Below are 144,179 nucleotides of genomic sequence, written 5' to 3'. Positions count from 1 at the left end.
TCTTCTGCCTGTCTGCTTACTCTGCAATTATTAGTAAATGCGTTCGCTCCTGCACATTTGTTTGTGTGTGTCTCTCTCTTATATGTGGTTAGACGATTTCCAACATTCCAACAAGGTCCCCACAAACAATAACCAAGAACAATGAGAGGGAGGGAAGGAGAGAGGGAGGGAAGGAGAGAGGGAGGGAAGGAAGGAGAGAGAAGGAGGGAAGGTGAGAGAGAGGGAGGGAAGGAGAGAAGGAGGGAAAGAGAGAGGGACTACATGGAGAGGAAAAATGAGAGCAGGGTGCGGGGCCCAGCCTTCTCCCTGCTGTATGAACGAGGGCAGCAGGGGCAGCTGGCTCAGACAAAGATGTGGGGTAGGAGGGCCTCAGTGCACTGGTGTGAAACTAGAAACCTCCTGAGCAATCACACCTGATACCTGCCTCACCCTCCTTGCCCCACCTCCCGGCCTTGACACACCCTCCCTGAAAGCAAAGATTAGGAATACTGGGGCAGAACGTTCCTACTCTATTTACATCTCTTTTTCCTCATTTTAGTTTCTCTTCCTCCATCTCTCCCCCACCCTTTACTTTCACATTTCCGCACTGCTCTCTTTATAGGAGTGACGGTGTCATTGTTTAGTCTAATTGGCAGTGTCTGGTCATAAAGGTGACAATGTTAATTGTATTTTATTTGATTTGATCATTTAAAATAAATCCAAATGTTGCAGCAGGTTGGTCGTTTCATGTAACCAGTCCCTTTTGAAGCAGAAATTGTGCACCAATATTGAATTTCAAAAGCATTTAAATTTAGTTAAATGAAGTGCCCTTTAATATAGACCACATGGAGAATTCAAGATTACGTTTTTATATGACTAAATACTTGCTAAAGCGCAGGTCAACTTTCATTTTAATATGGTGGAACTATTCCTTTTTTATTTTTATCTAAAGAAGTGTTGATCATCTAACAGTCAAATCATCGTGTACAAGCAGGTGAGCTGGTTCTACTCTTTTTGGCCATTTTCTGGTGTTTTGTGGTGGAGAACTGAGTGGGTTGATCACAACACATAAAACCCTGTTATCCATACAGTGTCTTCAGAAAGTATTCACACCCCTTTACTTTTTCCACATTTTGTTGTGTTACAGCCTGAATTTAAATTTGTTTAAATTTAGATTTTTTTTGACTGGCCTACCCACAATGCCCCATAATGTCAAACTGGAATTATGTTTTTAGAAATGTTTACAAATTAATACAAAATGTAAAGCTGAAATGTCTTGAGTCAATAAGTATTCAACCCATTTTTTATGGCAAGCCTAAATAAGTTCAGGAGTAAAAATGTGCTTAACAAGTCGCATGATAAGTTGTATGGACTCACTCTGTGTTCAATAACAGTGTTGAACATGATTTTTGAACAACTACCTCATCTCTGTACCCCACACATACAATTATCTGAAAGGTCCCTCAGTCGAGCAGTGGATTTCAAGCACAGATTCAACCACAAAGACCAAAGAGGTTTTCCAATGCCTCGCAAAAGAAGGGCACCTATTGGTATATGGGTAAAAAAAGCAGATATTGAATATCCCTTTGAGAACGATGAAGTTATTAATTACATTTTGGATGGTGTATCAATCCACCCATTCACTACAAAGATGGCGTCCTTCCTAACTTAGTTGCCAGAGAGGAGGGAAACTGCTCAGGTATTTTACCATGAGGCCAATGGTGACTTTAAAACAGTTACAGAGTTTAATGGCTGTGATAGGGAGAAAATTGAGGATGGATCAACAACATTATAGGTACTCCACAATACTAACCTAATTGACAGAGTGAAAAGAAGGAAGCCTGTACAGAATACAAATATTTGAAATTTGCATCCTGTTTGCAACAAGGCACTAAAGTAGTGCAGCAACAAAAAAAATGGCTAAGAAATTAACTTTATGTCCTGTGTACAAATTAATACATGTTTGGGGCCAACACACACATCGCTGAGTACCAGTCTTCATATTTTCAAGCATGGTTGTGGCTGCATCATGTTATAGGTATGCTTGTCATCGGCAATGATTAGGATGGGTTTTTTTTTGTTGTTGATCAAAAGACACAGAATACAGCTAAGCACAGGTAAAATCCTAGAGGAAAACCTGGTTCACTCTGCTTTCAACCAGACACCGGGAAATTAATTAATGTTTCAGAAGGACAATAATCTAAAACACTAGGCCAAATCTACACCAGAGTTACCAAGAATACAGTGAATGTTCCTGAGTGGTCGAGTTACAGTTTTGACCGAAATCTGCTTGAAAATCTATGCCAAGACCTGAAAATGGTTGTTTAGAAATGATCAGCAACCAGATTTGACAGAGCTTGAACAATTTTGAAAGGAATAATGGCTCTTGTTCTAAGAGACTTGTATTTGGGGATGTTGAATACTTATCTAATCAAGATATATTCGTTTTTATTTGTTTACTATTTTTACAAATGTTTAAAAAAATCCACTTTGACCATAAAGATGGCTGCCAACTTTGAACCTCCATGTCAGGTGCCTTTCTGACAAACCGCATGAATTATGTTTCAGGAACTATTGATGAAACTAATGATAATCAGAGTCAGGTTTTGTTTTCACTCAGTGGTTGTGATTGGTTGTTGGATTGATAAAGATAATAATTTGGAGAGCGATGTGTGGGCGTTGTTGACGTCATTCGTTGCTCATATTTGTTCTGTTGGTTTTTATTTACCTACATCTGCTAACTTGTTCAGCCTGCTCAGTGTGCCCATGTGATATGCATGCTCTGTTTGTCCGATGAGAGAGTGAATGTATCTGACATCCGATCCTGGCCTCCATTGTGGGGAAGTTTTTGTTTATGATTGGTGAGTGCTTCTCTGCTCATGTCCAATCTCTGTGCTGGTCCTAGGAGTATTTCACAACCTAGAGTTCACACTTTTGCTCTCGACTCCGGTTGCGGTTGAGATACATTTAGATATTAGTGTTTTTCTCCCCAAAGCCAAACAGGGTCCATATCAATAGGCCCAGTCACTCAGGGAAGGCCAGAGTTGGATGTTTACGCTGGGATAGAAAGTACATCATGTATGCTTTCCTCAGACTTTCAATAACACAACACAGCTAAATAGCTGCTTAGTGCCTAGCTACCTACATACTAGTGTTTCTGTATCTACTGTCATACTGCATACAGGTGTGTGAGAGCAAAGTGAGGGCAGTTTTTATTTCCATTATGAGTGTTTGCGCATATGGATGTTTGGACTGAAAGGGTGTCAGAGGAGTGGCCCAGTGTTCAGTCTTTTCAAAGCCCATGGTCCCAGATCCACCCTCCATGAGTTATACTGTACTCATAGCCTACATTACTTTGGTCTTGTTCAAATTATACTTACTTTGTATTGATCTGTGTAATAGGTGCAAGTGGGGGTGAATGTGTGGGTCTTTTCTATTTTGCCCCATTTGTTAAGTCTATTCTCAACAACCGTGTACCATTCTTTTCCTCTACAGAGATGACCTGAATCTCCTGAAAAAGTTTCCTGATTCCAAGGCAGCTCCAGTTACGGTAGCCCCAGCAATGGCTGCCCCCAGTCCAATGGCCACCCCAGCACTTGCCCAACTCCCCCCATGCAGCAGGCCCATGTACCCCCCTCAATCCATACCTGGCAAGCCTGGAACACCGGTAAGTACACACACACAGCAAACTGCCCTAGCTCACATTTCTAAATCGAGATCTACACAAAGTGCTCTTAGGGCTAGGGCTTGATTTGGGATGGGCAAAAGTCTTCTAAGAAAGTGCATGACTGCCGTGCACCTGAACTCAGTGGAAAACATCATGATGTTAGACGAGCGTGTAAAGGCCAGGGTTAGCTCTTCAAGACTCACTGGTTTGTGAGCAGATAAAGGGGAGACAGGGACCACCTCAAGGTTAGTATGACTCACTATGGGCTCCTACCCTCCTTACCCTATACACACACTCTACCTTGCCTTCTCTCAGTGCTGCAATTCACTGAAGATAATCGGCATTACCCACAATTTATCAAGATCTATGATTGGTTGAATTGAGGGCACGTTATCACAGATTCACATAGAAGGTTCACGTTGATTGATTGACTTCTGACTTCACATGACTCACTTGCCTGTAAGTGTTGGAGCCTCTTTCTAGCCTTATGTAACATTTGTATAATGTCCTGTGGGGGAGGAACAGCATATTGCAGTATATAAGTCCTTCAATCAGAAAGCCAAGGTTATGCAAATATTTTCCACATGCCTATCGGTATTTAAATGGTGTGATTTGTGGCTTTCATGTCCTTAATTTCTTCCTGTTTATTCCTATTGTGTCACCTCTTCCCATGTACTGGTAGTAATAAGCATGTTATAGCCAGCCAGTGAGATTGGTGAGTAGACAGTTATTTTGTATTCCAGCAGGGTTTGGAAGAAATACTAGGGAATTAACCAAAACGCAAACAACTAGGCTTCAGATACAAACAAACATTGTATTACCATTCTGCTCCAGAGTGTATGAATAATTGGTCATAGAAGACATTAGCAGTGTCTTAATAGTCCCCCTAAGCCATATGTGTTCTGATAGGTTTGCTATGGAACAGATCCTTATCGTTGTTTGCACAAAGGAGAGTTTACTCACAGCCCCTATGATGCCATGCAAAGTGAGCATGAACGCCAATCGCCTTACTCCTCACGCACAGAGAGAGACCTAGCCATCCGATAGACCGACAGACAGAGACCTGGGGCTTTTGGCTGTGCACGGGGTATCCATACCGAATCGTCTGGTCAGTGTAGACAGTGTAGAGAGCTGAAGACATGGACCTCTGACCGTGTCCTGACCAACTCCTCTAACCTCACTGTAATTTGGAATGTGTGCTATTGACAGCGTTTTCTATGTTCTGGCACCAAGGTCACAGTGTTAACAGGACACCATGTAAAAATGTATTTATTGACTGACTGATTGATTGATAAAGCCCTTTGGTTTGAGACGTGTACGACGTCTGTAAGCCGTGCATAACATTGGTGTTGATAGCCCTCCTCCCTCCCTCTCGGCTTAACGATGGAGTAACCGTATGTAGACGAGAGCACCCGAAAAACTCCGATACAGGCGACTGTCTCAACATGTCTGTTAAAAATATAGAGAAACAGATAAAGAGACGATCGGCTTTGGTCTCCTCAGGTTTATCTCGCTCTCTCTATGAAAGTGCCCTTGCTGCTCAGTGACTGCTGGGACTCCAAATGAGACATCAGTATCACTTCGGTTTCCTTTGACAGATGGCGGGTGAGGAGGCAGAGGGAGGCAGAGAGGCTCCTGTCTCTTGATAAGTCACGCTAGTTGTGTCAGGACGCTGTACGTCGCTCAGAGAGAAAAAGCCCACTTCCAGTGTTAAGATAACACTTTAACCTATTGCTAAGTAGTATGGTGATGGGGGAATTTGTTTTCAATAATCTGATGATGTGAGGGATTATAATACTGTGGTATGATGACTCACACGCACATAGGTTTCTCTGGCCTCTCAGTCTATAACTGCCAAACAACGGCACCTTGACTTTTGCTTTAGTTTTGTTATTTAACATACAGTTGAAGTCGGAAGTTTACATACACTTAGGTTGGAGTCATTAAAACTCATTTTTCAACAACTCCACAAATGTCTTGTTAACAAACTATAGTTTTTGCAAGTCGGTTAGGACATCTATTGTGTGCACGACTGTCACGACTTCTGCTGAAGTTGGTCCCTCTCCTTGTTCGGGTGGCGTTCGGCGGTCGACGTCACCGGTCTTCTAGCCATCGCCACTCCACCTTTCATTTTCCATTTGTTTTGTCTTGTATTCCTGCACACCTGGTTTACATCTCATCATCATTACTATGTGTATTTAGCCCTCTGTTCCCTCCATGTCTGTGTGGGATATTGTTTGTTGTCAAGGTTGGCACGCTTCCGGCTGGTTTGCGCCGGGTTTTGTTTTATACCTGAGCTTTGTGGCAGCCGGTACTTTGTACTTGGGTTTTGTACTTTGTGCTGCCTCAATTGTTCTTTGGGCATTTGTTTTGTGACGCGGTTGCGTTCTGTTCATAGGATTGCCTAAGTAAAGTGCTTTGTCCACTAATCTCTGCTCTCCTGCGCCTGACTTCCATGCACCAGCTACACCCACCATTGACAATGTCAAAAGTAATTTTTCCAACAATTGGTTACAGAGAGATTATTTCACTTATAATTCACTGTATCACAATTCCAGTGGGTCAGAAGTTTACATACACTAAGTTGACTGTGCCTTTAAACAGCTTGGAAAATTCCTGAAAATGATGGCATGGCTTTAGAAGCTTCTGATAGTCTAATTGACATAATTTGAGTCAATTGGAGGTGTACCTGTGGATGTATTTCAAGGCCTACCTTCAAACACAGTGCCTATTTGCTTGACATCATGGGAAAATCAAAAGAACTCAGCCAAGACCTCAGAAAAACATTTGTAGACCTCCACAAGTCTGGTTCATCCTTGGGAGCAATTTCCAAATGCCTGAAGGTACCACGTACTACAAACAATAGTACGCAAGTATAAACACCATGGGACCACGCAGCCGTCATACCGCTCATGCGTGCTGTCTCCTAGAGATGAACGTACTTTGGTGCGAAAAGTGCAAATCAATCCCAGAACAACAGCAAAGGACCTTGTGAAGATGCTGGAGGAAACAGGTACAAAGTATCTATATCCACAGTAGAACGAGTCTTATATCGGCATAACTTGAGAAGCCGCTCAGCAAGGAAGAAGCCACTGCTCCAAAACCTCCACATGCACATGGGGGAAAAAAATCGTACATTTTGGAGAAATGTCCTCCGATCAGATGAAACAAAAATAGAACTGTTTGGCCATAATGACCATCGTTATGTTTGGAGGAAGAAGGGAAGAAGGGAAGAACAAGCTGAAGAACACCAATTGAACTGTGAAGCACGGGGTGGCAGCATCATGTTCTGGGGGTGCTTTGCTGCAGAAGAGACTGGTGCACTTCACAAAATAGATGGCATCACGAGGAAGGAAAATTATGTGCATTTATTGAAGCAACATTTCAAGACATCAGTCAGGAAGTTTTTATTTTATTTTTATTTCACCTTTATTTAACCAGGTAGGCTAGTTGAGAACAAGTTCTCATTTACAACTGTGACCTGGCCAAGATAAAGCAAAGCAGTGTGACACAGACAACATCACAGAGTTACACATGGAGTATACAATAAACAAGCCAATAACACAATAAACAAGTCAATGACACAGTAGCAAAAAAAGAAAGTCTATATACAGTGTATGCAAATGGCATGAGGAGGTAGGCAATAAATAGGCCATAGGAGCAAATAATTACAATTTAGCAGATTAACACTGGAGTGATAAATGAGCATGTGATGATGTGCAAGTAGAAATACTGGTGTGCAAAAGAGCAGAAAAGTAAATAAAATAAAAACAGTATGGGAATGAGGTAGGTAGATTGGGTGGGCAATTTAAAGATAGACTATGTACAGCTGCAGCGATCGGTTAGCAGCTCAGGTAGCTGATGTTTAAAGTTGGTGAGGGAAGTAAAAGTCTCCAGCTGCAGCAATTTTTGCAATACGTTCCAGTCACTGGCAGCAGAGAACTGGAAGGAAAGGCGGCCAAATGAGGTGTTGGCTTTGGGGATGACCCGTGAGATATACCTGCTGGAATGTGTGCAACGGGCGGGTGTTGTTATCGTGACCAGTGAACTGAGATAAGGCAGAGCTTTACCTAGCATAGACTTATAGATGACCTGGAGCCAGTGGGTCTGGCGACGAATAAGAGCAGTTGGAGGCCACGGAAGGAGTGTTGTATGGCATTGAAGCTCGTTTGGAGGTTTGTTAGCACAGTGTCCAAGGAAGGGCCAGAAGTATACAGAATGATGTCGTCTGCGTAGAGGTGGATCAGGGAATCGCCCGCAGCAAGAGCGACATCATTGATATATACAGAGAAAAGAGTCGGACCGAGAATTGAACCCTGTGGTACCCCCATAGAGACTGCCAGAGGTTCGGACAACATGTCCTCCGATTTGACACATTGAACTCTGTCTGCAAAGTAGTTGGTGAACCACGCGAGGCAGTCATTAGAAAAACCAAGGCTATTGAGTCTGCCGATAAGAATACGGTGATTGACAGAGTTGACAGCCTTGGTCAGGTCGATGAAGATGGCTGCACAGTACTGTCTTTTATCGATGGCGGTTATGATATCGTTTAGTACCTTGAGCGTGGCTGAGGTGCACCCATGACCGGCTCGGAAACCGGATTGTACAGCGGAGAAGGTACTGTGTGATTCGAAATCGTCAGTGATCTGTTTATTAACTTGGCTTTCAAAGACTTTAGATAGGCAGGGCAGGATGGAAATAGGTCTGTAACAGTTTGGGTCTAGGGTGTCACCCCCTTTGAAGAGGGGGATGACCGCGGCAGATTTCCAATCTTTAGGGATCTCGGACGATACGAAAGAGAGGTTGAATAGGCTTGTAATAGGGGTTGCAACAATGGCGGCGGATCATTTTAGAAAGGGAGGGTTCAGATTGTCTAGCCCAGCTGATTTGTACGGATCCAGGTTTTGCAAGCTCTTTCAGAACATCTGCTATCTGGATTTGGGTGAAGGAGAAGCTGGGGAGGCTTGGGCGAGTAGCTGCGGGGGGGGGCGGAGCTGTTGGCTGGTGTTGGAGTAGCAGGAGGAAGGCATGTCCAGCCGTTGAGAAATGCTTCTTTTAATGTTCGATTATCATGGATTTATCGGTGGTGACCGTGTTACCTAGCCTCAGTGCAGTGGGCAGCTGGGAGGAGGTGCTCTTGTTCTCCACGGACTTTACAGTGTCCCAAAACCTTTTGGAGTTAGAGCTACAGGATGCAAATTTCTGCTTGAAAAAGCTAGCCTTTGCTTTCCTGACTGACTGTGTATTGGTTCCTGACTTCCCTGAACAGTTGCATATCGCGGGGACTTTTCGATGCTATTGCAGTCCGCCACAGGATGTTTTTGTGCTGGTCAAGGGCAGTCAGGTCTGGAGTGAACCAAGGGCTATATCTGTTCTTAGTTCTGCATTTTTTGAACGGGGCATGCTTATCTAATTACTTTTATAGAATGACCAGGCATCCTAGACTGACGGAATGAGGTAAATATCCTTCCAGGTCGATTAGAAAGGCCTGCTCGCAGAAGTGTTTTAGGGAGCGTTTGACAGTGATGAGGGGTGGTCGTTTGACCACAGACCCATAGCGGATACAGGCAATGACGCAGTGATCGCTGAGATCCTCATTGAAAACAGCAGAGGTGTATTTGGAGGGCAAGTTGGTCAGGATAATGTCTATGAGGGTGCCCATGTTTACAGATTTAGGGTTGTACCTGGTGGGTTCCTTGATGATTTGTGTGAGATTGAGGGCATCTAGCTTAGATTGTAGGACTGCCCGGGTGTTAAGCAAATCCCAGTTTAGGTCACCTAACAGAACGAACTCAGAGGATAGATGGGGGGGGGGTAATCAATTCAAAAATGGTGTCCAGGGCACAGCTGGGAGCGGAGGGGGGTCAATAGCTGGCGGCAACAGTGAAAGACTTATTTCTGGAGAGATTCATTTTTAAAATTAGAAGTTCGAACTGTTTGGGTATAGACCTGGAAAGTATGACAGAACTTTGCAGGCCATCTCTGCAGTAGATTGCAACTCCTCCCCCTTTGGCAGCTCTATCTTGACGGAAAAAGTTGTAGTTGGGTATGGAAATCTCTGAATTTTTGGTGGCCTTCCTAAGCCAGGATTCAGACACAGCCAGGACATCAGGGTTGGCGGAGTGTGCTTAAGCAGTTGGTAAAACAAACTTAGGGAGGAGGCTTCTGATGTTGACATGCATGAAGGCTTTTTCAATCACAGAAGTCAACAAATGAGGGTGCCTGGGGACACGCAGGGCCTGGGTTTACCTCCACATCACCCGAGGAAAAGAGGAGGAGTAGGATGAGGGTACAGCTAAAGGCTATCAAAACTGGTCGCCTGGAGCGTTGTGGACAAAGAATAAAAGGAGCAGCTTTCTGGGCGTGGTAGAATAGATTCAGGGCATAATGTGCAGACAGGGTTATGGTGGGGTGCGGGTACAGCGGAGGTAAGCCCAGGCACTCAGTGATGATAAGAGAGGTTGTATCTCTGGACATGCTTGTTATAATGGGTGAGGTCAATGCATGTGTGGGAGGTGGGACAAAGGAGGCATCAGAGGTATGATGAGTGGAACTAGGGGCTCCATTGTAAACTAAAACAATGATAACTAACCTAAACAACAGTATACAAGGCATATTGACATTTGAGAGAGACATACAGCGAGGCATAAAGTAATCACAGGTGTTGATTGGGAGAGCTAGCTAGACAACAACGGGTGAGACAGCAACAGCTGATCAGCTAAAACAACAACAACAGGTAATATGGCGATGACTGGGCAGAGAGGGTCGGTTAACTACACACAGAGCCTGAGTTCGGGGCTGGGGCCGACACATAAACAAAAAAAATAAACAGAATGGAGTACCGTGATTAATGCACAGTCCAGCAGGCATCAGCTATGTGGCCAAGTGATCATAGGGTCCAGGGGGCAGCAACAGATGGAACAGGGAAGCCGCGGAGTAGTCGCTACTACGCTAGCAGGCGTGCGACAATGCGTTTAAAGTTGGTAGCCCGGGGCTAGTAGAAGCATCTGCTCCGACGACCGACGGAGGCAGGTTGAAGGCACAGCGGATGGAGTATTCGTCGGCAGACCAGTCATGGTGGTGCGGCAGGGCGCTGTGTCGACAAAGGATCCAAGCCAGAAAGAGGTATTGTAGTTGTAGTAATTTAGTTTGCTAGCCGGGAGATGCGCCTGGCTCACGGCTAACTGGTGCTAGCTTCGGAGTAGGGGCATTAGCCACTATAGCCACTCGGTAGCAGCGGTGATCCGGAGCCAAGGTCCAGAGCTTACGGCGAGGATCCGGTGGAGTAGTGGGTTCTAGCCGTGTTTGGGTGGAGTCCGGGTAAACAACTGAGTAGGCCGGGAGGTGGGCCTCAGGGATAGCTTCAGTACTAGGTAACTCGGTGGGTGCTAGCTAGCTGTGAAGATCAGGAGTAATGGTCCTGGGATTACGGCAGGAATCCGGCGTTGTAGTGGAGGGACAGTCCGATACTGGTAGGCTAGCGAGTATTATCCAGGCTAAAAAAAGGGCTGGTATCTGTGCAGAAGGTAAAAGCCGCTAGCAGTGGCTAACAATGACTGAATATCTTGTAGCTAATTAGCTGGTTAGCTTCTGATGGCTAGGTGGTTCTTGCTATAAGATCTAAAAATGTTAAATAATAGCGGTTCCGTATCACATTGGGTGAGGCAGGTTACCGGAAGGTATAACTGAATTAAAATGGAAAAGAGACTGAAAATAAAATTGAAATATATACAAAAAAAAGACGAAAAATACAAAAGTACACGAGAGGATGAACAAAACACGTCTGCACTGCTACGCCATCTTGGAATTATGATCTTGGAACCAAGTTAAAGCTTGGTCGCAAATGGGTCTTCCAAATGGACCCCAGGCATACTTCCAAAGTTGTGGCAAAATGGCTTAAGGACAACAAAGTCAAGGTATTGCAGTGCCCTGACCTCTATCCCAATAGAATATTTGTGGGCAGAACTGAAAAAGCGTGTGCGAGCAAGGAGGCCTACAAACCTGACACAGTTACACCAGCTCTGTCAGGAGGAATGGGCCAAAATTCACCCAACTTATTGTGGAAAGCTTGTGGAAGGCTACCCGAAACCTTTGACCCAAGTTAAACAATTTAAAGGCAATGCTACCAAATACTAATTGAGTGTATGTGAACTTCTGACCCACTGGGAATGTGATGAAAGAAATAAAAGCTGAAATAAATCATTCTCTCTATTATTATTCTGATATTTCACATTCTTAAAATAAAGTGGTGATGCTAACTGACCTAAGACAGGGCATTTTTACTAGGATTAAATGTCAGGAATTGTGAAAAACGGAGTTTAAATGTATTTGGCTAAGGTGTATGTAAACTTCCGACTTCAACTGTATTTGTAGTTTTATTTGATAGCTTTGTTTTGTTAAGCCTGATTTGATACCTTTGTTTAGAGTAGTCTAGTGATTATTGGACAATTCTGTATTGTGAAGTGGATAGAAGGCTCCTCCTGTATTCAGACAGAGCCCAGACCCTGGCCAAGCTAAGAGCCAGGCCTGTCCAAACACTCCAAGCAGCAGCCTCATAAAGACAACCCAGACTAGTTGGGGTTGGCCATGGTCAGGCACCCAGCCTGCTTTCCATCCCTGCCTCTTTATCACTGTAATGGGGATAGAAATATCCTGTTTAGTTTCATGACTTTGTTGAGTACTAAATGTTGCATTACTGCAGAAGGGGTTACAGAATGAAAGATTTACACAGGAAATTAGGAAATTACGTCCTGGATTTAGTCATAATGGTCGTTTCAGTAATGTTTATAAAAATGGCACATTTCCTCCTTGTCTTGTTTCCCATATTGTATTTCCAAGACCATTACATTGACTAGTCACAAATAAATGATCCAATATACCACCTTAGAGTTGGTCTCATTTTTAGTTAAGCAACATCGATCACAATCAATCTATCTTTTGTAACTATTTTTCAATAGCATCGAGAGTACTATAGCTTCAGAGGAAAGTCTAACTTCAGATGAGTGTCTGTAACCTGTAATGGGAGGGAGGGGTGGGGGGGGTTAAATTTCAGGTGAAAGTGAATTTGTCCAGAATGGAGTTATTGATGGAAGCTGAGTCATAAAGTCATCCAGAAACATAAATCTGCACAGTGACCGACTGACATTCTTCAATTTTCTCCTCTGTACTTACACAGAGATCACTGCCTCCAACGTGCAGCGTGTCATTGCCCAGAGGCTAACGCAGTCCAAGACCACCATACCCCATGCCTACGCCACCTTCGACTGTGACCTGGGCGCCATCATGCAGCTCCACAAGGAGATGGCCAAAGGTGAGGCCACAGCACTACTTAATATAACACAGCATAACAGGGCACAACACATAAGAACACTACATAACAGAACACATCAGAACACTACATAACAGAACACAATATAACACATCAGAACACTACACAACATAACACATCAGAACACTACATAACAGAACACAATACAACTCTTCAGAACACAATACAACACATCGGAACACAGCATAACAGAACACAACACATCATAACAGAACACAATACAACACAATATAACACATCAGAACACAGCATAACAGAACACTACATAACAGAACACAACAGGGAACAGCACAACAAAAAGCTGGTCAAAGATGAAGACTGGCTGTGTTCAAGTACACAGTAGCATTACATGATACAACCCAGCTGAACACTCATGAGACCTATGTGAGCACTGTATAAGACCTGGGTAGGATTTAGCTCGTAGTAGCACAGCATATCGCAATGTAGTATATAACACAGTAGAGAGCGGGAGAAGGAAGTGGGGATGGAGATAGAGAAACTGAATAAGATATGGAGAGAGGAGGGGTAGTTTTTGTTGTTGTGATCGGATGTGAAGTAATTAGGCAGGCCTGGCAGTGTCTAACCCATTCTCTCCTGCCTGTGCTCCTCTCACAGTCTCACCTCTCATCCCATCTCTCCACCAATGAAATTAGCCAAAGCATTTTGCACAACATGTGTTCCATGTCACTTCTGCTGAATGACTGTTCTCAGTGAAGGGTGGTACATGTACTCTCCAAGTAAAGAGAGAGAGGAAACATTGTAAGAATGTCATAACAACCACCCAAGGGTGTTTTTGAAACTTGGACCAGAGCCAGTGCAGAAACCCCTGGAGATGTGAAGGGGTGGCGCAAGGTTCCAAGTTGTTCCTTCTCAGTTTACATGGTCAGGTGAAACTCCTGGTTCTGCTCATTATTCCCTTTGAGAGAATAACACAATGCAAAATCCTCATTCCATCTAAACCTGACAGTTAAACCCCACTTTATTTATATTCTCTTCAAGATGACGTTGACAATGCATTTAATACATTTCCATTTCCTGGGATGATAGAATGAACATGTGAATTAGCCTGATTTGATCAACATTCATACAGCTCTTCAGCCCTGTTTCAGCCCTGTGTGTCTGTGCTGCAGAAGAAACAGAGAGACTGGCCATTCCAGTCCTATTAGCAGCAGGGTTGTGTGTGTGTTAAGGGATTCTCTTTTCATCCGGTTGTTTTCCCTGGCTCTCTTTGTTCAGAAGCACAGTGATTTCACGGTTAGCTTGTTAGTCATCCCGCTAAGAGCATTCATAACCGTTTGGCACTAATAGGCACTCTCATATAGCCCCGTGTTAACGCCATGCCAGGCATTGCCGCCACACCATGGGCACTGTATGGAGAGAGCAGAGAGGGAGCGGTATAGAGGAGAGAAAGAAAGAGAGGGAGGAGAGATGGAGGACAGAGAATTAGAGAGGCGGGAGAGGCAGGACGGAAGGTCAGGGAAGTTGAAGGAGAACAGTAATAGAAAGTTGTGGGTGTTCTCTAAAGGAGTGGTTTTAGATTTTTGGGGTTGTAATTATTCGCACCAAAGAAAAGAAGTGAAAGGCAAAACAGTACAAATAAAAAATGTAAAAACGGTGTGCAAGTGAGGTTGGAAGCCCGAAATGAACTTATATGGGCTTATATGAAACCATATATGAAACCACACCACAATTATAAGTACCAAAAAAAAAGTATGTGTGGGTTTGTTAAACTGGACATTGTTGTGAGAGAAAGTATGGATGGGTGGGTGGTTGAGTTTATATTGTACTGGGTGGTGGAGTGAAGGGTGTTTGTTCATATAGACATTTTCTCTACCACCCAGCTGCCCCTCACCCAGTACCCCCTGGCCTGTATGATAACACTGCCCTTCAACTGGAGGAGAGAAGAATGGAAAATAAAGTCCACTAGTAACAACAGTAACAGCATAAGGCCTCTCTTGGTCCTAACACACATAATTAGCATGTCTGATTCTCTTACAATGCACATCATCCTATAGCTTGCACACCAGATGTCATCTGCCATGCTTTTTGGAGAAGTTGGTATGGGATACTTTGCTTTGGCGAATAAGAAAGTATTTTTTAAACATCTTTGGGCTGGATGTGTCAATGTGTAGTTCGTACATGCATAACCTGTGAGCAGAATTACTGTCGTACCTCAATTAGCCATGAAATCCCTAGTTTGAAAGCAACTGTATTCTTGAAGCGGTGCCATGGGCCAGCTCCCCTAGCAATTTGAGTTCTAGCCAATGAACTTCAGCCCCTCACATTTGAGTGACAGCTAGCAAGAGGCCTGCCCAGTGTTATCCAATGAGGTTGCAGTGGAAACAGCAGAGAGAGAGAGAGCAATGACGTAGTGCACATATCTGCACATTCGTGACGTAGTGCGCAATTTTCAGGGACCACTTTTGGCTTGAGTGCTACTTTCAGAACTACGGGCTAAAACATATGCAAAAGTACTGGGGAATCTCTCACACTTACCTGACTAACAGCACTTGAATTATAGATCTGTAGTGTTTGACAGCGGAGATCAAAGTGTCCATCAATGATTTTATCATCAAGGCAGAAGCTGATACACTCAAGGAGTATTAACTACCCTGCCAGTTTCTAACAATGTTCATTTTCAAAATTATATGTTTGATATGCAGTGCATTCGGAAAGTATTCAGACCTGTTGAATTTTTCCACATTTTGTTACGTTATAGCCTTATTCTAAAATGGATTGAAATGTTGTTTTTCCTCAATCTGCACACAATACCCCATAATGACAAAAAAACTGTTTTTTAGAAAATGTTGCAAAGTTATAAAAAATACATTTCAAAATTAAATATTTAATTTACTTAAGTATTCAGACCCTTTACTCAGTACCTTTTGAAGTACATTTGGCAGTGAATACAGCCTCAAGTCTTCTTGGGTATGACATTACAAGCTTGGCACACCTGTATTTGTGGAGTTTCTCCCATTCTTTTCTACAGATCCTCCCAAGCTCTGTCAGGTTGGATGGGGAGCGTCGCTGCACAGTTATTTTCAGGTCTCTCCAGAGATGTTCAATCGGATTCATGTCCGGGCTCTGGCTGGGTCTCTCAAGGACATTCAGAGACTTGTCCCGAAGCCACTACTGCATTGTCTTGGCTGTGTGCTTAGGGTCGTTTTCCTGTTGGAAGGTGAACCTTCGCCCAGTCTGAGGTCCTGGGCGCTCTGGACCAGGCTTTCATCAAGGATCTCTCTGTACTTTGCTACGTTCATCCTTCCCTCGATCCTGACTAGTCTCCCAGTCCCTGCCATTGAATAAAATCCCCACAGCATGATGCTGCCACCACCATGCTTCACCATTGGGATGGTGCCAAGTTTCTTCCAGACGTGATGCTTGGCTTTCATGCCAAAGAGTCCAATCTTGGTTTCTTTAGACCAGAGAATCTTGTTCCTCATGGTTTGAAAGTTTTTAGGTGCCTTTAGGCTAACTCCAATCGGGCTATCATGTGCTTTTTACTGAGGACTGGCTTCCGTCTGGCCCCTCTACCATAAAGGCTTGATTGGTGGAGTGCAGCAGAGATGGTTGTCCTTCTGGAAGGTTCTCCCATCTCCACAGAGGAACTCTGGAGCTCTGTGAGAGTGACCATCGGGTTCCTGGTCCCCTCCCTGACCAAGGCCCTTCTCCCCGAATGCTCAGTTTGGCCAGTGGGCCTTGGTGATCAAGAGTCTTGGTGGTTCCAAACTTCTTCCATTTAAGAATGATGGAGGGAGGCTACTGTGTTCATGCAGACCTTCAATGCTGCAGAAATGTTTTGGTACCCTTCCCCAGATCTTGGCCTCGACACAATCCTGTCTCGGAGCTCTATGGACAATTCATTTGACCTCATGGCTTGGTTTTTGCTCTGACATGCACTATCAATTGTGGGACCTTATATTAACAGGTTTGTGCCTTTCCAAATTATGTCCAATCAAATGAATTTACCACAAGTGGACATCAATCAAGTTGTAGAAACCGGATGATTAATGAAAACAGGACGCACCTGAGCTAATTTTCGAGTCTCATAGCAAAGGGTCTGAATACTTATGTAAATAAGGTATTTCTGTTTTTTTATTTTTAATAAATTAGCTAAAATGTATAAAAACTGTTTTTTCAATTTGTCATTATCGGCTATTGTGTGTAGATTGATGACGAAAATGTTTTATTTAATCCATTTTAGAATAAGGCTGTAATGTAACAAAATGTGGAAGAAGTACTGATTACTTTCCAAATGCACCCTATCTACAGTTGTCCCGTCCTGACCATAGAAAGCAGTTCTTTTTTATGGTAGAGTAAGTCAGGGCATGACAGGGGGGTTTTCTAGTTTAGTTTTTCTATGTTGTTATGTTCTAGTTTTGTATTTCTATGTTGGGTTTTGTTTAGGATGATCTCCAATTAGAGGCAGCTGGTCATCGTTGTCTCTAATTGGAGATCATACTTAAATAGGTGTTTTTTCCACCTGGGGTTGTGGGAGATTGTTTGTGAGTTAGTGTATGTTTCGACTCTGCGTCACGGTTTGTTGTTTTTTCGTTCTTTATTTTATGTGTATGTATTGCATAGTTTCACAGTGAAAATAAAATGTGGAACGACACATACGCTGCACTTAGGTCCGCTCCTTCCTACGACAACCGTGACAACAGTGCCCATAGAAAGTATGCAACCCTTTGCACAAATATCACAGTTTTGCCTCACAGCCTGGAAGGTAAATGTGTTGTTCAGCTTCAGTTTCCTGAGCAACAAAGCCACATCACGTCGCCGTTACAGATCCCCTGAAGCCATTCCTCTACAACCATCCCTGGTTCAAGCACCCCCATGTATATTTATCAACTGACTTTGTCTGGTGGCAGGCTGAGGCACAGAGCCTGAAATTGTGGACAGATCTATAAATAGACACCAATTCCCAGTAAATTCTATCCTGTCTTTCCGCCATTTGATGGGAATTCAGAGGAAATTGGCTGAGTTGTCATCTCTAACCAGACAGGTTTTTTAAATTCCTTTTCTAAATGATTTATGGCGAGGATAGAGAGAGAATGAAAAAATGCATCCTGATCTCGTCTTAGTAGGGAAATGTCTGTAGATTTTCCTTTCTCTGTGTTTTACCTGGGGTTTTCCTTAATAAATTACAATGCCTTATTCCATCCTTTCTCCTGTAGTTCCTTATGTAGGAAAAAGATAACACATGACACTCTCTCCCTCCCCCTCTTTCTCCTTCTCTCCTCTTACCCTCTGAGTGAAGACTGGGAATGTAATCACCAAACAAACTCCCTTGGATTCAGCTGGGTGCCTTGGCTAGGATAAGCTTTGATTTTCAAAATGTGCATTTTGAGTATGAATGTGGCTCCTTTGTGTGACTGACTGTATCCATGGAAACAGAGACAGAGGTGAATAGAAGATGAGACCATGTCTCACCACTTTGTTAGGCCCTGTAGTTCTGCCTTTTGGTCAGACCACTTGAATCTACTGTAACACTGGGTCATTCACCTTTCACCCTGAACCTCCCTTACTTCTGTGGAAACATTATCATATCTTATCTCTTATCTTATCAATCGTGGGGATAGGACAGGGTATACCGAAATGCTCTGTCCTGTCTTGTGAAGGCCATGGATGGAGTGTCATTTAGTCCCTTTTCCTCTTCCATCCCTCCACTCTCTCTTCCCCTCTGTCCTCTTCTCCTCCTCCTTGAATCTCATCTGCCAAAATCTGTCCTGACCTCTGACCTTTGCCTTTAGGATCTGCCAGAGGTCAACATGACCTGGTCTGGGGAGGGCCCCCAGGCGCTGGACTCCATCAGCACCTCCATCGCTGTGGCGACTGAGAAGGGCCTCCTTACCCCCATCATCACAAACGCTGCTGACAAGGGAGTGCAGGAGATCTCAGCTAACTCCAAGGTAGGGTGGAACCCTACTGATACCTGGGTAGCGTGGAGCTCATAGTTCAGAATCAGAAATACATTCCAGTGAGCTGCTAACTTTCCCGGGCGGAGTGGAATAAAATCATGAAATGTTACAGTATCTGAAATGGAACTAGCTGTCTCCATTATTTAGTGGCAGTTACAAATCACTCAAATTAAAGTTCTATAAAATGAGCGTAGAACGGTAATGTCACCAGCAGCCCCTTAGCCTTGAGACTGTGGCTGAATCCCAAATCACCCTCGACCCTCCATTTGCTCATTCACGCGTGCCTCTACAATATCCACATGTCCCAAAGCTGAGGTTGTGAAAATAATGGAGGGTGTAGGGGCTAATTAGACCTTCCAATAGCCACTTTGACATAGTCCGCTTTGCTGACGGCTTCAGAGTGAAGTCGTATCCCATAATTCACTGCATAATATTTTAGCTTGCACAATTTTATTCACAAAACATTTGCCACCTGTATTTGTTCGTCAGACTTTGAGACTTTGTCACGTCCTGACCAGCATAAGGGGTTGTTTGTTATTGTAGTTTGGTCAGGGAGTGGCAGGGGTGTTTGTTTTATGTGTTTCAGGTTTTTTTGGTTAATGTTCTATGTTAGTATATTTCTATGTTCGTTCTAGTTTTTATATTTCTATGTTTAGTTTATTGGGTTGACCTTCAATTGGAGGCAGCTGTTCCTCGTTGCCTCTAATTGAAGGTCCTATTTAGTAGGGGTGTTTTTCTATGGGTTTTTGTGGGTAGTTGTTCCGTATGTGTAGCTGCGTGCCTCACAGGACTGTTTTTCATCGTTGTTTTGTATTAAGTGTTTATTTTGGTTTTCTTCATAATAAAGAAGATGAGTATTCACATTCCCACTGCGCCTTGGTCCCATTTTTACGACGAACGTGACAGACTTGACACATGTAACATTGGAAATTAAATCAAAAACTATTACTGAGGTTTATATCTTGTAAAACGACAGGGGGAATTTTCCCATTTGAATTTCATGCTCATTTTATTATTTAAATGTGGAACATGAATTTCATCATTCAAGTCACAAGTGTGTCCCGAAGTTGATTGGTTTATTTGATCCCTTCACCAGTATTGAAGTCACCCTCAGAGTTTCGTCAGCAACATTTGACAACGGAGGTCCCTCCAATCGAGTTGGTAGGGGCAAGGGGCTGGTTTCAGATTCAGTGTGTAACTGCATTCCTCAGGTGCTTCCTTTGGAAAACTCAGGCTGGGAATGAGTTGCAGTGTGGGGACTCATTCTGAATCACTCTCTAGGTAAACACATTATCAGGGTTGGTGGTGTTTACATTCCTGAACAGGGACCAGAGATTGTTGTGCTGCAGGGTTAAACCACACCATTATCTGCATAATTGTTTGCAGCTCTTAAATTTGCCACCATTGGGCTTTTCATAATGATTTTGGTGATGATGGTGGATTGCTAAAATAACTTAATCAATTGATTGAAACAGTAGATAACCATACTAGTGATGGGGGAGGGGAAATCAATACAGTTACATATCGGCATATTATTTTTGACAATATCGCAATATTATTTTCATGGCCGCTAGTCAGCTGTACCTACACCAAAGCTCACCGTCTTCTTTTTAAATAGTGAGCCAAATTTGTTTTCAGCAATTTAATTTCCATGTTTAATCAAAACTTGTTTTCTCATGACTCGCTTATCCCTCTGTGGCAGTCATATGGTGAGCAATATGTTTGGAACATCGAATCGCAATAAAATCACTGTATCGAATCGCAATACATATTGAAATAATTGTGAGAATCGCAATACATATCCTATCGGCACTTAAGTATCGTGATAATATTGTATCGTGAGGTCCCTGGCAATTCCCAGCCCTAAACCATACTGAATCTAGAGGGAGTATACATGTATGTCTGTACGATATGTCTGTATAATATGACATTATAGACACTGTAGTTCTCTCCATCTCAGCAGTCAGCTATGAACTGAACGTGCCATGATTATGAATAAATAAATGTACCATGCTAGATCATTAAAAGTGATTAATGGAGGGTTATATAGGGGCCGGGAACATAGGCCTCAGCAGCTGGGTACACTCACACACACACACATACGCACACACCAGTGTGCCAGCTTAAGAAATAGAGAATGTGACAATGTAATTCCAATATATTCCCTGCAAAGGACAACGTGTGCTACCGATCTGTGGCCTGCCACAACACATTTATTAAACACATACACACTTGCAGTGCCACACATAGACACGCATGCACAGTGGTCTCCTGTCCGTGTGTTCCCACCCAGAGTCAGAAGCCTGGTTTGAGTTAGGGCAGAATGTAAACCCCTTATCAGCAGCTAATTGAATACAACATGTGGTCTGGAAGGGGCACAGAGTGTTCAGTGGCTACCATGCCTGAACCCACAAAACACATGATTGCTTTTCCTTTCGATGCTGTTATCGCTAATGTCTCCCCATGTATTCTAATGTGTCTCTGGGTCTTTTGACTTACTGTTTTTTTTAGATAAAAGCAGTGTCACTGCAATATCTCTAAAGCAAATTTCCATTTGAATGAGCATGACGTGCATGAGTGTTAGATGTATTATTGCACATCTGCTGCAAATTATTTCCTATATTTGGGCCAGGGTTGTCATGTTGGACCATAGAAAATAGAATATTAAGAGAGTATCATACATAGGGTTGTATGACATGCTTCAATGCATAGGGATGTGTGTGTACTGTATGTATTTGTGTATACTTGTGGAGCCTCTGTGTCTCGGAGGTTATATCCGCAGGGCGGGGCGGATCATTAAATATTGTGTGGCCGGGTGGGTGGCGGGTTGAATAAACATAAAAAACAGTACCTTAAAAAAATCCATAAATGTGTCTTTGTTGTTCAATTTATATCTATGTGCTACATTGAGGTTTTTATATCCTTATTTTAGGCTGGTATTAGTGCATAAGCTTAATTAAGCTTCAGGGCCTAATTGTACGCGCACAAAATAGCCTACACGCCAATTGCCAAATTCTTTAGGGAACGGGCAGAAAAAGTTAACTTCGATCCATGGAGGCAAAAATGATTCAGCAAGAGAAAAACTGCAAAATGTAGAGTTCAAAATAATGAAAAGGGAGGGCAAGAAAAGTAATGTTTGGGAAAGATTTGGTGAAGTGCTATAAGGGGATGATAGCAGTTTATGTGTGATGATTGTGAAGCGCAATAAAAATTTGACACAAGATCGGGACTTCAAATAGGCCTATGGCACATAAAGGAACTGTAGAGTCGCCAATACTGTTCAGATGGGTAAATAGAAACTTAAATCTGGACACTGACTGTAGGTCTATAACCTCTCACATAGCTTTAATATTAACTCCTGCAGAATTAAGCATTTCTTGCAGTAAAATTACACACCAAATGTAGGCTACATTTTGACAGGAGTGAAGAAATATGATTTATTTCTTTCAGCATTTTGAGAGAATGCGAATGCACAGTTAGATTCATAAACGCTGATAGTATTTCAACCACATAAAATATGGATCCAAGCCGATCTAAAATCTGATCAGATACTTGTTGGGACATTTTCACAGCTTTCTATTTGACAACTGGTCAAACTGATGTCATTTGGAAATTTTGCACAGAAAAACTTCCAGTTTTTTTCTCCCTGGTTTGCTCCACGAAAGAAGCTGATATGGCAGAGAACTTTACCGATGTCAACTAGACGGAAGCATTTATTCTATTGATTTATGACATTCTGGTGAGACAGGGTTTATTTCGTCTTTTAGGGCAATATATAATAACAGAAGAGAAGCTGCATGAACAATATCAAATTATAGATAAGTTGACTAACAAATAGCCTACCAAAATGTTGGAAATTATAAACAGAAACATATCTAAATCGGCAAATAAATTCCTGCCACCCCCTGTCAAAAAATCTTTCCGCCGTCTCTGACTGTAGTGTACAGAGCATTTTTCTATATTAGCGAGTTTGGGCCAGGTGCAGGTCTCAGATTTTCACTTTATCACCTATAGTCGGGCGGTTGCGAATTGGTTATTAGCAATTAAAGGCGGGTGTGGGTGAACAAACACCTGACCCGTGCACTACTAATGTGTGCATGTGAGGAACATATGGATGATTTGTCACCTCACATGCGCTGGGATGAGAGTCAATAATCCAGAAAACACACACACGCACCTATATAAAGTGCAACAGTGCAGCCTCCAAGCTCCTTATGTAGCATATTGATTTATGCTCTAGTAGCATATTGATTCATGTTGACTATTGAGTGATGGAAGAAAAGGGGTTGTTTAATTGTTTCTAAAGCACCATTACATTAGAGAACTCGTCTTCTCTCTGCTCACTGAGTCATGTCAACTCCCTTACTCCAGCTTGCCAAGCCACAGGCGGAGAAAGCCCACTCAGATCAATACAGAGAGTACACACAAGATCAATTTGGCGAAGCAGCAACTTGGACTGACACACCACTGTATGCAGGAGAGGAAAATATATAGCCTACAATAGTAATAGGGTCTGATGTAGAAGACCCTGGAATTGGAATCAGCGGGGTTAAATATTGATGATGCTGTAGGTCTACATGCATTCAGACAAAGTGGTCAATTTTGTATAAACAATGTTCATTTGTCATTATTCTAGTGCAGTCCCATTCCACCCCATATGGCCTGCTTGGAACCCTCCTAAAGACTAACTTTCAATGATTTTTCTTTAAAAGCAATTGCCCGCACTGTTTCCTCCTGCTCAGCCAATTCGTTTTCATTGTGTTAATGTAAAAGTGTTGCCTTCGGTGGGGTTTGATGAGTTCTGATGAAACTTGGAATATTGATAATTATCAACTATCCTATTGAAATATTGAGTGCTATAGTCTAGGGTCTATATCAGAAGTTAATGGTTATCTGTAGGAGGAATGTATATGGTGGAGGCAATTAAGTTTGGAGTGTATTGAGTAAAGGAAGGGTAATCACGTGGCAGGCACGGATAAGGGTGGAGAGATGTGGTGTGGTGAGGAAGGGGTCGAGGTTAGGTCAGGTCACATTAAGGGAAAATAAACAGTTTATTGCTCGTATCACTTCACTTCCTGACTAGCAATAAAGATGTAATGTTTAGAGAGAAGGAGGAGACTCCACCCAAATTGGAGTATATATACTACCACTGGTGGAAATATGTTTTTGTCTTACGCAACTGTATAACCCAGTGGGTGAATAAACTCGGTTTGAGCTTGATTAAGCGTCCGTGAGTTTTTTACTTTATTTATTTAGAACCTAACAGGTTCAACACAGTGGGATTGAACTGCACTCTGCTCTAGCTCTGTGTGTGTTGATGCCTGTGTTTATTTAAGTAATGCTAACAGAAGCCCTTGTGTGAAGCATTTGGAGAATGCAGTCTGAACTCTGAGTGAGGGCTGCCTTTGGAGTGTTGACTATGACAGGCTGAAGGGAGGTTATCAACATGACATTATTTCAACATTATCGTTGAACCATGAGGTCCATACTGTATCACTGAGACAGCTAGAAGCGTGACTGATGGATCTGATTGAACCATCACCACCTCTAGACAGTAGATCATTGATTAGCCTATGGCTCACAATGGATCCCTGCCTCTGACTACAGTAGACAACTGACTGACCGCTGATCTGTTTTCTCCAGGCGCTGGCCCAAAATGCTTGGGATGGGAAGCTGCTTCTTCATGAGTACCAGGGAAGCTCATACAGGTAAACACAACACACCTTATTATCTGGGAGCGAGATAATACTACAGTGAGGGAAAAAAGTACTTGATCCCCTGCTGATTTTGTAAGTTTGCCCACTGACAAAGAAAGGATCAGTCTATAATTTTAATGGTAGGTTTATTTGAACAGTGAGAGACGAAATAACAACAAAAATATCCAGAAAAACGCATGTCAAAAATGTTATAAATTGATTTGCATTTTAATGAGGGAAATAAGTATTTGACCCCCTCTCAATCAGAAAGATTTCTGGATCCCAGGTGTCTTTTATACAGGTAACGAGCTGAGATTAGGAGCACACTCTTAAAGGGAGTGCTCCTAATCTCAGCTTGTTACCTGTATAAAAGACACCTGTCCACAGAAGCAATCAATCAATCAGATTCCAAACTCTCCACCCTGGCCAAGACCAAAGAGCTCTCCAAGGATGTCAGGGACAAGACTGTAGACCTACACAAGGCTGGAATGGGCTACAAGACTATCGCCAAGCAGCTTGGTGAGAAGGTGACAACAGTTGGTGCGATTATTCGCAAATGAAAGAAACACAAAAGTACTGTCAATCTCCCTCGGCCTGGGGCTCCATGCAAGATCTCACCTCGTGGAGTTGCAATGATCAAGAGAACGGCGAGGAATCAGCCCAGAACTACACTGGAGGATCTTGTCAATGATCTCAAGGCAGCTGGGACCATAGTCACCAAGTGTTACGGATACAGGTATCCTGTATGTGTGTTTCTTTTCTCTCCTTCTCCTCCTCACAGGTGACAATCATCACTCCCCAATCAGTCATCAATCAGTCCCCAATCAGAAGACACCTGTTCCTTTTCCCTCAACCTATCACAGCCCCTTTCCCATGGTTTAAAAACCCAGTCAGTTGTTTTCTCCCCAGATCAATCTTTGTGTTCATTCTCTCTCTCTCTCTCTCTCTCTCTCTCTCTCTCTCTCTCTCTCTCTCTCTCTCTCTCTCTCTCTCTCTCTCTCTCTCTCTCTCTCTCTCTCTCTCTCTCTCTCTCTCTCTCTCTCTCTCTCTCTCTCTCTCTCTCTCTCTCTCTCTCTCTATATATATATATATCTATCTTGATCTCTTTTGTTTTTACAACTACATGTCACATTTGTCCGGTAATCCTGTGAGTATTGTTTTGTTGTTTGACTGTTTGTTTGTTTGGTGGGAAAAGGGGGTACTAAGACAAGTCGCCCATGGGCATACATTACCCGTAGGAATCCTTTGTCTAAGTACCCAAGTTAGAACTGGGCGGACCACCCACTGTATTTTTGGTTAGTTAGCTAACTGTTCTTGAAAGAGGCTAGTCTAGCCTAGGGGTATTTTTGGCTTATTGTTTCTTTGCTTGGGTCCAGTTCAGCCCCTTTTCTCACATCCCTTTACTGTGTGTTTAAAATAAACCTTTTGAGTTTGACGGTAGATTTCAGTTGTCTGTGGTTTTTGGTTCTCACTGTTACTTGTCACGATTATAATTTGCATGATTTATGTTACGGGTCTCGTGTCCATCCCCCCTAGACCGCTGGGCCAAAGGGATTCGTAACACCAAGAAAACAATTGGTAACACACTACGCCGTGAAGGACTGAAATCCTGCAGCGCCCGCAAGGTCCCCTGCTCAAGAAAGCACATATACATGCCCGTCTGAAGTTTGCCAATGAACATCTGAATGATTCAGAGGACAACTGGGTGAAAGTGGTGTGGTCAGATGAGACCAAAATGGAGCTCTTTGGCATCAACTCAACTCACTGTGTTTGGAGGAGGAGAAATGCTGCCTATGACCCCAAGAACACCATCCCCACCATCAAACATGGAGGTGGAAACATTATGCTTTGGGGGTGTTTTTCTGCTAAGGGGACAGGACAACTTCACCGCATCAAAAGGACGATGGACGGGGCCATGTACCGTCAAATCTTGGGTGAGAACCTCCTTCCCTCAGCCAGGGCATTGAAAATGGGTCGTGGATGGGTATTCCAGTATGACAATGACCCAAAACACACGGCCAAGGCAACAAAGGAGTGGCTCAAGAAGAAGCATATTAAGGTCCTGGAGTGGCCTAGCCAGTCTCCAGACCTTAATCCCATAGAAAATCTGTGGAGGGAGCTGAAGGTTCGAGTTGCCAAACGTCAGCCTCGAAACCTTAATGACTTGGAGAAGATCTGCAAAGAGGAGTGGGACAAAATCCCTCCTAAGATGTGTGCAAACCTGGCGGCCAACTACAAGAAACGTCTGACCTCTGTGATTGCCAACAAGGGTTTTGCCACCAAGTACTAAGTCATGTTTTGCAGAGGGGTCAAGTACTTATTTGCCTCATTAAAATGCAAATCATTTTATAACATTTTTGACATGTGTTTTTCTGGATTTTTTTGTTGTTATTCTGTCTCTCACTGTTCAAGTAAACCTACCTTTAAAATGATAGACTGATCATTTCTTTGTCAGTGGGCAAACGTACAAAATCAGCAGGGGATAAAATACTTTTTTCCCTCACTGTAACCCTCAGTCCTTTACACCTGGAATATTATTTTGATAGATATGCTTTGTACAAATGCAGTGGGGACCTGGCTGTGGGATTTCTCTCTTGGCTTGTTAGACGGTGAACTGCTGTTTGACTCAGGTTCTTACTTAGCACTTCAACATAGTCAAACATTTGAATATGCAGACATACAAGTCTACGGTGTGGGAGCAAGGTGTTCTATAGCTGTATCTGGTTCACCACTGACAATCTGCAGCATTTGTACCAGGCGCTAAGCTAATCATTTCTTGAATAGGCCAGTAGGCTACTGGTAGGGAAGCAGTCATTAATGTCCTGCTATTAGTGTTACAACCATTACAGCTAGTCCATATAATATACAGATTCTACATTATCACATGCAGGCATGAAGAGAATATGTGGCCAGACAAGAGCCATCAATTATGTGGCTATCCATTCCAGGGGAGGGCGGGCTGTTTTAACTCATTTGAATTAATTGGGTAATTTTGACATAAATGGGGTTTCTGTGTCAGAGAGGAGGATAATTAATTTCTATAAATGATGCAAGCTCTTTCTATCTCTTCTTGAAGACGTATGCATGCTTCTTCCCTCCCTTTATCCATCCCTTCATCCCCCAGACCTGGCTATGTTATTAACCCACACAGGAAATTGCCTGTGGATGTTATTGCTCACTAAACACAGATATAGGATGGTCTCTCTCTCTCTCTCTCTCTCTCTGTGAGTTCACCTCAGGCTGTTGGAAGTCTTTAGTCAATGTCTTTATGTGTCTATTGAGGAAATGTCTCCTGGTATCCTCTTTTGTATTCTCCTTAATTCACCTCACACACAGCCTCTTTGTGTTTTGAGTGCATGCTGTCTTGACTGAATTAGTAACATGGAATAGGTAGTAATAAGGCCCCATTATGTCTGGCTGTAATCTCCCCTTGGTTAATTGTCTGCATGTTTTCCCTGGCTGAGCCAGACTAATGATGCAATGCCCATTGTCTCTTCTCTCTCTCATTCCCCTCCCTCCTTTCCTCTCTCACCACACTCCTTCGTCTTTTTCTCTCTCGCTTTCCCCCACCGCTTCGTCATTCTCTCTCTCTCTCTCCTCCCCTATTTATTCCTCCCAATTCCTCTCACAAATTAAAATTAGCTTTATTGGCACAAATGGTGAAATCTCTGTCTCTCTCCTTCCCTTCTTGTCTCTCCCTGACAGTATTTCTAACCTGGGCATGTTTCGCATCAGTGGGTTCAGTGCGGTGATCAACCCTCCGCAGGTGTGTATCCTTGCCGTGGACACCTCCAGGGCTGTGCTCCGTCTGACTGAGGAGACTGGTGCCCTGAGCACCCAGCAGCTGATGAGCGTCACCCTGTCTAGTGACGGGCGCCTAGTGGACAGCGAGCTGGCATCACGCTTCCTGGACAAGTTTTGTGCCAACCTGGAGAGGCCGCAGCGCATGTCACTAGCCTGAGATGGAGGGATGGAGAAAGGGAAGGAAGGAGAGAGAGAACACTTCCATCATGAAACTTATAGTGTGTTCTGCAAAGGAGCAGCTGTCTTATTTGAACTAAATTGACATTGTCATGGCTAGTTGTGCCATTGGCTTGTACATATATGTTTTATTTTACCTTCATTTAACTAGGCAAGTCAGTTAAGAACAAATTCTTATTTTCAATGACGGCCTGGGAACAGTGGGTTAACTGCCTTGTTCAGGGGCAGAACGACAGATTTTTACCTTGTCAGCTCGATCTTGCAACCTTTCGGTTACTAGTCCAACGCTCTAACCACCAGGCTACCTGCCGCCCCATAGATACAGTAGATATGACTTTTTATGACCTCTGCTATTTCATGATCATCAATGATAAGGCTTTTTGATGGAAGTGCCAATGCTACGACCCATGTCTCAATGAGTTCTTATCCATTCACCTGGACAATGCAAACCGATGCTGATGTATAGACTGTTGTGTTTTGTACATTTCTCTCATGTATTTATTATCGGCCATCGACTGCATTGCGTTTCTCCTGTGTGGCACTTTGAAATTTCCCTCAACATTCTGACTAAAGGCTTTGTTGGGATTGTAGTTTCTGTTAGGTCTCCTGAAGGTTTACGAGGGGAAAAAAATCCACTGAAATCTCTCAAGATTGTCTATATGATATATTCTAATTTACTGTATTTAAAATACTGTATTATAACCACCCCAAGAAAACAGATGTCAAAAATACATATGGATAAAGCAGTAGAATGGCCTTACTAAATAGCTCATTGACGTTCAATGTGCCACCGCCATAGGATGCCACCTTTCCAACAAGTCAGTTTGTCAAGTGTCTGCCCTGTTAGAGTTGCCACAGTCAACTGAAAGTGCTGTTATTGTGAAGTAGAAATGTCTAGGAGCAACCACGGCTCAGCCGAGAAGTTGTAGGCCACACAAGTGCACAGAACGGGACCGCCGAGTTCTGAAGCATGTAGCACGTCTGTCCTCGGTTGCAACACTCACCACCGAGTTCCAAACTGTGACTGGAAGCAACGTCAGCACAAGAACTGCTCATCGGGAGCTTCATGAAATGGGTTTCCATGGCCAAGCAGCCGCACACAAGCCTAAGATCACCATGCACAATGCCAAGCGTCTGCTGGAGTGGTGTAAAGCTCGCCGCCTTTGGACTCTGGAGCAGTGGAAACGCGTTCTCTGGAGTGATGAATCATGCTTCACCATCTGGCAGTCCAAAAGACCAATCTGGATTTGGCGGATGCCAGGAGAACGCTACTTCCCCCAATGCATACTGCCAACTGTAAAGTTTGGTGGAGGTGGAATAATGGTCTGGAGTTGTTTTTCATGGTTCGGGCTAGGCCCCTTAGTACCAGTAAAGGGAAATCTTAATGCTACAGCATACAATGAATGACATTCTAAAGGATTCTAGGCTTCCAACTTTGTGGCAAGTTTGGGGAAGGCCTTGTTTCAGCTTGACAATGTCCCTGTGCACAAAGCGAGGTCCATACAGAAGTGGTTTGTTGAGATCGGTGTAGAAGAACTTGACTGGCCTGCACAAGCCCTGACCTCAACCCCATCGAACACCTTTGGGATGAATTGGAAAGCCGACTGCGAGCCAGGCCTAATCTCCCAACATCAGCGCCTGACCTCACTAATGCTCTTGTGGCTGAATGGAAGCAATTCCCCGCAGCAATGTTCCGACATTTGGTGGAAAGTCTTCCCAGAAGAGTGGAGGCTGTTGTAACAGCAAAGGGGGGACCAACTCCATATTAATGCCCATGATTTTGCAATGAGACTTTTGGTCATGTAGTGTATGTTTAGAAAAGCTATTTATGTGTCTCAGCACTGGTGGGGCACTGTATCCTAAAAAAAATACATGTTCTTCTGTAGGTAAGTAGTGTGTTGTGGGATAGGTAGCATGTAAAGAAATGTTGGAGAGTAGGGCCTCTAAGGAAATGAGAGTTCTCATTGGACAAGTCCACCTATGACCTCCTATTTCAATGCATTTGTTATGTTCTGTGTACTGAACAGGTCCCAGTGCCATCCCGCAGGGCATGTGATGTCTCACGTGGGGCTGAGACGAATCAGGAAATGCCTATGATCTCCAATCAGAATTACATAGAGAACCTCTGATGTAATGAAGGTGAGCTCTGTTAGGGCCACAAAGAGCTCTGTTAGGGTTAAGAAAAGGTGTGGGATATTGATAGTGTCATTGGACACACTAGAAGTGTTCCAATTTATATATGTCCTTACTTTCAGGAAATGACTGATTCTATCTACTGTAGATACAGGAAATTCAGACTAGCTATATATTCAATATCTCAGAAAGGGCTATGGTATGCCAAGTGAATGAGAAAAGAACATACAAATGAAACCTGAACTCCACTCATACTATACTGGTTACAATTACCAGGATCCAATTAAGAGTCCCCCCCTCCCACAAGGCAACATCAAGGCAAAACCCAGGGTCCCTCCCACTATTTCACCGGTGACAGTGCTGATTTTCATCCCTTAGACTGCATACAACCTGCGGTGAGAGAACATTTTGTTCTTCCTTTGAGGTTGGCTTGAGCCGTTGCTTTGGTAGCAAGGAAAGATGTGTGCATTCTATTTTGAGAGGCAGGGTGAGTGGGGGGAGATAGACGGGCGGGGGTGCAGGGGGCATACAGGCAATTGGCACCCCACAGCTGCTTTCTACAGTGTGCCCACTGTTTTTCCACCCATTTCCACGCACACCCAGCCACTGTCTCCTAGTTACCATGGCGATGGAAGGTGTGAAAAGAGAGAGAGGGACAAACACCCCTGTTATAACCAAGTAGATACAATAGGAGGAAAATACAAATTGTGTTTGTTTTTACGGAATGTCAGCTATTCTGTTCCCACTGTCCCCAACTCACACACAACCCTGAAAATCCATCAACATATTCAGTGGGGTTCGCTATTATTTCTCATATTGCCGTACCATAGGATCTTTTATGTATACAGCATATGTGTAAGTCATTTTATGAGATATACCTTTGCGTTTTACACAGGAAGCCATATGTTATTACCCTACATCCTCCTACTGTATCTCTTCACCAGCCAAGATAATCTTCCTCATCTCTGCCAATCTTGTTTTACTGAAAATGTAATCCAGTCCATTGTAATGGTCTCATTTTCCCTTCATTGTACTGCCTAGTATGTCGTGTGTATATATGGATACAGGGGAGGTAGCAGCTGCTGCAGGCAGATACGGTAGGTTTGATTCCCCTCTGAGAACCATCGGCCCATAGATTAGATCTGGCCAAAGGCCTGACTCGACAGAACCACAGGAGAAAGGGAGCAGATGTGGAGAGGTCCATCAAAGACAGGCTCACATGCCAGGGGGATTCATGGGGATGGAGGAGAGGGATGAAAGGAGGGAGAAAGGGGTGGTCTCTGCTCCGGGAGAGGGGTGTACACATCCTTTCACGACTCTAGTTGGGATGCCAGACAGAGAAGGCTAAGACCACAAAACCTTGGCACTAGACAGGTGGAAGCATTGCTATCGTGGATACATTCACACAGCTAATAGTAACTCATGTAGCAATGGTACACAAATCACAACCTTCCTGGTCTATTGACAAACAGCGGGACTGTCTTTTATCTGGGGAGTCAGAAAGTGTTCCAGAATGCCAATAGGAATTTCATCCCTGTAAACCCCCCCTGGCAGGACAGATTATGACATTTTGCGGCATCCTACCACGGAGTGACATTTCCTTCCTTGAGTGGAGGCTGCAAGTCTCTGTCATTCAGCCCAATCTCATTACCCAGAACGGCTGGAGCCGGGGACCGCTCGCTGCAGAGGAACACATCCAATTGGCTGTTTTAGAAGGACATGGTTTTGATGAAATGAGGGTGGCCAGCATGTTATAGTTACTGGGGTGTATGGCTGGAGGGCACACTCACAGACACACAGCATGGTGAATCACGTGACATCAGTAGTACCACAGGCAGTTGTCATGGAGACAGAAGAGGGCAAATCCTCTAATGGTGTGATGGCTTGTCTATTATAGTAGTGTCCAGATGTCCTTCTGATCCAACTTGAGGGCATGTGTGTGTATGTGACCTGGAGTGTCTTGGAGCCTAACAGAATGGACTAACAGAATGGAGAGGTTTGAGTACAGACCCAATGGGGAACATGCAGGTGAGGCAGGCTACTCACTGTGGTGTGGGCAGTGGAGGAGGAAGGTGGGAGGTATTAATTCAAAATTCTGACTGGAGGGAGGGCGAGAGAGAGGGGGACAAACTCCTTCACTCTACTCAGTACCACCCTACCCCATCCCTCTCTCTCCCTCTGTCTTACTCCTCCTTGCCCCTCACCCATTTAACTTTATCAAGGCAGTGAACCATACATTCATATCTTAAAGGCCCAGTGCAGTCAAAAATGTGATATCCCTGTGTTTTATATACACTCAGTGGCCAGTTTATTAGATACACCCATCTAGCTCCTGGTTGGACACCCCTTTGACTCCAGAACAGCCTGAACTATTTGGGGAATGGATTCTGCAAGGTGTGGCGTTCAAACATTGCTCAATTGGTTTCAAGGCACCTACAGTGTGCCAGGATAACATTCCCCACACAGTTACTGTACATCACCGCCACCAACATCACCGCCATGGAATACTGCTGCTTACGTCAAATCCTGACTCTGCCATTAGCATTACGCTACAGAAACTGGGATTCGTAGGTCCAGGTTTTTCCACTCAATTGTCCAGTGTTGGTGATCGTGTGCGCACTAAAGCTGCTGCTTCTTGTTTTTAGTTGATAGGAGTGGAACCCGTAGTGGTTGTCTGCTGCAATATCCTATCCGTGACAGGGACCGAGTTGTGCGTTCCGAGATGCTGTTCTGCACACCACTGTTATACTATGCTGTTATTTGCCTGTTTGTGACCTGCCTGTTAGCTTGCACGATTCGTGCCATTCTCCTTCGACCTCTCATCAACGAGCTGTTTTCATCCACAGGACTGCCACTGACAGGAAGTTTTTTGTTTGACGCACAATTCTCGATATGATAAGCCCAGGAGGCAGGCCATTTCTGAGATACTGGAACCGGCGCACCTGGCACCAACGATCATACCGGCACCAACGATCATACCATGCTCAAAGTCGCTTAGGTCACTCGTTTTGCACATTCTAACAATCAATCAAACAGTAACTGAATGCTTTAATGTCTGTCTGCCTGCTTTATTTAGCAAGACAAGGCCAAGTGACTCATTGAATGTAGGAGCAAACCATTTTCGTGAACAGACCACTAAGTGTATAATTCCACACCATGAGGTTGGAAAAATACTGTGAAATCATGAGAATTATGATAATGCACTTTTAGTGTAGAAATATCCAGAACCATCTGCCTGTTTTGGTGGCATGGAGTTTTGGCCTGCCTGGTGGTGACATCACAAGGCGGTAAATTAGATAATAGACCAGGGATCATCAACTAGATTCAGCCATGGGCCATTTTTCCTGAGCAGATGGTCAGGGTGCCGGAACATAATTACAAATAATTTGTTACCTTCAAATTGACCACAAGGAGCCCAAACAAATATAATATTTGACTAAAACATAATCATTTCAAAACTTGCTTACACTTGTATACTATCACAAATCACTCTATTATGTGTGGGAATACTTTGGAACAGATTTCCAAAATTAAAATCACGGAGCTGATTTGTTGGTGTTTTTACAGTCTTCTAGGTCACCTCTCCAAAAAATTACTTGGGGGGCCAAATAAAAGTTCCAAATCTCTGTCAATAATAGCTTGTTTTCAGTTTTCCCCTCCCCACTAAGACTACCCCCAGATAGTCATACTGTAGCATTCTTGCTAAAAATATATACTGCTCAAAAAATAAAGGGAACACTTAAACAACACATCCTAGATCTGAATGAAAGAAATAATCTTATTAAATACTTTTTCTTTACATAGTTGAATGTGCTGACAACAAAATCACACAAAAATAATCAATGGATATCCAATTTATCAACCCATGGAGGTCTGGATTTGGAGTCACACTCAAAATTAAAGTGGAAAACCACACTAGAGGCTGATCCAACTTTGATGTAATGTCCTTAAAACAAGTCAAAATGAGGCTCAGTAGTGTGTGTGGCATCCACGTGCCTCTATGACCTCCCTACAATGCCTGGGCATGCTCCTGATGAGGTGGCGGATGGTCTCCTGAGGGATCTCCTCCTAGACCTGCACTAGAGCATCCGCCAAGTCCTGGACAGTCTGTGGTGCAACGTGGCGTTGGTGGATGGAGCGAGACATGATGTCCCAGATGTGCTCAATTGGATTCAGGTCTGGGGAACGGGCAGGCCAGTCCATAGCATCAATGCCTTCCTCTTGCAGGAACTGCTGACACACTCCAGCCACATGAGGTCTAGCATTGTCTTGCATTAGGAGGAACCCAGGGCCAACCGCACCAGCATATGGTCTCACAAGGGGTCTGAGGATCTCATCTCGGTACCTAATGGCAGTCAGGCTACCTCTGGTGAGCACATGGAGGGCTGTGCGGCCCCCCCCAAAGAAATGCCACCCCACACCATGACTGACCCACTGCCAAACCGGTCATGCTGGAGGATGTTGCAGGCAGCAGAACGTTCTCCACGGCGTCTCCAGACACTGTCACGTCTGTCACGTGCTCAGTGTGAACCTGCTTTCATCTGTGAAGAGCACAGGGTGCCAGTGGCGAATTTGCCAATCTTGGTGTTCTCTGGCAAATGCCAAACGTCCTGCACGGTGTTGGGCTGTAAGCACAACCCCCACCTGTGGACGTTGGGCCCTCATACCACCCTCATGGAGTCTGTTTCTGACCATTTGAGCAGACACATGCACATTTGTGGCCAGCTGGAGGTCATTTTGCAGGGCTCTGGCAGTGCTTCTCCTGCTCCTCCTTGCACAAAGGCGGAGGTAGCGGTCCTGCTGCTGGGTTGTTGCCCTCCTACGGCCTCCTCCACATCTCCTGATGTACTGGCCTGTCTCCTGGTAGTGCCTCCATGCTCTGGACACTACGCTGGCAGACACAGCAAACCTTCTTGCCACAGCTCGCATTGATGTGCCATCCTGGATGAGCTGCACTACCTGAGCCACTTGTGTGGGTTGTAGACTCCGTCTCATGCTACCACTAGAGTGAAAACACCGCCAGCATTCAAAAGTGACCAAAACATCAGCCAGGAAGCATAGGAACTGAGAAGTGGTCTGTGGTCCCCACTTGCAGAACCACTCCTTTATTGGGGGTGTCTTGCTAATTGCCTATAATTTCCACCTGTTGTCTATTCCATTTGCACAACAGCATGTGAAATTTATTGTCAATCAGTGTTGCTTCCTAAGTGGACAGTTTGATTTCACAGAAGTGTGGTTGACTTGGAGTTACATTGTGTTGTTTAAGTGTTCCCTTTATTTTTTTGAGCAGTGTATATATATATATATATATATTACCATTTGAATTGAAAACAATCACAGTAAGGTACTTAATTGTTAACCAGAAATGATTTGATATTGAGATAAAAATGGCTGTATTGGACCATTTACAAATCCAGTCCTTTCAGAGGAGGCCCATGCTAGGTTTATATAAACCTCTAATATCAGGGGCCCATGCTAGGTTTTATTAAAACCTATAATATCAGGAGGCCCACGCTAGGTTTATATAAACATATAATATCAGGGGCCCACGCTAGGTTTATATAAACATATAATATCAGGATGCCCACGCTACGTTTATACAAACCTATAATATCAGAGGCCATTAAAACCAGATAACAGGACAGTTCGTTGTCATATTGGCAGGTTTGCTAGCAACAAACTATTTAGGTAGATCCTAGCCTAGTGTTTGATATGCAATCTCCTCGTAATTAATAGTCATTGTTGACGAGTAGGCACATTTTTCAATCTTAAATACCACAGTTCCACAGAAAACATTATGAAAGATCGCATTTATCAGTAAAATAAGTTGTCACATTTCAAATTTGCCAGAGTTGTGTCCATACATTTAGAACTAATCCAACGAGCGATATTGCCTATATTGTTTTTGTTTTCATATTGTTTGATTAGACGTCTTTTGTGGGATGCTCGCTCTGTCTCACACACACACACACACACACACACACACACACTCCTCTGGGTGAGCAGGCTTTGTGAATGACCATCAGACTTGGTAAAAGGCCCATTCCCATTCACACTCACGCTCAAGTGTATTTAACCATTGTGGACAGGATTTCCTCTGCCCTCCCCTCGTCCCTCACTACTTCTGCTTCCTTTTATTGAATCACTCATTATGCTGAAAATCTGTCATCTGTCAAAAAAACACTTCCCTTTCTATATTGGTGTGTCCCTTCTTAGTAATTTCTTTAAACAGTCCCCTCAACCATACCATTTCCTTATTCATTGGTAGTGGATGGGAGGGGTTCTGGTTTGGTGGCATTTAAGCGCTATACCACTGCACCTGTGGGCTTACCTGTCATGACTCACTAAGTATGACGAAAGCACATTGTGCCCAAATATTGTTGCGATTGGTTCACCTATGCATCAAGTAGGAGTGTAACAGTGTGTGACTTTCTTTGTCTTCCTCTGAGTATGTACTGTATGACCCAGAGGTGAATGACACCGGGACATTCCAGCTGGTCATACAGTAGACTCACCTGGCTGCCCGAACCGAACCGTCCCGTCACCCAAACACCAGCCAAGCCCCTCGCTCTCTCTATTTATTGTAGAGCAAAGCCAGGCCTTTTGAAGCAGTCCAGTCATGCTCCCATGATGCTCGGCCCAGTCGGTTCATTCTGGCTCTGACCTTGCTGCGTCAACTGAGCAGGGGTGAGGTAGGGCTGACCTATCCCATTCTCTAAACACACACAGAGGTACACACACACAGAGACAGAGGGCCGCATGTACACACACACACACACACACACACACACACACACACACACACACACACACACACACACACACACAGAGGTACGCACGTACACACAGAGAGACACATACACACACAGAGACCATTCTGGCTCATGCTGTAAACATCACATCATGTTTAAGTGGTTGTAGAGAGAGGTTAACCAATCCCCACAGGAAACTGCACCACTGCAACCAGCATGGTTCCATTTCCTCACTATCGTCCTTAAAGCTCACATCTTAACCAGAAAGAGAAAATACAGATCAAATGATAAGTGTGCTTTGATGGTTTTTAGATATAACAGAATCCGAGCTCTTGATGGTATTTTCTAAAGAGTTGATCTCACTGAGGCTTGTCTAGGTCATGTCCTCCTTACTTATTCCCTCTAATTGATTAACTGATACCTGTTTAATGAGTAGCCTGTTTTAATCACCACAAGGGGTAATATCATCTGCCTATTCACTATTGACAATGTGACAGAGGTATAGTCCACTACTCCAACTCTAACTTACAGTTCATCCTCACCAGAGTCTTTGCCCTCATAGTTTAATGATTGGTGAAACCAGCTTTCTCATCCCTCTGCACATATATGGACATCTTGCAATCGTGTCAAGCCACATTCCTCTCAATGCGCTGCTCCAAGGGAAAAAGGCACGTTGCTGGAGTGGAATGCTGACGAAGTGCCATTAGTCGGCCAGGCCGTTACCACAAGCAGTATTGACCACGTGGGTGGGTCTGTCTGTCTGTCTGTCTGTCTGTCTGTCTGTCTGTCTGTCTGTCTGTCTGTCTGTCTGTCTGTCTGTCTGTCTGTCTGTCTGTCTGTCTGTCTGTCTGTCTGTCTGTCTGTCTGTCTGTCTGTCTGTCTGTCTGTCTGTCTGTCTGTCTGTCTGTCTGTCTGTCTGTCTGTCTGTCTGTCTGTCTGTCTGTCTGTCTGTCTGTCTGTCTGTCTGTCTGTCTGTCTGTCTGTCTGTCTGTCTGTCTGTCTGTCTGTCTGTCTGTCTGTCTGTCTGTCTGTCTGTCTGTCTGTCTGTCTGTCTGTCTGTCTGTCTGTCTGTCTGTCTGTCTGTCTGTCTGTCTGTCTGTCTGTCTGTCTGTCTGTCTGTCTGTCTGTCTGTCTGTCTGTCTGTCTGTCTGTCTGTCTGTCTGTCTGTCTGTCTGTCTGTCTGTCTGTCTGTCTGTCTGTCTGTCTGTCTGTCTGTCTGTCTGTCTGTCTGTCTGTCTGTCTGTCTGTCTGTCTGTCTGTCTGTCTGTCTGTCTGTCTGTCTGTCTGTCTGTCTGTCTGTCTGTCTGTCTGTCTGTCTGTCCGTCTGTCTGTCTGTCTGTCTGTCTGTCTGTCTGTCTGTCTGTCTGTCTGTCTGTCTGTCTGTCTGTCTGTCTGTCTGTCTGTCTGTCTGTCTGTCTGTCTGTCTGTCTGTCTGTCTGTCTGTCTGTCTGTCCGTCTGTCTGTCTGTCTGTCTGTCTGTCTGTCTGTCTGTCTGTTCGTCTGTCTGTCTGTCTGTCTGTCTGTCTGTCTGTCTGTCTGTCTGTCTGTCTGTCTGTCTGTCTGTCTGTCTGTCTGTCTGTCTGTCTGTCTGTCTGTCTGTCTGTCTGTCTGTCTGTCTGTCTGTCTGTCTGTCTGTCTGTCTGTCTGTCTGTCTGTCTGTCTGTCTGTCTGTCTGTCTGTCTGTCTGTCTGTCTGTCTGTCTGTCTGTCTGTCTGTCTGTCTGTCTGTCTGTCTGTCTGTCAGCAAACCCATGAGAGTGGTGGAAACTCTTACTGGATGTGTACTGGCTGACTCAGCCACTACATTTTGGGGGTTTAGGCTCGCCTGCCACACACCAGTTAACCTCCTGTGCTCCTATTCTACTCATACTTACGTCATGTGGAGAGCCAGAACAGAACCAAGTTGGATTTGTTGGGCTTTTGGTTAAATTATTGAGAATGCTCACAGACAGCTCAATACTTTCTTCTTTGTCTCTGATTGTCTGCTTCTCCCTCCTATATCACTCTCCCTGTTCTCTCTCTCTCTAGTTCTATTGACTGGCTGTCTGTCAACCTGTCTCTCATTATTCCTTAAGGGTTTATATCCCAGACATCAATGAAATGAAATTGACCCCTTTTAGAGAAATATTATCCTCTCAGTCAAAGGCCATGTTCACTCTTGAGCAAGTTCCTGTGTACTTTTGACTAAGATAAACAGGTAAGCACAGGTGAAATGGTTTGCTGTTTGAGCATCTGAAGTATTCCATTGTGCTACACTGTTGACATTTTGTCAGACATTTTTGTTTGTGCTACATTTGGCCATGACAATCACTGTGTGCCTAAGTGCTTTGAAAGACCTTAGTTGACAACAACAAATATGACACAAAAGGCCCAGCGCACCCATGAAGGACAGGACCGTCTTTTCCGTGTGGGTCACTGTTGTCTCCCCACAGAGAGAAACTAGGACAACTATTGTTCTCTGGAGGGTAACTCAACTAGGCTTGGTGGTCTAGAGCTCAGCCTAGCTCGCTCTCCCCTCTTTGTCTCTGTTTCTGTCTCTCTCTATCTCCGATACATATTCAACACTACATGCTAGTTTATACAGATTGTATATTTAATCTTCTTCTTTCTTTGTCTTAACTCCAGTCCTGGGAGTCTTTTCATGCATGTAAGTGCACTTTCATTACCTCCAGCTCTTTGGATGAGATCACAAATGAGTGTTTTGTGTGGGCATGTGGGCGTCTCGTTATCTGCTTTTGCTTTGTACCCTGTCATTACCAGAGAAAACAAACAAAAATGTGTTGCCATGCCAACGGCTGAACAGGAAATAACATGTTGAGGAAGTGTGAGGTAAAGTACGATACAGAGAAAGAGGGAGGGGTGGAGACAGATGGAGACTGCTTTAGTCACTGTGGTTCATGCTAGCTCCTCTTTATCCTACAGCACAGTATGCCTCACTCAAGTTGATCCCATCATTAATCACACTTAATTCACTCTCCCACATCATCTTCTTGTGTATTACATCCAGGGGTTGGAACCGGAATTATTTTCCAATCAATATTTTTTTTCATTCCATTCCACTGTTCCACTTGCAAAATAAAGTTCTGAATTGGTTCGAACCCCACAAAAAGTAACGATTGAAATAATTTCTTTCTGTTCCTTTTTAAACCTCTGAAATCGTAATGGTTTTACATTTAGTTCGACATTGAATGACTTCAACAATCAGTGCGGATAGAGCATCTTGCTATGGAGCGGGCAAGCTTTGTTTACATACGTGATGGAAAGACAGGTGTAGGGTGCAAGATGCAACTGAAATTTTGCAGGTGGGGAGGGAGTGAAAGAGGGTCGAGGAAGAGGCTTGGCTTGATGCAATTGAAGCACTGGGCATCTTGTGATGACATGCATTATCTGATTTATGCCCACAGAATTATACCTACGGAGGAGCGGCTTCTATGGAGGAACTTGGAATGTGTTTGAACTTCAGAGAGTTGGCTTAATGTTGGACCAGAGCAAGCTAGCTAGCTAACAAGCTTGTGTGTGCCGAGCGGCACCAGAATTAAAAACACGTCTTACGTTTTTGTAGTTAGTAAATCCAATGTGAAATGTGATAACTAATAGTATTCTTAACTAGCATTGAAAAAGTAAATCCATTCATCTCAAATTAGAAATATCTTTCCTTATCTTCTGACGATGCTTGTGATGATGCTTGTCAGTAGGCTACAGTAGCCTAAGTTTCCGAAGGGTAGGTGCAGGTAGCCTACATGCACACACACACCAGTGGTGATTCTAGACCATTTCAACTGGGGTGGCCAAGCTGGGGCCAGTTGTACTGTTACGGGGCCAGATACATTAGACGTTATTGTTGTCATATCGTTTTCTTCACTGCATTGCAGGCATTAGCAGACAAAATACCATGTTCATAATCATCATCGTTGCCACTGTCTAATAACGGATGTAAAAAAAGAACGATAGCAAAAATGTGTTATGTAAAAATTATTTCATACTCCACATGTAGGGTGGCCACAAGGGGGTCCAAAATTGTTGTCACAGGTGCTTTGTTGCATTTTTTCTGGGACTGGAAAGAAAGCCCAGAACGTAAAATAATGTTATTAACCGATTCCCATACTTTGAAAATAACAGTTCTGTTATAGATCTCCTGTATAGATCTCTTTCCTGCCCAGTTCTGATTCTGACAGTTGAAACATTTTGTTATTTGTTACGGTTTTTGGTTCTGTTCCCTGAACCGGTTCTAACCCCACATTTACAAAAACAATATACAGCACCAGTCAAAAGTTTGGAAAAACCTACTCATTCAAAGGTTTTTCTTTATTTTTACTATTTTCTACATTGTAGAATAATAGTGAAGACATCACAACTCTGAAATAATACATATGGAATCATGTAGTAGCCAAAAAAGTCTTAAACAAATCAAAATATATTTCATATTTGAGATTTTTCAACGTAGCAACCCTTTGCCTTGATTACAGCTTTGCACACACTTGCCATTCTTTCAACCAGTTTCATGAGGTAGTCACCTGGAATGTATTTCAATTAACAGGTGTGCCTTGTTATAAGTTAATTTGTGGAATTTCTTTCCTTAATGTGTTTGAGCCAACCAGTTGTGTTGTGACAAGGTAGGGTGGTATACAGAAGATAGCCCTATCTGGTAAAAGAGCAAGTCCATATTATGGCACGAACAGCTCAAATAAGCTAAAAGAAACAACAGTACATCATTACTTTATGACATGAACTTATATGACACTTATCTCCCTCACTAGCTTTATGCACCAGCTGTCAGAGCAGCTCACAGATCACTGCACCTGTACATAGCCCATCTATAATTTAGCCCAAACAACTACCTCTTCCCCTACTGTATTTATTTTATTTTGCTCCTTTGCACCCCATTATCTCTATTTCTACTTTGCACTTTCTTCTACTACAAATCTACCATTCCAGTGTTTTACTTGCTATATTGTATTTACTTTGCCACCATGGACTTTATTTGCCTTTACCTCCCTTATCTCACCTCATTTGCTCACATTGTACATAGACTTATTTTCTACTGTATTATTGACTGTATATTTGTTTTACTCCATGTGTAACTCTGTGTTGTTGTATGTTGTCGAACTGCTTTGCTTTATCTTGGCCAGGTCGCAATTGTAAATGAGAACTTGTTCTCAACTTGCCTACCTGGTTAAATAAAGGTGAAAAAAAAAAAAGGTCAGTCAATCCGGAACTTTGAACGTTTCTTCAAGTGCAGTTGCAAAAACCATCAAGCACTATGATGAAACTGGCTCTCATCAGGACTGCCACAGGAAAGGAAGACCCAGAGTTGCCTCTGCTGCAGAGGATAAGTTCATTCCACAATTGTTTAGAAAAAAGCAGATTTTGGAAAAGGAGTTACCAGCCTCAGATTGAAGCCCAAATAAATGAGTTCAAGTAACAGACACATCTCAACATCAACTGTTCAGAGGAGACTGCGTAAATCAGGCCTTCATGGTCAAATTGCTGCAAACAAACCACTACTAAAGGACACCAATAATAATAAGAGACTTGCTTGGGCCAAGAAACACGAGCAATGGACATTAGACCGGTGGAAATCTGTCCTTTGGTCTGATGAGTCCAAATTTGAGATTTTGGATTCCAACCGAGTCGGTGAACGGATGATCTCCGCATGTGTGGTTCCCACCGTGAAGCATGGACGAGAAGGTGTGATGGTGTGGTGGTGCTTTGCTGGTGACACTGTCGGTGATTGATTTAGAATTCAAGGCACACTTAATCAGCATGGCTACCACAGCATTATGCAGCAATAGGCATTCCCATCTGGTTTGTGCTTTCAATGACCCAAAACACACTTCCAGGCTATGTAAGGGCTATTTGACCAAGAAGGAGAGTGATGGAGTGCTGCATCAGATGACCTGGCCTCCACAATCACCGGACCTCAAACCAATTGAGATGGTTTGGGATGAGTTGGACTGCAGAGTGAAGGAAAAGCAGCCATCAAGTGCTCATATGTGGGAACTCCTTCAATACTGTTGAAAAAGCATTCCTCAGGAAGCTGGTTGAGAGAATGCCAAGAGTGTGCAAACCTGGCCTCCCGAGTGGTGCAGTGGTCTAAGGCACTGCATCGCAGTGCTAGCTGTGCCACTAGAGATTCTGGGTTTGAGTCCAGGCTCTGTGACAGCCGGCCTAGACCGGGAGACCTATGGGGTGGCGCACAATTGGCCCAGCGTCGTCCGGGTTAGGGGAGGGTTTGGCCGGCAGGGTTGTCCTTGTTCCATCGCGCACTAAGGACTCCCGTGGCAGGCCAGGTGCAGTGCACTCTGACACAGTCTCCAGGTGCATGGTGTTTCCTCCTACACATTGGTGCAGCTGGCTGCCGGGTAAAGTGGGCATTGTGTCAAGAAGCAGTGTGGCCTGTTTGGGTTGTGTTTCATAGGACGCACGGCTCTCGACCTTCACTTCACCTGGGAGTTGCATACGGGAGTTGCAGCGATGAGACAAGACTGTAACTGCCAATTGGATACAACGAAATTGGGGAGAAAACAGGGTAAAAAATAATAAAAATAATAGAGTGTGCAAAACTGTCATCAAGGCAAAGGGTGGCTACTTTTAAGAATATAAAATATAAAACATATTTTGATTTGTTAAATGGTTTTTTGATTACTACATGATTTCATATGTGTTATTTCATAGTTTTGATGTCTACAATGGAAAAAAATATTAAAAATAGGTGGGTCCAAACATTTGACTGGTACTATATATTTGACCCTTATTTTACCAGGTAAGTTGACTGAGAACACATTTTTGTGTACATCAATGACATGGGGAATAGTTACAAGGGAGAGGAGGGAGATGAATGAGCCAATTGGAAGCTTGGGATGATTAGGTGGACATGATGGTATAAGGGCAAGATTGGGAATTTAGCCAGGACACAGGGGTTAACACCCCTACTCTTACAATAAGTGCCTGAAAAGATTTGGCATGGGTCCTCAGACCCTTAAAGTTTTACAGCTGCACCATCGAGAGCATCCTGGCTGGTTGCATTCGTACGGCCCAGTACATCGCTGGCGCCAAGCGTCAAGCCTTACAAGACCTCTATACCAGGCGGCGTAAGAGGAACGCCCTAAAATTGCAAAAAACTCCAGCCACCTTACACATATACTGTTCCCTCTGCTACCGCACGGCAAGCGGTATGGAGTTCCAAGACTAGGTACAAAAGGCTTCTATAACAGCTTCTACCCCAAAGCCACAAGACTGCTGAACAGCTAATCAAATGGCTACCCGGACTCTTTGCATTGAACCCCTCCCCCATTTGTTTACGCGGCAGCTACTCGCTGTTTATTATCTATGCATAGTCACTTTACCCCTACCTACATGTACATATTACCTCAATTACCTCAACTAGCCTATATCCCTGTGTAACCGATGTGAAATGGCTAGTTAGTTAGCGGTGGTGCGCGCTAATAGCGTTTCAATCAGTGACGTCACTCGCTCTGAGACTTGAAGTAGGGTTTCCCCTTGCGTTGCAAGGGCCGCGGCTTTTGTGACGCGAAGGGTAACGATGCTTCGTGGGTGTCAGTTGTTGATGTGTGCAAGAGCCCCTGGTTCGAGCCCGGGTTGGGGCGAAGAGAGGGACGGAACCTACACTGTTACACCTGCACATTGACTCGGTACCGGTACCCGGTATATAGCCTCGTTATTGTTATTTTATTGTTGCTCTTTTATTTGTTACTTTAATATATTAGTAATATTTTTATTAACAATTTTTTAACTGCATTGTTGGTTAAGGGCTTGTAAGTAAGCATTTCATGATAAATCAAATAAAAAATTGGTCACATACACATGTATATCAGATGTTATTGTGGGTGTAGCGAAATGCTTGTGTTTCTAGCTCCAACAGTGCAGTAATATCTAACAAGGATTATCTAGCAATTTCACAACAATACACACAAATCTAAACTAAAGGAATGGAATTAAGAATATATAAATATTTGGATGAGCAACGTCGGAGCAGCATACACTAAAATACAGTTGAATAGAATACAGTATATACATATGAGATGAGTAAATCATTATTAAAGTGACTAGTGTTCCATTATTAAAGTGGCTAGTGATTTCAAGTCTATATATAAGGTGCTAGTGATGACTTTAACGGTCTCATGGCCTTGAGATAGAAGCTGTTTATCAGTCTCTCGGTCCCAGCTTTTATGCACCTGTACGCCTTCTGGATGAAAGCGCGGTGAACAGGCAGTGGCTTAGGTGATTGTTGTTCTTGATGATATTTTTGGCCTTCCTGTGACATCGGGTGCTGTAGGGGTCCTGGACATCAGGTAGTTTGGCCCCTTTGATGCGTTGGGCAGACCGCACCACCCTCTGGAGACAGCTGCGGTTGCGGGCGGAGCAATTGCAGTACCAGGCGGTGATGCAGCCCGACAGGACGCTCTCATCTGTAAAAGTTTGTGAGGGTTTTTGGTGTTAAGCCAAATTTCTTCAGTCTCCTGATGTTGAAGAGGTGCTGTTGTGCCTTCTTCTCCACACTGTCTGTGTGGGTGGACCATTTCAATTTGTCTGTGATGTGTACACCGAGGAACTTGAAGTTTTCCACCTTCTCCACTACTGTCCCGTTGATGTGGATAGAGGGATGCTCCCTCTGCTGTTTCCTGAAGTCCACGATAATCTCCTTTGTTTAGTTGAAGTTGAGTGAGAGGTTGTTTTCCTGACACCACACTCTGAGTGCCCTCACCTCCTCCTTGTAGGCTGTCTTGTCGTTGTTGGTAATCAAGCCTACTACTGTTGTGTTGTCTGCAAACTTGATGATTGAGTTGGAGGCGTGCATGGCCACGCAGTCATGGGTGAACAGGGAGTACAGGAGGGGTTGAGCACGACCCTTGTGGAGTTCCAGTGTTGGGGATCAGTGAAGTGGAGATCTGATTTCCTACCTTCACCACCTGGGGAGGTCCGTAAGGAAGTCCAGGACCCAGTTGCACAGGGGCGGAGTTCAGACCCAGGGCTCCGAACTTGATGATGAGCTTGGAGGGTACGATGGTGTTGAATGCTGAGCAATTCCCGGATGCTGGAGTGAGTGGTCGTGCTGCACCTCGCTCCGCGGGTAATATTACATTTCATTACATTACATTGGAACGATTTGATTAGTGTATTGTTAGCTAGCTACATAGTTGTATCTGCTGTCTGTATCAAGGATAAAGGTGTAGCTCTGAGGAACTAACAAGGTTAGCTAGCCAGTTATATTCGTTCGTTCGCGCCGTTTTTGAAACGGCGTCAACACCATAACACCACAGCCACTGCTAGCTAGCCAACTTTACCAATTAGCAGTACTGTAGAAACTATATACATTACAATGGAACGATTTGACTATTGTAATGTTAGCTAGCTACATAGTTGTCTTTGTAACAAGATAAAGGCGTAGTACAGAGTAACTATCAAGGTTAGCTAGCCAGCTACATTTTCTAACATAGTCTACAACGCGCCCACTGCTAGCTAGCTAACCCTACCAGCTAGCTGTATCATTTTTAGTCAATAAGATTTTTGCAGGACTGACTTTGTGTTAGCTAGCCAACGTTTAATTACTTCTGCGTTATGAACTAGACACGGACACGAATGATCCATTGGTAGCTTGTTGTTACCAAGTATTGGTGCTAACCATGTGTTTATAGGATGCTAGCATGCTAGTTAGCTAGTTAGCTACGGCATCATAGGATACGGTGCACTAGGTGGGTTTTCACGGAAGAATACTGTATCAAGTTATCTAGCGGAATAAATTAAATTTGAGCCTATTCCTGGAAACATTGAACCACTGTAGTTTACATCAATTTTAATTTCTAGTGGTAGCTAGAAAAGTTATATTTTAGCGTTTTAGTGTTTCAGTGAATTGTTAGTTGTTTAGTTAATTTTCATGCCAATCTCCTTTGCATTAGTGTAGCCTCTCCTGTAGCATATCAACTATGTGTCGGTCTATCCCTGTTCTCTCATCTCTGGACAGGCCATACAAACGCTTCACATCGCGTGGTCGCTGCCACTCTAACCTGGTGGTCCCAGCGCGCACGACCCACATGGAATTCCAGGTCTCTGGCAGCCTCTGGAACTGCCGGTCTGGGGCCAACAAGGCAGAGTTCATCTCAGCCTATGCTACCCTCCAGTCCCTCGACTTCTTGGCGCTGACGGAAACATGGATTACCACAGAAAACACTGCTACTCCTACTGCTCTCTCCTCGTCTGACCATGTGTTCTCGCACACCCCGAGAGCATCTGGTCAGCGGGGTGGTGGCACTGGAATCCTCATCTCTCCCAAGTGGACATTCTCTCTTTCTCCCCTGACCCATCTGTCTATCTCCTCATTTGAATTCCATGCTGTCACAATCACTAGCCCATTCAAGCTTAACATCCTTACCATTTATCGCCCTCCAGGATCCCTTGGAGAGTTCATCAATGAGCTTGATGCCTTGATAAGTTCCTTTCCTGAGGATGGCTCACCCCTCACAGTTCTGGGTGACTTTAACCTCCCTATGTCTACATTTGACTCATTTCTCTCTGCCTCCTTCTTTCCACTCCTCTCCTCTTTTGACCTCACCCTCTCACCGTCCCCCCCCCCCCCCTACTCACAAGGCAGGCAATACGCTTGACCTCATCTTCACTAGATGCTGTTCTTCTACTAATCTCACTGCAACTCCCGTCGAAGTCTCCGATCACTACCTTGTATCATTTTCCCTCTCGCTCTCCTCCAACACTACTCACACTGCCCCTACTCAGATGGTATTGCGCCGTCGCAACCTTCGCTCTCTCTCTCCTGCTACTCTCTCCTCTTCCATCCTATCATCTCTTCCCTCTGCTCCAGCCTTCTCCAACCAATCTCCTGATTCTGCCTCCTCAACCCTCCTCTCCTCCCTTTCTGCATCCTTTGACTCTTTATGTCCCCTATCCTCCCGACCAGCTCGGTCCTCCCCTCCTGCTCCGTGGCTTGACGATTCATTGCGAGCTCACAGAATAGGGCTCCGGGCAGCCGAGCGGAAATGGAGGAAAACTAGCCTCCTGCGGACCTGGCATCTTTTCACTCCCTCCTCTCTAGATTTTCCTCCTCTGTTTCTGCTGCTAAAGCCACTTTCTACCACTCCAACTTCCAAGCATCTGCCTCTAACCCACGCCGAGCGGAAATGGAGGAAAACTAGCCTCCCTGCGGACCTGGCATCTTTTCACTCCCTCCTCTCTACATTTTCCTCCTCTGTTTCTGCTGCTAAAGCCACTTTCAACCACTCCAACTTCCAGGCATCTGCCTCTAACCCTAGGAAGCTCTTTGCCACCTTCTCCTCCCTCCTGAATCCTCCTCCCCCTCCCCCTCCTCCCTCTATGCGGATGACTTCGTCAACCATTTTGAAAAGAAGGTTGACGACATCCGATCCTCATTTGTTAAGTCAAACAACACCGCTGGTCCTGCTCACATTGCCCTACCCTATGCTTTGACCTCTTTCTCCCCTCTCTCTCCAGATGAAATCTTGCGTCTTGTGACGGCCGGCCACCAAAAACCTGCCCGCTTGACCCTATCCCCTCCTCTCTTCTCCAGACCATTTCCGGAGACCTTCTCCCTTACCTCACCTCACTCATCAACTCATCCTTGACAGCTGGCTACGTCCCTTCCGTCTTCAAGAGATCGAGAGTTGCACCCCTTCTCAAAAAACCTACACTCGATCCCTCCGATGTCAACAACTACAGACCAGTATCCCTTCTTTCTTTTCTCTCCAAAACTCTTGAACGTGCCGTCCTTGGCCAGCTCTCCTGCTATCTCTCTCAGAATGACCTTCTCGATCCAAATCAGTCAGGTTTCAAGGCTGGTCATTCAACTGAGACTGCTCTTCTCTGTGTCACGGAGGCTCTCCGCACTGCTAAAGCTAACTCTCTCTCCTCTGCTCTCATCCTTCTAGACCTATCTGCTGCCTTTGATACTGTGAACCATCAGATCCTCCTCTCCACCCTCTCCGAGTTGGGTATCTCCGGCGCGGCTCACTCTTGGATTGCGTCCTACCTGACACGTCGCTCCTACCAGGTGGCGTGGCGAGAATCCGTCTCCGCACCACGTGCTCTCACCACTGGTGTCCCCCAGGGCTCAGTTCTAGGCCCTCTCCTATTCTCGCTATACACCAAATCACTTGGCTCTGTCATATCCTCACATGGTCTCTCCTATCATTGCTACGCAGACGACACACAATTAATCTTCTCCTTTACCCCTTCTGATAACCAGGTGGCGAATCGCATCTCTGCATGTCTGGCAGACATATCAGTGTGGATGACGGATCACCACCTCAAGCTGAACCTCGGCAAGACGGAGCTGCTCTTCCTCCCGGGGAAGGACTGCCCTTTCCATGATCTCGCCATCACGGTGGACAACTCCATTGTGTCTTCCTCCCAGAGTGCTAAGAGCCTCGGCGTGACCCTGGACAACACCCTGTTGTTCTCCGCTAACATCAAGTCGGTGACCCGATCCTGTAGGTTCATGCTATACAACATTCGCAGAGTACGACCCTGCCTTACACAGGAAGTGGCGCAGGTCCTAATCCAGGCACTTGTCATCTCCCGTCTGGATTACTGCAACTTGCTGTTGGCGGGGCTCCCTGCCTGTGCCATTAATCCCCTACAACTCATCCAGAATGCCGCAACCCGTCTGGTGTTCAACCTTCCCAAGTTCTCTCATGTCACCCCGCTCCTCCGCACACTCCACTGGCTTCCAGTTGAAGCTCGCATCTGCTACAAGACCATGGTGCTTGCCTACGGAGCTGTGAGGGGAACGGCACCTCCGTACCTTCAGGCTCTGATCAGGCCCTACACCCAAACAAGGGCACTGCGTTCATCCACCTCTGGCCTGCTGGCCCCCCTACCTCTGCGGAAGCACAGTTCCCACTCAGCCCAGTCAAAACTGTTCGCTGCCCTGGCACCCCAATGGTGGAACAAGCTCCCTCACGACGCCAGGACAGCAGAGTCAATCACCACCTTCCGTAGACACTTGAAACCCCACCTCTTTAAGGAATACCTGGGATAGGATATAGTAATCCTTCTAACCCCCCCCAAAAAAAAAAATAGATATAGATGTACTGTTGTAAAGTGGTTGTTCCACTGGATATCATAAGGTGAATGCACCAATTTGTAAGTCGCTCTGGATAAGAGCGTCTGCTAAATGACGTAAATGTAAATGTAAATGTCTATAGTCAATGAACAGCATTCTTACATAGGTATTCCTCTTGTCCAGATGGAATAGGGCAGTGTGCAATGCGATGGTGATTGCATCATCTGTGGATCTATTGGGGCGGTAAGCAAATTGAAGTGGGTATAGAGTGTCAGGTAAGGTGGAGGTGATATGATCCTGGACTAGTCTCTCAAAGTCCTTCATGATGACAGAAGTGAGTGTTACGGGGCAATAGTCATTTAGGTCAGTTACCTTTGCTTTCTTGGGTACAGGAACAATGGTGGACATCTTGAAGCAGGTGGGGACAGCCTTGCGAAGGTTAACACGTTTAAATGTCTTACGCACGTCGGCCACAGAGAAGGAGAACCCACAGCCCTTGGTAGCTGGCCGCATTGGTGGCACTGTGTTATCCTCAAATCGGGTGAAAAAAATGTGTTTAGCTTATCCAGAAGCAAGACGTCATTGTCCACGACGTGGCTGGTTTTCCCTTTGTAGTCCGTGATTGTCTGTAAGACCCTGCCACATACCTCTTGTGTCTGAGCCGTTGAATTGCAACTCCACTTTGTCGCTGTACTGACGTTTTGCCTGTTTGTTTGCCTTATGGAGGGAATAACTACAGTTTGTATTCGGCCATATTCCCAGTCACCTTGCCATGGTTAAATGCAGTGGTTCGCACTTTCAGTTTTGCGCGAATGCTGTCATCTATCCACGGTTTCTGGTCAGGGTAGGTTTTAATAGTCACAGTGGGTACAACATCTCCTATACACTTCCTGATAAACTCAGTCACAATATCCAGGTATACATCGATGTTATTCTCAGAGTATACCCAGAACATATCCCAGTACGCGTGATCAAAACAATCTTGAAGCATGGATTACGATTGTTCAGACCAGAGTTGAATAGTCTGTAGCACGTGTACTTCCTGCTTCTGTTTCTGCCTATAGGAAGGGAGGAGCAAAATGGAGTCGTGATCAGATTTGCCGAAGGGAGTGAGGAGGAGAGCCTTGTAGGCATTTCGAAAAGCTGAGAAGCATTGGTCCAATGTTTTCTCAGATCGAGTGCTACAGTCAATGTCTTGGTAGAATTTCAGTTGTGTTTCCTCAGATTAGCTTTGTTAAAATCCACGGTTACAATAAATGTGGCCTCAGGATATGTGGTTTCCAGTTTGCATAGAGTCCAGTGTAGTTCTTTGAGGGCCGTTGTGGTATTGGCTTGAGGGGGAATATACACGGATGTGACTATAACCAAAGAGAATTCTCTTGGGAGGTAATACGGTCAGCATTTGATTGTGAAGCATAGGACTTGAGTTTCTGTATGTTATCACAATCACACCATGAGTAGTTAATCATGAAACACACCCCCGCTCTTCTTCTTCCCGGGGAGATATCTTTATTCATGTCTGCGCGATGAACTGAGAACCCAACTGGCTGTATGGACTCAGACAGTATATCCCGAGAGAGCCGTGTTTCCGTGAAAGAGTATGTTACAATCCCTGATGTCTCTCTGGAAGGAAATCCTCGCCCTGCGCTCGTCAACTTTATTATCCAGAGACTGAACATTAGTGAGTAATATACTTGGGAGTGGTGGGTGGTGTGCGCACCTCCTTAGTCGGACTAGAAGTCCAATCCGAATACCTCTTCTCCGCCGGCAGTGTTTTGGATCAGCCTCTGGAATCAGTCAAATTGCCTTGGGGGTAAGTACAAAGGATCCATTTTGGGAAAGTCGTATTCCTGGTCTTAATGCTGGTGAGTTACCGCTGCTCTGATATCCAAAAGTTATTTCCGGCTGTATGCAAAAACCCAACAAAAATTCTGGGCTAATAATATAAGAAATAACACAATTTTCAAAAATACTGTAAAGTTGCTTAGGAGCTAGAAGACTATCTGTCGGCGCCATCTTGGTCTACACCTGTTGTATTCGCCGCATGTGACAAATACAATTTGATTTGATTGGATCTTTAGTGACCACAGAGAGTCAGGACACCCGTTTAACGTCCCACCCAAAAGACGGTACCCTACACAAGGCAATGTCTCCAATCACTGCCCTGGGTCATTGGGATATTATATATATATTTTTAGACCAGAGGAAATAGTGCCTCCTACTGGCCCTCCAACACCACTTAATTTCAACCAATTACAACAGTCTTTTGTAGTAAAAGACACGTCACAGCCTAAAGGTCAGTCTACAGATGTTCACATTCATGCCTCCACCCACATGAAGAAATACTGCAGTATACTATGGTATAAATAGTATAGTATTCACTGAATACTATAGTATTTATTGTAGTATACTGTAGTATAATGTAGTGTTTACACTATAGTGTAAATACTGTAGTAAAAGAACTGTAAAGGAATATCTAGTCAGTTGTACAACTGAATGCATTCAACTGAAATGTGTCTATCTCATTTAACTCATCCCCTCTATAGTAATTAATGTTGTTTTTTGTGCAGATTGTAGTATATTGTAGTATTTGGTGTAGTGTTTTGTAGTATTCAGTAGTATTTACAGTAGGGTTTTTGCAGATGTAACTGTAATATTTACTATAACAATTTTGTTTTATAATATTTGACATAGATACTGTGTGGATGCTTTCGCCTTCTTTTCTATAACCTGTAGGGAACACTATATATGGTCAATACTTAGCATGTAGGTTTTCTTGGCACAAATTGCGATATGGGGGAGGGAAATGGGCAACATATATTTTAATGAAATACTGTAGTATTAAAAAAAATGTACTGTTAATGCATACATTACTAGTGTTTTGTTTGCAGATAAAACTGTAGTATATACTATACTACAACATTTTATAGTGCGTACTACACTTTTTTATTTTGTTATTGAACCTTTATTTAACTAGTAAGTTAGTTAAGAACAAAGTCTTATTTACAATGACGGCCTAACCCGTCTAAACCTGCATGACGCTTAGCCAATTGTGCGCCGCCCTATGGGACTCCCCAACCATGGACGGATGTGAACCAGGGACTGTAGTGACACCTCTTGCACTGAGATGCAGTGCCTTAATAAACCACTGCGCCACTCGGAAGCCCACGATCGAGGGATGTAGGGAGGGGAATGGTCAGACTACAGTGTCTTGCGAAATATTCACCGCCCTTGGCATTTTTCCTATTTTGTTTTCTTATAACCTGGAATTAAAATAGATTTTTGGGGGGGTTTGTATCATTTGATTTACACAACATGCCTACCACTTTGAAGATGCAAAATATTTTTTATTGTGAAACAAACAAGAAATAAGATTTAAGTGTGCATAACTATTCACCCCCCCAAAGTCAATACTTTGTAGAGCCACCTTTTGCAGCAATTACAGCTGCAAGTCTCTTGGGGTATGTCTCTATAAGATTGCCACATCTAGCCACTGGGATTGTTGCCCATTCTTCAAGGCAAAACTGCTCCAGCTCCTTCAAGTAGGGTGGGTTCCGCTGGTGTTACAGCAATCTTTAAGTCATACCACAGATTCTCAATTGGATTGAGGTATGGGCTTTGACTAGGCAATTCCAAGACATTTAAATGTTTCCCCTTAAACCACTCAAGTGTTGCTTTAGCAGAATACTTAGGGTCGTTGTCCTGCTGGAAGGTAAACCTCTGTCCCAGTCTCAAATCTCTGGAAGACTGAAACAGGTTTCCCTCAAGAATTTCCCTGTATTTAGTGCCATCCATCATTCATTCAATTCTGACCAGTTTCCCAGACCCTGTAGATGAAAAACTTCCCCACAGCATGATGCTGCCACCACTATGCTTCACTGGGATGGTATTCTCGGGGTGATGAGAGGTGTTGGGTTTGCGCCAGACAAAGTGTTTTCCTTGATGGCCAAAAAGCTCAATTTTAGTCTCATCTGACCAGAGTACCTTCTTCCATATGTTTTGGGAGTCTCCCACACTCCTTTTGGCGAACACCAAATGTGTTTGCTTATTTCTTTTTTTAAATTCTGATTAATGCCCTCCTTGCCTGTTCCGTGAGTTTTGGTGGGCGGTCCTCTCTTGGCAGGTTTGTTGTGGTGCCATATTCTTTCCATTTTTTAATAATGGATTTAATGGTGCTCCGTGGGATGTTCTGATCTGTATTTCTCCACAACTTTGTCCCTAACCTGTTTTTGAGAGCTCCTTGGTCTTCATGGTGTCGCTTGCTTGGTGGTACCCCTTGCTTAGTGGTGTTACAGACTCTGAGACCTTTCAGAACAGGTGTATATATACTGAGATCATGTTACAGATCATGTGACACTTAGATTGCACACAGGTGTACTTTATTGAACTAATTATGTGACTTCTGAAGGTAATTGGTTGCACCAGATCTTATTTAGGGGCTTCATACCAAAGGGAGTGAATACGTATGCACGCACCACCATTTTATTTATTTTTTGAAGCAGGTAATTCTTTTAATTTCACTTCACCAATTTGGAATTTTTTATGTATGTCCATTACACGAAATCCAAATAAAAATCAATTTAAATTACAGGTTGTAATGAAGCAAAATAGGAAAAACACCAAGGGGGATGAATACTTTGCAAGGCACTGTATATGGAAATGAAATATTGTAGTATTTATTATAGTTTTTGCGGATTGTAGTATTTTTTACATTCCTATAGTGTTTTGTTTGTGTATATTACTGTATATAGTATTTTACAGTATACTACAACATTCTACAGTCAGTGTGCAAAACATAAGGAATACCTGCCCTTTCCATGACATAGACTGACCAGGTGAATCCAGGTGAAAGCTATGAACCCTTTATTGAAGTCACCTGTTAAATCCACTTCAATCAGTGTAAATGGAGGGGAGGAGACAGAATAAAGAAGGATTTTTATGCCTGGATTTTACTTAAACACATTTACTTGAGGAACAGTGCAGATGCAAAGTTGGGTAACAGAATGACAGTAAAATCTCCTAGTTTTTATGTGACTACCTTTTCCCAAAACTTTGTTAAACATCTATTCCGAATTCAAATTGAAAGATATCTGCAGATACAGATGTAGGATCTTAATTTGAGCCAGTTTGCTACAGCAGGAAAATAATCCTGCAGAAAAACAGAAATGTGAATTATTACATGGATTGTAATTACTGGAACTTTTTGTAGGGGTCGATTACATTTTTTTAAATTGCAGTCATTCTTCAAAGTAGCCACCCTCTGCCTTGATGACAGCTTGCACACTTTTGGCAATCTCTCAACCAGCTTCACCTGGAATGCTTTTCCAACAGTCTTGAAGGAATTCCCACATATGCTGAGTACTAGTTGGCACCTTTTCCTTCACTCTGCAGTCCAACTCATCCCAAACCATCTCAATTGGCCAGGTTATCTGATACTGCACTCCATCACTCACCTTCTTTGTCATATAGCCCTTCCACAGCTTGGATGTGTGTTTTGGGTCATTGTCCTGTTGAAAAACAAATGATAGTCCCACTAAGCGCAAACCAGATGGGATGGCGTATCGCTGCAGAATGCTGTGGTAGCCATGCTGGTTAAGTGTTCCTTTGAATTCTAAATAAATCGCAGACAGTGACACTAGCAAAGCATCCCCCACACCATCACACCTCCTCCATGCTTCATGTGGGAACCTCACATGCAGAGATCATCCGCTAAACTACTCTGCGTCTCACAAAGACGGCGGTTGGAACCAAAAATCTCAAATTTGGACTCATTAGACCAAAGGACAGATTTCCACCGGTCTAATGTTAATTGCTTGTGTTTCTTGGCCCAAGCAAGTCTCTTCTTCTTATTGGTGTCCTTTAGTAGTGGTTTCTTTACAGCAATTCGACCATGAAGGCCTGATTCACGCAGTCTCCTCTGAACAGTTGATGTTGAGATGCCGTCTGTTACTTGAACTCTTTGAAGCATTTATTTGGGTTGAACTTTCTGAGGCTGGTAACTCTAATGAACGTATCTTCTGCAGCAGAGGTAACTCTGGGTCTTCCTTTCCTGTGTCGGTCCTCATGAGAGCCAGTTTCATCATAGCGCTTGATGGTTTTTGTGACTGCACTTATGTCTTGAAGTAATGATGGACTTTCATTTATCTTTGCTTATTTGAGCTGTTTTTGCCATAATATGGACTTGGTCTTTTACCAAATAGGGCTATTTTCTGTATACCACCCTTACCATGTCACAACACAACTGATTGGCTCAAGAAGGAAAGAAATTCCACAAATTAACTTTTAACAAGGCACACCTGTTAATTGAAATGCATTCCAGGTGACTACCTCATGAAGCTGGTTGAGAGAATGCCAAGAGTTTGCAAAGCTGTCATCAAGGCACTTTGAAGAATCTAAAATCAAAAATGTATTTTGATTTGTTTAACACTTTTTTGGTTACAACATGATTCCATATGTGTTATTTCATTGTTTTGATGTCTTCACTATTGTTCTACAATGTAGAAAATAGTAAAAATTAAGGAAAAGCCTTGAGTGAGTAGGTGTGTCCAAACCTTTGACTGGTACTGTATACATACTTAAGCAATAAGGCCCGGGGTGGTGTGGTATATGGCCAATATACCACGGCTATGGGCTGTTCTTATGAACGAGGGAACGTGGGGTGCCTCGATACAGCCCTTAGCCGTGGTATATTGGCCATATATCACAAACCCCAGAGGTGCCTTATTGCTATTATAAGCTGGTTACAAACGTAATTAGAGCAGTAAAAATAAATGTTTGTCTTACCCGTGGTATACTGTCTGATACACCACGGCTGTCAGCCAATCACCATTCAGGGCTCGAACCACCCAGTTTATAGATACATTTCAAAAGAATATTATTATATATAATTTTCCCATCACCCTACCACCCCTCCCCTAAATGGAGAAAACTAATGGACAACAACACTTTGGCTTCTACTTCCATCCTATACAGTACCTACTTTACGTACACAATGTATTTTACAATAGTTATCTTATTTCTTTTTTGTTCATCCTTCAACTTCCATCAACCCCTTCCATCTATCTCTGAAGACCATCAAGTTTGATTTCTATTTTGCAATATCTTTTTGCACCTGTGCTGTTTCACAAAAGTTCTGAACACATATATATATATATATATAAAAACAACAAGATAAGTAATGTAAAATATTCTGTGTCTGTACAATATATATATATATATATATATATGTTCAGAACTTTTGTGAAACAGCACAGGTGCAAAAAGATATGGCAAAATAGAAATCTAGTAATGTACTATATATATATATATATATATATATATATATATATGTTCAGAACTTTTGTGAAACAGCACAGGTGCAAAAGATATGGCAAAATAGAAATCTAGTAATGTACAATATATATATATATATATATATATATATATATATATATATATATATATATATATATATATATATATTGTACAGACACAGAATATTTTACATTACTTATCTTGTTGTTTTTAATCCCACCCTTCAGCTCCACTCAACCCCTCCTTTTTAGTAGGCTCCTTTTCCATCTGTGTGACAAGAAATCAAAGCCTTATTCAAACTCTTTGTTATGGCAAGCCTAAATAACTTCAGGAGAAAAAAATGTGCTTAACAAGTCACATAAGTTGCATGGACTTTCTCTGTGTGCAATAAGTGTTTAACATTACTTTTTAATGGCTACCTCATCTCTGTACCCCACAAATACAATTATATGTAAGTTGAGCAGTGAATTTGAAACACAGATTCAACCAGGGAGGTTTTCCAATGCCTCAGAAAAAGGGCACTTATTGGTAGATGGGTAAAAATAAAAAAAGCAGACATTGAATATCCCTTTGAGCATGGTGAAGTTATTAATTACACTTTGGATGTTGTATTACAATACAACCACGTCTTTACAAAGACACAGGCGCCCTTCCTAAATCAAATGCCAGAGGGGAAGGAAACCACTCAGGGATTTCACCATGAGGCCAATGGTTACAGTTACTTAGTTTAATAGCCTTCTAGCCGTCTAATTTAATAGCCGTCATAGGAGTTATACTGAAAAAAATGTGGCAAAGGGATGAACTTTTTGTCCTGAATAGAAAGTGTTATGTTTAAGGCAAATCCAATACAACACATTACTGAGTAACTCTCTCCATATTTTCAAACATAGTGGTGGCTGCATCATGTTATGGGTATGCTTGTAATCGTTAAGGACTGGAGAGTTTTTCAAGATAAAAAAGAAACTGAATGAAGTTAAGCACAGGAAAAATCCTAGAGGAAAACCTGGTTCAGTCTGCTTTCCACCAGACACTGGGAGATTAATTCACTTTTCAACAGGACAATAACCTAAAACACAAGGCCAAATCTACACTGGAGTTCCTTACCAAGAACACAGTGAATGTTCCTGAATGGCCAAGTTACAGTTTTGACTTAAATCTACTTGAAACTCTATTGCAAGACCAGAAAATGGTTGCCTAGCAGTGATCAACAAATAAATTGACAGAGCTTTAAGAATTTTAAAAACAATAATGGGCAACAGCAATCCAGGTGTGGGAAGCTCTTCGAGACTTACCCAGAAAGACTCACAGCTGTAATAGATACAAAGTATTGACTCAGGGGTGTAAATACTGATGTAAATTAGATATTTCTGCATTTCACTTTCAAGAAAAGCAAAGATTTCTATAAACATGTTTTCAGTTTTCATTATGTGGTATGGTGTGTAGACGGGTGATAAATAAAATCAATTTAATCCATGTTGAATTCAGGCTGTAATACAACAAAATGTGGAATAAATCAAAGGGTATTAATACTTTCTGAAGGCACTGTATTCACCGTGTATTGCTTTACACAATCCTGACTGTTTTACTGTTAGCATGTCAAAACTTTATCTTTTACACAGCAAATACCTAGAGGGTGATTTGCCATTCACAACACTCCCACGCTGTTTCCTCTCACTGTAACAAGGCCAATCCTCTAGAGCTGCCTATACCCTTCTCTACCCTTCTCTACCAACCAATCACATCGAGATGGTGGGAGTTACAGCCATATTTCTCTGTACCATCATATTTTATTTGGTGTGATAAAGATAAACCATAACAATGCTCTCTTTATCTCTCCCTTAATGAACTGAACACGGTGGTTTATTTCTCACTTGTTCACTCTATTACCTCACATTGATAGATTATGTATTGTATATAGGATAAACGAATAGAGATATAACAAATCATAACTCCCCTAAAATGCTAACCTCCCCTGTTATTGGTAATGGTGAGAGATTAGCATGTTTTGGGGGCATGATCTTTGTGCATCTGTAACTTTCTCACTCAACATAATTCACGATTCAGTAATAATTATCTGTAATCATGGAGGCATCCACATTAATGTAGAAATGTTCAGAAACATATTATATTCTTATTTTCAATAAAAATGACTCCAAAATGACACAATACATTATTTACCATTAATTTCTATTGGGCACAACATAATCTGAAACACAACCAAAACAAACTGCAAATGCATCCAACACGTTTGTGAGTCACAAGCTTGATGTAGTCATTGTATGCTAGGAATATGGGACCAAATACTAAACATTTTACTATATTTAATACACTATAAGTACATTTGTACCAACACGTATGACACATTCAAATGGGTCGTCTAGATACATAATGTGCATTCATTTCTAAAAAGATATCTATGAAAATACCCTCAAATTAAAGGTGACATTCTGTACTGTCGCCACATATAAAACATTTGATCTCGAATACAAAGTTCTGTAGTATAGAGCCAAATTAAACATTTTATTTTCACTGTCCAAATAAATACACAGGGGAATGTACCTCATATGAATGAAGAATCACATTTTCAAGGTGTTTCACATAACCTACCCTATATACACGTGTTTAGTTTATTATCCTGAAAGGTGCTATGGATTACTGGAAATTATCGGCTGGGCCATCAGCTGGGCTTTTACAGCATTCTCTATACGTGTTTGGTTGAGAAGCAGAAAACAAGACAACTACAATAGGCCTCCATCTTTCATGTTGTTGACCTGCTGTAGGTACTTACTTGGCAATGTACAAAGATTTTGCCAGAGTACTTTCCTTTAGAACTGAAAGGACCAAGGACTTGAACATGAACAAAGATTTTGTCTGATTTCTTATCTTTAGACCTGAAAGGACCTGTGTCTTTTCAGTTGGAAGCTAAATATGAACATAGTGTTAATATAACTCCCATTGACAGCTTCTTTAATCATGGCATGGATGCCATCTAAATTCTATCTAACATGAGGTCAAAGCTATTTTTGGCCCTTCACAGCTGAGACTTGAGCTGGAACAAATCTTCATGAACATCAATGTAGTTTCCCTTCATGCTTATGTAGTCAGTCAGTTCATGGTTCTGTCTCATTAGGCTCTCCTTGAATTTTCATTGACCACTGATCTATAGGACTTAGCTAGGTGAAAGCAATATGAATATGGCTGAAATACCTCCAGTTCACCTACCAGTGAAAAGAGACTAGGATAGGTATTAGCTTGAGACAAAGCCCATGGTAAGAGTAGAAGTGATCTATATTTAATCCGATGACATAGTGGCAATCAATGTATCATTGTGGTTGTTGAGATTGGAGGGGGTTAGATTTTTTTGGAGAGAGGGAAGGAAAAGGATATTAATTGAAAGCAGAGCAGGGAGAAAACAAAAGACCAGATGCGCTCTCAGCAACTGTTGCTGTCATAGACAGAATGAGAGAAAGGTAGAACAGGGAGAGAAGGGGGAGAGGAAAGGGGATAGTTAGCAAAACACAAGAGAGGGGCACCTTCCAAGCTAATAAAAAACTGAAGAAGCAGACAGTGACAGGAAAGAGAAAAAAGAGCGATTGAGAGAAAAAATGGAGAGAGAGGCTGCGCAAGGTAGGGTGGGAGGGAGCAAGAGAGGGAGAGGCAGAAGGGTGTGTACACACATGCACCACCCTCTTCCCCAATCTGCCTGTCACAAGGCTCAGAAAGCCTCTCTCACACAGAATAGAAAAAGTTGGGCAAAGTCTGTCTCAGCTCCAATAGCTACCAGACACCCACTCCCTTTAGAGGACCGGACTCTCCCTCTCTCTCTTTTTATCTCACACACACACACACACACACACACACACACACACACACACACACACACACACACACACACACACACACACACACACACACACACACACACACACATACCCCCCCCCCCACACTCACTCCTGACACAGAGAAGATAGGACAACTGGAGAGACCATACACACTTCCTACTCATCCAGTAACTCACCCAGCCATCGCCAGACGCTAAGACCAAGATGTGGACTCTGCTCTTGGGGGTTACCTTTGGATTACTGGCCTCCTCCAGGTTGGAACCGGCTCAAGGTGAGGGTGTGCATCTTGCTCTGCCCAGCAGACACCTCTTTGTCTGTGGCTTTTTTTCTCTGCTTTCAGCCTGGAAACACTCTTCTTTGTTGGTAGATTTTATGGCGAGACAGTATAGTTTTTTTCATTCTCAGCACTTGATGAGCATGTATAGCGTGTGTATGTGTGTATGTGTGTGTGTGTGTAAAAAGAGAGTACGATAGGCTGAGGCAGTGCCTGTGGAATGGATGAGTAGACGCCAGTAAAGCGGTGTGCGCTAGGCTACACTAGCACAGACAGGCTTACGTCTGGCAGTCTGAGACTCATGACAGCACAGACACAAAGGAGAAAGTCTCTCTCTTTCTCTCACATACACGCTCACATACACACTCACCACTGAGTGTGTTAGGGAGGAGAACAATGAGCCCATGCCGGGCAGCTGCTCATTTCTCATGCATTCAGCCGGTTATCTTGGTATTGTATGGCCACTGTAGCCTTCAGAAAGCATCTATCTGCACTTCAATCAATGTGAGGATACGAAAGAGCTCTATTCATTGTCTGACCACAGCTGAGAGCTATACTGCCGTGCTTTTACGCTGCATTTTCTAAGGATATTCATTTATTCCTCTACCTTTCTCTCTCTTTCTCGCTCTCTCTGTTTCTCTCTCGCTGTCTTTCATTTTCTTTGTCTCTCGCTCCCTCATGCTTTCAGTAAGGGCTCTTGATTGGATTTGTGTCTCAGAGCGGCATCTTTCTGACAAGGGGAAGTTGGTGCTGAATCAAACAGGTCTGGGTTAGTCTCGCTCTCTTTGACTTGTCTGGGAGGGATCTCGCTGTGCCTCCTCTCTGGCTCTGTGCCAAAGCACAGCCAGCGTGCAGCTGTAAATCTGACCAGTTTAAAGACAAACAAAGAGGAGCTATAGGGTAGTATGTGTGTGTGTTCACATTTCCCCTGTGTATTCCTACAAGTTTTTGCCTCTTGGTTTAACTTTAGGGAATGAAGGGTTGTATGAAGATGATAGATGTGTGTGTGTGTGTGTGTGTGTGTGTGTGTGTGTGTGTGTGTTCACAGTAATTTGGTGTCTGGTGAGTTGAGTCCTGGGGTAGTTACAGCTCATCCTGCCCAGTCTTTGAACCCTAAATGTGCTGCAGTCCAGACATCCATGTAAACCAATAACCCATTAACAAGGCCTCTCCCATGATCGTGGATCCAATCCACATATGGTTCTGTAAATGACCAAAGCAATAGGACCCTGAAATTTGACCTTCAGAAAATACTTGCTCTCCTAGCCCCTGGATAATGCGGCCGTCCAATGGATATACTTTTTCAAAAGCAGTTTTTGCTTTAGACACACTCGCTCACAAACACACATGCACAAAACGACATCCATGCATAATGCTTACGTTACAGAAATATGAGCTTGGCATTAATACGGCTGTTCCCATTGCTGGGTTGTTTGCTCAGGGCGTCTTGGCAGTTGGCCAGCTTCACTCCGCTCCTCAGAGCACGTTAGACAAGGCCTGATTGATCAGATGGCTACAGGTATGCACAGGGCCAGAGCAGGCTGTGTCCGTCCAGGCTGGACACATGCATGCACGCACACACTCCCCACCGAGACCAGCCCATGCCTGTGGCTATATTTGCTCCCCCTATCGTATCGACCCCTCCCGTAACTCTGGGTGTCTATTTCATAGGTGAGGGGTGGTGAGGGGTTCCTGTGGACCTGCACTAGGCCCTCACAAAGAGGCCTTGTGCCCATACACACTGGGACTACCGTCACCTGCCATCTGATCTGCATGGGCACTTGTTTGGCCCCTGTCCAATACCCCTCTACCCTCCTATACCCTTCTCTACCCTTCTCTACCAACCAATCACACGTAGGCCTCACAGCCGGCCACCACTAAGTTGAGCCGTTCCTCTCCTCCATCTCTCCCTTTCTCTCCAGTACTTTTGGTGGCCCCTTCTCTCAGTCAGAAGCTGATCGGCATTTAAACTGATCTTAAACGGGGTACCTCGTATTTCAGCACTTCTGTATCTTCAAGAACGCTGTTAAACCTATTAATTATGATTTAAAGCCTCTCTGTGAGTGTCAGGTTCCCGAGTAGCCAGGCTGTACCCCCGCCCCCTTCCTTCTCTTCCCTGCTCATATACACTGAAGTCTTTGTAGCCAAGCGAAAGCTGCTCCAAAGGCCTCTCTCTGAAATGTATACAGATCCTTACTGCATGAGGCAAGCCTGACCATCTGTAATACCCAACCAGACTACATTTTGTATCTGGGACCAATACAGCAGCTAAGTCTATTTTTTCACAGAGATGTCTGTGAGCTTTCACTGCAAGTTGGTAATCATGTAAGTGTTCAGAGGTTAGGATAGACACATGTAAAAGGTTGTATTGTGGATTTATCCACTAAAATGTTCTCTCAATTTTGATGTAAGATTTGGGAGCCTATAAGCTAAAAGTCTTTGAAAGACATAAGGGGGAAAATGAACGGGTCACTGAGCGAGAGATAGAGAAAGGGGGAAAGAGGGGCAGGAGTTAGCCTTGAGCTAGGCCCATCTCCCGGCTAGCTGAAGAGATCCATCAGACAATTCCTGGGCTTCAATACCTCTTTTGCCAAATGGCCTGGACCCTTTGCTGCCGACCCAGAGCCCCGCCAATCCATCACGACTGGTCTGCCGACGTAACCGTCCGAGGGGGTTTTAACAGGCTCTTCCGTTGCGACGTCCCTCTGAGGCCCATCTGCTAGCCTGCTAGCCCCGGCATGCTAGCTGTCTGAATCGCTGTGCCTCCAGCTCGCCTAGCTACTCACTGGATAATAAGATCACTTCGGCTACACATGCCTCTCCCTAATGTCAATATGCTGTGTCTATTGCTGTTTTGGTTAGTGATTTTGTCTTATTTCACTGTAGAGCCTCCAGCCCTGCTCAATATGCCTTAGCTAGCCCTTTTGTTCCACACCCCCACACATGTGGTGACCTCACTTGGCTTAAATGGTGCCTCTAGAGACAAAACATCTCTCATCGTCACTCAATGCCTAGGCTTACCTCCACTGTACTCACATCCTACCATACCCTTGTCTGTACATTATGCCTTTCTTCAACGCCCAGAAATCTGCTCCTTTTACTCTCTGTTCCAAACGCACTGAACGACCAGTTCTTTTAGCCTTTAGCAGTACTCTTATCCTACTCCTCCTCTGTTCCTCTGGTAATGTAGAGGTTAACCCAGGCCCTGCAGCCAACAGCATCACTCCCATTCCCTAGGCGCTCTCATTTGTTGACTTAAGTAACCATAAAAGCCTTGGTTCCATGCATGTTAACATTAGAAGCCTCCCTAAGTTTGTTTAATTCACTGCATTAGCACACTCTGCCAACCCGGATGTCCTAGCCGTGTCTGAATCCTGGCTTAGGAAAGCCACCAAAGATCCTGCAATTTTCAACCCTAACTATAACATTTTCCAACAAGATAGAACGGCCTAAGGGGACAGAGTTTCAATCTACTGAGGAGATAGCCTGCAGAGTTCTGTCATACTATCCAGGTTGGTGCCCAAACGATTCGAGCTTCTACTTTTAAAAATCCACCTTTCCAGAAACAAGTCTCTCACCATTGCCGCTTGTTATAGACCCCCTTCAGCCCCCAGCTGTGTCCTGGACACCATATGTGAATTGATCGCCGCCCATCTATCTTCAGAGTTCGTACTGTTAGGTGACCTAAACTGGGACATGCTTAACCTCTTATTGCACCCGGCCATCCTACAATCTAAGCTAGATGCCCTCAATCTCACACAAATTATCAAGGATCCTACCAGGTACAACCCTAAATCTGGAACCATGGGCACCCTCTTAGATATCATCCTGACCAACTTGCCCTCTAAATACACCTCTGCTGTCTTGACTTCGGCCATGTCATTTACAAAATAGCCCCAAACACTCTACTCAGCAGCCATCCGTTTTGTCACCAAAGCCCCATATACTACCAACCACTGCGACCTGTACGCTCTCGTTGGCTGGCCTTCGCTTCATAATCGTCGCCAAACACATTGGCTCCAGGTCATCTACAAGACCCTGCTAGGTAAAGTCCCCCCTTATCTCCGCTCACTGGTCACCATAGCAGCACCCACCTGTAGCACGCGCTCCAGCAGGTATATCTCTCTGGTCACCCCTAAAGCCAACTCCTCCTTTGGTCGTCTCTCCTTCTAGTTCTCTGCTGCCAATGACTGGAACGAACTACAAATATCTCTGAAACTGGAAACACTTATCTCCCTCACTAGCTTTAAGCACCAGCTATCAGAGCAGCTCCCAGATCACTGCACCTGTACATAGCCCATCTATAATTTAGCCCAAACTACTACCTCTTCCCCTACTGTATTTATTTATTTTGCTCCTTTGCACCATATTATTTATATTTTAACTTTGAACATTCTTCAAACTACAAATCTACCATTCCAGTGTTTTACTTGCTATACTTTATTTACTTTGCCACCATGGCCTTTTTGCCTTTACCTCCCTTATCTCACATCATTTACTCACATTGTATATAGTCTTATTTTTTCTACTGCATCATTGATTGTATGTTGTTTTACTCCATGTGTAACTCTGTGTTTTTGTATGTTGTCGAACTGCTTTGCTTTATCTTGGCCAGGTCGCAATTGTAAATGAGAACTTGTTCTCAACTTGCCTACCTGGTTAAATAAAGGTGAAATAAATAAATAAATAAATAAAGAGAGAGATTTTGCAGAAATGTATGGTGACAGTCTATATTTGTGGCTGTGGCGTTGTTTCTCAGAGAGAGTTTAATAAACACATACATCACAGAGAGAGAGAGAGAGGGGGGTGTGAGAGGGAGAAAGATAGTAAGAGAGAGATATGCGTCTGAGAAAATCAGACATAGTTGATAAAGAGCAAGCTGTTTGGCTCTCAGGTCTGATAAGATGTAGCTAGACAGAGCACAGACTGCAACTTGACTGATGTTTTGGATGTGAGGCCAGTGTGTCAGTTCGTGTGGTACTCGTGGTGGTGGCTAGTGTATCAGTGTGTGTTGGTTTGGAGACCAGTGTATCAGTGTGTGTTGGTTGGAGGCCAGTCTATCAGTGTGTTTTGGTTTGGAGGCCAGTGTATCAATGTGTGTTGGTTTGGAGGCCAGTGTATCACAATGTGTTGGTTTGGATTCCAGTGTATCAGTGTGTGTTGGTTTGGAGGCCACTGTATCAGTGTGTGTTGGTTTGGAGGCCAGTGTATCATTGAGTGTGGTGTTGGAGGCCAAGAGTATCAGCGTGTATCAGTGTGTGTGGTGTAATGTGCTGTGTATAGCTACAGGAGAGATGAGAGAATAGCCTGTCTGTTCCAGTCAGTGCAGCTGGAGATTCTGGCATGCACTGTGTAAAAGCTCCCCTTTCTCCCAACTAGCAGCCTCTGTATTTCCAGACCCTCTGTGGCCTCTGGCCCTTTCAAGTCCATTAACTGACAATAGCATCTTTTCGAGAGTCACTGCTTTGGAATAGCAGGATCTTGGAGTGACAAAGTTGTGCATGACCACTCTCCCTGCATGCTAATGGTAACACCTCTGACTCATTGGTTACCCTCTCTTTTCAGCCATCTTAATGCTGTGTTCACTTTGATCCACTCTGGGCAGTGTGTGTGCGTGTGCGCATGCGTGCGTGTGTTTTCCTCTAATGCAGAGTTCCATGGTGAACACACAGCTACAGCTACACCTTCCGAGCCCAACCGTCACTAACGGTAAACTAACTTCCTGCTCAACCTCCTCTCTCTGCCAGTACTATCGTATTCACCAAAGTGCTGGGCCAGGCAGTTTTATTGATGCCATAAATGTTAAATGTTCATTTTCAAAATGTGATACGTCATCAGTTAACGATCGGGTTGATAATTGAACTACTTAAATGCTATGACTCTCTACAACTCTGTGCTGTTGTCAAAGCAGACTGCAGTCAGACAGGTAGAAGATCAAAGCAAATTGTCAGACACACAAGTGGTGAATCATTGAGGCATCGAAACATAGAGCAATGTAAAATACTGTAGGCATTGAGACCATGTTACTCTGGTACACTTACTTGTCAGCAATTTAAAAACATAAAATCTGCATGTGTCTTGTTCCTTTTATAGAGTTCTGTGTTAAAATCTTTAAGTGTGCGTCAGTCTAAGTAACATAATAAAAAATCCCTTTCAAAATCACCAGCTGGATGGTGTTTCCTCCAACACATTGGAGAGGCTGGCTTCCGGGTTAAGCGAGAAGTGTATCAAGAAGCAGTCAAGCTTGGCAGATTCGTGTTTCGGAGGATGCATGGCTCTCGACCTTCACCTCTCCCGAGTCTGTAATGGAGTTGCAGCGATGGGACAAGACTGAAACTAGCAATTGGATATCACGAAATTAAGGAGAAAAATGGGTAAAAGTTGAGAAAAATCATAATAATAACAATTTGTCTGTTTAATCTAGAGATATGTTTTTTGCATGGGCTGCGTCTCAGTCCAATGCATCTGTTTGTCAGACCATGAGACATTCCGAATATTGACCACCACAAGCCCCACGGGACTAGTCCGAAGTTGGTTTCGCTGATGTGCCAACTTCTGGCTGTAATGTCCGAACGGTTTTGCCAACACACTAGTATGACCACACTATGGAAAGATGAGACTCTCACAAACATGATGGCGTTCTCCATTTTGTGTCACGGGATTCGTCAGAAGGTAAACCATATAAATGAATGGAAGTATAGAGATAGTTTTGTGCCAACAAAAAATAAGAGGTCAAAAGTTACGGGCGGAGTTAAGATGGATGTCAGAGGTATTGCAATGTACTGTAAATATAATTTTAATTCCTCTGTCTGGATATTTCAAGACATAACATATGAGGGTGCAGTGAGATACCCGATGGGTTGGACGATACTCTTCTTATAAAGTATCTTTAAAAAACATATACTTAAACTGGAAATCAACCAATCCTCAGTCATTCACACAATGGAAAGGTCAAATGCTTTATTATTTGAAAATTTCCTTGCCTGTGCAATGGAGAGAAACAAAATTGTGCAGGTTGAGGCCATGTGCAGAAAGTGATAAGGCTGCTGGAGATGGGGTGGGGGCTAGTGGGTCTGGGAAGGTGTGATGTACTGATGTTTGTGTGATGTTGTCAATGGTGGGTGTAGCTGGTGCATGGAAGTCAGGCGCAGGAGAGCAGAGATGAGTGGACAAAGCACTTTACTTAGGCAATCATAATAACAGAACACAACCGCGTCACAAAACAAATGCCCAAAGAACAAGTAAGGCAGCACAAAGTACAAAACCCAAGTACAAAGTACCGGCTGCCATAAAGCACGGGTATAACACAAAACCCGGCGTAAACCAGCCGGAAGCGTGCCAACCTCGACAATAAACAATACCCCACACAGACATGGAGGGAACAGAGGGCTAAATACACATAGTAATGATGATGAAATGAAAACCAGGTGTGCAGGAAAATAAGAAAAAACAAATGGAAAATGAAAGGTGGAGCGGCGATGGCTTGAAGACCGGTGACGCCGCCCGAACAAGGAGAGGGACCGACTTCGGCAGAAGTCGTGACAGATGTAATAATTTGTATGTGTATGTTTTGCATTGTTTTATAAAAGTTAAATACAATCATATAAAATAAATCTAATAATTAAGGGGTTAAATATGTGTCCAAAAAAAACGAAAATATTAAGATGGTCGACACCATCCACAGTAAAACTGTCACGTGGTTGGCGATAGATCCTCTTATAATGAGATACATATGAAATGATAAAACAATACATTGTCGGTGTGTACTTTTGAAGTGACTCAGATGCATATCTGGTATTCCTAAGAGTGAGAATGACTTAATTTTTTTAATAAGACAAGATAAGATTTATTACTACTAGCTCATTATCAAATGTATTGAAGGCAATATTCTCATTGCAACACAATCTGCATTGCCAACAGAGCACTTCCCTATTTTCTCTTCTATCACGTGACTTATTTCTTAAACAGCATCTAGATTTAGGCATCCTACCCCTCTGGGTACAGTTGAGCATCATTTTGAATATTGACAGATATAGGATGCTGTTTGAAATTAAGTTACTGGAAGTCATGTCGTGCCTATAGTGGAAGAGTGCTCTGTCAGCCTTGCCATTGATATGGTGATCTCTCTATCCAATCTGTAACAAGTTGCAACAACAAATCCATAAAATAATTGATCATGTTGATTCCTCAAGAATCATAAAATATGATCTAGGTTTACTTAAGAGTCCCCATGCTCTTGAGCCTCCAGTGTTCATCAATTCTCTCTGGAGTAGAGTGATATGTCTGAGAGTTGTGGTGATATATAGAAGTAGAACAGATGTTAAACTGAATAATTCAGTCTGTCCATTGATGTTCAAAGCTGTGTATAACCAAACCCATGAGAAGAGAGAGAGAGATTGAGGGAGATAGAGAGATGTAGACATTCACTGAGTCGGGCAGCTCAGCCCTGGGGACCTCTCTCTCTCATGGTCCCTCGTGTCCCTATACACTGATCCTCGTGCCCTGTTGCTCTGCCAGTGCCCAACAACCTGGAGACACGAGACTCAACATGATGCTCACTCGCACCTCTTTCACAACTAATGTTTGTGCCTGTCGCCATGGTTATCCTGTGTCAACAAGCATCATGGAAATAGAATAGCCGGGGTGTGATTTCCTGTGTGTGTGTGTGTGTGTGTGTGTGTGTGTGTGTGTGTGTGTGTGTGTGTGTGTGTGTGTGTGTGTGTGTGTGTGTGTGTGTGTGTGTGTGTGTGTGTGTGTGTGTGTTCATGATGTCCATGCTTCTGCAGTCTGTAGATAAAAAGGCCTTACATTCTAAGAAAATGTATTGAATATTTCTATAAATTATATTCTCACTATCTTTACAAACTTCATCAGAACGAGAATATCTATGTTATTTCAAAGTATTCTGAAGGCCCTTCTCTGTAGGCCTCCATACTTTTACATGTCATCAACCTTTGATAGCAGCCAGGTTGTACGTCACCTTGCTGATGAGGCTATTTTCCCTTTACCCAAAGTGTTTCCCACTGCTTGTATAGTCAGAAACACAGAGAAAGAGATAACATTTGACATTTTACGATTTTGGTCTGAGACTGAGAATACATGAGAGTCTTGTAAACAGGTCTGCCGCTCATGACACCTGCTCATGATGCCTGCTAAAGTAAAACTTTAGATAAGTGTGTGAAACTGACCACCGGTCCTGACAAGCGCAAAGGGTCACTACAGAGACAGGGCAGAGACAAGGTCACATGGTAATTCCCACTTGGTTGCCCCTAATCTGTTGTTTCTGTCTCTCATTTCTTTATGTCACAAGACTCTGGATGATTGTCACAGAATAGATTCTCACCCAGATGCAAATGTGCTGTTCAACTAGCAACTGACTGTGGAAAAGTGATTGGAAATCCACCTTAGTGTGTACATGTGAAATCTGATAATGATTATGTGTGTGTGTGTGTGTGTGTGTGTGTGTGTGTGTGTGTGTGTGTGTGTGTGTGTGTGTGTGTGTGTGTGTGTGTGTGTGTGTGTGTGTGTGTGTGTGTGTGTGTGTGTGTGTGTGTGTGTGTGTGTGTGTGTGTGTGTGCGCTACATCCTGTTCATTTGCTATTCAAAAAAGTGAAGTTGCCTCTTGTTTGGTTTCACTGACAGAAGATAGTTTCCCAGAACTCTCTGTTCTGTCCAATGAGTTAATCGGTTCCTAGGCAGAACAATGAAACTGTGTACCATCCAACAGTTGAATGTGTAACTATTAGTGATCCATCAATAATCAAACTGTCATCATAAGAGATTAAGGAAATGTACTGAATGCAGAGAGAAGTGTCCAGTTTCTCCTTTTCTCTACTGTGGTTCCCCTAACAGATAACATTGTTGTACTGTAAAATGAGGGACACACCACAGAGAAGAAACCGTATTGTAATTATCCTGTACATCATCTAATTTATTTAAAAGTGTTGTTGTGATTGCCGTTTTTTTAATGGTGTTTAGGAAGGTTTTAACTGTGTTTCTGTGAGTTACAGGTAGAGTCAAGTTACAGTGCCTTCGGAAAATATTCACACCCCTTGATTTTTTCCATATTTTGCTGTTACAGCCTGAATTTAGAATGGATTAAATAGAGATGTGGTGTCACTGGCCTAACAACAAAGTGGAATTATGTTTATTTTTTTATTATTAATTAAAAATGAAAAGCTGACATTTTATGGCAAGCCTTAAAACCTGTTAGGGACAGACGTTCCGCTAGCGGAACGCCTCACCAATATCCAATGGTATAGAGTGGCGCGAATTACAAATACCTCAAAAATGCAAAAACTTCAATTTTTCAAACATATGACTATTTTACACCATTTTAAAGACAAGACTCTCCTTTATCTAACCACATTGTCCGATTTCAAAAAGGCTTTACAACGAAAGCAAAACATTAGATTATGTCAGGAGAGTACCCTCCCAAAAATAATCACACAGCCATTTTCAAAGCAAGCATATATGTCACAAAACCAAAACCACAGCTAAATGCAGCACTAACCTTTGATGATCTTCATCAGATGACACTCCTAGGACATTATGTTATACAATACATGCATGTTTTGTTCAATCAAGTTCATATTTATATCAAAAACCAGCTTTTTACATTAGCATGTGATGTTCAGAACTAGCATACCCACCGCAAACTTCCGGTGAATTTACTAAATTACTCACGATAAACGTTCACAAAAACATAACAATTATTTTAAGAATTATAGATACAGAACTCCTTTATGCAATCGCAGTGTCAGATTTTAAAATAGCTTTTCGGTGAAAGCACATTTTACAATATTCTGAGTACATAGCCCGGCCATCACGGCTAGCTAATTTGACCCCCACCAAGTTTGGCCCTCACCAAACTCAGATTTACTATAAGGAAAATTGGATTACCTTTGCTGTTCTTCGTCAGAATGCACTCCCAGGACTTCTACTTCAACAACAAATGTTGTTTTGGTTCGAAATAATCCATAGTTATATCCAAATAGCTCCGTTTTGTTCGTGCGTTCAAGTCACTATCCGAAGGGTGACGCGTCGGCGCATTTCGTGACAATTTTTTTTTAAATGTTCCATTACCGTACTTCGAAGGATGTCAAACGCTGTTTAAAATACATTTTTTATGCTATTTTTCTCGTAAAATAGTGATAATATTCCAACCGGGCGACGTTGTGTTCATTCAAACGCTGAAAGAAAAAATGGAGTCGTCTCGTGCACACGCGCCTCAGTGTCATTGTTCTCAGAAGGACCACTCACAAAAACCCCTGCTGTTTTTCGCCAAGAGACTGGAAAGCTCTCATTCCACTTTCTGGCGCCTTCCTAGAGCCAATGGAAACCTTAGAAAATGTCACGTTACAGCAGAGATGCTGTATTTTTGATAGAGATGCCCTTGAAGGAGAACAAATTGTCAGACAGGGCACTTCCTGTATAGAATCTTCTCAGGTTTTGGCCTGCCATATGAGTTCTGTTATACTCACAGACACCATTCAAACAGTTTTAGAAACTTTAGAGTGTTTTCTATCCAAATCTACTAATTATATGCATATTCTAGTTTTTGTGCAGGAGTAGTAACCAGATTAAATCGGGTATGTTTTTTATCCGGCCGTGAAAATACTGCCCCCTATCCCAAACAGGTTAATACTTTCAGGAGTAATATGTTTCTTAAGAAGTCACATACGTTGCATGGACTCACTGTGTGCAATAATAGTATTTAATTAACATGATTTTTGAATGACTACCTCATCTCTGTACCCCACGCATACAATTATCTGTAATGTCAAGCTGGGAATTTCAAATACAGATTCAATCAGATTCAATTCCACAGTTAAGTTATTAATTCCACTTTGGATGGTGTATCAATACACCTAGTCACTACAAAGATACAAGCGTCCTTCCTAACTCAGTTGCCGGAGAGGAAGGAAACCTCTCAGAGATTTCCCAATGAGGCCAATCGTTACAGTTACAGAGTTTAATAGCCATGACAGGACAAACTGAGGATTGGTCAACCACATTGTAGTTACTCAACAATTCTAACTTAAATGACAGAGTGAAAAGAAGGAAGCCTGTACAGAAAAAAAATATTCCAAAGCAGGCATCCTGTTTGCAATAAGGCACTAAAGACAACTTTATGTCCTGAATACAAAGAGTTAGGTTTGGGGTAAAAACACAACACATCACAGCTTCATATTTACAGCTTCATATTTTCAAGCATAGTGATGGCTGCATCATGTTCTGGGTATGCTTGCCATCGGCAAGGTATACAGAATTTTCTATGATAAAAATAAATGCAATAGAGCTAAGCACAGGCTAAATCCTAGAGGAAAACCTGTCTTAGTCTGCTTTCCAACAGATATCGGGAGACAAATTCACCTTTCAGCAGGACAATAACATAAAACACAATGGCAAATATACACTGGAATTGCTTACCAAGATGACATTTAAAAAATAATAATGTGCAAACATTGTGTATAATCCAGGTGTGTAAAGTTCTTAGAGACTTACCAAGAAAGACTCACAGCTGTCATCACTGTCAAAGGTGATTCTAACATGTATTGACTCAGGGGGTTGAATACAGTGGCTTGCAAAAGTATTCACCCCCTTGGCATTTTTCCTATTTATTTTGCCTTACCACCTGGAATTAAAATGGATTTTTAGGGGGGTTGTATCATTTGATTTACTCAATATTCCTACCACATTGAAGATGCTAAATATTTTTATTGTGAAACAAACCTGAAATTAGAAGAATAAAAATGGAAAACTTGAGTGTGCATAAATATATTTTTTTCTTTAAGTAATGGCTTTTTTCTGGCCACTCTTCCATAAAGCCCAGCTCTGTGGAAAAAGTCAAGGGGTATGAATACATTCTGAAGGCATTGTGTGTTATAGCCCTGAAGCGACAATGAACAATGACATGACAGATAATTAGAAACTTGTGCTCATGATTTATGGTTGTGTGCATTCGTGCATGTGCGTATGTGTGTGTGTGTTTACTCCAGTGAAACAAAATATTGTGAAACAGAACCATACTGAGGTTAAAAAACGAGTGATATATTACATATATGAGTGATATATTACATGATATCTTACAGCACTTAGTCTGCATCGAAACCATTATGAAATGTAATAACTCATAGGAAAATGTATGAACATGACTAGCTTGAATACATTTGTAAGATGAGTTGTATTCATCTGTATGCTGTCTATTGTCTAGGAGCATAGTCATATGTATGCTGAGTGACACAATGGCAATCAACGACCTCAACAACTTTATAATGGCAGTTAGGGTTATTCAAATGTGCAAAATATGTTTCATTTTACAGTAAAACAGCCTCAAAATAGGCCTCTACAAAGCCTTGTAAAACCAAGCATGAATGAACTGTAAAGAGACTATTACAGGAAACCAGTGAATCTGACTGTAGCAGCTGGCCAGTTGGTATTTATTGAAGTATAGGCTGGGACATGTGTCTGTTTATAGGAAGCGAAACTCAAGAGCACATGCATACTAATTGTATACATGATTTGCATAATCTCTATGTATTGCAATGTGTTGAAAGCTTAAATGTAGGCTTATACAGGTGAAAAAGATAACAAAGACAAAGCTAACAGACATTACTATTTATATAGAGGTACTCAGGTTATGATAGTGCTGGATAAATACAAGTACGTCAGAGCTACAGTGAGGTCACAACTGGTCCCATATTTGTCATTTACTGAGTGATTGAGTGATATACTAGAAGAACTAGCTACTGATTTCAGAGGTATTTCCCAAGACCCCTATTCAACAACGATAAGTGTTAAGAAGTGTTAAGTGTTAAGAAGTTTTAGAAAAGCAACATAATTATGTCAGATTTCTTTTTCTGACGATAGGTGGTTGAAATAACATAATTACAAGGGAACTTGGCTTAACTGTTTTTACATTTTCTTGTAAACCCAAATTTGTGATGGGAACTTTATTGTGAACGCCAACTTAACTGCTAATGCCAGGGGGATATTAATTTGTTTCACCTACCTGTTTTGTTTGTCACCAGTTGGTCTTGTTGCTATGTACGTTGCTAGTGAATGCCTAGTTCTTTTCAGAACATATTGAAAAGTAACCTTTCTTCGTTGTGTTCTTTCATTTTCTTTGACGAAGTCTAAATATTATACAGTTTTTAAAATTCATAGTTACAAAATGTCCGCCATGCAGTCACAGTGTCTCACAGGCTGATTTCCTCAATACTAACCTCTCTCTCACCTTCTCTTCCTTCCCCCAGCTATAATAAAGTCCCGTAGCTGCAGCCATGCTGGAGTGTTCCACGTGGAGGGAGAAGCTCGCTACTCGTTGACCTTTGGCCTGGCCAAGAAACTGTGTGAAAGCCTGGGCGGCACCATCGCCAGCAAGGAACAGGTCACCGAGGCCCACGCCCAAGGCCTAGAGACCTGTAGGTGAGGTCACCCATCCATCTTTATGACTACACAGTGTCCTCTTTGGGACCCACATGATGTGCTTTATCAACGGGTAAATAATTAAATGGATATCAGCAAAAGGACTCCATAAGACTAAGTCACTGTTCCAATATCCACACGAGCGTACCATTTAGAATCAAGCAATGTATTGGATGTGTGTGGTATCCTAGCATGTATATTAAAACGGAAGTGTAAATCTTTCATGTGTTTTTTTATTTGTAGTAGACTACTTACTCATTGAATGACCTACATTAATTAAAACCAAAACGGTAATGGTCAAGAAATTGTATTATTATGTAACATTTTATCATGTTCCTTATCTCAACCTAAACACTTCTAGCAGTTTTGGTTGACTGTGTCAATACTAATAAATGTTTTACTACTTTAGTGTTTAATTACCTATTTAGAAAAGTACAAGGACATAGCAAAAAGCAACAGTCGTGTCGTAGATTACACTGAACAAAAATATAAATGCAACATGTAAAGGGTTGGTCCCATGTTTCGTGAGCTGAAATAAAAGATCCCAGAAATGTCCAATATGCACAAAAAGTTGATTTATCTCTAATTTTGTGCACAAATTTGTTTACATCACTGTTAGTGAGCATTTCTCCTTTGCCAAGATAATCCAACCAGCTGAGGTGTGGAATATCCATAAGCTTATTAAACAGCATGATCATTACACAGGTGCACCTTGTTTTGGGGACAATAAAAGGCCACTCAAAAATTTGCAGTTTTGTCTCACAACACAATGCCACAGATGTCTCAAGTTTTGAGGGGAGCGTGCAGTTGGCATGCTGACTGCAGCAATGTCCACCAGAGCTGTTGCCAGAGAATTTAATGTTGTTTTTTCTACCATGAGCCGCGTCCAACCTCGTTTTAGAGAATTTAGCAGTATGTCCAATCGGCCTCACGACCGCAGACCACATGTATGGCGTCGTGTGGGAGAGCGGTTTGCTCATGTCAACGTTGTGAACAGATTGTTCCTTTGGAGCGGTGGGGTTATGGTACAGGCAGGCATAAGCTATGGACAACGAACACATTTGCATTTTTTTCGATGTTAAGAGATACCGTGATGAGATCTTGAGGCCCATTGTTGTGCCATTCATCCCCCAAAATAATTTCAGGGCTCCCGAGAGGCGCAGCGGTCTAAGGCACTGCATCTCAGTTCAAGAGGCGTCACTGCAGTCCCTGGTTCGAATCCAGGCTCCATCACATTCGGCCGGGATTGGGAGTCCCATAGGGTGGCGCACAATTGCCCCAGCATTGGCCGGGTTTGGCCGGGGTAGTCCGTCATTGTAAATAAGAATGTGTTCTTAACTGACTTGCCTAGTTAAATAAAGGTTCAATAAAAAATAACCTCATGTTTCAGCATGATAATGCATGGCCCCATGTCCCAGTTCTTCCATGGCCTGTATACTCACCAGACATGTAACCTATTGAACATGTTTGAGATGCTCTCGGTCGACGAGTACGACAGCGTTTTCCACTTCCCGCTAATATCCAGCAACTTTTCACAGACAATAAAGAGGAGTGGTACAACATTCCACAGGCCACAATCAACAGCATGATCAACTCTATGCGAAGGAGATGTATCGCGCAGCATGAGGCAACTAGTGGTCACACCATATAGTGAATGGTTTTCTGATCCATGCCCCTACATTTAAAAAAAAAGTTATCTGTGACCAACAGATGCATATCTGTATTCACAGTCACGTGAAATCCAAATGCTAATATTTGATTTTAGATATGGTTGGATCAGCAACGGAAATACCACCATCCTCAGACAGAAGGCCCATGTTAACTGTGCCAACAACATGACAGGAGTCTTCTTCCACCATGACGCTCCGGACCAACCCTTTGATGCCTTCTGTTTCCATGCATCAGGTGAGTTTTTCTTTTTTCATAGTTCATAGTTCATATTGACCAGGTTTGGCATGAGCTCCTTGAGAGACAATCACTAAAACACTTGTACATCTTAATGATTCTTGCCATTCTTAGAACTTGAACAGTAACATGTGCTGGAGACAATTGCACATTTTTGCTTCATTTCTGATCCTTGATCCCAACCTCTGATTTTGACAGATTTGTCTGTGAAGAACTGTGATTTGGCCATCAACCCTGATTCAACAGGACCAGAGAGTGTTCAGTTGACAGATAAAGACCTTGCTTTTGATGCTGCAGGTCAGTCCCGTCTTTTTCACCATCTACATTATCAACACCACAATCAAGAGAATCAACAAAATCATGACATTTTCCATCTCCTCTGTATTTCATACAGTATGCCAATCTGCAGCTACACTATCTAATAAGTAAGCCCTGTCCGAGCCCATAGGGGCAGGAGCCTCCTGATTCTGTAGCATATGACAGCTTTCTTGTACAAGTCCAATCCCTGGACAGGAGGCTAGTCTGTCACAAGGTTTACACTATCGCTTAAGACCCGTGGATCTTTACAATACTCCCTTTTTGTTTACAAGATCCTACTTTGGAAACTTCTGTCTTATCTAACTTTGCTGTTGAAGTATAGACACCTGCGTTGCCTAACCTGTTCACAGGAGCTCTTGAGGTTCTAAGGGTCTCCACCGAGGTAAGTAAATCTGCTTTTATTATTAACATACCGTACTGCTAGATCAAAATTCTAAATACATTTCATATTGATGTTCTGGTGCCATTCGGGCAAGTTAAAGTATTGATCTGGGAATTATTTGTGGAGGAATTTGATTTTATATAAACTCTGCAAAAAAAGAAACGTCCTCTCACTGTCAAGTGTGTTTATTTTCAGCAAACTTAAAACTTTTTAGGGATAGGCGGGACAATTGTAAATCATTGTCATGTCCTGACCAGCAGAGGGAGGTATGGTATCAGTTTTGGGTCAGGATGTGGCAGGTTTTTTGTATGTTAAGGGGTTTGTGTTGGTGATTAGACTCCCAATTGAAGGCAGGTGTGTTGAGTTGCCTTTGATTGGGAGTCTTACATATTGGTGTGTGTTTTTCTTTGGGGTTGTGGGTAGTTGTTTTTGCACTGTGTTTTGTATAGCCTGCAAAACTGTTGCTGTTGTGAGTATCATTTATTGTTTTGTTTTTTCACTGTGGATGCTTTGCGTGTGTCTCATTAACCTGTTTAGGATAGGGGGCAGTATTGACACGGCTGGATAAAAACATACCCGATTTAATCTGGTTACCACTCCTACCCAGTAACTAGAATATGCATATACTTATTACATATGGATAGAAAACACCCTAAATTTTCTAAAACTGTTTGAATGGTGTCTGTGAGTATAACAGAACTCAAATGGCAGGTCAAAACCTGAGAGATTCCTTTACAGGAAGTGGCCTGTCTGACCATTTCTTGAACTTGTTTTCCATCTCTATCATTTACTAAGGATCTCTGCTCTAACGTGACACTTCCCACGTCGTCCATAGGCGCTCAGAGCCCGGGAAAAAACAGAATGTCGTCATTCCAGCCCCAGGCTGAAACACATTATCGCCTTTCTCAAGTGGCCGATCAAGGGACACTGGCTTATGCGCGTGACCCCGACCGCCCCCGCCTTTGGGATTTTTTCCTCTGTTTGCCGAAAAGGAGATTCCCTGTCGGAATATTATCGCTTTTCTACGAGAAAAATGTTGTAAAAATTGATTTTAAACAGCGGTTGACATGCTTCGAAGTACGGTAATGGAATACTTAGAATTTTATTGTCACGAATTGCGCCATGCGCGCGACACTTCTTTACTATTTCGGATAGTGTCTGGAACGCACGAACAAAACGCCGCTATTCGGATATAACGATGGATTATTTTGGACCAAACCAACATTTGTTATTGAAGTAGCAGTCCTGGGTGTGTATTCTGACGAAGACAACAAAAGGTAATCAAACTTTTATAATAGTAAATATGATTATGGTGAGTGCTAAACTTGCCGGGTGTCTAAATAGCGAGCCCGTGATGCCTGGGCTATGTACTTAGAATATTGCAAAATGTGCTTTCACCAAAAGCTATTTTAAAATCGGACATATCGAGTGCATAGAGGAGGTCTGTATCTATAATTCTTAAAATAATTGTTATGCTTTTTGTGAACGTTTATCGTGAGTAATTTAGTAAAATGTTAGCGAATTCCCCGGAAGTATGCTAGTTCTGAACGTCACATGCTAATGTAAAAAGCTGGTTTTTGATATAAATATGAACTTGATTGAACAAAACATGCATGTATTGTATAACATAATGTCCTAGGGTTGTCATCTGATGAAGATCATCAAAGGTGAGTGCTGCATTTAGCTGTCTTCTGGGTTTTTGTGACATTATATGCTGGCTTGAAAAATGGGTGTCTGATTATTTCTGGCTTGGTACTCTGCTGACATAATCTAATGTTTTGCTTTCGTTGTAAAGCCTTTTTGAAATCGGACAGTGTGGTTAGATTAACGAGAGTCTTGTCTTTAAATGGCTGTAAAATAGTCATATGTTTGAGAAATTGAAGTAATAGGATTTTTAAGGTTTTGAAAATTGCGCCACAGGATAGCAGTGGCTGTTACGTAGGTGGGACGAATTCGTCCCGCCTAGCCTAGAGAGGTTAACCTCTCGACCGACTGCCCGGAGCCGCCAGAGTGGCCCGACTGCCCGGAGCTGCCAGAGTGGCCCGACTGCCCGGAGCTGCCAGAGTGGCCCGACTGCCCAGAGCTGCCAGAGTGGCCCGACTGCCCGGAGCTGCCAGAGTGGCCCGACTGCCCGGACCTGCCAGACTGGCCCTCCTGTCCTCCGGCCCAGCCCGAGTGGCCCGCCTGTCCTCCGGCCACCCCCGACTGGCCCGCCTGTCCTCTGGCCCAGCCAGAGTGGCCCGCCTGTCCTCCGGCCCAGCCCGAGTGGCCCGCCTGTCCTCCGGCCCAGCCCGAGTGGCCCGCCTGTCCTCCGGCCCAGCCCGAGTGGCCCGCCTGTCCTCCGGCCCAGCCCGAGTGGCCCGCCTGTCCTCCGGCCCAGCCCGAGTGGCCCTCCTGTCCTCCGGCCCAGCCCGAGTGGCCCTCCTGTCCTCCGGCGTGGCCCTCCTGTCCTCCGGCCCAGCCCGAGTGGCCCGCCTGTCCTCCGAAGTGGCGACGACGAAGGTGGAGCGAGGTCCACGTCCTGCACCTGAGCCACCTCCAGGATAGGTGGGTTGGGGAGGGAGGGTGTAGCACAGTGCCGTCGTTGACGGCAGCCACCCTCCCTTTCCTCCCTTATTGTTTAGGGGTTATTGTTAATTGTTTTTTTGGGGGTTACATTTTTTTGTTGTATTTTCTGTTGTTAGGTGCATTCCGGGGTCTGCACCTTGAGGGGGGGGGGGGGGTACTGTCACGTCCTGACCAGCAGAGGGAGGTATGGTATCAGTTTTGGGTCAGGATGTGGCAGGTTTATTGAATGTTAAGGGGTTTGTGTTGGTGATTAGACTCCCAATTGAAGGCAGGTGTGTTGAGTTGCCTTTGATTGGGAGTCTTATATAGTGGTGTGTGTTTTTCTTTGGGGTTGTGGGTAGTTGTTTTTGCACTGCGTTTTGTATAGCCTGCAAAACTGTTGCTGTTGTGAGTATCATTTATTGTTTTGTTTTTTCACTGTGGATGCTTTGCGTGTGTCTCATTAACTTCTTGGGGCTATGTGGGATGCTAGCGTGCCACCCGTGGTGCACCCTATCAACAGCAGGTGCATTTCAAGAGCGGCAAATTTGAAACCAAATAAATGTCAAAATTCAAATTTTTCAAACATACAACTATCTTACACCCTTTGAAAGATAAACATCTCCTTAATCTAACCACGTTGTCTGATTTCAAAAAGGTTTTACGGCGAAAGCATAAAGTTAGATTATGTTAGGAGAGTACATTGACAATAGCTGTGTGTAATGTTTTGTCAATTCAAAGACAGGCGTCACCAAAACCATAATACCAGCTAAAATGATGCACTAACCTTTTACAATCTCCATCAGATGACACTCCTAGGACATTATGTTAGACAATGCATGCATTTTTAGTTCTATCAAGTTCATATTTATATCCAAAAACAGCGTTTTACTATTGCATTGATGTTGAGGAAATCGTTTCCCTCCAATAACCGGCAGTCAAATCAGCACCACAAATTAAATAATTAAAATTAGAAAACATTGGTAAAATATTATATTGTCAATTAAAGAATTATAGATTTACATCTCTTGAACGCAATCAACTTGCCAGATTTAAAAATAACCTTACTGGGAAATCACACTTTGCAATAATCTGAGCACTGCGCCCAGAAAAATACGCGTTGCGATACAGACTAGACGTCATGTTGGGGAGATCTAAAATCGAAAATACTATGTAAATAATCCATTACCTTTGATTCTCTTCATCAGATGTCACTTCCAGGTATCACAGGTCCATAACGAATGTAGTTTTGTTCAAAAAAGCTCATCATTTATGTCCAAAAATCTCCGTCTTGTTAGCACATGATCTAAGCCAGCCGGACTTCTCGTCATGAACGAGGGGAAAAAATATATTTACGTTCGTTCAAACATGTCAAACGTTGTATAGCATAAATCATTAGGGCCTTTTTTAACCAGAACATGAATAATATTCAAGGTGGACGAATGCATACTCTTTTATAACGTATTGGAACGAGGGTACCCAACATGAACTCGCGCGCCAGGTGTCTAATGGGCCATCATCGTTCCATGGCTCTTGTTCGGTCAGATCTCCCTCCAGAAGACTCAAAACACTTTGTAAAGGCTGGTGACATCTAGTGGAAGCAATAGGAAGTGCCAAAATATTCCTCAGCCCCTGTGTTTTTCAATGGGATAGGTTTAAAGGTAATACAACACATCAGGTATCCACTTCCTGTCAGAAAATGTCTCAGGGTTTTGCCTGCCAAATGAGTTCTGTTATACTCACAGACACCATTCAAACAGTTTTAGAAAATGTAGGGTGTTTTCTATCCATATGTAATAAGTATATGCATATTCTAGTTACTGGGTAGGAGTGGTAACCAGATTAAATCGGGTATGTTTTTTTATCCAGCCGTGTCAATACTGCCCCCTAGCCCTAACAGGTTAAAGAATTATAGATTTACATCTCTTGAACGCAATCAACTTGCCAGATTTAAAAATAACCTTACTGGGAAATCACACTTTGCAATAATCTGAGCACTGCGCCCAGAAAAATATGCTTTGCTATACAGACAAACGGCCATGTTGGAGAGATCTAAAATCGAAAATACTATGTAAATAATCCATTACCTTTGATTCTCTTCATCCGATGTCACTTCCAGGAATCCCAGGTCCATAACGAATGTAGTTTTGTTCAAAAAAGCTCATCATTTATATCCAAAAAGCTCCGTGTTGTTAGCACATGATCTAAGCCAGCCGGACTTCTCGTCATGAACGAGGGGAAAAAATATATTTACGTTCGTTCAAACATGTCAAACGTTGTATAGCATAAATCATTAGTGCCTTTTTTAACCAGAACATGAATAGTATTCAAGGTGGACGAATGCATTCTCTTTTAGAACGTATTGGAACGAGGGTACCCAACATGAACTCGCGCGCCAGAGTCTAATCGGCCATCACCGTTCCATGGCTCTTGTTCGGTCAGATCTCACAGTAAAAGACTCAAAACACTTTGTAAAGGCTGGTGACATCTAGTGGAAGCAATAGGAAGTGCCAAAACATTAATCAACCCCTGTGTGTTTCAATGGCATAGGCTTAAAGGTAATTCAACACATCAGGTATCCACTTCCTGTCAGAAAATGTCTCAGGGTTTTGCCTGCCAAATGAGTTCTGTTATACTCACAGACACCATTCAAACAGTTTTAGAAACTTTAGGGTGTTTTCTATCCATATATAATAAGTATATGCATATTCTAGTTACTGGGTAGGATTAGTAACCAGATTAAATCGGGTACGTTTTTTTATCCAGCCGTGAAAATCCTGCCCCCTAGCCCCAACAGGTTAAAAGAAAATTATTATCCACCACTCTGCTGCATTTTGGTCCTCTCTCCAACACCACGACATAACCTGTGACAATCATGCAGCGTCTTGTGTCACGATCGCAGATTTTAGAAAAACAACAAATGCCGGTACATATAAGTGTCTTATAACTTGTTAATATAACTGCACTGTCCAATTTACAGTAGCTATTACTGCGAAAATCATTTCACTTGATCAACTCTAACATTGTCAAATAAGCACCAATCGGGGTCAAACAAAGCTAGCTAGATAGGCAATGAGCTGGGCTTTACGGGGAGTAAACCCTGTATCTGTCACAAAATGTATTCAGAGTTATGAAATCTGGTTGTTTTGCAAATGTTGAACTTATAATATGGCTACTAATACTGGAAAAGCTAAATCAAAGTCCAAGTATACAGATTTTATGATATTCTTGCAGAAATATGTAATATGAATGCAAATATCTTCTCAACGATTTGCCCAAATGTACCTGGGTGACTTCACACTAAATGTCATGTTGTTCGCTCATACTTCAAGTTATCCATCTGAAACTTTGCACATACACTGCTTCCATCTTGTGGACACTATCGAAATTACCAGAGTGATGGCTATAACAGTGACCTTCTCTTGCATTTCAAAGATGGTGGTAAAAAACACTGGTTGTTTTTTTTTTGTATTTTCTTCTACCATATCTACTGTGTTATATTCTCCTACATTCAATTTCACATTTCCACACACTTTACAGTGTTTCCTTTCAAATGGTACCAAGAATATGCATATCCTTGCTTCAGGGCCTGAGCTACAGGCAGTTAGATTTGGGTATGTAATTTAGGCGAAAATTGAAAAAAAGGGGACTATCCTTAAGAAGTTTTAAGACATTGAGGTCAGTCAATGCGGACATTTCAAGAACTTTGAAAGTTTCAAGTGCTGCCGAAAAAACTATCAAGCGCTATGATAAAACTGGCTCCCACGAAGACCGCCACAAGACCCAGAGTTATCTCTGCTGCAGAGGATAAGTTCATTAGAGTTAACTGCACCTGAGATTGCAGCCCAAATAAATGCTTCACAGAGTTCATGTAACAGACACAACTCAACATTAATTGTTCAGAAGAGAATGTGTGAATCAGGCCTCCATGGTCAAATTGCTGCAAAGAAACCACTACTTTAAAAAGATATATTTAACCTTTATTTAACCTTTATTTAACTAGGCAAATCAGCTAAGAACAAATTCTTATTTACAATGACGGCCTACACTGGCCAAACACAGACGACTCTGGGTCAATTCTGTGCCGCCCAATGGGCACCTACTAAAGGACGCATATAAGAAGAAGAGACTTGCTTCGGCCAAGAAACACAAGCCATGGACATTGGACCGGTGGAAATCTGTCCATTGGTCTGGAGTCCAAACTAGATATTTTTGTTTCTTTGTGAGACGCAGTGTAGGTGAACAGATAATCTCCGCATGTGTCGTTCCCACCGTGAAGCATGGAGGAGGGGGTGTGATGGTGTGGGGATGCTTTGCTTGTGACAGTGTGAGTGATTTATTTAGAATTCAAGGCACACTTAACCAGTATGGCTACCACAGCATTCAGGCAATACTCCATCCCATCTGGTTTGGGCTTAGTGGGACTGTAATTCGTTTTTCAACGCGACAATGACCCAACACCTCCAGGCAGTGTAAGGGCTATTTCCAGGTGACGTTGATTGAGAGAATGCCAAGAGTGTGCAAAGCTGTCATCAAAGCACTCAAATCACTTACTTTTAAGAATCTAAAATATATTTTGATTTGTTTAACACTTTTTTGGTTACAACATGATTCCATATGTGTTATCTCATAGTTGTGATGTCTTTACTGTTATTCTACAATGTAGAAAATAGGACAGATAAAGAAAAACCCTTGAATGAGTAGTTGTGTCCAAAGTTTTGACTGGTGCTGTATATATATCAAATCAAAAACAAATTGTATTGTCACATGTGCCGAATACTACAGGTGTAGACCTTAACATGAAATGCTTACTTACAAGCCCTTAAACCCTTAACTAACAATGCAGTTTTAAGAATAATAAGAGTTAAGAAAAATATTAACTAAATAAACAAAAAATAAAAGAGCAACAATAAAATAACAATAACGATACTATATACAGGGGGTACCGGTACCGAGTCAATTTGAGGGGGAACAGGTTAGTCAAGTTAATTGAGGGAATCATTCAAGGGAATGATGAACAGAGTAAAGTACAGAGAGATCCTTGATGAAAACCTGCTCCAAAGCACTCAGGACCTCAGACTGGGGTGAAGGATCACCTTTCAACAGGACAACTACCCTAAGCACACAACCAAGACAATGCAGGAGTGGCTTTGGGACAAGTCTCTGAATGTCCTTGAGTGGCCCAGCCAGAGCCCGGACTCGAACCCGATCAAAAATCTCTGGAGAGACCTGAAAATAACTGTGCAGCTACACTCTCCATCCAACCTGACAGAGCTTGAGAGGATCTGCAGAGATGAATGTGAGAAACTCCCCAAATACAGATGTGCCAAGCTTGTACCGTCATACCCAAGAAAAGTCGAGGCTGTAATCACTGCCAAAGGTGCTTCAACAAAGTACTGAGTAAAGGGTCTGAATAATTACTGTATGTAAATGTGATATCTCCTTTTGCTCAGGAAGGAGGTGTGTTCTGTCTCCTAGAGTCTTGTAAACCATGTTGTAATCTGATAGTATTAGAAACCAAAAGCTATTATATTGCTATTAAAATATACAGTTGAAGTCAGAAGTTTACATACACTTAGGTTGGAGTCATTAAAACTCTTTTTTTCAACCACTTCACAAATTTCTTGTTAACAAACTATAGTTTTGGCAAGTCGGTTAGGACATCTACCTTGTGCATGACACAAGTAATATTTCCAGCAATTGTTTACAGACAGATTATTTCACTTATAATTCACTGTATCACAATTCCAGTGGGTCAGAAGTTTACATACACTAAGTTGACTGTGCCTTTAAACAGCTTGGAAAATTCCAGAAAATTATGTCATGGCTTTAGAAGCTTCTGATAGGCTAATTGACATCATTTGAGTCAATTGGAGGTGTACCTGTGGATGTATTTCAAGGCCTACCTTTAAACTCAGTGCTTGACATCATGGGAAAATCAAAAGAAATCAGCCAAGACCTCAGAAAAACAATTATAGACCTCCACAAGTCTCGTTCATCCTTTGGAGCAATTTCCAAACACATGAGGGTACCACGTTCATCTGTACAAACAATAGTATGCAAGTATAAACACCATGGGACTACGCAGCCGTCATACTGCTCAGGAAAGAGACGCATTCTGTCTCCTAGAGATGAACGTACTTTTGTGCGAAAAGTGCAAATCAATCCCAGAACAACAGCAAAGGACCTTGTGAAGATGCTGGAGGAAACAGGATCAAAAGTATCTTTATCCACAGTAAAACGATTCCTATATCGACATAACCTGAAAGGCCGCTCAGCAAGGAAGAAACCACTGCTCCAAAACCACCATAAATAAGCCAGACTACGGTTTCCAACTGCACATGGGGACAAAGATCGTTCTTTCTGGAGAAATGTCTTCTGCTCTGATGAAACAAAAATAGAACTGTTTGGTCATAATGACCATCGTTATGTTTGCGGAAAAAGGGGGAGGCTTGCAAGCTGAAGAACACCATCCCAACCGTGAAGCACGGGGTGGCAGCGTCATGTTGTGGGGAGTTTTGCTGCATGAATTACTGGTGCACTTCACAAAATAGATGGCTTCATGAGGAGGGAAAATGATGTGGATATATTGAAGCAACATCTCAAGACATCAGTCAGGAAGTTAAAACTTGGTTGCAAAAGGGTCTTCCTGACTCTGTTACTCCAGCTCTGTCAGGAGGAATGGGCCAAAATTCACCCCACTTATTGTGGGAAGCTTGTGGAAGGCTACCCAAAATGTTTGACCCAAGTTAAACAATTTAAAGAAAATGCTACCAAATCCTAATGTATGTAAACTTCTGACCCACTGGGAATGTGATGAAAGAAATGAAAGCTGAAAGAAAGGGAATTTTTACTAGGATTAAATGTCAAGAATTGTGAAAAACTGAGTTTAATTGTATTTGGCTAAAGTGTATGTAAACTTCTGTCTTCAACTGTATGTTGACTTGGTGACAGTTATAGTGAGGGAAAAAGGTATTTGATCCCCTGCTGATTTTGAACGTTTGCCCACTGACAAAGAAATGATCAGTCTATGATTTTAATGGTAGGTTTATTTAAACAGTGAGAGACAGAATAACAACAAAACAATCCAGAAAAACACATGTCAAAAATTGTATAAATTGTTTGCATTTTAATGAGGGAAATAAGTATTTGACCCCTCTGCAAAACATGACTTAGTACTTGGTGGCAAAAGCCTTGTTGGCAATCACAGAGGTCAGACGTTTCTTGTAGTTGGCCTCCAGGTTTGCACACATCTCAGGAGGGATTTTGTCCCACTCCTCTTTACAGATCTTCTCCAAGTCATTAAGGTTTCGAGGCTGACGTTTGGCAACTCGAACCTTCAGCTCCCTTCCACAGATTTTCTATGGGATTAAGGTCTGGAGACTGGCTAGGCCACTCCAGGACCTTAATGTGCTTCTTTTTGAGCCACTCCTTTGTTGCCTTGGCAGTGTGTTTTTGGTCATTGTCATGCTGGAATACCCATCCACGACCCATTTTCAATGCCCTGGCTGAGGGAAGGAGGTTCTCTACCAAGATTTGACGGTACATGGCCCTGTCCATCGTCTCTTTGATGTGGTGAAGTTGTCGTGTCCCCTTAGCAGAAAAACCCCCCCAAAGCATAATGTTTCCAACTCCATGTTTGACGGTGGGGATGGTGTTCTTGGTGTCATAGGCAGCATTCCTCCTCCTCCAAACACGGCGAGTTGAGTTGATGCCAAAGAGCTCCATTTTGGTCTCATCTGACCACAACACATTCACCCAGTTGTCCTCTGAATCATTCAGATGTTCATTGGCAAACTTCAGACGGGCATGTATATGTGCTTTCTTGAGCAGGGGGACCTTGCGGGCGCTGCAGGTTTTCAGTCCTTCACGGCGTAGTGTGTTACCAATTGTTTTCTTGGTGACTATGGTCCCAGCTGCCTTGAGATCATTGACAAGATCCTCCCGTGTAGTTCTGGGCTGATTCCTCACCATTCTCATGATCATTGCAACTCCACGAGGTGAGATCTTGCATGGAGCCCCAGGCCGAGGGAGATTGACAGTTCTTTTGTGTTTCTTCCATTTGCGAATAATCGCACCAACTGTTGTCACCTTCTCACCAAGCTGCTTGGCGATGGTCTTGTAGCCCATTCCAGCCTTGTGTAGGTCTCCAGTCTTGTCCCTGACATCCTTGGAGAGCTCTTTGGTCTTGGCCATGGTGGAGAGTTTGGAATCTGATTGATTGATTGATTCTGTGGACAGGTGTCTTTTATACAGGTAACAAACTGAGATTAGGAGCACTCCCTTTAAGAGTGTGCTCCTAATCTCAGCTCGTTACCTCTATAAAAGACACCTGGGAGCCAGAAATCTTTCTGATTGAGAGGGGGTCAAATACTTATTTCCCTCATTAAAATGCAAATCAATTTCTATCATTTCTGACATGCGTTTTCCTGGATTTTTTGTTGTTATTCTGTCTCTCACTGTTCAAATAAACCTACCATTAAAATTATAGACTGATCATTTCTTTGTTAGTGGGCAAACGTACAAAATCAGCAGGGGATCAAATACTTTTTCTCTCACTGTATGTTGTATGGGGAGGATGCTACCACACATGACAAGCCCACAAGGTAGGTGTTCACTACAATGAACCAACATAGCCTGACAATCATTGACAAGAAATGCCATAAACTTATTGGGGCTAAACATTAACTTTCCTTGATAGGCCCACTTCACCGTCAGTCCTTCCCTTAGGCAGTTACTAGAGACCATGGAACTGGACTTCCACATGTCAGGAGGCCATTCAACAGCCAAAATGCCATCTGGAAATTGCTGCCGTGCATTGTCCTCATATGTACCTATTTTGCTAACAACAATGGCTGGCCAGCCCATGTGGCACCTGAACTGGACTCACGTGAATCATGCATTGGTCTGGGGAAACTGCAGTAATCCCAACATCCATATTAGAATTGACTGTGGCTGGGGATTGACTGTGAGATAGTGGTCTTTGAGCACCATGTTTGACAAGCTCCACCTCCTCTGCAAACCTTTTACTGTCCATCAAAGCCGAGGGATCACCTTCAAATGTACACTACCATTCAAAAGTTTGGGATGCTGGCCTTTTAGGCAGAGTTCCTCTGTCCAGTGTCTGTGTTCTTTTGCCCATCTTAATCTTTTCTTTTTATTGGCCAGTCTGAAATATGGCTTTTTCTTTGCAACTCTGCCTAGTAAGTCAGCATCCTGGAGTCGCTTCTTTACTGTTGACGTCGAGACTGGTGTTTTGCGGGTACTATTTAATGAAGCTGCCAGTTGAGGACTTGTGAGGTGTCTGTTTCTCAAACTAGACACTCTAATGTACTTGTCCTCTTGCTCAGTTTTGCACCGGGGACTCCCACTCCTCTTTCTATTCTGGTTAGAGCCAGTTTGCTCTGTTCTGTGAAGGGAGTAGTGCACAGTGTTGTACCAGATCTTCAGTTTCTTGGCAATTTCTCACATGGAATAGCCTTAATTTCTCAGAACAAGAATAGACTGACGAGTTTCAGAAGAAACGTCTTTGTGTCTGGCCATTTTGAGCCTGTAATCGAACCCACAAATGCTGATGCTCCAGATACTCAACTAGTGTAAAGAAGGAGAGTTGTATTGCTTCTTTAATCAGAACAACAGTTTGCAACTGTGCTAACATAATTGCAAAAGGGTTTTCTAATGATCAGTTAGCCTTTTAAAATGATAAACTTGGATTAGCTAACACAACGTGCCATTGGAACACAGGAGTGATTATTGCTGATAATGTACGCCTATGTAGATATTCCATCTGCCGTTTCCAGCTACAATAGTCATTTACAACATTAACAATGTCTAGACTGTATTTCTGATCGATTTGATGTTATTTTAATATACAGAAAAATGTGCTTTTCTTTAAAAAACAAGGACATTTTTTACTGACCCCAAACTTTTGAATGGTAGTGTGTGGAGCTGTGCTATGTCCCTTACAACCAACACTTCTTTGTCATAGTCTATGACCTAGCTACACTTTGACTAACCTCTAAGTAACCTGAGGTCACCCTCATGTCACTCTCCACAACTCCTGCTGGGCTTGCCCCAGTCTGTAATCAATGCCAACCACCCACAGTTAATATCGGCCAAATTATAATCATACCTGACTTCCAAAGGAATATAAAAGAAATATGTGGAACGTGACCTGTAGGACCTTCGTGACCTGTAGGACCGAAATTTAAAAAAAACTCCTTCCAGAGGCCAACTATGCATTGGAAAGATCTAAAGGCAAGTCTGTTCGTGACAGCCCTTTCACAGACTGTCCTTCACAACCAGACAACCAACCATTCCACTACTGGAGTATCCCCAGCATCATTCAGGCTGAGATAATATTCCAGTTAGTCAAAGGGTCTCTTTGGTATGCAAGCAAACTGTAGAAATGGAAACTGATCACTCCACAACCCCAATACCCCTTCCAGTCACACAGGAAGGATACTACACTCGTCGCTGTAGCTTGCTCAGATTGACCAGTTAGCTGTGCAAGCTGGTCAGGCCTGAGAACTACAACCACCACTGGCTACTTTGTCTCCTTACCCATTGAAGGACACACTCAACCTTGCTTATGTGGCCCACCCCCTCCACCCATGCATTATTCTACACTGTTTGAGTTCAAGGGGTGTGTCAAAATATCTATCAATTTAACCACTTTTGCAGTTAAATTGTTTTAGTTAACCCAACTTCCTCCAGGGTCGCTGTTGATAATGGCAGAGCCTTGCTGTGATCGCCGAGGGTGTCTCAGGGGGAGTGGGATATGCAAAAAGCAAATTTACAATTCGCATATGCGTATTAATATACACGTGCACATATGTGAAATAGGACAAATATACTGTAATTTCCGGACTATTAAGCGCACCTGAATTTAAGCCGTACCCACTGAATTAAAACATTTTTTTTATTTTGAACATAAATAAGCCACACATGTCTATAAGCCGCAGGTGCCTACCGGTACATTGAAACAAATGAACTTTACACAGGCTTTAACGAAACACGGCTTGTAACAAAAATAAATAGTCTTTAACGAAACACGGCTTGTAACAAAAATAAATAGGCTTTAATGAAACACGGCTTGTAAAAAAAAATAAAAAATTGCAGTAAGCTTTAGTTGTCTTTTTGCACTGAGTCAATTCCTCACGCTGCTGTTTCCAACGTCTTATCATCGACTCATTAAGACCAAGCTCCCATGCAGCAGCTCTATTTCCTTTTCCAACAGCCAGATCAATCGCCTTCAACTCGAAAGCTGCATCATATGCATTTCTCCGTGTCTTTGCCATGATGAGGGTGACAAAATGACTACCGTAATCAGAATGATGGGAAGTTTGAGAGCGCTCGATTTAATCTAAACAGTAAACAAAAAAGTTGTTTGACCTTAACCCATTCGGCAATTTCATTGGTCTAATGAAAGCTTCATGCCGCCAAAAAACTGAGCCCGTCACAGAATGTGTTTTTTGGAGAAAAGAAAATTGAAAGCGGGAAAAATCCATATATTAGCCACGTCATTGTTTAAGCCGTGAGGTTCAAAGCCTGGGAAAAATGTTGCGGCTTATAGTCCGGAATTTACGGTACTGAAAACCACAGTCTTAATAATAAGGAGATAGATATGTATTGCTATCTCAACAGACATCTTTTATATGATATGATTTATTGGTAATTCGATCTTCCATGTTCTCATTTCCTACAGAAACAGTACAGTAAATGCATGTGGAAATGACTGTGTAACTCGTTGTAATGACCGGTAAACAGATCATTACACTCTGGTACACAACAGATGATGTCATAGGTTACATAATGGATGTCAAAAGATAGGCGTGAGATCGCTTATCACCGTGATGATATCCACTTGGAAACTTTCTGGCCAGGCAGTCTTGGCAGACACAAACAAAAGCTATCAATCACCTACCTGACAGGCCATTCATCTCCAGGTCAATTACAGGGCTGTCTCTCTAGTCTCCACAAGCTTCCTTCACTTCTCCATCCCTTTATGGTAATCACTGATCTATACAGTAGGTGATTGGACAGATGAAAGCATGTCTACCCCCATTGCTTTCACCAATCCAACCTTGACAGATTTTGGATAACCTCTTGGAATGAGAGGATGTGTTTTGTGAATAATAGTTTTATATAGTTATAATTTTATATAGTTATAGTTTTATAATAGTTTTAATATCAGAACTGGGCTCATGCATCTTTCTGGTCTGTTTTCCCACAGGTGAAGCCACAGAGCAGTCTAAGACAGTGGAGGTCCCAGAGGAGAAGACAGACATCCAGACATATTCCCCAGCAGTGGTGGAGGACCAGGACCAGGTACAGCCAGAGGCCACAGAGGCAACCCCAGAGGACAGAGCCAAGCCTGAGGACAGAACCAACACAGAGCCTGACACAGTGGACACCACCTCCGCACCTGAGAAACAGGGAGCCGAGAGCCCCACTGAGGTAGTTGAGAAAGTGGACCCGACCCAACCTGCATCCACTGAGGCTAGCCCAGAGGAACCAACATCAGGGGCTGAGGGTGAGGCCTCAGAGGGGGCAGCCACAGAGATCCCTGACAGGGAGGAAGAGCAGACTGAGGAGGATGAGACCCAGTCAGCCGGCCACACTGGGGTGCTGGCCACTGAGATGGAGGACACCACCGGGTCTGGGATGCTACCGACTGTCACTGAGGAGGGGGCCTCTTCTATTGCACCACCTGTTGGACAGCCAGGAGAACCACAGGGCTCAGCCAGCGAGGAGAATGTGCAGGAGGAGGAGGAGGGAGGAGGGGGTAAGGAATTACTCTGTTTGTTACATTCATAATATCACATACAGAATACTGTTTTTTGCTTTGCTTTGTCATTCAGTTTGTTATCATGAACAATTATAATGACAATGTATTTAATTTAAATAGCACACTTTAAAATACAAATACATCTCAAGTAAATCATATATCATGTCAGAACAGAGAAACAGAAGAGGTACAAAACAAGTGCCTGGCATTACCCTGCAACAATCATACTTTTCATATAGGATTTATGTGACAGGATGAATCAAAAGCTTTCCCTGAGCCTAAAAATAGCAGTTGTGATACTCAAGGGCAGGAAGTCCCCCAGTACATTGTGGTCCTAATGCAGATGCCAATCATTCTGCTGCTGCTGCAAAATGTTGAACCAGCAACCATTGTCCAGTCAGTGTGGTATATATAAATGTTTACATGAGGTGTTCCTCTTTACACCCCTGGTTACACCCCAGAGAGAGGAAATTGGTGGAATATGGTTAGGAAGCCTAACCTGAAGATACATTCTGTGTTTATCTCAAATAGCCTTTTTTGCTTCCACACAAAGATGTATTTAGCTATGTTTTTGTAAACAAAAATATAATCACCACCAAAAAAATGGACATCTCCATGATGAAACGTTTAATACTATGACATTCATCTATAATGACAGAAATAGTTTTAAAAGTTTTACAAAATGTTTAAAGATGTATCAACTGATGTGTTCATCTTCAGTCGTATCATTAATCAAAGCCATTTAATAACTGGCAGAGTCTAGCCAGAATCACGACAACACATATCTATATAACATCACTGCCCTCTGGCTATACTGTACTACTGTTACCAAGGCGACTCAAAAATCTGTGCTTTCAAGGTGATTCATTTAATCATATCAATCTCTAAATATACATCTCAGTGTTCATCATTCTCCACATTATCATGCAATCTCTAATACAGCCTTCTCTGACTGTAATAACTAGCACCATCTTTACCTGTTTTTATCTTTACATAAAAAGTGAGTATCCTTTACATTATCTTGAAAGTGCTAAGTCTGAGAACTCAGAGAAGGATTCTTGGAACAGATAGCCTACCATCCACACACAGCAAAGTTTGGTCCGACTCTGGGAAGTTAAAGAACTAACCTCGCCCCCTGGTGTTGGCGTGTGAAATAGATTGTGGATTAAAACTCCCATTTCCACTCTTGTTTGTAATGTAATATCCGTGTGCATTTAGAGTTATATAAGAAGACATCTGGCACTAGTTATAAAAACTTTATATACAAATATTCAAGCGCAAGGAATCATTTGCATAGTCAGCTCTGGTTGCTGAAAGAAGAATCTGTAAATGTAAATCTAAAAAACAAATGGTAAAGTTGTAGTTTGATGACACTTTCAAATAAAATAAGCACTCAGATTGACCACCATTCATGAAGAAATATTCCATGGAGGCTTGAAAGTTTGTCTTTCTCTGTGTGTCCTCTCCTCTGTGGAGTTTGTTTGAAGAAGGCTCCCCCTCTTGTGACCGGATGAGGGAGAGTGTGAAAGAGAGGAGAGAAAGAGAGGAGCACTAGTACACCACTGGCTGTGCCTCAGCATGACTCTTCCTCTCAACTCCCCATCTGTACTGGCTCAAATTCTCAATACAATAACTCTATATAAACAATCTCTGCATCCAGTGATTTAATGTAATACACAGACCCTTTTAATACAGTAGCTAATATTTGGGTTGAATGCTCCTATAGCGTATTCCTATGGGCCATCAACTTGTATTTTGAAGCACTGAATCATTCAGTCAAATCTATCTTAATACTGGTGTGTTTGTGCACTACTTTGCACCACTGAGATTCACATTAGTCTTGAATAGTGAATAGTGTAATCAAGAGGACCCCCAAGTTGTGTTATAATATAACAACTGCTGGCCCACAGTCTTTTATTATTCATTACATTATAATTGGATTCTTATTCATTAGATGTATTTCTGTATTTTGATCATTTAATGCAGGGGTGTCAAACTCATTCGACGGAGGGCAGAGTGTCTGCGGGTTTTTTTTTTTTCTTTCAGTTAAGACCTACTGTAAACAACCAGGTGAGGGGAGTTCCTTACTAATTAGCGACCATAATTCATAAATTAAGTACAGGGGTGAGCGAAAACCTGCAGACGCTCGGCCCTCCTTGGAATGAGTTTGACACCTGTGATCCAATGAGACAGTTTAGAAGTAGAGGGGGAGACAAGGAGAGATATGACAGGAGACACAGTAGGAAGTGTGGACGTAGGGATAGGACAGGAGACACAGTAGGAAGTGTGGACGTAGGGATACGACAGGAGACACAGTAGGAAGTGTGGACGTAGGGATACGACAGGAGACACAGTAGGAAGTGTGGACGTAGGGATAGGAGAGGAGACACAGTAGGAAGTGTGGACGTAGGGATACGACAGGAGACACAGTAGGAAGTGTGGACGTGGGGATACGACAGGAGACACAGTAGGAAGTGTGGACGTAGGGATACGACAGGAGACACAGTAGGAAGTGTGGACGTGGGGATAGGACAGGAGACACAGTAGGAAGTGTGGACGTAGGGATACGACAGGAGACACAGTAGGAAGTGTGGACGTGGGGATAGGACAGGAGACACAGTAGGAAGTGTGGACTTAGGGATACGACAGGAGACACAGTAGGAAGTGTGGACGTGGGGATAGGACAGGAGACACAGTAGGAAGTGTGGGCATTTAGGGATAGGACAGGAAACACAGTAGGAAGTGTGGATGTAGGGATAGGACAGGAGACACAGTAGGAAGTGTGGCATGTAGGGATAGGACAGGAAACACAGTAGGAAGTGTGGATGTAGGGATAGGACAGGAGACACAGTAGGAAGTGTGGATGTAGGGATAGGACAGGAGACAGTAGGAAGTGTGGACGTAGGGATAGGACAGGAGACACAGTCGGAAGTGTGGATGTAGGGATCGATCTGGTAGAGGATGTATTGCTATGGGGGTAATGACACCCCAAAATGTGCACTACTTTCCACCAGAGCCCTGTGTGAGAAATAGGGTGGCATTGATTTACCCTATGAGATAATAATCAGATAAACTGTTCTGTTCTGTGCTAAGGTTGTGGGGAGTTTACCATATTGTTCTCATTATAACACTTGGCACAATGTCACTTTAAAAACAACAATAACTCAACAATTACTTTGCAATGAAATGTTGGCATTCGCTCTCAGGTGCCAACTCTGCCCCAACGAGAGACAGTTCCACATTCCTTAGTAGGTTCAGTTCATTCCACAGCTATAACATCAGCCCTGTTGTAGCACATGATTCCTGGTCATCACATAATAGTGTTCTACATCATCACATGATATTGCACTAAATCACAGTCTGTCAGTGCTCATACCCAGGCCGTCTGTCTGATTGACAAGATGGACACAGGTCTTCATCACACTTCAGTGTGAAAACCAAGCACTATTATTGGGGTCTACTGCGCTCTCTCCAGGGGCTCTGTGTGTGTTACATGGGTGGACGTGTATGGCATCTGATGACACCAGTTGACATCTATGTGTAATTCATTTGTGAGGCATCAGAGATGTTTGTTTAACACTGCATCTCATTGTTCTCCCCATGTAGTCCCAGATCAGCCCATTCCCAGGGGGAGGATGAATCCAGGTGAGGGAGTAGCCCCTACTCCAGCCGGGCAGGAGAATAGTAGCACACCTGGTGAGTGGCCCACTACCCCTAATATCTCTACCAGTAGTATTAATACTATTGTTGTACATGCCATGAGTGATTAGTTGAATAATGGCCATGTAATTACAATGTATTATATGGTTTAATGCGGTGATTCTCAATTGGTGGGTCGTAAACCAAATTTGGGTCGCAGGAGGTTTTGTGTGGGTCGTGGGTGTCTGAGTTTTTTTATGAAAAGAAAACCCAGTCTGAACTTGAAATGACTTAAACCAGGTAGAATGTGTGTAGAAATGATAATGAACTTACATGTTTAAACAATTTATCTTCAATCACAGTATTTTCAGTATAGCGCTATTAGCACCGTTATGGTTGAATGTGTGGTCTTAAATCAGTGAGTTTATTAACAGTCAACATCAAGAATATGGCCAAAATGTAGTTATTGACAATGAAAGAGGTGGGAATGTTGTTCCCTTGTCATACAGTTGGTACATTTAATATCAATATAGCATTACAAATATTTTTCCAGATTGTATTTTGCCGATTCTTTTTTAGCAATGCGAATATTGGGTCATGACTGAGACCACCTGGTTTAATTTGGGTCTCTAGGCAAAGCCAGTTGAGAACCACTGGTTTAATGGATTCATAAAGTATTAATAATTGAGCAAACAATTGAATTTATATAGCACTTTTCAAAGCACTTTGCATTGTAAAGGGGCATATGCTACACCTCCAAGTGAGAAACATTATAGACATGAATTATTAATATTATTCAACCTTTCTCATTTCTTTCCTCTGTGCAGATTGGCTGATCATTGTGGGAGTGGTTGTGGCAGTGGGCGCTATTCTCCTCGTGTGTGCTGCTGTGGCCAAGCGGAAGAGGTAGGTCTCATTTCACCAATTGGAATTCTGAACGAAAATGAACTGTGTACATTACTCCTTCTCTCTGTCTGTTAGCTGGTGGCAGTATTCTAATGTGTTCACTGCTCCCTTTCTCTGTCTGTTAGCTGATGACAGTATCCTAATGTGTTCACTGCTCCCTTTCTCTGTCTGTTAGCTGGTGACAGTATCCTAATGCTAATGTGTTCACTGCTCCCTCTCTCTGTCTGTTAGCTGGTGACAGTATTCTAACGTGTTCACTGCTCCCTCTCTCTGTCTGATAGCTGGTGACAGTATCCTAATGTGTTCACTGCTCCCTCTCTCTGTCTGTTAGCTGGTGTCAGTATCCTATTGTGTTGACTTCTCTCTCTCTCTCTCTCTCTCTCTCTCTCTCTCTCTCTCTCTCTCTCTCTCTCTCTCTCTCTGTCTCTGTCTCTGTCTCTGTCTCTGTCTGTTAGCTGGTGCGGTCAGCAGCAGACCCTGATGATCACCAACAAGGATGGTAGTGACGGGAATGGGGCGGCGGTGTCCGTGGCTAGCTCCCGGGCCCAGGAGAGAGAGCAGGAGATGGTGACCCTGATGAACAAAGAGAAGATCCAGGAAAACTGCAACACAGAGGAGTTCACCGTTATCACACTGGATGAGTCCCCAGAGAAAGGACAGCTGGCATGAGAGAGGAGAGGAGAGGAGGAGGACAAGGAGGAGAAGAGAGAGGGTTACAGAAGAATAGATAAAGATGAGTAGCTACGAGGGTGCTGATACTGGGGCAGGACTAGAGAAGGTCTGACTGGGGGTGGAGATGGACACTTTGGCCTGCTACCAAGCAGACAGACACATTGAACATGCCAGCTGGGGTTGGGTGGGGGATTTGTAAATGTAAGGGATGGTTAATACTCTATTGATTCTGGTGTTGTATTCTGGGGAGAATGGCTGGTTTGTCCCACCTTGTTACTAAGGTCCAACATCGGAAACTGGCCCTGTCCTTTGCCTGTCTCTCAGTGTGTGTGTGTGTGTGTGTGTGTGTGTGTGTGTGTGTGTGTGTGTGTGTGTGTGTGTGCGAGGTGTGTGTGTGTGTGTTTGTGTATGCACAGTATGTACCGTATGTCAGTGTGGGTGTGAGTTTTTAAAGGTGGGGGGTGGGGGTCTTGGTTTGCCCACCAAGACCAGTAGGAGGTTGAGGTTTAGGTTGAGGGGAAGGACATTGTTGATAGTGTGTCACTTAAAGCTTTTGAGGCATTGAGTTGGAAAAACAGGCGCGCAGAAATGTGAAAACGAAACAGACGTCGTCAAGTCATTTGGCTGGATGTTCATGGGATTAATATTGTTTATTATGGATGGTTAAATGTGGGACATTGTGGCCCACTGATGTCTATGCTCTTTATCATTCCCCTGTTTTCTTTCAATATTACCCTTCTGTATATTTCAATTGTTTCATGTGGATTGGGATTTTGTTTTTTACAAGAAAACACAACGAGATGCTAGTATTTTAATTTATGCGGTTTTGATTTTTCTTTCTATTTTTGTTTCTGTATATAATGTACACGTATTTTCCAAATGCCTTAGCAACAGTTGTCATTCATCTTTTTGGCATGCAATGCCCTTTAATGAGTAAATAAAAGCTGTCATATTTCAGAATTATTTAATCAAATTCAGAACCTATGGTCTTCAATTGTGATAGAACGTTTGCAATAGTCAGAGTAGATATTGTATGAATCAACTTCCTGTATAGTATTCAAGACTGTGCATTTTAAATACCTTTTTTTTATGATGTCTATTAACATGGTCTGTATAAATAATACATTCATGTTGAGTAGCGCACAGGATTGTATGGAATATCAACAGCTTTCGGAGAATAGAAGCAATGGTCAGATGTGGATGTTGGAGTACACGTATCACATGTACTTACCATATAAGTCACCTCATGCTATATTGACAAAAATGTGCCGTTTACATTGACCTAGCATTGTGTAGTAATGCATTACACTGTGATGGAACCTAATAACTGTTGTTAACGGCCAACATGAAAATCAATGTACAATCCTGAGGAGTGACTGTGTCCCTCACTGACAAAATAATTGATCTGGCTGGACACACTGACAACAACACATGATCTTGACACAGATATTACAGTAATGGGCAGAACAGTAGAACTCCAAGCACAACCCTGGATTCTACTTCTCTGGGCTCCTTTGTAACAAAGCAGCAGAGGCCATCATATTTCTGTGGCTCTCCCTGTTATGTGCACCAGAGAGAGGAAGGTTGATTAATTCTGGCTTGGAGCTCTGTGTCTCCATACTGATCCAGGTCCCAATGTGCCCATTGCTCCACACCTCCATGTGATTACGTAATCATCTTTATGCTGTCTCTTTCTTTCATAGGCAAATCACTTTTATGTGTGATTGTCTGTGGATATTATGAATCCTCCCATGTCAGTTTGAGAGTACATTTGTCATGCCTTTTGAATAAGCGGCATGACAAATGTGTGTCCCAGCTTTTTTGTGTGGCTTTTTGCCTCTGTTTTTGTTCCTCTCTGATCTTGCTCTCATTTGATTCACTTTGAGGAAAATTTGAAAATGTATTAGGGTAGGAGTGTGTAATGATGAATTAATTAAACATTGTTAATGAGAAAATATGTGTAGTCATGGATGAAATAAATGTGTATAGAGGAAATGTTTGATTGTGGTGTTCATTCAGCGGGCAGGAGGGAGGGAGGGAATGGAGAGAAAAGGGGTTGCTCGGGAGAAGGAGAAAGTATGGTTGCCATGGTATCCCAGTCATGATGCAAGAGTATGTTTTTACCCAGGCAAGACAGAGAGACAGTAAGACAAAGACAGCCATTTTGAAGGCTGGAAAGGCCATGTTCTTGTACGTGTCTGTGATTACATCTTGAAAGGTTAAACCAGTCTCATATAGCTACTTCAGCTAAATCAACTAATATTCTAAAATAGTATCAGTGCCTTGAGAAATGATTAACAACCTTTGACTATTCCACGTTTTGTTGTGTTACAAATGTGGGGTTAAAATTGACTGAATTGTCAAAGATCTACACAAAATACTTTGTCAAAGTGGAAGAAACATTTTATATTTTAATCTATTAATGGAAAATAAAACACAAATATATGTTGATTAGATATGTATTCAACCCCCTGAGTCAATACATGTTAGAATCACCTTTGGCAGCAATTACAGCTTTGAGTCTTTCGGGGTAAGTCTTTAAGAGCTTTACACGCCTGGATGGAACAAATATTTGCCCATTATTCTTTTTAAAAAATCATCAAGCTCTATCAAATTGATTGTTGATCATTGCTGGACAGACATTTTCAAGTCCTGCCATAGATTTTCAAGCCGATTTAAATCTAAACTGTAACTATACCACTCAGGAACATTCAATGTCGTCTAGGTAAGCAACTACAGGGTAGATTTGCCCTCACGTTTTAGGTTATTGTTGAAAAGCAGACTGAATCAGATTTTCTTCTAGGATTTTGCCTGTGCTTAGCTATATTCCATTTATTTTAGTTGTAAAAGAACTCCCTAGGCCTTGCCGATGACAAGCATACCCATAACAGGATGCACTCACCACCATTCTTGAAAATGTGAAGAGTGATACTCAGTGATATGTCATGTTGGATTTGCCCCAAACATAACAGTTTGTGTTCAGGAAAAAAAGTTAATTTCTTTTACACATTTTTTGCAGTATTGCTTTAGTGCCTTATTACAAACATGTATTCTGTACAGGCTTCCTTCTTTTCACTTTGTCATTTATGTTGTTGATCCATCCTCAGTTAATTCTTATCTCAGCCATTAAACTCTGTAACTGTTTTGAGCTCATGGTGAAATCACTGAGCGGTTTCCTTCCTCTCTGGCAGATGATTTAGGAAGGGTGTCTGTATCTTTGTAATGACTTGGTGTATTGATATACTGTACCATCCAAAGTGTAAAATTAATAACTGCACCATGTTGAAGGGGATATTCAATGTCTGCTTTTTTTACACATCTACCAATACGTGCCTTTCTTTGCGAACCAAAGGAAAACCTTACTGGTTTTTGTACTTGAACCTGTGCTTGAAAAACACTGCTCGACTTAGGAACCTTACAGATAATTGTATGTGTGGGGTACAGATATGGGGTAGTCATTTAAAAAGCATGTCAAACATTAGGGTGGCTTGGGGTGAAATGTCCCCCAGGGTTAAACCACATTGTCACCAATATTTTTGTTTTAACAGTTTCCCTGGATGCCAGTAGTCTTGCTCGATTCAGTGTCATCTGTCTCATCTCAACTTTTGAAGTAACTCCAGCAAAATATGTTTTAAGATACATTGACGTAATATTTTGTCTTTTAGCAAAAGTTACAGTATATATGCATAATCTAATGAAGTTCGATCTATACTTATTGACTCAAGACATTTCAGCTTTTAATTTTGAATTTGTTTGTAAATATTTCTAAAAACATAATTCCACTTTGACATTATTGGGTATTGCGTGTAGATCAGCGACACAAATCGATTTTAAACACAACACAACAAATTGTGGAAAAAGTAAAGGGGTGTGAATACTTTCTGAAGGCACGTAGGTACCGTAATTTCCGGACTATTAAGCGCACCTGAATATAAGCCGCACCCACTGAATTAAAAAATGTTTTTTATTTTGAACATAAATAAGCCGCACATGTCTATAAGCCGCAGGTGCCTACCGGTACATTGAAACAAATTAACTTTACACAGGCTTTAATGAAACACGGCTTGTAACAAAAATAAATAGGCTTTAACGAAACACGGCTTGTAACAAAAATAAATAGGCTTTAACGAAACACGGCTTGTAAAAACAAAAATTAGCAGTAAGCTTTAGTTGTCTTTTTGCACTGAGTCAATTCCTCACGCTGCTGTTTCCAACGTCTTATCATCGACTCATTAAGACCAAGCTCCCATGCAGCAGCTCTATTTCCTTTTCCAACAGCCAGATCAATCGCCTTCAACTTGAAAGCTGCATCATATGCATTTTTCCGTGTCTTTGCCATGATGAGGGTGACAAAATGACTACCATAATCAGAATGATGGGAAGTTTGAGAGCGCTCGATTTAATCTAAACAGTAAACAAAAAAGTTGTTTGACCTTAACCCGTTCGGCAATTTCATTGGTCTATTGAAAGCTTCATGCCGCCAAAAAACTGAGCCCGTCACAGAATGTTTTTTGGAGAAAAAAAATTGAAAGCGGGAAAAATCCATATATTAGCCACGTCATTGTTTAAGCAGCGAGGTTCAAAGCCTGGGAAAAAAGTTGCGGCTTATAGTCCAGAATTTACTGTATATTTTGGTAACACTTTACAGTTGACATTACATGTCATGACACCTATTATAACTAGCTTCATGGAATGTCTTACTGTATGTACCTGTTGTAAGGTTTGTTGAATGCCTTAAGTGCGGCTCCAGTAAACTGTTTCATTGTTTCTTATAAAAGAGGGAACTACTGCATCCTGATGTTAGATGTCCATACACAAGCCTAGCCCTCAATTTTCTGTGAAAGTTTTATAACTCCTGAGATCACCTTGTCAGAAGAACCTCACCTTACAAGAAAGAAAGATGAAAGTACGTTTGCTTTTTGATTTTATTCTTAGTCAGAATGACAGTGATATGCTGTGTTTAAATCTTCTCCTTCTGTAGGCTATAATACTGCTACGATCATCATAAATAAAACAGTGTTCTTTTTCTATAATTTAAGGATGGGGTGTATGAGACTTCCTGCAAGCGCTGCTCCTTATTTTAGCATACTTCACTGTCCCTTTGTGAAAATCAGGACGTTGGACTGGTTTCTGGTACTCCAGAAGCTTCTCTTCCATTTCCTTACTCTTATCCTCTGCAGAAAAGAAATATTAACAAGAATGACAACTATGCTGAAGCTTTATTATCTTCTGTGCACGATTATTACCTGTGATTAATCAACATTTGCATTTGTCATACTTGCTGTCATTTACTGGTGACATAAACTACAGGATATTTAGCTCTTTAGAATAGACAGTCCATGCCTGAGCAAAAGAAGGAACATTCTTGGTGCCATACTAACCAAAGTGCTGATATAAATAGTAATGCGCTGTAGATCTGGATCTACAGACTGAGCTCCTCTTGGTCTCCTCACAGCATGTGTATCTACCATCCTGGTAACTCTTTTCGTGGTTGATAATGGTCTCAAACTCATGCTCCAGACAGTTGGCATTGACCTGGGCCACCTCCTCTCGAAAGTGTCCCTTGCTGTCCTCGTCTATAATGCAATGGAAACCTCCCAGCAATGTTCCATAGAGCTCAAGGATTTCCACAGCAAGGAGATCATTGGTGATGTCCTCTGTTCCCAGCAGGTGGGACACCGCGTGGATGAGGGTGCCTGGTTTAGAATCCTGGCACAGGTCATCTGGTGCTGACCAGAATTCCTTGCACAATAGACCAAGTTGTACCCGTCTTCGGGACAGACGTAGGCAAAGGTCTCACTCTCCCCAGGGTCTGAGTCCTCTCTGAAGCTCATCTCCTTCATCATCTGCAGAAGGTCCCTGAGGAGCGTCTCCGTTGGGATGCAGCAGAAATGGTAGGAGTCCAAGGGCTCTGACCAGCTGTAGCCAAAGCTGACTGGAAAGCCATAGAAGCGCTGCTCCAAAGCATCCTCCAGTATCTCGTTGGTTGTCCTCCTAGCCTGCTCAGAAACCACCAACTTCTCTCCACTCTGCTCTGTGATGTAGGAAGACTTCTGCAGGGCAGAGAATACTAACATTTCTGCCATGGTGTTAACCTCTATGGGCTAGGTGGCACGTCACCGTCCCACTCAATTCAACAGCCAGTGGAACAGCGTGGCGCGAAATACAAAAACCTCAAAAATGCAGTAATTTCAATTTTTCAAACATACGACTATTTTACACCATTTTAACCTCTCTTGGGCTAGGTGGCACCAAATCGTCCCACCTACGTAACAGCCAGTTGAATCCTGTGGCGCGATTTTCAAATACCTTAGAAATGCTATTACTTCAATTTCTCAAACATATGACTATTTTACAGCTATTTAAAGACAAGACTCTCGTTAACCTGTTATGGCTAGGGGGCAGTATTTTCACGGCTGGATAAAAAATGTACCCGATTTAATCTGGTTACTACTCCTGCCCAGTAACTAGAATATGCATATAATTATTGGCTTTGGATAGAAAACACTCCAAAGTTTCTAAAACTGTTTGAATGGTGTCTGTGAGTATAACAGAACTCAAATGGCAGGTCAAAACCTGAGAGATTCCTTTACAGGAAGTGGCCTGTCTGACCATTTCTTGAACTTCTTTGCCATCTCTATCTTTTACAAAGGATCTCTGCTCTAACGTGACACTTCCTACGTCTTCCATGGGCGCTCAGAGCCCGGGAAAAAACAGAATGTCGTCATCGCAGCCCCAGGCTGAAACACATTATCGCCTTTCTCAAGTGGCCGATCAAGGGACTGTGGGCTTAGGCGCGTGCCCTGGCCGCCCCCGTCTTTGTGATTTTTCCTCTGTTTGCCGAAAAGGAGATTCCCGGTCGGAATATTATCGCTTTTTACGAGATAAATTGCATAAAAATTGATTTTAAACAGCGGTTGACATGCTTCGAAGTACGGTAATGGAATATTTAGAATTTTTTTGTCACGAATTGCGCCATGCGCACGACCCTGATTTACCATTTCGGATAGTGTCTGGGACGCACGAACAAAACGCCGCTATTCGGATATAACGATGGATTATTTTGGACCAAACCAACATTTGTTATTGAAGTAGCAGTCCTGGGAGTGCATTCTGACGAAGACAACAAAAGGTAATCAAACTTTTATAATAGTAAATCTGATTTTGGTGAAGGCTAAACTTGCCGGGTGTCTAAATAGCTAGCCCGTGATGGCTGGGCTATGTACTTAGAATATTGCAAAATGTGCTTTCACCAAAAGCTATTTTAAAATCGGACATATCAAGTGCCTAGAGGAGTTCTGTATCTATAATTCTTAAAATAATTGTTATGCTTTTTGGGAACGTTTATCGTGAGTAATTTAGTAAATTGTTAGCAAATTCCCCGGAAGTTTGCGGGGGTATGCTAGTTCTGAACGTCACATGCTAATGTAAAAGCTGGTTTTTGATATAAATATGAACTTGATTGAACAAAACATGCATGTATTGTATAACATAATGTCCTAGGTGTGTCATCTGATGAAGATCATCAAAGGTTAGTGCTGCATTTAGCTGTCTTCTGGGTTTTTGTGACATTATATGCTAGCTTGAAAAATGGGTGTCTGATTATTTCTGGCTTGGTACTCTGCTGACATAATCTTATGTTTTGCTTTCGCTGTAAAGCCTTTTTGAAATCGGACGTTTCTGCGTTTCGGTAAATAGAGGAAAAAAAGAAAGACGGGGCGACCAGTGCACGGCCTAAGCCCACTGTCCCCTGATCAGCCACTTGACAAAGGCGATAATGTGTTTCAGCCTGGGGCTGGAATGACGACATTTCCCGGGCTCTGAGAGCCTATGGGAGCCGTGGGAAGTGTCACGTTACCGCAGAGATCCTTTGTTTTGGAAAGAGATGTCAAAGAAAGCCAATAAATGGTCAGACAGGCCACTTCCTGTAAAGGAATCTCTCAGGTTTTTGCCTGCCATATGAGTTCTGTTATACTCACAGACACCATTCAAACAGTTTTAGAAACTTTAGGGTGTTTTCTATCCATATCTAATAAGTATATGCATATTCTAGTTACTGGGTAGGAGTAGTAACCAGATTAAATCGGGTACATTTTTTATCCGGCCGTGTAAATACTGCCCCCTAGCCCTAAGAGGTTAAAGATAAGACTCTCGTTAATCTAACCACGTTGTCCGATTTCAAAAAGGCTTTACAGCAAAAGCAAAACATTAGATTATGTTAGGAGAGTACATAGCCCAAAATAATCACACAGCCATTTTCCAAGCAAGCATATATGTCACAGAAACCCAAAACACAGCTAAATAAAGCACTAACCTTTGATGATCTTCATCAGATGACACTCTTAGGACATTATGTTATACAATACATGCATGATTTGTTCAATCAAGTTCATATTTATATCAAAAAACAGCTTTTTACATTGGCATGTGATGTTCAGAAAATGTATCCCCACCGAAAACTTCCGGTGAATTTACTAAATTACTCATCATAAACGTTGACAAAATACATAACAATTGTTTTAAGAATTATAGATAGAGAACTCCTTTATGCAATCGCTATGTCAGATTTTAAAATAGCTTTTCGGCGAAAGCACATTTTGCAATATTCTGAGTACATAGCTCGGCCATCATGGCTAGCTATTTTTGACACCTGCCAACTTCGGGGCACACTAAACTCAGAATTAGTATTAGAAAAATGGTATTACCTTTGCTGATCTTCGTCAGAATGCACCCACAGGACTGCTACTTCCACAAGAAATGTTGTTTTTGTTCCAAATAATCCATAGTTGTGTCCAAATACCTCCGTTTTGTTCGTGTGTTCAAGGTTACCAAAGGGTAACGCGCGATCGCATTTCGAGACAATTTTTTTAAATGTTCCATTACCGTACTTAGAAGCATGTCAAACTCTGTTTAAAATCAATTTTTATGGTATTTTTCTCGTAAAATAGCGATAATATTCCAACCGGACAATAGTGTATTCATTCAAAGAGGAAAAGAAAAACAGCATGGTCTCGTGAATGCGCATATCCAATCTCTTAGTCACCAGGCAGACCACTGAGAAACTGAGCTACCATACTCTGCCCATAGACAGGAGACGCCTCAATCCGCTTTCTGAAGGCTTTAGAGAGCCAATGGAAGCCTTAGAAAGTGCTACGTAACTGCAGAGATACTGTTGTTTCGAAAGGGACTAGAAAGAAGAACTTCAAATTCTCAGACAGGCCACTCCCTGCTTGGAATTTTCTCAGGTTTTTGCCTGCCATATGAATTCTGTTATACTCACAGACACCATTCAAACAGTTTTAGAAACTTCAGAGTGTTTTCTACCCAAATCTACTAATAATATGCATATTCTCGTTTCTGGGCAAGAGTAGTAACCAGTTTAAATCGGGTACGTTTTTTTTATCCGGCCGTGAAAATACTGCCCCCTAGCCCAGACAGGTTAATATTAAAGTACAGCTTGTCTGTAAGTCTGAACTATCCTGCTCAGGTTTACCAGGTTCTGTCTATCCTATCTTTCAACTCCTCATTTATGATCAGCCTTTTATACACACACATACTTTCCCTTTAGGGAAGTTGTGAGACGTAAGCAAAAGCGAAAGTACACATGGCTGGATTTCCCTTCATGTTGTGCAACACACACATACCAACAGTACACAAGAGTAAGGATTTTCTCTAAGTAGTTTGGAATCTGATCATTTGGTTCTCACCTGAAATCTGTAATTCCTTCATCACATGCTTTAAACTATAAGTATTATGTGTGTCATGATATTGGTTTGTCTTCTGTTGTTTGCACTGCAATTTTATGGTTAAGCAATAACACCCGAGGAGGTGTGGTATTTGGTCTATATACCACATCTAAGGGCTGTTCTTCTGCACGACGCAACGCGGTGTGCCTGGACACAGCCCTTAGCTGTGGTATATTGGCCATATATCACAAACCCGAGGTACCTTATTGCTATTATAAACTGTTTACCAACGGAATTAGAGCAGTAAAAATAGGTCTACCAAAATGTACTATTGTGTACCTTAGTAGCGCTTCCCTTCCTCTTCTTTCTACCATTAAAAATAAGTGTTTTGTCATACCCATGGAATACGGTCTGATATACCACGGCTGTCAGCCAATCAGCATTCAATGCTCGAACCACCCAGTTTATAATTAATTTTAATATGGTGCATGTGTGAGGCAGGTGTGTCCTGTCCTTACAGAAAAGTGTCTGGATCTCTTTACACCAGGTGTGCTCATCTATTTTTCAGTTGGTATTGTTATTCATCTGTATTTCCTTTTCTGTTACTCCTCCATTTTGTGTGTTTGGTGTCCAGTTTGTGATAGAAATGCAGAGTAATACAGTACTGTACATGAAGTAAATGTGTCCATACAATTTATCAATTTTCATCAATATAATATGAATTAATCACCTTTGTTATGCTGGTGTTAGGTTTTGTTCCCCCTGTCAATCTATTTCTCTCTATTTTGCTGTCTATTTCTCTCTCTCTGAGATGTGGGGAAAGGGCACATAATTACTGAGGTTTAATTGGAGAAGCAACACAGAGACAGGGGTCCAATAGAGCCAAAGCAAAAGGCTGCAGTGAATTATTCATAATGTGTGTGTGTGTGTGTGTGTGTGTGTGTGTGTGTGTGTGTGTGTGTGTGTGTGTGTGTGTGTGTGTGTGTGTGTGTGTGTGTGTGTGTGTGTGTGTGTGTGTGTGTGTGTGTGTGTGTGTGTGTGTGTGTGTGTGTGTGTGTGTGTGTCAACTGACCTTAAGTCAATCCTCTGAGTACAGTACAGTATGCCATGAAAAGTGATCACTTGATAGTCAAGAAGACTGTATGAAGGTAGCACATATACAGTTCAATGTGAGTGTCCGTCTTGTAAGTTGTGTTCATCAAAAAATCTAAAAGGACAGACCACATTTAGTTATGAATCAACATTTATTAGTTATCATAATCGTATGTACACCAATGGTACAACACTTATTGATATGTATGAACATACTTTTATACCACAGATCTGGTAAAGAAAATAAATCAGATATTTTTTGTCTTTATTTTGTAATATTCTGTCTCCCAGACATACTCTCTCCCTTTACATCAAAATTACAGCAACAGTTTTACAAATAAGGGACATCCTAGAACAGTAAGCGAGGGAGCGAAAGGTAGGGCAGGAGTGAGAAAGGTTATCAGGTCTACTCAGGAGGAGCCTATCAGAAAGACAGAGACTTCTGTAGAATACAGACTTGAAGATATACTGGCTCATCTTAGAAATACTGTGCCAACCCATTTCCATTTGAACATCCTCTTTACTCAATATTGGGTTTGTTTGTGTGTGTGCAAACAATTGTGATGAAAATGAAGATAGGCAAAAGGCAAAGTTACCAATATGTGTCTGGATAGGTTTATGAAATGGTACTGGTGGGTTGATAGTTCTGGATAGACAGAGGCTAGTGTATGGATATGACACTGGGGCTCATTACAGTTACTGTCTCTAACTGTAAGGAATAATCTAAACATGAATTATGACTGTTTGGTGTAAATATGTATGTCTTGTAGTTACCACAATATGATGCATAAAGCACAAGACAAGGAGGCGGACACTGATGGTGAGTGTGGTGTTCTCTGTTAGAAAGTCTAGATGATTCCTGGAACAGGATCTGGGTGACCACATGAGGAGCTATATTTTGTTAGGTGCAAGGCCAGACATTCTGATCAGATTTGCTATTTTAGTCATAATGAACGAGCTAAGCTGTACTTGTTTCATTAGTTAATGGTAAATTTGACCTTTTCCTCTTCCTCTGGAAACCTAGTCATGATAACATCCACATTTCACCAACTTAGAAACAGCACATCACCCCACATGGACTCCTTTTTTTAATCAGATAGTTTCTCCTCTTTCTATTTGTCTTTCCAGTTCAACATTGTGCGCTTCAGAATCATTGTGATCTCTGGAACATGTATGCACAATGAAAATGAATGGACACAACTTATATCTCCATGGAACAAACATTCAAAACGCTTACATTAGATACAAAAAAAGATATGTATATATTGATGTGTGGCAGCTAAGTGAGAAAACTAGTTAACAGCTATTAACAAATAATAATAAGCAATTTATTACACATTATTTTCTCGACATTTTGACTAATCTATTTTTATTCAGAACATAGATAATATTTCTCTAGAGGATTACAAAAAACTGTCACAGCAATTAATCTCTATTCCTACATACCATGTCAACCCCCCCTCCCAAAAATAAAACAAAATATTTGTTACCTTCAATATGTACACAAAGTGCAAGGAGGCACTTCAATATCATGCTTTTTAAGATAGTGGTGCAAAACAAATATCATCATGTTTAACTTCATGCTCCTACAACAGTGAGTTTGAACATAATAGTGTTCCAACACTCAATCCCTATGGTGACACACTGGTCAAAGGTCAGGCCCGAGCCCTAGGGCCGTCAGGGGTTTTAGTGCTGTGCTCAGCATCTCACTCATTGCATGTTAGAATGTGTGTGGTGACCTTCCAGGTTTAATTGTGTGCGTATGTGCATGCAAGTGTCGTATGTGTGTATGTGTTGTGTGCGACTGTGCATGTATGCGAGTGTGCATACGTGTGTGTGCATAAGTGTGTGTGTGCGGGCATGGGTGTGTGTGTGTGTCTGTGCATTGTGTCTGTGTGTGATGGCAGTGTCCATGCAGCTCTTACAGCAGAACGCCATTGTGTGCTGTGGCGTAGAGAAGCACACTTTGTTATACAAGTTATACAAGTGGCATTGATATTCTGACTGAGAAAGTGTTTCAGGTAACTAAATGACTGTGTGCTGCACTATGAATGCTTGTTAAGTTTTCTAGTGTTACTTTAATCGGCATTGTTATAACGGTCAAACTGACTGCACAGTTTGGAGTTAACATCTTCAAAGCAAGGTTGTCATTGAACAAAATAAACAAAACTAGACCATAGAGCAGGACACGACACAGATAAAGAAATGACATCCACACCTGCAGAACGCCTCACCTGCACAAAACGTCTCTCATACAGTCACATACATGTATTAAAGATTAGCAGCCAGTGATCTAACTTCATGTGGGTTTCTCTTTTTAGCCAGTTTGGTTCCATTAGGGGGATAGAATTCTCCTACCTTATTGTTGCCATGTTTGTAGTGGCCATTTTCAGGCACCAAGATGACTGCTATACATTAGTAACAATATGAGACCAATGATACACACAGCTGCAGCATTCAGGGTCTCTGAGAACAGTCGTCATCGTCTGTGGTAATAGGTTGTTTACTCACAAAGGAGACCCCACTCTTGGGGTGGATAAAAATAGTTTAGGATGTAAATACTGCCAACTGGCCACTAGTTGTGCAGTGAGTTATCAACCTGTTGAAACTTGCGGTCTTATTACTTTTTTAACTTCTATGGTTGTTCTGTGGCATCTTTGATAATATATGTGTGTTTGTACTTTCAGGCACTAAGGGAAGCCAAGAAAATTGGAGTCACTGGAATGGTAAAGTTGGAAAAATTGGCAAATTTCTGTGTGCTAAAAATAATCCCTTAATTAAAGTAGCTTACTTAGGAATAGTTGTAAAGGGAAACTTTGTCTCTGTCATATAGGTGCAAGATATGCAAAAAATGTTTCTCTTTAAAAAATATCAAGGTGTTAAACAGTCGATGTGTTCAAAGTCACAGCTTTCATATTTAAGTTGTGCTATATAAAGGCAAGTGTCAATATCCTATTTTCTTTCATGAGCAGGTAAACATGTTGAGGGCTTGGTGAAAGTGTATCTTTCCCTGCCAAGGAGTTAATGCTACAGCCTGAGTATAGTTTCCCTTTATTGGGTTCTTCGATTACAAATGTCAAATGTGAAAAGAGACCTGTGTCAAAAATGGATAAAAAATGATCTAGAACTCTTTCATCCTCAAAGCTGCAATTGTGCTATTTGTACTTCTCAGTATTACATTAGTTTTCAGTTTTGGAACAACTTGATTTTTGCTTTACTTGGCATATTAATCATGGTTCTAGATATCTTCCTAGAGCCTTCACAATTTACACTTGGTTCTCATTATTTTTAGCCTCAGATAATCAAATTGATAGCTTCAGTGGAAGGGAGAGGGGTCTGATAAATACCTCCTACACTTCAGTACTTGGACTAATTTATATGAAAAAGATCCCTGAACTGAAGCTATTGATATATTGGTATCTGGGGACAAATTTCACCTTTACTTTTCTGTTTGAGGCATTGCAGTAATTGCGTGAAGAGATCTTTATGTACCTCTTGGTATATAATTTGTAGGAGTTGAAATGAGTAATGAGACACCATCTTCACTTGGAGTTAGCTACAAATAGATTGTGTACAGAGTAAGAAACCCCGAAAGACGATAGAAATGACCGTCAATAAGTCATGGAGGTGTTTCAAAGGCTTCTGGCTTGATTGATTATATGCCTGTTTGGTCCCTATTAGTAACTGGGGAGATATGTCATGTTCTCACCCCCAACCCATCCACACATATACACACAGCCACACACCCAAATCACACAGATACAGTATATAATCTCACACTAGAAGCTAGAAGCGACATTTAAGAAGTCCCTTTCCCTTACAGTAGAAAAAGAACGTATTACAATAAAAAGGGAAGTAGAGGTTCCATGTTTCATATGTGTTTTGTGCTTTTGAATTCCAGAGAACATGTGCTTGTGGAGTAAGGCTCAGGCTGCAGACCCTGCCCTTATAGGTATGTGTCTCTGTATTCTACAGTATCACCACCCTAATTCCCCCTGGGGAATGTGGGTAATATCAGGTAACAAAGACACTCAGATAGGTCACATGGGCTCTGTCAGGTATAGGTCAAAGGTTAACTTGTGAGGAAAAAGGGGCCAGGGCTCAACAGATGCCTACTGTGGTATCATTGGTAATAGTAATGACGTGTGTAATAATGTAAAGTTTGATACAGGCATTCCTTCAGTCTAGCATGACTCACACTCTTATCTTCCACACATTGTCTGTTGTTAGACTGCCAAATTGCCAGTAACAAACTCACAGCTACCATCACATTCTGGAGGACTGTTGTTCCAATGTTACTCCCCCAAACTCTGACCCTCCCCCTGCTTTGAATGCAGTACTCTTATAGATGCAGGATGCATATATTTCTAGGAATAATTTATGTTGTACAAATGTTTGCTATGAAGCAAACATTAGTGCTCTAACAGGTCAAACATACCTTTGTTATCGTCTCACCGATAAGTGAATTAGTATTAGTCCTCTTAGTCAGTCAGATAGACGGTTAGAAACACTGTAGGAACTAATACAAACATTTCAAAAAAGAAATAAAACTACATAAAAAAAGACAATTAGTAGTTTTGTTCGCATGACTCTTTTTTTCACCAGATAGGAAAGCATGTGGAACTGGGGATCTGTGTGCTGGCTTTATTCACGTTTCTGGGGTTCCTCCTCAACAAGCATGCACTCCGCCATGGTCGCCGCAGCGGTAGAGCCATTAGTGGTCGAGGTTACCTGAAAGCAATCACCATGGACATCTAAACAGCAGGTTTACACATCTATGTAAACAGGCACAGTGCATGCTTCATGACCTGGACTGAATACTTTGGAGCAAAGGCAGCAGAAGAACTGTAGAACTACTCTGATTATTTGGTTTGCATTTGGCTGCACCTACATTATATACTTAAAGCCTTTTACTTTCAAATTGTACTTTTCCAATTGTTTTAAGTGTCAAAATATCAACGAAAGACTATCATAATGAAACAATTGGTTCTGTGCTCCAATTATATGATTGATCACAATATAAAAGATAGGTGTATACTGAAGGTATCAGGAAGACCTGGACAATCACTGAGGATCATGCTGATGGAATCACGGTGGTCTGTCTTAACAACGAGCACCAGACCTTTACTGACCTGAGAACAATCAACATATAATCACAAATTTAACATGCAGTGAAATACAGAGGATCTTAATTTGACCCTGCTTCTCACAGCAGGAAAATAATGATTCAGCCGCAGCAAATGTGAATTATTATGCGGATTATAATGAATAGACATTTTTGTAGGGGTTGATACATTCAGGGGTTGGAACCGATTTAGGGAACAGAACCAAAAACCAAATAAATAAATAAATAATAAAGAATCAGAACCGGGAACTAAAGTGCTCTGTTCCGGAACAGAACCGTTATTTTAAAAGCATGGGAACCGGTTAATAATGTTATTTTACATTCCGGGACCAATTTTTTTAGTCCCACAAAAAACGCAATAAGGCGCCTACGCAAAGCCCTCACTCTGTCACTTAGAAACTCATTCCAGTGTCTTCCTGCCAGCTGAAAATCTTTGCCAGTGTGTGTGCGCGTGTAGGCTACCTACCCCTCCCCCTCCGAAGCTTAAGCTACTCTAGCCTACTGACGTTACAAGCGTGATTAGGAAATTAGGGAGAGATTTTTAATTAGAGAAGAATGAGAAGAATAACTTTTTCCATGCTGTAATTTTTTTTACCCCTTTTACCCCAATTTAATGATATCTGATTGGTAGTTACAGTCTTGTCCCATTGCTAAAACTCCTATATGGACTCGGGAGAGGCGAATGTCGAGAGCAATGTGTCCTCCGAAACACGACCCCGACTAGCCACACTGCTTCTTGACAAACTGCTTGCTTAACCCAAAAGCCAGCTGCACCAACGTGTCAGCGTGCATGTGCCTGGCCCGCCACAAGGAGTCACTAGAGCGTGATGGGACAAGGACATCCTGGCTGGCCAAACCCTCGGCTAAGCCGGAAGACGCTGGGCCAATTGTGCGCCACCTCATGGGTCTCCCATTCACGGCCGACTGCGACACAGCTTGGGATCGAACCCGGGTCTGTAGTGATGCCTCTAGCACTCCGATGCAGTGCCCTAGACTGCTGCGCAACCTGGAAACTTTTCCATGCTAGTTACAGATAATATAGTTATCATTCTTCACATTGGATTTATTAACTAAGTGTTTTTAATTCTGGTGCCTCTCTGCACACACAAGCTTGTTAGCTAGCTAGCTAGCTCTGGTCCAACGTTAAGCCAACACTCGGAAGTTCAAAGACATTCAAAGTTCCTCCATAGAAGCCGCTCCACCATAGGTATAATTCTGTGGGCCTAATTTAGATTATGCATGTCATAACAAGATGCCCAGCACTTCAAACCAAGCCTCCTCCTCCACCCTCTCTCGCTCTCTCCCCAACCGCAAAATTCCAGTTGCATCTCACGCCCTACACTTGTCATTGAGCATGTAAACAAATCTATAGGTTGCCCGCTCTATTGCAAGCTGATCTATTTGCACTGATTGGTGAAGTAATTCAATGTAGAGCTAACGTTAAAAAAATACAGGTTTAAAAAGTAACAGAAGGGAACGCTATAAACCGGTACTTTATTTGGATTTGAACTGGTTCAGAACTTTATTTTGCAGGTCGTAAGAGTGGAACGAAACGAAACAAATAATGGTTTTGTTCATAACTAAACGATTGGAAAATTATTTTGGTTCCAACCCCTGTAAACATTTATCAAATCCAGTCTGAAATTTTAAAGTTGCAATTACAAATGTTTTAAACCTTGCCTACGCTACAATTTGTGTTTCCTGCTGTGCAGGAAAATGCTCTGCGAAAAGAGTGATTCAATTAAAATAGAAGATCGGTATATAAAATGTTATAAATACAAAAACAGATACAAATAAAACAAGGTACAAAATACTACAAAATGAGTGCAATGTTATGTTTTAGTCTGTACAAGTTATTTTGCAAGGCGTTCTACAATGGTTTGCATCTTTGGATAAATGTTAGAAAAGTTATTTGAGTTAGTTTATGTACACCCACCACATACAAGAAAATAAAGAGAGAAAATATTGGAAGAAAACAGCCTTTGTACCATGCTTCGCTAGCTTAATGGATGGATACAAAATTGTCAGAATACAGTATATTGTTGTGGTCAGACCATTGGAGTGCAAGGCCTCAGTGTTGCTAGGCAACACCCTTGATCCTGTAATAAATGAATGGGTTCATCAGTAGGCCCTTTGAAAGCAGGGCCCGCTGCTCTACAAAATAAGCAGTCCAAATTCCTCCACATCATAGCAGCCAACGGCCTTGATCTATTCAAACGGTGGATTCAAAGTGTTACTGTTTCAGATTAATCGTGAGCTACATTGTATCTTCCAATTTCACAAGATTTCTCACAATGAGCAAGAATAGCTGGTCTGAAAATGCAAAAGCATCTCATCTCTAAAGACTGAGAATGACTCAGTCCCAGTCTGGAGGGTGCCAGGGCTCAGTCATAAAATGCAGTGCTAATGAAGCACTGTATCACTCTCTCTGCAATTATATGACATCCCTTTAAAATGATACAGTTAGACAGAGGAATTTAAGTCATTTTAATGGATATAACAGAGTACGAAGAGAATGCACATCTACAGTGTTTTCTCATAAACCCTATGAAGTCTAATTTGATCACAAATTGATAAACGAAGCCTAGAAAGCAGCAGGAATAATCCAGCACAGCCTCTGAAGTAGCCTGGAGAAAGAGCCTAAACCCCATAATTTGAAAAGGGATTTGGGGAAAGAGATAGTGGTGAAACCTGCATGCGCAGCTTAGATGGCTTTCCCTCTCTCTCAGATCTAACCCCAGCAGGTTGAAAGGGAGGGAATGAGGCCGGGTGGTGAGTGGGGGAGGTGGTGGCAGAAGGGGGGTGATGAGTGGGGGAGGTGGCGGTGTGAGGGGGAATTAGGGTAAGCCCACTGATTTGGATTTGCACTTGTGAGTGACACTGTCTCATATTTGTGGGTGCATTTTTTCTGGTTTGCAATTATTTGGGTATTTACATAAGCTGTTTGTGGTATTTACATAAATAGAAATATATTCTGCAAGTTTAGAATGTATTCTTATAAATATTGCACAAAAGCTGATATTCCAAGCGAATTCACACGGAAATATATACACATGTATTTTTTTATATTTTTCTGTTTCTTCTTAAAATAACTGTGTATGTATTTACATTGGCATCATATACAAACATGCAAAATGAAAGAGAGAAAAGAAAAGGTGCAGTGCAGCATGCAGCATGTTAGGCAGCTATATACCAGTCTCTATGTCCGCAAGCATGAATTGTACCTTGCACTCATCTACCACGACTGAATTGTGAGCGGCATATTGGACGCACTGGTTGGAGTTGTTTTCGTGGTGGTTCTTGAGGTCATCATAGTAGGACGAGGTCTTGTTCATCATCTCGATGTCATCTGACTTGCCATGTGTAGCGTCCAGCTCGTCCAGCTCAGCCTTGGACAGGTGGTACACTATGCCCGCGCCCGTACGAATCTCCCACCACGTTCACTGAGGTACGGAACCGGTCCCTGGGATTGGAAAAAAAGGAATGGGTGGGAATACACCAAAGTGTTGTGTGGAGATCAGAAAACGGGATGGATAGGGGTAAGAAAACTCAGCTATTGTTGAGAGCATGGTATATATACTGTATACACAATTTTATTTTACTAGGCAAGCCAGTTAAGAACAAATTCTTATTTTCAATGACGGCCTAGGAACAGTGGGTTAACTGCCTTGTTCTGGGGCAGAACGACAGATTTTTACCTTGTCAGCTCAGGGATTCGATCTTGCAACCTTTCGGTTACTAGTCCAACCACTAGGCTACCTGCCATTCCCACAATAAGTTCCTTGACTTTGAATACATATGATTACATTAACTTGGTTCTGAATCACTAGCAATGCAGATCCACTCACAGGAGCCAGTCAACAGCAACCAGCAGGCTGATGTCCTGAGTTGGCAGGCCCACTGCAGTGAGGATCAGAAGCATAGTCACCAGTCCAGCACTGGGAATACTGGCCGCACCAACACTGGCCAGGGTAGCTGTCAGACTGCATGGGGAGAAAGATAGACAGGAGAGAAAACAGTTCATGGTTAAAACTGCTCTATAGATTAAATTTAAAAGTCCAAAGGCCAAGGACTGTATCTATTAACCAAACTGCACTTGAGGCTAATGGGTACAGTTACTTCATGAAGCACGTTCAGAGTGAGTTGGAGTGACTGTAATAATAATATGGGGATTCAGGATATTTTGGACTGGCATCCCTGAGGATGAGTACTCAATTCCTGCCTAATCCACAAACACATAACTATGTATGGTAACCGTAAGTGTCTTTGAATAACAGTGTCCCCTAAATTTGATGTAATTTACGTCACTACTTACATTGATAAGGTAGGCAGTGAAATTCCCACCCTGATCAGAAAGTACAGTGCCTTCAAAAAGTATTCTCAGCCACATTTTGTTATGTTACAGCCTGAATTGAACATTGATTAAAATGTGATATTATGTCACTGGCCTACACAATACTCCATAATGTCAAAGTAGAATTATGTTTTTAGAATTGTTATAAATTAACAAAAAATGTAATAAGTACTCAACCCCTTTGTCATGGCAAGCCTAAAAAGTTCAGGAGTAGAAATGTGTTAACAAGTCACATAATAAGTCGCATGGACTCACTCTGTGTGCAATAATAGTGTTTAACATGATGACTACCTCATCTCTGTACCCCACACATACAATTATCTGTAAGGTCCCTCAGTCGAGCAGTGAATTTCAAACACAGATTCAACCACAAAGACCAGGGAGGTTTTCCAACGCCTCGCAAAGAAAGGCACCTATTGGTAGATGGGTAAAAAAAAAAAAGCAGACACTGAATATCCCTTTGAGCATGTTGAAGTTATTAATTACACTTTGTTTGTTATTTCAATACACCCAGTCACTACAAAGATACAGGCGTCTTTCCAAACTCAATTGCCGGACAGGAAGAAAACCGCTCAGGGATTTCTGAATGAATGAATACAAATATTCCCAAATATGCATCCCGTTTGCAATAAGGCACTAAAGTAAAACTGAAAAAATGTGGCAAAGAAATGAACTTTATGTCCTGAATACAAAGCGTTATGTTTGGGGCAAATTCAACACAATACATCACTGAGTACCACTCTTCATATTTTTAAGCATGGTGTTGGTTGCATCATGCTATGGGTATCCTTGTCATCGGCAAGGACTAGGGAGTTTTTTAGGATAAAAAGAAACAGAATAGAGCTAAGCACTGGCAAAATCGTAGAGGAAACCCTGCTTCAGTCTGCTTTCCAACAGACACTGGGAGACAAATTCACCTTTTAGCAGGACAATAACCTAAAACATAAGGTCAAATATACACTGGAGTTGCTTACTAAGACGACATTGAATGTTCCTGGGTGGCCTAGTTACCATTATGACTTATATTGGCTTGAAAAAATCGATGTCAAGACTTGAAAATGGTTGTCTAGCAATGATCACCAACCAACTTGACAGAGTGAAGAATAAAAAATAAAAAAAATTGCAAATATTGTACAATCCAGGAGTGCAAAGCTCTTAGAGACTTACAGAGAAAGACTCACAGCTGTAATCGCTGCCAAAGGTGATTCTAACATGTATTGACCCATGGGTGTGAATACTTATGTAAATTAGATATTTCTGGTTATAATTTTCAATAAATTAGCAAAAATGTATTAAATCATGTTTTCACTTCATCATTATGGGTTATTGTGCGTAGTTGGGTGGGAAAAAACTATATTTATTCCATCTTAAATTCTGTAACACAACAAAACGTGGAATAAGTCAAGGGGTATAAATACATTCTGAAGGAACTGTATGTTTTATGGCAGTCTGTACCTGACAGTGACAATCTGACCAGCATCCAGATAGATGTTGTTCATCTGGGCAATAAAGATGGCCGCCACGGCCTCATAGAGGGCGGTTCCATCCATGTTGATGGTGGCCCCGACTGGGAGCACGAAACGAGTGACTCTCTTATCGATTCCCAAGTTCTCCTCCAGGCAACGGAAGGTGACAGGCAGTGTCCCAGCACTGACAGAGACAAACACAGCTACAGTATGAGAGAGTCATGGTGTTGCATTCATTATTCCACAATGTTCAGCCTGCGTATGTGATATGAAAGATATTACTCTTTTTATAATAGTTCTATGAAAAGTTACCTGTACATTTACAGTGACAGCAGTTAGATGTAAATAGTGTAAATAGTTTGATGCATGCAATGTTGTGGCCCTTACCTGGAGGCTGTCCCTAGGGCAGTGATCCAGGCCTGGAAGATGCCCATGAAGAAGGTGTAGGGGTTTTTCCTGACAATGGCAAAGTAGATGGCGGGCAGGAAAATGGCTCCGTGGATGATCAAGCCCACAATTACAGTCACCATGTACATCCCCAACTGCCTAGCAACCACCTCCAGGTCATCAATGGAGATGATCTTACCACAGATCAGGCAGCAGATACCGAAGGGAGAGTACCTAGGGGCAGAGGAGAGGTTTAAAACCACAGGCGGCCAGTGGCACCATAATTGGGGGGGACGTGCTCACAGTAATGGCTAGAACGGAATAAATGGAATGGTATCAAACACATCAAAAACGTGGTTTCCATCTGTTTGATACCATTCCATTCACTCCATTCCAGACATTATTATGAGCCGTCCTTCCCTCAGCAGCCTCCTGTGTTTAATACTGTATACACTCTGAAGAAAAAGAGGTACAGTGGGGGAAAAAAGTATTTGATCCCCTGCTGATTTTGTACGTTTGCCCACTGACAAAGAAAGGATCAGTCTATAATTTTAATGGTAGGTTATTTGAACAGTGAGAGACAGAATAACAACAAAAATATCCAGAAAAACACATGTCAAAAATGTTATAAATTGATTTGCATTTTAATGAGGGAAATAAGTATTTGACCCCCTCTCAATCAGAAAGATTTCTGGCTCCCAGGTGTCTTTTATAGAGGTAACGAGCTGAGATTAGGAGCACACTCATAAAGGGAGTGCTCCTAACCGCAGCTTGTTACCTGTAAAAAATACACCTGTCCACAGAAGCAATCAATCAATCAGATTCCAAACTCTCCACCATGGCCAAGACCAAAGAGCTCTCCAAGGATGTCAGGGACAAGATTGTAGACCTACACAAAGCTGGAATGGGCTACAAGACCATCACCAAGCAGCTTGGTGAGAAGGTGACAACATTTGGTGCGATTATTCACAAAAGGAAGAAACACAAAAGAACTGTCAATATCTCTCGGCCTGGGGCTCCATGCAAGATCTCACCTCGTGGAGTTGCAATGATCATGAGAACGGTGAGGAATCAGCCCAGAACTACACGGGAGGATCTTGTCAATGATCTCAAGGCAGCTGGGACCATAGTCACCAAGAAAACAATTGGTAACACACTACGCCGTGAAGGACTGAAATCCTGCAGCGCCCGCAAGGTCCCCCTGCTCAAGAATACATATACATGCCCATCTGAAGTTTGCCAATGAACATCTGAATGACTCAGAAGACAACTGGTGAAAGTGTTGTGGTCAGATGAGACCAAAATGGAGCTCTTTGACATCAACTCAACTCGCCGTGTTTGGAGGAGGAGGAATGCTGCCTATGACCCCAAGAACACCATCCCCACCGTCAAACATGGAGGTGGAAACATTATGCTTTGGGGGTGTTTTTCTGCTAAGGGGACAGGACAACTTCACAGCATCAAAGTGATGATGGACGGGGCCATGTACCATCAAATCTTGGGTGAGAACCTCCTTCCCTCAGCCTGGGCATTGAAAATGGGTCGTGGATGGGTATTCCAGTATGACAATGACCCAAAACACACGGCCAAGGCAACAAAGGAGTGGCTCAAGAAGAAGCATATTAAGGTCCTGGAGTGGCCTAGCCAGTCTCCAGACCTTAATCCCATAGAAAATCTGTGGAGGGAGCTGAATGTTCGAGTTGCCCAACGTCAGCCTCGAAACCTTAATGACTTGGAGAAGATCTGCAAAGAGGAGTGGGACAAAATCCCTCCTGAGATGTGTGCAAACCTGGTGGCCAACTACAAGAAACGTCTGACCTCTGTGATTGCCAACAAGGGTTTTGCCACCAAGTACTAAGTCATGTTTTGCAGAGGGGTCAAATACTTATTTCCCTCATTAAAATGCAAATCATTTTATAACATTTTTGACATGCGTTTTTCTGGATTTTTTTGTTGTTATTCTGTCTCTCACTGTTCAAATAAACCTACTATTAAAATTATAGACTGATCATTTCTTTGTAAGTGGGCAAACATACAAAATCAGCAAGGCATCAAATACTTTTTTCCCCCACTGTATCCTTCTCAGTCAACGTCTACAATATATACCGGATTACCAAACGCAATCATAAAAATACTTGTGAATTAGACGCATGTTTCTATCAGAGGAGCCTGGTGGGAGGAGCTATAGGAGGACGGGCTCGTTTTATTGTCTGGAATGGAATAAATGGAACGGTAACAAACACATCAAACATGTTTGTCTCCGTTCTATTGATTCCATTCCAGCCATTCCAATAACAAATATATGTTTTATTGTCACATACACCAGATAGGTGCTGGAGCAAATGAGGGGATAAGTGCCTTATTCAAGAACACGTCGACATATTTGTCACATTGACGGCTCAGGTATTCGGATCAGCGATCTTTCGGGTACTGGCCCAACGCTCTAACCGCTATGCTACCTGCCACCCAATGAGCCTATCCTCCTATAACTCCTCCCACCAGCCTCCTCTGGTTTTTATGGCTACCGTAAGTCCATATAGAATGGGCTTGAAAGGCTAAAGATCTCTTACCACATGATCATGATGACCAGGTTCATAACAATCTCGTTGAGAATGTTGAAGAACTCCAGCATGAGCTTGGCCCTCTCTCCCATCTTCCCCATGCAAATGCCAAAGGCAATGAAGAAGCCAATCACACCTGCATCACACAGTCAGGATAGGGAATCACAGCTGGGATTGAGTAGAGTAAATGGGCTCAAGGAGAGGTATGAAGACAGAAGATGATAGTGAATGGGGAAGTTGTTTTTATGATGAATAAAAATCTGCTACAGTTAGTGAGACAGAATTAGCTGCACCCAGGGCTCACTTGAAGTGTGATATGATCTGATGCACTGGTTTATTCTCAGACAAATAAGTAAAGACAATTTTAAAAGTGTTATATGCACAATTCCTTTCATTTGGGCGGTTGTAGAAACAATTGCGGCCTGGTCCAAAAGAGAAGCCACCATACCTAACACATTCATGCCACTCTTAAACTGGAGGGACTTCTTGATGATGAACTCAGGTTCCTTGGTGGCGTTGGACAGGAGCCCCTCCACAGTGGTGGCATTGAGGTCCTCCTCAATCACCTTCTCCACCTTCTTAGTGACTGTCTGGATCTGAGGTGGGACAAGAGAACACAGACAAGTCCTTAAAATCTTACATCTCAACCCATCTTAACTTTTGGTAAAGTTAAGGGCTAAGGATGTAAATACAAAAACATTTAAGTCATTGTGGTCTTCATAAGACTTGTTCTGGGGTTGCCTCATCCAGGCCCTTATTAGCTGTCTCATCCAGGCCATTGTTGTTAAAAACATTTGCTAAAATTTGACTCACCTGGTTAAATAAATGTGGGTGTTGTAGTGTATTTTACCTGTTGGAAGCAGGCCTGCACCAGGTTCTCAGGAAATAGGTTCCTGATGAGGTCAAAGAAGGCATCCAGGCTGGACACATCGTCGTGTTTTTGGCCATCTCCCAGCTGCTCCTTCATCTTGGGGTCTCCAGGGTGGATGGCCAGCACCAGGATGACTCCCAGCACGGCAGCAATCACCGTGGTGGACATGTAGTAGACCATAGCCCTTGTTCCCAGGCGACCGCTAGACTTGGCATCTAGACCAGCCAGACCTACAGCCAAAACAAGCACTTTTAAACCTGGCCTTTTTCCTCTTTCAGATTGAATATGTGTTGTTATAGCAGTGTGGAATAAGTATAGGCCTATTAAGTTGCTTTGAAGTGCTAAAAGTGAAAGATGATGATCGATACTAATAAATAATAAACTGAACAAACTGTATTTAAAAACAGTAGTCCTCTCTCCTATATTGAACCCATGACTGTACCATACCATACCTGTGATTAAACTGGAGATGATGAGAGGCAGGATCAACATCTTCAGCATCCTCATTAGGATGTCTCCAGGGAAGGCAATCACCATGACAATGTCTGGGTGGATGGGAGAGGCATAACGAAGCAGCATCCCAGACACAGCCCCCAGAATCACACCTGGAGAATGAGAGAGAGGGAAGGGTGTGAAAGAATGCTAATACATACAGAGGGAATCCCCTATGTCTGCAGCCAGAGGAATGAGAGAGACACCATAAAAGGAGAGGGGAACCAATACTACATAGAGACCAGAGACAGAGAGCAGTGCAGAGGGAGAGAAAGCAGTAGTGAGGAGGTTGTGTGCCACAGTGTTCATGATAACCCTAGTGCAGGGAAGGCAAGAGGTCCCTAACTCAGAGGCCAAGGAGTTAAGAACAGGTGGGATTGGGAAGTGACCCAAGAGTGCTGTGTCTGGCTCCCTTGTGAGAAGGTCCGGGGTGATAAGGACTTTCTCCATTTAGAAAACATGTTGTAAAACTGTGCGGAGAGAGTTTGGAGATAATGAGAATAATTTCCAAATAAGACTTGATTATGATATAAAGGCATCTATAAGAATATTAACAAACAATAACAATATCTCATTTCCATAGGTCTGCCTTAAATTGCTGCTTCTCGTTGCGTATTAATTTATCAGTCTGGATCTGGTTATGAGAGGCTGTGGATTGCATGTGTAGGGGCCAGTGGGTAGGTGTGGATGGGGGAGACAGAATTGAGTCCCAGTGTGAGAGAGGCTGATAGAGTCTGATAGAAGATTAAGAGTAGGTCTCTTTGAAGACAGAGGAGGAGTCAGAGCTTCAGAGAGGGAGAGGTTCTCACAGTGCTTGGAGGAGCATCTCTATTCCCTCCGAATCAGGTTTTCTAGGAAACAGTCAGTTAGCATCAGGGTATGATAATATCACTCTCACTATACTCCAGTATATGGAGTAGGCCTATAAGCAAGGGGAGTCCTGAGGAAAAAAATAACACACTCCACTCTACAATGGCCCTGACCTTATCACCATGTGCCCTCAACCCCACCAGACCTCCTTTGCTTCCCATGGTTCAACCTTGGAAAACATTCCTAACCCACTTCCCAAATCCAATCTACATGTATCCTAGATAGAAAACTAGCCCCCGATCCCCCAACACCCCAACCTCTCTAGCCGTGTCCTTCCACCCCAACCCCCTCCTCCCCCTGTGTCCCAGAGAGAGAGCTGAACTCTGAATGCTCCTGCCCCCTGCAGTCCCGTCTGCACACTGGCCCTGTGGTCAGTCTCTGTCCCTGTCCCCGGTTCTCTCTCTCTCTCTGTCCTGCTCAAGCCTGACAAGGCTAGGCCCAGACCCAATCCACGCCTCACCCCCCGTAGGCTGCACTTCCTCTGCTGCTAGATCTCTGCCAAAGATCACAGGCCCTGAGAGGGGCAATTCAAGCCTTTTAACCTCACAGATATCTGTCAGCTGTTTTACATTCACGCACAGCTTCAGAAACGTAACCTCACCCTACTGATGCTGCACACCTGCTGGATGAGGAAGGCATTTGTTTTCCTGTGCATGGAGCATCCTACATCTCTAACCCCCTCCCAACCCCTCATCCAAGCCCTTATGCAATTTCCATAATGGCAGATTATTAATGCCACTAAGGGAGCCGCTATGAAAGTGTTCTGCCAAATGGTCTGTTGTATATATTATGAATACACATGCGCGCATGCACAGACATACAGACACACACACAGACACACACACACACACACACTCATTTATTTTCACACACGTGTTCATTTGAACACACATAAAACCACTGAATGCAAACAAAATCGCTGTGACCTGAAACAAAAAGGGTATTTTTAGCATCACTACCACTCTGCCCATCATTCCATTATAATAAATTACTATCATATCCTTCCCTGCTATATCCTCACATTACACATGACTAGGGCCAGGAGTTGTTCCTGACCACATGACCTGAACTGCAGAAAAATCCTTATCAGAGTCTATATCTATCTATGGCTCACTCTACACATAAGGGAAGGGAGGGTGCCAGGTGGTGGTGGTGAGGGGGCACCAGGTGGTACTGGGCTAGGGAAGATCAGGGCACATGCCACCTGGCTTGCTGGGCCAGCACAGATGGCTGCTCCTCTCCTCTCCATTGCCCTGGCCACTAACATAACAGGACAGAGCACATCTGGCCAGAATACTGAACCGTGTCATCTGTCAGAAGTGCCTTTTGTGTAACCCACCCCATGCTTGTCTTTTTCTCTGCCTCAACGTTAAACCGTTGGTGTCTGAAGAGATGTTTGAAACACATCGTGGGCTCTGATATATCAAGTAAGAAATTCATCTTTGTCATTATACAGTATATGGATAGGCAGACATGCAGGCAAACAAGAATACACAGACAGACATAAGAGAGAGAGAGAGAGAAAGACAGTGAAAGAGAGAGGGAGAGAGACAAAGAGAGTGAAAGAGAGATTGTGATCGTGTGCTTGGTAAAACAGCTGACAATGGTACTGACCGAGCACGGTGAGTGTGAGCAGCAGGTTCTTGAAGAGAGAAGAGAAGCAGCTGATACACTTGTTCCTGGGCCTGGCTTCTATGGGCTCCAGATGACTCTCATGCATCCTCACCTCCACTTGCTTAGGCATGATGCTGGCACTGTGTAAGAGAGAAAGACAGACAGAGACAGAGAGAGAGACAGACAGAGGGAGAGAGAGTTAGTTATTTAAATATGCATAACGTGCATCTGACATGCCCATGCAGTCACATGTTTGGAGAAGCCATTGCCATTGCGACTGTCTTCATATTGTGAGGGTGAGGAAGAAGGCTGAATTAGATTGAGTCTCTAGAGTTAATTATAACATATGGGGTGGCAGGTAGCCTAGTGGTTAGAGTGTTGGACTAGTAGTTGAAAGGTTGCAAGATCAAATCCCTGAGCTGACAAAGTAAAAATATGTCATTCTGCCCCTGAACAAGGCACTTAACCCACTGTTAAGAATTTGCTCTTAACTGACTTGCCTAGTTAAATAAAAATATATATTAACAATCCCCAAGTGCAACACAGCCTTTTAAAGCATCAGGAGACAATGTGAGATCATCTGAATGATCATGGGATACGTGCTAAATCCATAGAGGACATTAGAAGCTCAGGTCATGCAATAAGTGCTCTGGTATCTCCGTAGTGATGCTTGTTGCCTAGCAGGTTTTCATGACAAGGCTGCCCAGGGTTACTTCGACAGCCAACAGATGGAGGACGAATGGTGGAGGGGCTGTGAGCTGATGATTAAAAAACTGAATTCCCTCAGAGGCAGGGAATTCAAAGTCTGTTTAATCAGAACAGATGGTGTATTTTGGAGACTTAGATCGGTTGTTGACAGGGTCTTGTTATCTGAGCTGTCAGATAAAGTCAATATTTGTATTCACTTGGCAGTCCAGTCTATGGAGTATTTCAACTTTATTCCAAACCTTTTTTGACTGTAACCTTGAGGCAAATGTTAACTAAATGTTAACAAAAAATTTTGTGCCATCACTACACACTTAGAAAAGAGGGTTCCCTTAACTGCTTAATCTGACTATCTCATTAGAGAGAGGACGAGAGAAGAATAGAGTAGGGATAAAGGCGAGAAAGAGAAACAGAAAGCGAGAGAAAGAGAGCGAGCGAGAGAGCGATAGAGAGAGAGAAAGAAAGAGAAAGAGAGAAATAGGCTGGATTTTAGTGCCTGTGACTGTATACTGTAACTATTACTGTACTTTGTAACTTGCTCTAATTTGTTATTCTGCTGAATCAGAGGGTTCGTATCTGTACGTTTTAGATCCCATCTTGTATTGGCTAGCACTATGACAGGAGAACTAATGTGAGTGCCATTCATAGTTAATCATAACAGAATAGCCATTGGGCACAGACGTCAATTCAACGTCTATTCAATATTGGTTCAACATAACTTCCTTGAAATGACATGGAAACAACGTTGATTTAACCAGTGTGTGCCCAGTGGGTAATCTCCTGCCTTCTTGACACCGCTCCCCACTCCCCCCTCGCCCTCGGTCTAAATGTAATGAAAAGAGAGGAAAAGGGAAAATTCTACTAAGAGCATTCATGCAGTAGCGCTCTCAAAATTACATTGTCAAATAAATGCCATTTTTATTACATTTCCTTCTAAATTAATATGATTTCTCCAACAAACAAAAGCAATAGTTTTTTTGTGACTAACTTTTAATTTAGTTCTGTCATTTAAGAAAAGCTATAATAACAGCCGTGATGATGACTAATGTGTGCCTGTGCATGGTGTTTACATGTCCTTTCTGCATTTCACACGTATGAAATAGGAAATTAATAAGTGGAAGTGTTTGCTCCATCTGTGTGCCTGGGAGCAGGCCAGCTGCTTTATCCTGTAGCCAGGCCTTAAACACATCATTATAGAGGCTGAGATTGCCTTTCTTCAGTCTTCTCCTTAGCGTGTGTTGTTGTGTGTGTACGTATATGCATGCCTGTGTGTCCAATTAGGGCTCTATTCAATCAGATCTGCTTTAGCCGACATCCGCATATCGGTTGTTTTGACGGTGTTGGAGGTGGAACTGTGTTAGAGCTGTCAAATCCACAAGCAGCTCCTGTCATTATACCTAAAGCGGACATTAAGTCGCATTTAGAAAAACACCATTCAGCTTTGTTTACAAGTTTGAACACTGGAATGTGAGATGTAACCTACACCTTGATTAGGCTGACATTAAATAATTGTAATTTTGAACATTATTATTTCTATATAGCCTAGGCTTTCTTGTTCTGAACTTCTAATGCAAGAGGGTCAGGTGTGGCTTTGTGACAATGATCAAGAGCAGCTTCTCACCAATTTGACAGTTCCAACGCAGTTACACCTCTGACATCGCCAAAACATCAGCTATGTGGGTGTCGGCTATCGCCAGTTAACACTTGATCTGATTCAATCTAATGCACTGGGCTTCCGAGTGGCGCAGCGGTCGAAGGCACTGCATCTCAGTGCTTGAGGTGTCACTACAGACACCCTGGTTCACAAAGATCACAAAGATGCCATGACTGGGAGTCCCATCGGATGGCGCACAATTGGCCCAGAGTTGTCCGGGTTTGGCCGGTGTAGGCTGTCATTGTAAATAATGATTTGTTCTTAACTGACTTGTCTAGTGAAATAAAAAAATCTCTACTGGTGTCCTATTGTGCAACATTGAACCTATAAGGTAGTTTAGAAAAAACGATCTGTCAATACTTTGGCTTCGTCCTACAAGAGAATACAGAATCTTAGCTACATTGCTCTCTTTCTGTGTTCTGTACTTATTTTTCTCTACAACTCTGAAAATACTTGATAAATGATGATGAGGTGGAAGTCTATCAAGTCCTTTCAGCCATTACTGTCCATGATGGTAAGGATGTGAGGAACAGAGGTCTATTGAGGCATCTGGGACACCCTCTGTGTATTTGTGACTGTGGTACTGCTAACCCCAGGGGTACAGTCAAAGTTTGTTTCCTCTTTGTCCTTTTTTGTCATCTATGAACTGTCACACTTCCTTAATAGAGTCAATGGGCATATGATAACAAGTGAAACAATCATCCCAGCAAACCGGGAGCATTCCCAGAACATTAGCTAAGATTCCCATTAAGTTCTAGTTAGGTTCTAGTTTTATCTAACTTTAGGATGATAACATCCCCAAAACATTCAGAGAATGAGAATTCAGAGAATGTTTTTGATAACAAAATGTTTTTATTTAAATTGTTTTATTTTAAATGAAATATCTTTGGAATGTTCTCCTAACATTCACTAAAATGTTGAGCATAACATCTGTAACTACCACAGCACATTCCCCAAAAGTTCACATTAGGATTCCAGGTAATGTAAATGCACAATGTATAATTAATGTTTTACCAGCAAACCAAAATTGGTTATGTGAAAGTTCCCAGAACATTCGTAAGGTCACAACAAATGTTTTCATAAAACAAAAACTGTCCATTTGTGGTGATGATTATAGAATGTTTGTATAAAACATTCACCTGATGTTGCAAGAACATGTGTTGAAAGTGTTATGAAATGTTATTTTGAAATTGAGAAAAGGTTTTCTGATTTAGTTTGAAGTTTCTGAGTCTGTATTTAAGAAGCATATGAATACACAAGAATACAAGTTATTTAAAGGAAGCCAGATCCAACTAAAATCACATTTCATAAGACTTTCAACACGTGATGAAGAAAGAGAATCATAAGTACACAATATATGAAGAGGATGGGAACATTTTAATAACCCAGAAATTATGTTCTGTGTCCTGATTGATCATATCTGACTGAAAAAAACGCACAAGGCCACAGCTTGGCGCAGAGGCTTAAAGAACAGATTAAATGTGTTCTAGGAACATTCTAGCAACATCAGGTGAATGTTTTATACAAACACTCTATAATCATCACCCCAACTGGACAGTTTTTGTGTAATGAGAACATTGGCTGTGACCGAACAAATGTTCTGGGAACTTTCCCAGAACCAATTTTGGTTTGCTGTAGTCTCTGTATGTAAAATAATTGACTGATGTTTTATTAAAAACAAATTGCTGGGACAGTGGACTGGGAATGACATAATACAGATGTATGAAGTGAGAAACAAAGACATGTCACTCTCCCCAGCAGAGACATCATTATTTTAGAGAGGGCACAAAGTACGTGGGGATGGGGGGGGGGTCATGAGGGAGGCAGTTAGAAACATTTAGCATTTTTCATACACCTGAAACAGCTTTGTCCTGCAATCTAGAGCCATAATCATTACGCCTATTTCTATGTAAAAAAAAAAGTATATTTCTCTGCATAGGTTATCTGAGAATACCTCGAACTGTTCAATTGTCATTTTAATTAAATATGTACAATGATACTTTGCGGCACAAACAACAACACAGAGTTACACATGGAATAAACAAACGTACAGTCAATAACACAATAAAAAAAAATCTATATAGAGTGTGTGCAAATGAGGTAAGATTAGGGAGGTAAGGCAATAAATAAGCCGTAGTGGGCAAACTAATGACGATTTCGCAATTAAACACTGGAGTGATAGATTTGCAGAAGATGAATGTGCAAGTAGAGATACTGGAGTGCAAAGGAGCATAAAAAATTCAATAACAATATGGGGATGAGGTAGTTGGATGGGCTATTTACAGATGGGCTATGTACAGGTGCAATGATCTGTGAGCTGCTCTGACAGCTGATGCTCAAAGTTAGTGAGGGAGATATGAGTCTCCAGCTTCAGTGATTTTTGCAATTCGTTCCAGACATTGGCAGCAGAGAACTGGAAGGAAAGGCGGCCAAAGGAGGAATTGGCTATGGGGGTGACTAGTGAAATATACCTGCTAGAGTGCGTGCTACGGGTGGGTGCTGCTATGGTGACCAGTGAGCTGAGATAGGGCGGGGCTTTACCTAGCAAAGACTTATAGATGACCTGGAGCCAGTGGGTTTGGCGACGAATATGAAGCGAGGGCCAGCCAACGAGAGCATACATGTCACAGTGGTGGGTAGTATATGGGGCTTTTGTGACAAAACGGATGACACTGTGATAGACTGCATCCAATTTGCTGAGTAGAGTGTTGGAGGCTATTTTATAAATTACATCGCCGAAGTCAAGGATCGGTAGGATAGTCAGTTTTACGAGGGTATGTTTGGTAGCATGAGTGAAGGATGTTTTGTTGCGAAATAGGAAGCCGATTCTAGATTTATTTTTGGATTGGAGATGCTTAATGTGAGTTAATGTGAGTTCATGTGAAATTGCTATAGTAGGTGGCTAGTACTACAGTAAAACAACAAAACATTTTCATTGTATTTGTTAATCAAGAAGGAAATCAATATGCTACATAGCTTGATAAACTTAATTTACAAACATACCTCCTGTGAGTCCTGCCTATCACCGGCAGCAAAATTCCAATCAAATGCCGTGTGTCATGCAACACTCGCTCACCTCCTTCACTGACGATACTGTCTGCATGCACTAGAGTATCTAGCGTCCTGTCTTGCATATCTTTGCTCCGTGGTGCACCTTGGAAGGAACAACTTACTAGAGAGAATAGTTAAAAAATATATACATACACTGAACAAAAATATAAACCGAACATGCAACAATTTCAAAATGTTTACTGAGTTACAGTTCAATTTATATAAATCCATGGATTTCACATGACTGGGAATACAGATATGCATATGTTGGCCACAGATACCTTTTTTTTAAAGTATGGGTGTGGATCATATAACCAGTCAGTACCTGGTGTGACCACCATTTGCCTTCGCATAGAGTTGAGCAGGCTGTTGATTGTGGCCTGTGGAATGCTGTCCCACTCCTCTTCAATAGCTGTGCAAAGTTGCTGGATATTGGCGGGAACTGGAACATGCTGTTGTACACGTCAATACAGAGCATCCCAAACATGCTCAATGGGTGACATGTCTGGTGAGTATGCAGGCCATGGAGGAACTGGGACCATGGGGCCGTGCATTATCATACTGAAACATGAAGTAAAGGCTGCGGATGAATGGCACGACAATGGGCCTCAGGATCTCGTCACGGTATCTCTGTGCATTCAAATTCCCATTGATAAAATACAATTGTGTTTGGTGTCTGTAACTTACTGTATGCCTGCCCATACCATAACCCCACTGTCACTATGGGGCACTCTGTTCACAACGTTGAAATCAGAAAACCGCTCGCCCACACGACGCGCCATACTGCCATCTGCCCGGTACAGTTGAAACCGGGATTCATCTGTGAGGAACAGACTTCTCCAGCGTGCCAGTGGCCATCGAAGGTGGGCATTTTCCCACTGAAGTCGGTTATGACGCCGAACTGCAATCAGGTCAAGACACTGGTGAGGACGACGAGCATGCAAATGAGCTTCCCTGAGACAGTTTCTGACAGTTTGTACAGAAATTCTTGTCCGGATGTCTGGTCTCATACAATCCGCAGGTGAAGAAGCCGGATGTGGATGTCCTGGGCTGACATGGTTAAATCTGGTCTGCGGTTGTGAGGCTGGTTATCAAAAATTATATTTTTAAAAATCTGTGTGTACATGCCTTTGTGCCCACTACGGGCATGACGCCTCTGCTCTCCAGCCAACTAATCCTTCTCTTTCCCAACATGTCATTCTCCTCAATCCCTGTGCAAGTGTTGTGTGACAGCCACAGCTGCCTCTCCTCTACTCTAATTTTTCCAATTAACACACTCACAACTCAACACAAATAGACTCAACTTGTTTAGACTGGTCAAATGAGCAATCACTTCCCATTCAATTAGTTAGGATACTTAAAACATCTACATGACTCGCCCATGCTATCCTCCCATCTGCTACTGTTTGTGACCATAATAGTATTGCAGAGTATAGACAGATTGGTAATTACTGGTCAAAAGCCCCATTTCAGTTCCATTTAAGTTCTTGTAGGACATACTGAGTGGAACCTCAGGACATACAATGGAGAAATATTGCAAATATGAGGTAGAGAGAGAGAGGAGAAGGATGGTGTGGAGAAAGAATGTGTGATATAAAGAAAGGAAGAGAGATCCTGTATATGGTCCAGATGAGGTCAAACAATCAGTCAGTCTGTCTGTTACTCTTGTACCCTTCACCGTCATCTCCAATAGGCCCTATTATAGACTGTCTCCTCCACCTCTCTACATCCCCTCTTTCCCTACATCTTCTCTCAGTGAAGGCTCAGGGGGGTGACCGTGGCACACCGCAAGGGGGACCTGTGTTTTCCTCTGGGCTGCTGTAGAAGTCAGCTGAAATCAGTTCACCATTAAAGTCCCCCTCCCATTACCTCACTGGGAACCTCCCTGGAGAGTTTTGTCTCAAGTTGGCATTTCCCTGGCCTCTGGCTGATTTTGATTGCATTATAGAGTATTTGTGTGCATTTGACTGCTGGTGTTTAGGATGAGAGTTCCTAATGTTCAAATGTTCTTCTGACTCTAAACGAGGGGCTTATTTCAAAGCTTTTTAGAGACTTTAAAAGCAGAGTGAAGGGTGAACGATGACATTAGATCTAAACCCGTCATTGCTTAAACATTTTTATAAAGAGCATTAGATTGTATTACATGACCGCTTTAACGCTGTAAAAATAGGGTTGCATAATGTTTATGTAGGTGGTAAGCTGGACCAATCAATAGGAACACACACTTAAAACACGTTTTTCTAGATAGTGCCAAATAAGGGTTCTTTGACTCATAACAATAGCAGTTCCATTTTTGGTGCTATATCGAATGCTTTTTCGAAGGTTCTATAAAAAACATGCTCATAAGGTTCTGAATGAAACCTTTATGGTGCTATAATGAACCATTTCCTGAGGTTCTATAAAGAACCATTAAAAAGAGGTTATATCACAAAAAGGGTTCTGCTATCATTACCAAAAAGTGTTCTGCTATCATTACAACCCTTTTTGGTGCTACAGTATATAGAAACCTTTTTTACATAACATTTATCTTTACATTACATGTATCTTTCTCAATCTCAAAGGTTCTACAAATAACTTTATGAAGAACACGTTTTGTTATTCTGGTTAGCCATATTATATTGTTACAATTCCATAGGAGTTATGATTGTGTTAATAGACAAGTTGAATTAAACTCTCTAATGGCTGGGGGTCCATGAGGAGAGAACTGAGAAACAGTGATTTGGACAACAGTTCTCAATTTAGTCAAAATCTATTTTTGGACAGAAATGCCTCCTGGAACATGTGAACTTTCATGTGTCTTAATTACAAACGTCTATGCCATCTGTAAATACAAATAAAATTGCTAAATTGCAAGCCTAGTTGGTTTAGCCACGGAAAAAGTCAGCAACCATCCTACTAGCCATGATTGGCTGAGGTAATGAGTGGGCTGGATATGCCGAGAGATGAGTTCGGATTGGTCTGCCATGTAGCCCACTTTAGTCTATAATATGAGCTGGTCTGTATGTGTAGGTAATCCTTTCTAACGTGTCTTTTTTGAAAGATATCACATAGTAGAACTGCATAAGTGTTTCCACTTTCTGGAGGACAGAGTTTTGAAATCAGTGGAATTAGAGTATGATAGCTAAGGAGATGGGGAAAATTCTGCCGTTGAATTGCAAATATGCAGAAGGAGTCGAAAAGAGAACACACAGAAGGCTGTTGTATGAAACACCTGTCTCCGGACTACATCTCCAAACTAAGGGCAACCATGGCATCCGTGACATAGAGAGAGAAGCGACCATCCATGTATACGGGTAAGAAAGTCTAGCTAGCTACATTTTCAGATATTACACATTTCTAATTTTGTCAGAAAGTTGTTTTCATTTCAAGTTAAAGTGTACTGTTAGCTAGGTAGCTAACGTTAGCTGGCTGGATAGCTAGCTAAAGTTACGTGTATGATCTGTGTAGTAATATTATTCGCATCGCAGAGCCATTTGCATTGCTATTTACAGCCTAATGTTAGCTAGCTAACATTGAGCCTGGTTGGTTAGCTACCTGCAGATTCATGCAGGGTAGTAACATCATGAGTTGGGATTATGGTTCACTGTTTAGCTAGCTAGCTACATGTCTAAACAAAAGACTCCACCATGAAAGTAACTATTTCAATAGAATGTTTATGATGTCACTGCGGCAACAATTGATAGACGTAGATGGTAAATTCACTCTGGTTATCTACTCTGATTTCAGAGCACTCTCAACTGAGTGTGCCAGAGCGCAGAATAACTGACGAATTTACAAACGCTCAGTACCCGTTGAATATTACCGGTGTCAGTAAACGTTCACAAAAAAAGCATAATACATTTTTTTCAAGCATCAAAGTTGTAGTTACCAACACCAAGTTAGCTTGGGTGCTTGACTGCTGTTGTTAGGTCAGAAGGCTACTCAACTCTACTACTCTACGCTCGGATCAACCCTATGCTCCAAGAGCAAAACGCTCTGAATTTACAAACTGACAATCTGACAACACTCTGAGTTTATGAACCTGCAGAGCACACTGGCACTTCAGATTAAATTCACGAACACACCAGTAGTATAAGCCAGCCTTTAGTCTTGAAGTCTTTGGTTGTTCAGTACATTTTATCAAAATTGAGGTTACAAGTTTATCAACTTTCAAAGCAGAATTACTTTCACATCGTTCCTCAACTGTAGTGTATGATATACCATTTTCTAGCTCTGAGTCTCTACTTTTGTCCAATGTAAAAAACACAATTTCAAATTTTGCTACATAAGACTGAATCGAACCAGTCGGTCACATATTACCTCAATTACCTCGACTAACCTGTATCCCCGCACATTGACTTGAAACCGGTACCCCCTGTACATAGCCAGGTTATTGTTATTTTATTGTGTTACTTTTTTTTAACTTTAGTTTATTCATAAAAATGTAATCTTACTTACTTAACCAACAATGCAGAGGTTTTATTTTAACCTCTATGGTATCGGTGTCCCTATACCGGGACGGTTCTTGATAACATACGCTAATGTGACTAGAATGACGTTGCAAGTAACAGCCAACTTTCCAGGACATAGACATGTCTTATATGGGCAGAAAGCTGAAATTCTTGTTAATCTAACTGAAGTGTCCAATTTATAGTAGCTATTAAATACCATGCTATTGTTTGAGGAGAGTGCACAGCAACAAAACACTTTTATCACACAACTGGTTTGATACATTCACATCTGAAGGTAAATAATGTACTTGCATTCAGTAATCTTGCTCTGATTTGTCATCATGAGGTTCCCAGAGATAAAATGTAGCACAGTTTTGTTTGATAAAATCCATTTTTATATTCAAATGTACAAACTGCGTTCTACAGTTTGAACCCCTGCTGTGTCTGGCCCCGCACCCACCATACCCGGCCATCTTGATGTGTGAAGGTTAGTGTCTTTTCTGTTGGAAAGCTAATTATCTATCGTTTATGACATTCTTGGGAGTGTGTAAATGTACATTTTTTATTAACATATCATTTTTGTATGTTCTCTATAGTTATGTACTTGAAAATGTATAAATTGACCAATTTGGCACATTTGGGCAGACTTGATACAACATTTTGTGCAGTAATGCAATTCTTCATTGGATCAGTCGGAAACTATGTACATACACTGCTGCCATCTGGTGGCCAAAATCTAAATTGCACCTAAACTACTATGTGATTTAATGGCCTTTCTCTTGCATTTCAAAGATGATGAAAAAAAAATGAAATAAAATGCATGTTTTTTTGTTTGTATTATCTTTTACCAGATCGAATGTGTTATATTCTCCTACAGTCATTTCACATTTCCACAATATTCAAAATGTTTCCTTTCAAATGGTATCAATAATATGCATATCCTTCCTTCAGGTCCTGAGCTACAGGCAGTTAGGTTTGGGTATGTCATTTTAGGCGAAAATTGAAAAAAAAGGGTCCGATCCATTTAAGGGCTTGTAAGAAGGCATTAAGTAAGTAAGTTCTACACCGGTTATATTCGACGCATTTGACAAATAACATTTGATTTGATTTGATTTAATTGGAACTCAGAGGCCTGGTCAGAGTATTTGAGTTCAGAACAGTAGCTAGTGGCTGCTGGCCCAGGTGATGTGAAGGTGTCAGTCACTAAGCTAAGGCATGGATCCACTCACTGTGATACAGTAGGACATGGCGGATGCCTGTATATCAGTGAACACCTCCCATCACTTTCACTTCTTTACCATGACAATGACATAACCCTGGAAATGTCAGGTTGAATGACAGCGTCATTATCCTGCATTGGTGGCAAATTCATTTTGCAACAGAAAACACCCTGTCTGTCCATATCCATATATTTTTGGGCACATCTAACTTCACATTGGTGTCATCAGAACACATGGGGAAAGGTGACATTTCAGTACGTGACAGTAGGCTGTCTATCATTTTACTGCCACATAGGATATAGGTGCATTGTCACACATAAATGCTGGTATTATTAATCATGAAAAGGACATTGGGTTTCTTAGTAGGTCCACTTCTCACTAGGCCATTAAAGGCTTGATACACAGTAGGTGAGAGGTGACATGTATTTGTATTTATTATGGATCGCCATAAGCTGCTGCCAAGGCAATGCATTCACAGATTTCACAACACACTGTGTGCCCTCAGGCCCCTACTCGACCACTACCACATATCTACAGAAGAAAAGCTATGTGTACGTGTGTGTATAGTGCGTATGTTATCGTGTGAATGTATGTGTCTGTGTCTATGTTTGTGTTGCTTCACAGTTCCGGCTGTTCCATAAGGTGTATTTATATCTGTTTTTTAAATCTAATTTTACTGCTTGCAACAGTTACTTGATGTGGAATAGAGTTCCATGTAATCATGGCTCTATGTAGTACTGTGCGCCTCCCATAGTCTGTTCTGGACTTGGGGACTGTGAAGAGACCTCCTGTGGCATGTCTTCTGGGGTATGTATGTGTCATGCCCTTGTCTGTTTCACCTGTCTTTGTGATTGTCTCCACTCACCTCCAGGAGTCTCCTGTTTCCCCATTAGTCCCCGGTGTATTTATCCCTGTGTTTCCCATCTCTCTGTGCCAGTTCGTCTTGTTTTGCCAAGTCAACCAGCTTTTCTCCTAGCTCCTATTTTTCCCAGTCTGTTTTTTCCTATCCCTCCTGGTTTTGACCCTTGCCTGTCCTGATGCAGAATCCGCCTGCCTGACCACTCTGCCTGTTCTGACCTCGAGCCTGCCTATCCCCTTGTACTGTTTGGACTCAGACCTGTTCAATGAACCCCTGGCTGTCCTGACCTCGACCTTGCCTATCGCCTGGTACTGTTTGGAATCTGACCTGGTTTATGAACTCTCGCCTGTCCCCGAACTGCCTTTTGCCTACCCCTTTTGGTATAATAAATATCGGAGCTCAACCATCTGCCTCCTGTGTCTGCATTTGGGTCTTGCCTTCTGCCCTTATAGTATGGGTGTCTGAGCTGTGTGCCATTAGTTCAAACAGACAATTCGGTGCATTCAACATGTCAATACCGCTCATAAATACAAGTAATGATTAAGTCAATCACTCCTCCACTTTGAGCCAGGAGAGATTGACATGCATATTATTAATATCAGCTCTCTGTGTACATGAGGACAGAAGCCATAAAAACCTGAACATCCCCTTTCTGTTTTTCTTTAGTTCCTCTGTAATGGAATTAAGGTTGAACCACCCTGGCCAGACATATGCCATCTGTGATCATATCACTTTATGGCTAATGTCATGTGAACCCACCTTTAGGCCTATAGACAGTCTCTTTCCAGGCACAGACAGTACCATCACATTGTGCATAATGATTTAGAACACTAGGTCACAGGTCTGATCTTTCCATGCAAAAATATATTTCTGTTTCCTGGACTTGATTTTTGTACCAGTTAGGATCAATTGTTATGACAATAATCCCTATCAGGTGAGTATAAACAGCCTATAGAAAATATACTAGACACATTGAAACCTCTGCATGTTCCCACAGAGCATGTTTTCTCTGCTCATTGAAGGCACCAGCCAACAGATGCCCTTTCATTGATCAAGAAGAGGATCAATGTGCCAGAGATTAAAAGAGATGAGCAGAGGAATGCAGGAATGCACTTACTACATCTATGGTATGTATGTTTTTGGTTTCCCATTGGTTCTGGGAATGAAGAAATAGGTTTCCTGACCAGTGAAACTGAACATTTTTTCTTTCTTTCTGAGAACAGAAGTGAACATTTAGCCTGTTCTAGAAACATACATTTTTCGGTTGCAGGGAGCTTCTGAGTGCATTTTACTATGGTTCCTTGAAAGTCTTCATGGGAGGTTTTATTAATGTGCTGAGAACGGAAATTATAGGTTATTTGAAGGTAATTAACCCTCCTATTATGTTGTGGGTCAATTTGACCCATTTCCACTTTTGAGTTGTCTAAAATACTAGTTAACCTCTCTTTTTCTCCATGAAATTAAATGATGTGTTGTGGAATGTCTGTGTAGATTTTGTATACAAACATGATGTTGTGGATCATTTTGACCAGGGGGCTTTCATGTGTATAGATATTTACAAAGGTCCAAAATAAACAAGTGTATTTGATGTATTTTGTTTAGACTGGTTCTGGCTGCACTCTTATAATTATGTTTGGGAGAAAAGGAGCTTTCCCAAACGTCTCCTTCTCAGTGCGAGAGCAGCAGATCTCTAACACAGACTCAAAAATGATCTCCAAACAGAAAATACTTGTTTGTGAGAAAGGAAATATGTTTAACAAATAGTTCTTAAATATTTTTTTGAAATAAAATGTTATTGTATTTCTTCTTTCTGAAAGGTTTGACAAGACAAAATAAAGTGTTGGCTGTTTTAACTTGATTCTTTGACTGTGTTGAGTGTGTTTAAACTGTGCGGGTCAATCTCACCCATACCACAATGGACATCATTTTTTTTCAGCAAAGCACAAGGGTTAAATAACATTCTGAGGACATGCTTCAATAAGACTATTAATAACAATGCTGGCTTAGCTGAACTGTTTTGAACTCCAAATACACTTGAAAGTTCATTTTCTTAGGCATTAATCATGCAAACACATTTCTCTTTTATTGTGGCACAGCGTTAGTGAGATTCAAAACTACGATCTTCTGTTTTATATCCATGGAATTAGTCCACTGTGCCACCAGGATGGAACTAGCATGTGATGTTTGTTTTTTTACTCACACAAAACTGTTCATTTTAGCCTATTCAAACAGACCAAATTTCAAAGGGGAAAAAAGCACTCATTAGGAGCATGTGTGGCCAATTAAAGGACATAGTGTACACATCTGGCAACACTTAACAAGATAGAGGATAGAGAGAGTTTTGTTGACACTGAGTATATGTTTTCACATTACATTCTTAGAACGTTCTTTGAATGTTACTCATGTTTTCTTATGGTTTTTAGAAAACGTTATGCTGAGGTACTGGAATTCCCACCATTGAAACATATGGTTCTCAGAGCGGTATGTGCTATCTGGGTGCTGTGTACACTGACCAAGGTTAGATAAAATTCTGCCTCATGCTATGCTGTACAGAAAGAGTCAATAAGCCAGTAGAAAGACAACGTGGAAACACTGGTGCTCCTGACATTGTCGTAAATATGTCGGAAGACAACACATCTCAGCATATTGACCTCTGTGTAATTCAACTGGATCTTCCAAAAACTCAGCTACAGTTCACAGTAGGCCAGCAACATTTTGTTAGCATTCAGAGAGAGACAAGCATCCCACCTCAGCCACACTGCCCAAAGCTTTGCAGTCAGTCCTGATGTCTGTCACTACCGTTGAAGTGGACCAGGCTACTGTGCACAGGAACTACACACAAGCTCTCACACACACAGACTCACACACACCACACAGGGGGCTAGAGGGAGGAGTCAACAGTCCAGTTTAGGGAGGGGGGGGGGGGGGGTCCTCCATCGATTCCGTATTGACTGGTTTTAGCTGTAATCCCCCCGGGTTATCAAGTTCTAGTCTGGGCTTCATATCCTCTGGATGGGCCAGTGAGAGAGACAGAGAAAGGAGAGCTCTCTAATGGTATGGCATGGTCAGTGCTTCTTAAGCTTCTTAATGTTTAACTGAAGATTTGATGTATATAATGCTGACATTGACGTCATGGTCAGAGGATGAGACGTTAATGGGAAGCAGTGTCCAGCTATGTCATCAGACCATATACAGTGTACGTCAACCAGCATCCTCAATACTGGTGCAGGGGGAAATGTTGCATCAGCAGTCCTCTGCTTCCTGGTAATGCGGAGGTCAAAAGGGATTAACTTTATGCAGGAAAATAGTGGTCAATATACAATATAGAGGGAATAAGTCCCATCATGATGGTTACTGATCAACTTTTAATCCTAAAATGTATCTGTATATGCGTCAGAATGTTGCCATGTACATGAACTACTGTACGTTGCCATGTACATGAGATGAAGAACTGTATATATCAAATCAGATTGTATTAGCAGATGTTATTGCGGGTGTAGTGAAATTATTGTGTTCCTAGCTTCAACAGTGCAGTAATATCTAACAATAAACAACAATACACACACATCTAAAAAGTAAAAGAATGGAATTAAGAAATGTATAAATATTAGGACGAGCAATGTCGGAGTCCAGAGTATAAATAAATATATATGATGGGATGTATAGAAATGATGGACAGTATATGGATATAATATGTAATATATCTGTAGAATACATAGGATAGAATAGTACATGTACAGCAATAGTTAAATATAGGCCTTGACTAGAATACAGTATATACATAAGAAATTAGTAAAACAACATGTAAACATTATTAAAGTGACCAGTGTTTCATTATTAAAGTGACCAGTGTTCCATTTCTATGTAGATAGCCAGCAGCCTTTAAGGTGCAGGTTTGAGTAACGGGTTGGTAGCTGGCTAGTGACAGAGACTAAAGTTCAGGGTAGGGTACTGGGAGGAGGCCGGCTAGTGGTGACTATTTAACAGTCTGATGGCCTTGAGATAGAAGCTGTTTTTCAGTCTCTGTATATTTATTTTCTAATGTTATATAATAGTTTATCCATCAGATTGATACCAAAATAGAAACCATGTTTCCATATGTGACAGACAGGGACACTTTAGGCCATATGGAACATCAGGAGGTCAATATCAAAAACTGATTTATTACTGCATTCAGACTGAAAGTCGACTTCACAGACTAAAGAGAATACCTCTAGAGTTGGGTGTCATACTGATT

General features: G+C 42.3%; 1 protein-coding gene and 1 pseudogene across 2 annotated transcripts; one reads left to right on the top strand and one right to left on the bottom strand.

Moving 5' to 3' along the window:
• The first annotated feature begins 61,548 nt into the window (after positions 1–61,548).
• LOC106561308 (CD44 antigen) lies at positions 61,549–101,500 on the top strand. Its single transcript, XM_014125121.2, has 8 exons — positions 61,549–61,913; positions 76,175–76,346; positions 78,112–78,251; positions 78,450–78,548; positions 93,734–94,285; positions 97,895–97,984; positions 98,755–98,833; positions 99,289–101,500. Exons 1-8 carry the CDS (start codon positions 61,847–61,849, stop codon positions 99,500–99,502), a joined length of 1,413 nt encoding a protein of 470 aa, XP_013980596.1. The 5' UTR covers positions 61,549–61,846; the 3' UTR covers positions 99,503–101,500.
• An 8,916-nt stretch (positions 101,501–110,416) lies between these two features.
• Positions 110,417–133,480, bottom strand: LOC123723695 (excitatory amino acid transporter 2-like; annotated as a pseudogene). The gene is made up of 11 exons (XR_006757049.1): positions 133,459–133,480; positions 128,024–128,163; positions 125,500–125,652; positions 125,027–125,277; positions 124,625–124,772; positions 124,186–124,312; positions 121,616–121,849; positions 121,218–121,412; positions 119,257–119,391; positions 118,633–118,871; positions 110,417–115,014 (listed from the first exon to the last, which is right to left on the bottom strand). The product of XR_006757049.1 is annotated as an excitatory amino acid transporter 2-like (transcript).
• Between the last annotated feature and the right edge of the window lie 10,699 nt (positions 133,481–144,179).

The sequence above is a fragment of the Salmo salar genome, chromosome ssa10, assembly GCF_905237065.1.
Source record: "Salmo salar chromosome ssa10, Ssal_v3.1, whole genome shotgun sequence".
NCBI lineage: Eukaryota > Metazoa > Chordata > Actinopteri > Salmoniformes > Salmonidae > Salmo > Salmo salar.
This window is presented reverse-complemented; position numbering and strand designations above follow the sequence as displayed.

Excerpts from the sequence above, each read along its gene's own strand:
- LOC106561308 (XM_014125121.2), top strand. The coding sequence starts at position 61,847 with ATGTGGACTCTGCTCTTGGGGGTTACCTTTGGATTACTGGCCTCCTCC. Across the intron at positions 76,347-78,111 it reads CAAGGCCTAGAGACCTGTAG|ATATGGTTGGATCAGCAACG; the intron begins GTGAGGTCACCC and ends ATTTGATTTTAG. Across the intron at positions 78,252-78,449 it reads CTTCTGTTTCCATGCATCAG|ATTTGTCTGTGAAGAACTGT; the intron begins GTGAGTTTTTCT and ends TGATTTTGACAG.